Source organism: Protomyctophum parallelum, assembly GCF_964188405.1.
Source record: "Protomyctophum parallelum genome assembly, chromosome: 4".
NCBI lineage: Eukaryota > Metazoa > Chordata > Actinopteri > Myctophiformes > Myctophidae > Protomyctophum > Protomyctophum parallelum.
In genome coordinates this window covers 50,298,045-50,430,544 of record NC_139700.1, presented here as the reverse complement: position 1 = coordinate 50,430,544, position 132,500 = coordinate 50,298,045, and the positions used below count along the sequence as shown (strand labels likewise).

Here is a 132,500-nt window from a genome sequence, read left to right as displayed (position 1 = left end):
GCTGCCATGCAGTGATCTTGTGAATACGTGATTTTTCAGCAACATGCTTTGCTCTCCGTATACTTTTTGTGCTCAAGGAATGCCCTCATGGAGAATATGGCTCCTTTTCTGAGATCCATTCGGCTTGAAGTCGTGTCTGCTCTTTCTCAGACTTCTCATCATCAATGACTGGCTTTTTATGAAGGCCATTTTATGGTTTAATGCTTGTAAAGTGTATACAGAGCACACTCTCTCTGTGTGTGTGTATAGCTGTTCATTTCTGTCTCCTTGTCTGCGCGTGCATGCATGCATACGTGCGTGGTGCGTGCGTGCAGTGGCGTGCACAGACATTTAGAGGGCCAGGTGCTCAAGTGAAAAAAGGGCACCTTGTGCAGCACATTTTGGGGCGGAAACCCATTTTGGTGCTTTAGCTATTTAAAAATAGCAGATCTACAAGCTCATAGCGCGCCACCGAGTGGCGCGCTACGAGCTTGTAGGTCTGCTATTTCTTTTTTTTAAATCGAAGAACCACTGACATAGAAACATATCTTTAGATTGTGGGGGGGCCTAAATAATATAGTAGAAGCGTTTTTTTATCAATATTTGATCAATGTCACCGCATGGTCCACACACTACAAATTAAGAAAAAAAATTAAACTTTTTTTATTTATTTTAAAGAGCACATTGCCAAAAAGGGCAGGGGGTGCTCTAGCACCCCCTAGTGTATATCTGTGCACGCCACTGGCTGTTCATTTCTGTCTCCCTGTCTGCGCGTGCATGCATTCATACGTGCGTGGTGCGTGCGTGCGTGTGTGCGTGCGTGCGTGCGTGCGTGCGTGCGTGCGTGCGTGCGTGCGTACACACGGATGAAATGGTCCATATCCTGTCTGCTATCTTCATTGATATACATACTGTGCTATAGCACTACATAGCACTCTAATTGATTTGACCCGAGGCAAAACGATCCATGAATGAACACCTCAGCCTCTTTTTAATTATCATCGTCAAATAGAACGATCCTTTCCGATGCACATAGGAACACACACAGCTCATTGGACAGAAACACTAACGCTAAGTCAAGAGGCTGCATCTCATTATTAATAAACAATAATCGACGTTCACCCGCCTGCTTATAGTTACATGAATTGAGACGACCCAGAAAGGTATAGCGTCCGTCAACAGGCTTGTTACCTCTGGTTGATTGATGACAAAACATTAAAGATAGGGCATTGTTTGGTTGAAGTAAGTGTTAAAGGGATTGTGACATTAAAAAAAAGGTTTTGGAATTGTTCTTATTTTTTTTAGGTTTTCTAATCTCAATTTCACCCAAAAAACCTGAACTTTTAACATTCAGTAGACTTTCTGTTTTCTGGGGTTTTCTGGCTCAAACAGGTGCTCTCATTTGCCGGCAGTTTGTGATGTAAGAGCCTGCAAATCCCATATTATGTCAATGGGATTTGCCAGCAGATGTCACTGTTTTCACTGTCTTGCCTGTTTTCATTGTAGCTCAAAAGGCTTCCAAACCCCAAAGAAAACTCCAGACCACAGAAAATCCACTGAATGTTCAAAGTTCAGGATTTTGGGGTGTAATTGAGGTCATAAAACCTAAAAGAAAAACAAAAATAAATTAAAATGAATGTCATAAAACCTTTAACCCTGGCCTAGAACACTGATGTTGAACATTGTCACGCCATCACTAACATATTTGATGATCTCATCAAAATATATTAAAATACTGTACAAAAATACATGGGAAATTTAACTCTTCTTTAAAGATGGAGTGTCGTGATCCCTCCTCCCCCAAAACAAACAAACAAACAATGAAACAAACATGATCATCAGGTACTATGATAATAGGAGGATTTCTTTTTCAAAAAGTGTAGGCCCTACATAGTGTTAAAATGATGTTTTTTTAATGTGGCCACAACCACCAGTTCATTAACCCATTTTGACCTGAGATCAGATTAAAAAAATGTCTTCTATGTCCTGACAGTTTTCTGAAAAGGCTATGTTTCTATGTCGGTCGTTCTTCGATTTTTCCAAAAATAGCAGACCTACAAGCTCGTAGCGCGCCACTCGGTGGCGCGCTATGAGCTTGTAGATCTGCTATTTTTCAATAGCTAAAGCATAGCGTAATGCTAACACCAAAACGGGTTGTGATCGTAGAGTAATAAAAGGATATAGAGTCCGAACCGGAGCGTTATAGATTTGTACAAAAGAAAACCGGAAGAACTGCCACTTTAACTTTGAAACTGATTAATGGCTATACTCTCTCCTGATTGGCGGAATGTGTCAACCCACCTGGAATTGTATTTTAATATGGAGCTTTCTTTAATATTTTTAACAAAACAACCTTTTTGTTTTCAACCACAACTACCTTAACTGAACAACTAATGGAGCTGCTATATTGGAGCTATTATTATTATTTAACTTTGATGTTTTGGGATTTTGGTTTTTTATTCACAATTGTATTTTATTCAGAATATTTAAATTTAAAACAAACCATTAGAAACTAAACACACCGTTAATGTAAAATATGCTGCTGGCCAAACTGCATATAGCTTCATCAGATAACGGACCTACACAGCTCATTAACCCATTCTGAACGGGAACTCATTTTGGTGTTAGCATCATGTTATGCTTTAGCTATTGAAAAATAGCAGATCTACAAGCTCATAGCTCGAGCTTGTAGGTCTGCTATTTTTGAAGAATCGAAGAACGACTGACATTTTTAGAATCTGATCTCAGGTCAGAATGGGTTATTCAGACCAGTGTGTGTCCAGTGGAAACCTCGTATGAATCTGATCTCACGTCAGAATGGGTTAACTCAACTCCATATTTCCTAGACATTTTGAGCATGGTATACTGTACCTACAGCATATAGGTTACAGTAGAATGCACTGTATGGTTTCTACAGTAAATGTCCAAAGCAGCCACATTTCCTAAAAAATGCTATCTTCCAAGGAAGCTTCCTCGCAAGAGACAGTAATGGGGACTCATTGATTGATTGATTGAAATATGTATTAACAGTTTGCAGAATTACAGTACATTTCAAGCACAAACTCAATACAAAGACTGTTAACTGTGAGTGGACGGCCCAATTAAGCATTATACACTTGTTTACAACAGGGTCCACCTTGTTCAATTCATCAAAACATTTAGAGACGTACAAATAGAAACTTCTATATAGTCAAAGAACAGAACAGGAATTCATCATAAAGGAAGCAAAAAGGGAAAAGAAACATATACAGTGAGGGGGAAAGGGGGGGTGGGGGGGGGGATTCAGATTTTACGGGGGGCCAGTTTGGAATTGCAGCCGTCCGTATAGGTGCCCTTTGAGAGCGGTTTTGAAGGAGTCAAGGGATTCACATGTCTTAATGACTGTTGGTAGGGCGTTCCACATTTCAACCGGCGGTGACAATCTTGGTTGTACCAAATGTACCAAAGAGGAAATACAGTCGACTGAGTGACTGAGTGGTGGTGTACAGTATAATGCTCCAGCTATTCCCTATAATTTGCCTCCTGGCTATAATAAACATGAAAAGGAGAATAATCAATCCAGCAAGGCTTCATTCATTACTATGTTCTCCATGCTGTTACAGTATGTTCAAAGTGGACTCAGCACTTATTGAACACTTCATCTGCTCGGGGAATCAAGCTGTTCTGCAAAGTGTCCTCTGCCTCCCGTCGGTGGAGAGGCCCTTTCAAGCAGCTCTCCTCCCACAGGAGGAGAGCGCCGCACGCAGGGAGAACGACACTGAACAGGTGTTTATGTCAAGAGCTTGTCACAAATGGTGTCTGACAGAGATGTCACTCACAAGGAGCTCTTGATTTATCAAACACGCCGCAGGCAGATGGTACTTCACAAACACATGCGCGCACGCACACGCACACAAACGCAAACGCAAACGCACACACACACACACACACACACACACACACGCGCGCGCGCGCGCGCCGACCACATTATACGTGCACACTCGTTGGCCCTCTCCAGCTGGAGAGGATCAGGGCTGTGGGAGTCTCGGCAGTCTCGGCGGTGTCTAAAGACATTGAAGACTGACATCGTCTCTTAATGAGTCTCAACTCAACATAACACACTCCCTGACAGTCACTCTGGGCTGTAGTTATAGGTATGTCTCTGGGGAATACAACTAAAAGACTTGTATAGGGGGCACAGATGGAATGCAGATTGTTTTGCTTTGAGTTATAGCTCTGACAGCTTCAAAAGGAAAGTTCTACTTCTCCCTGAGTCTCCTGACGATTGAGCCCCGAGCTTTGAGACACCTCAGGCGTTGCTATTCTGCTGCATCACCAAAATGTGGAACGCCCTACCAACAGACCACTAGAGGGAATCTCCGTTTTTTTTTACTCCATTCATTCTTCACTGATCCACCCTAGAGTGAAGTTGACAGAGAGAGAGAGAGAGAGCTCCTGCTCATTTTGAGAAACAAAGAAATAAGCTAAAAAATCTTCTCAATTCTTAAGCAGAGTTGCAGAAAAGTACTTGTACAAGCAGAGCAAGTGCTGCTTGTGAGAGCCCGGTTCCTGTGGAGTTTCACCGTGTTCTTATATTGCTGAGAACTCCAGTAAGTTTGTGTGTTTGTTGGAGGAAGCCATTTTGCTAATGTGTGCTAGTAGATTTTGGTTAGACAACAACACAAGGTGTTTAGATACAATACAAAGACCAATTGGAGTAATGTGATGATGTTGTGAAAAGTCTATGTTTTGGATAACTTTATATTTATTTATTTTTGTCAGACAGAGGTTTTGTTTTAAGTTACTGTTTAGCCTAATGCAGGAAAACTGCATTCATGTCATGATGCTAAAAGGGAAACAGTACTTCATTCTACAGTACGTCTACAGTATTTCATTTGTTCAGTTGATGTATAAATAATAATTCATTTTATTTAATGTTGCTTTAAAAACAGTTCATAAGTTAGGGTAGATAGATAAGTCCTTTAATGGATACATGTGCTTTATTTATTTCATTCATTTAAATAATGTTTGAAAAGGTGAGGATGTTTTCATTTGGTTTTGCCAATTAATACGGCTGTTTAAGTCCGCTAGACTTGAGACATATATGGAGCACAACGTGTGAACAGTATTCATATTTCATATCCATGAGTAATGGGTTTAAAAATGAGTAACTCATTTGATTTAATTGATAAATATAAGACGTTAATATGGTACCATATGGAAGAGAAATAACAGAAAAAGAGTGTAATAAATTAATTGATAATTAAACTAAATAAAAACGAATCTATGATGACTAAAACTAAGACTAAATATACTAACAATTTCGTCAACAAATAAAAACTAGACTAAAATGTTAGTAAGGGACTAGTGGACAAGAGATCCAGTTTTATGCTGGGTTGCATGCTGAAAATAGCAGATATACAAAGCGCGACGCGTTGTGAGATTGTAAATATGCTATTTTCAGCATGCAACCAAAGTGTAAAATATGTCATTACAATGACATCAAGGCCTGTCAAAACACATTTTAGTCGACTAAATCAACTGTAGATTTAGTCGACAAAAATCGTATGACATTTAGTCGACTAAAACTAGACTAACACTAATACATTCCAGGTGACTAAAATGTGACTAAGACTAAGTGAAAACTATTCAGGAGACTATATATGACTAAAACTAAAATAGAAATTTGCTGCCAAAAACAACACTGCTTTGGCTGCAGCGTGGCCAGCTGCATTGGTTCTCATTCTGCAGTGACTGTCTGAACTGATTCACCAACACGTCAGAGTCGCAAGTATTGAACTGAAATAGAAAGGATTCAACGATTCTCATTCAAGGATTCTCACAGAACACTCAACTCAACACTCAAGTGTTGAGATTCACTTCCTGGGTATAGCTCTGATCCATATAGCTCTAATTTTGCATTAGAGCTATGTTACTATCAACTTCCGCCGCTCGCATGAATGCAGACCAGCCTCTCCTCTTTAGCGTAAATAAAAAGAACGCTTTTCTTTGTTGTGTCATTAGAAAGCCTACTTTCCTTAGTGGACGCACTCTGAGCCCCCCCACCACACGTATAAACTGTACTTTTTTGGCCAAAAGGGGATTTTGTTTTATACCGAAAAAAAAAAAAAATAGTTACTCCGCTACGCCCTCTACTGATATTGCCCAGAGAACTGCCTCATAGAGAATATTTTTCCTCCGGTGGAAAAAAATCCCTTTCTGAGTGCGTCCACTAAGGAAAGTAGGCTTTCTAATGACAAAAACCGCCTTTGTATTGGTGAGTAGCTAAAACGTTCTTTTTTATTTACGCTAAAGAGGAGAGGCTGGTCTGATTTCGATTTGAGATTTAAAACTGAAAGTCCCATAGCCTTTACTGCGCAGGGCAGAATCGTAGAAGCAGTAGAAGGCTATGGACCAGAGCTAACCCGGGTAGAACTATTTTGAAGGACAATTCAAAGGTCAATTCTTCAATTTTTTTAGTTTAGTCCATTTTGGATATTTTTCCAACCAAAGAGCTCTATTTTGTTTTAATTTTTGGGGGGATTTTTTCCATGTACTAGTAGGGGAGAGCGGGGTCAGTTGTGTAGGTAGGACGGTTTCACCTTTCACTGGATACCATGCAACACCTTTTCGTCGCATATTTCCGTTGACGTCATTCGATTCCACAGCGCCCGAAAGCCTCGCAGACAAAAATAAATCCATTTCCGCCTAAGATTGACGGAGCTACAGACCCTTTTGTGTTTTTGCACGCTTTAAGTAGCGGAGACTGGGGGAGAGACAGGGCGGTCAGCGCGCATTTTACTAATTCCCTCCCTGCACAGAGACTTCTCCGCGCTCACTTCCTCATCTTTCGTCCTTGCGAAATCCTTTCGTCCTCCTTTCGCGAGATCACTTTGCTTGCCGATTGCGTCCGACTCGTTTCACCAAAATTAAAAAACACTCGGGGTAATGGGAGAGGACAAGTGTATCTTGTTCACAAAAAAGTTTGGTTACTTGAAATTAATTAATCTCTGTGTAGGGAGGGATTAGTAAAATGCGCATCAACCGACCCCGCTCTCCCCTACTGTTCATGTATGTTTTTGTTCATGTATGTTTGTGTAATAAATTAGCCTGCAGCGGTTCTATGTCACAGGTACAGAGGTCTCATTGTGAGTCTTTCACCCATACTGCCCAGAACCTAGTAATATAATTGAGCCAACCTCTACTATCCCTGAGTAGGGGTGCTACACTTCCTTTATGATGAATTCCTGTTCTGTTCTTTAACTATATAGAAGTGTCTATTTGTACGTCTCTAAATGTTTTGATTAATTGAACATGGTGGACCCTCTTGTAAACAAGTGTAATGCTTAATTGGGTCGTCCACTCACAGTTGAAATGTACTGTAATTCTGCAAACTGTTTCAAAATATTTCAATCAATCAATCAATTCTTATTTTAAACTTGGCGTCGTACATCATCATACTTCACATTCCGTGCTCAGCCAATGAAATCATCACTATGTGGTGACATCACACAGACGCACAAAGCTGGGAAGAAAATCACACCCGTGTGACCCAGCATCGTTACATCATCATCAAGAATGGTGGTCCCTTATTGGCCAAGCGTTCCCACCGATCCCATGTGATTGGTTAGCCGATTTGATCGTCTACATAATTATGACATACATCACGATCAATGGCGTTTAATGGCAAATATTGAGACGTGTGGGGACAAGATCTGCATATAGGAGGACCTGAAAAAGGAATACATTACTGTGGGTTGTCCTGCACATCACAGGGTTTGATTCATCCACGGTGCCTCCATCTAACGTCCATCCAACGTCCAAGCATCGATGCCAAATTTAGGACACTCGTGACGTCAGAGCAGAGATCTGGTCAGCTTATATACCGTGTTAAGACGCACTCGAAGACGTCCATTTCCTTCGAAAGACCTGCAGGTAGATAAATAGGAAGCAGTTTGAGCTCACACTCGGGTGTCGCCGACATAGAAAAGCCACGCAGTTCGGGTGCTATAGCAGGACAAGTCTTTTACTTTACCAAATACGATGTCGCTCCTCAAAGTAGACAACGACATCAAATCCAAGGTGGCCGCTTTCAGGGAACGGATCAAGGGAGAAGCCGAGGACCTCGTGGCCAGTTTCTTCCCGAGGAAGTTGCTGGAGCTGGACGACTTCCTCCGAGATCCCTGCGTGAACATCGCCGAGCTGAGGGAGATCCACTCCGAGATAAACCTGACGGCGACCTGCAGCCCCGTCTTGCTGTCAAACTTGGACTCGGATTCGAATTCGGACACGGATTCGGATTCGACTTTGCTGTCGCACCAGAGGTTCACCAGTGTGAAACAAGTTAAAAAGATTAAGATAAAGAAAAAGGTAACCGTGGACGATAAGACGCCGGGCAAAAAGGTCTTGGTCATGCCCAGTGGGATGATGAAGAGCAACGCCAAGCTCGTGGACCTGATCGAAAAGGTCAAACCCGAGATCCGGACGCTCATAGAGAAATGCAACACGGTTAAGATGTGGGTCCAGCTGCTCATTCCCAAGATCGAGGACGGGAATAACTTTGGCGTGTCGATCCAGGAGGAGACGATAACGGAACTCGGAGTCGTCGGGCTGGAGGCGGAGTCCTACCTCGACCAGATAACCAAGTACTACGTCACGCGCGCCAACCAGATGTCCAAGATCGTCAAGTACCCCCAGGTGGAGGACTACCGGCGCACGGTGACCGAGACGGACGAGAAGGAATACATCAGTCTGAAGATCATCGTGTCCGAGCTCAGGAACTATTACATCACGCTGCACGACATGATCCTGAAGAACATCGAGAAGATCAAAACGCCCCGAAGCAGCAATACAGACTCGCTGTACTGAATGTATACACATCCGACTGCTCCACATGCCTTTCAGCCAACCGACCCGCCTCTGTCTGTCCCCACCAGGCGACAGGAGACAAAAAGACAGTGAAGAGACCGGTTGAAACATATGGTACAGTCAAGTCAAGCTGGACCAGACCATCATGCAAAACATATGATCATGTGGGGGCCGGATTGGCAATGCCCCACGTCAGTGACACCCAGAGCTGTTTTGTGGATCTGTTACTCTACTGCCTATTGCCGTTCAAACTGGGACCTACCGATAGTTGTTATTCCATCCAGAGAGTAGTAGCTGGCCACTAGCAAGGAGGATGCTGGCAATATACAGTATCTGTGTGACAGAAGACAGGGACAGTGACGGAAAGGCAGAGAGAGAGCAGGGACGTACTGTAGTGAGGGAGAGAGACATTGACTAGACCGCTGGCAGAGTCATTTTGTATACTTGTGCTGGCAGAGTCATTTGTAGACTTGGGTTGATTGTCCTGATGAAGGTCTAATCGAGCGAAACGTCGACCCATGAAAGAGCAACATTTTGGCAAGTATCTGGCAGTGTGTGGGACCCTTTCTTTGCTCGTCTACATATGACATACATTTTCCCATCATTGTCAATGTTCGTTTAATGGCAAATATTGAGACGTGTGGGGACAAGATTTAGCGGACATTTGAAACGTCGACCAATGAAAGAGCAACATTTTGGCAAGTATCTGACAGTGCGGGAGACCCTTTCTTTGTTTTTCAAAGATACCCTTTTTAATGTATACTTGGGTTGAACCATAGAGTTAGTTACAGCCCCGCCCGTCCCCGCTATACTCGTTTCAATAGAAGTTGCTCAGTGGCGTTTTGAAGCGGAAGACTGCCGGAAGTACAATTATAACTCAATGGCTCGAGCGAGCGGAGGAGCAGACCCGGACCTCAAAGTCGAGGTCCCTGGATGACGCAACATGACGTCACTGAACGTCCGTCCACTTCCATGAACGTGCTGCAGTTCCACATTTGGCCAGTAGGTAGTGGCAAAAGGAAAGGTACTATGTTTACCCAGGGTAACTGGACTAAGCTCAAGAACTTGCTTACAGCCAGGCCCTGCTCATAGAACATTTCATGGTAGGGGTTCAATGCCTTGCTCAAGGGCACTTCAACGGTGGTAATTCTAACATTCCGGTCCGGGGATACGAACTATAGCGACCTTCCGATATCAAGACCGCTCCGCAAACCGTTTGGCCACCGCTGCCCCCAATGTCGGATAGCCTTACTGGGGGGCTTGGGTTGAACAAGGCTCTGTATGAGGCAAGCTGGTGTCGATGGTCTACCTGCGTGTAGCCTCGGAGACCAGGTGCATTTTCCTTTTCTAAACAGAAGAAAACGCCTGGGCGAGAACCCATTCCATTGTGGCATACAGTATAGCGCAAACTACTAGCGTCTCTCTCTATCTGCTAATTACTGATGGTCTGCAGCTTTATCCAGTTGGTGCGCACACACACACACACACACACACACACACACACACACACACACACACACACACACACCTCTCTTAATTAGGCTCCTAGTTTCTGCCGACGGATCCTGCCGGGAGATACCCTATGCCTTCTTTTTTTTCCGGAGGTAATCTCACGAGCTAAATGTCTTTTTTTCCACATTTTATATTTTATGCTATACACGGCTTGCGCAATGGATGCGTTGTGGTTGGCCTAGTTAGTGCACTTGTGCAAGGACGCGGAACCAGAAATTATATAATGCAAGTGCAATTCTTCTGTGGTTTCTTTTTTTTCTATCTTTTGTTTAATTTTACACACAGACGGCAGATCAGAGATGATGTGTTTATCCCATTCTGAACGGGAACCCATTTTGGTGTTAGCATCATGTTATGCTTTAGCTATTGAAAAATAGCAGATCTACAAGCTCATAGAGCTTGTAGGTCTGCTATTTTTTTGAAAAATCGAAGAACGACTGACATTTTTTAGAATCTGATCTCAGGTCAGAATGGGTTCATCAGACCAGTGTGTGTTGTCCAGCGGAAACCTCGTATGTATCTGATCTCAGGTCAGAATGGGTTATTCAGAGTACACAGCACAGGTTTACAGCATACAGTAAGCTCACCTCCAACGGCCTTGCGCCATCGGGGAGAAAGTTACATTGAAATTTGACTGGTTATCAAGAGTCCCAATAGAGCACCGAAGTCTGAGGTCACTTTCAGTAGAGGGCGTCAGTCCCCAGGTTCATGTATTTGTTTCGTTGCATTGAAATCCCCATTGAGGCGATTTGAGATCGCCTCATATAACAACTGTGTTTGAAAAATAAACATGTCACCCCGGCCGCTTCACTCATATGGATATGAAGAATCAACTGACTGAGAGAAAACGCTAATGTTACTGCTGCTGAATTAGTTAGATTTTCGCTAGAAGCAGAATGTATCATATATGAGTGACTGACTGTTGCAAACGATACAGAGACACCTTCCCGACAATAACGCCGAGACAGCTTGTTTATTTTTGGACCACAACGCTTATAGTAGACGATATTAAGATCACCCCATGTTATTCTCCATAGAGAAATCACTTCCGCGAACCAGGGGAATGGTCGGGATGAGCGAGTTACGTCAGGACTTCGGTGCTCTATACACATTTGCTTAGACAGATGGCCTATATGGCCACTCCCTGGAAGGTAGACTTTGGATCACTGTAGCAGCCCCTTTGATCCATTGTTTATCTTCTAGCATGTATAAAGTCCTTAGGTGTGACTCAGGACTCGGAACAAGCCATCACCACAGGATGAGCACTCTACTGTATGTAAATAACGCAAGGCACATTCATTTGTCCCAGAATTATTGGTTCCAGATTCCACACATGCAACAGAGACCCTCAGGTCGGGTTCACAATCTGGGCAAGCGGGACCGGTGGGGAAGTACTAATAGCCGTAGTGGCTTTGCTCGCCTAAAATCACAGAATCTGAGTTGAGGATATTTAAACTCTAAAAAATACTCTAAAACAATTAAGCATACGCTGTCTGTCTGTGTACAGTTTTCCCAGAACTCGTCCAAGCTGGTACATCATAGATGAAATGTTTTGGAGGGGAAAATAATCTGTGACTTTCTTTTTCTTTTTTTGAGGAGCTAATAAGGCACTCATTTCATAGTTTTTTTTCTCCAAACCCTGCTGATTGCTACTGTACGTGTCGTGGCCTATACGATTACATATCATTCAACTTAGCTCTCATTGGCCAGCTCAGTGGCCTTGTGGTTAGAGTGTCCGCCCTGAGACTGGGAGGTCGGGGTTCGATCCCCGGCCGGGTCATACCAAAGACTGTAAAAATGGGACCCAATGCCTCCCTGCTTGACACTCAGCATCAAGGGTTGGATTGGGGGTAAGTCCCTGAGACATACTAGCGTCATGTCCAGGGGGTGTACTTGTACATCAAGCTGCCTCACGCTACAGAAACAGGAGATAGGCTCCTGCCCTATGGACCTCATGGCTACAGAAACAGGAGATAGGCTCCTGCCCCTATGGGCCTCATGGCTACAGAAACAGGAGATAGGCTCCTGCCCTATGGACCTCATGGCTACAGAAACAGGAGATAGGCTCCTGCCCCTATGGGCCTCATGGCTACAGAAACAGGAGATAGGCTCCTGCCCCTATGGGCCTCATGGCTACAGAAACAGGAGATAGGCTCCTGCCCTATGGGCCTCATGGCTACAGAAACAGGAGATAGGCTCCTGCCCTATGGGCCTCATGGCTACAGAAACAGGAGATAGGCTCCTGCCCCTATGGGCCTCATGGCTACAGAAACAGGAGATAGGCTCCTGCCCCTATGGGCCTCATGGCTCGACAAGGCTACTTACTTACTTACTTAGCTCTCATTCTTTAAATGCTTTATCCCACGATTTTGCAACCCATTTTTTCATCCAGTGTCAATTATTTAATGTAATCCTGGGCACTACACTTCCTCTGCCAACCTGGGGGGGGCAGCGGACTATACAGGGAGGGAGTTTCCCTGGCCGGACGTAGCGCGTGGAAGGAACACGTTATTCCGACCAGTTCCTTTTCCCCTCCATCAGGCAGCCCGGCTGGCCAGGGGGAGGCAGTTTAGTGACCAGGATTACGGCATGTTTTTTTGTGAGGGTACCTATACCCCAGGGGACACATAATGTTGTTCCAGGGACCCCTCCAGAAGCAAAGATTTGATTTAAAAAAACGTTGGCTCTGTAACAATATTCAAAGATTTGAGGCACATTTTCACGATTTTTCTAAAATAGCAGACCTACAAGCTCATAAGCGCGGCACTCGGTGCCGCACTATGAGCTCGTAGATCACCACCCAACACCAGGCATACTTAATTAACCCATTCTGACCTGAGATCAGATTCATACGAGGTTTCCACTGGACACACACTGGTCTGATGAACCCATTCTGACCTGAGACCAGGTTCTAAAAAATGTCAGTCGTTCTTCGATTTTTCAAAAAATAGCAGACCTACAAGCTCGTAGCGCGCCACTCGGTGGCGCGCTACGAGCTTGTAGGTCTGCTATTTTTCAATAGCTAAAGCATAACATGATGCTAACACCAAAATGGGTTCCCGCGCAAAATGGGTTAATTAACTGGTGGGTGTGTCCACATAAAAAAAAACTTTTTAAAATGAAGGCCTAAAGTTCCAACTAAAATTATATTATGTTCTGTCTACTGTATCTGGTCAGCTCGGTGACCACATGTGTATAAGTGTTGCATGAAATATTATAAAGACGTGACATTGGACAACATTGTCCAATGTCAACGTCAAGCAGCATGAAGGGATGTCGCTGCGGTTTGCTCCTGAACATCCCGCTGGTCGATAATATAGTCTTATCTTATCCCTCGCTCCATCTCTCTCCTTCTTCCACCGCCCGGTTGTCAAACCGGTGTCAAGAAATGCTTCCTGCTGCCCACCATGTATACATCTTCAGGCATGATTAATCACTTAGACCATCTTTAATTACTGTATACGTTGACAGCCGTGAGACGAGCATAGTATCTCGTCGTCCACGGCAACCCCCACACTATACATGTCACCAGTCCCCCACAATGCACCGGGAGGGAGGGTTCACCTCGCTAGAGCGAGACCGGACGGAGGACGGGGGAAAGAGGAAGAGTTATGGAGTTAAACGTATGACATTAGTTTGATTCTAGTCAATGTTGTTTTCGTCGACTAAAACTAAGACGAAAAATGTTCGTCGACTACCTTTTTTCACTGACTAAAGCGAAATAAAAACTAAATAAAAACAAATCTATGATGACTAAAACTAAGACTAAATATACTGACAATTTCGTCAAATAAAAACTAGACTAAAATGTTAGGAAGGGACTAGTGGACAAGAGATCCAGTCTTATGCTGGGTTGCATGCTGAAAATAGCAGATCTACAATATCACAACACGTCGCACTGCGATATGAGATTGTATATCTGTTATTTTCAACATGCAACCAAAGTGTAAAATATGTCATTACAACGACATCAAGGCCTGTCAAAACACATTTTAGTCGACTAAATGAACTGTAGATTTAGTCGACTAAAATCGTATGACATTTAGTCGACTAAAACTAGACTAACACTAGAACATTCCAGGTGACTAAAATGTGACTAAAACTAAGTGAAAACTATTCAAGAGACTATGACTAAAACTAAAATAGAAATTTGCTGCCAAAAACAACACTGATTCTAGTTGCTTCTAATCTAATGTGATCCTGGGCTCTACACACCCTCCGCCAACCTAGTCCCCATATATGGGGGACAAGGGGAGAGCAACGGACTTGAACTCAGAATGCTTCCTTCATACCTGAGTGTCCAAGTTGCTCCTTTGCACCTGACAGGGGGGGAGTTTCCCTGGTTGGACGTAGCGCGTGGAAGGAACACAACACGTTATTCCAACCAGTTCCTTTTCCCCTCCATCAGGCTGGCCAGGGGGAGGCAGTTTAGAGACCAGGATTACTTCTAGTTCTAAACAGTGAAGTTGACTGCTTCCATATACTGTGATTACAATTTTAAATCAATCCATCAATAAAACCTGTCAATTGTGTGCCCCATAGACGTTTGTACGTTTGTGATCGACTGTTCAGTTTTCATATTTTCACATATTTTCACATATTTTCACTGCCATAACTTTCAGATGGAAATGAAACTAGAGGATGATATCTGACTCCAAGTCTTATAGGAATGAATTACTGGGTGAGTACACACGCAGACGAATACAGTGATTGTGATTTACTTTGATTCCATAATACATATTGATTGTGAATACGGGTTACCATATAGATTCACTGTATACGAATTGACTGTATAAATGCCGTAGACTTCAGCGTACATACGTATTGTTTTCAAATTTTTCATTTCATCAGGTCAATTAGCAGGTCGGATGATGAGCTGTCCCTCATCTCTCTCTGATGAGTGAAGGGTTAACCCATTTTTGGCGGAAACCCCTTTTGGTGTTATAGCATCATGTTATGCTTTAGCTATTGAAAAATAGCAGATCTACAAGCTTGTAGGTCTGCTATTTTTGAAGAATCGTGAAAAGTGACATGAAAGTGTCTGAGAACGACTGACATAGAAAAACAAGCTTTTTCAAGAAAACAGTCAGGATTTAGAGGACATTTTGCAGAATCGTTCCCAGGCCTAAATGGGTTAATTGAGGTCAAGGTTGGGGGTTTTCAGACTGCTGTGAGAGTCAGAGCTGAAGGAGAGAAGCATGAGGGCTAATCCAATCAGGTGCTTCATCACACCACCAATTACACGGCACTTTGATGGAGACTGGGGAAATAACGGCCCCCACTATAAATTACCCCATGCTAAGAGAGAGCAAGGCGCAGAGTGCATTATGTGAGAGTGTTTTACCCCCACCCTGTGCCTGCCGTATTTCAAAGGCCCATTTGGGGTGTGTGCGTGCGTGCGTGCGTGCGTCCGTGCGCGCGTGCGTTTGTGTGTGTGTGCGTGCGTGCGGTGAGCCCAGGTGTTCCTGTTACAGTGGTAATTCTATTAGTGCGGATCAAATGGGCTGGTGTTCACAGGGGATCAGTGTGAGGGTGTCGAGGGGGCTTCCTACCAGGGCTTACAGGTCCAAATACTCCTTAACCCATTCTGACCTGAGATCAGATTCTATAAAAATGTCTTCTATACATCCTGACAGTTTTCCATTCTGACCTGAGATCAGATTCTATAAAAAATGTCTTCTACATCCTGACAGTTTTCCATTCTGACCTGAGATCAGATTCTATAAAAAATGTCTTCTACATCCTGATAGTTTTCCATTCTGACCTGAGATCAGATTATATAAAAAATGTCTTCTACATCCTGACAGTTTTCCATTCTGACCTGAGATCAGATTCTATAAAAATGTCTTCTACATCCTGACAGTTTTCCATTCTGACCTGAGATCAGATTCTATAAAAAATTTCTTCTACATCCTGATAGTTTTCCATTCTGACCTGAGATCAGATTATATAAAAAATGTCTTCTACATCCTGACAGTTTTCCATTCTGACCTGAGATCAGATTCTATAAAAATGTCTTCTACATCCTGACAGTTTTCCATTCTGACCTGAGATCAGATTCTAAAAATGTCAGTCGCTCTTCGATTTTTCAAAAATAGCAGACCTACAAGCTCGTAGCGCGTAGCTATGAGCTTGTAGATCTGCTATTTTTCAATAGCTAAAGCGCGACATGATGCTATAACACCAAAATGGGTTCCCGCCCAGAATGGGTTAACAACCAATTAACATGAATTAATCTTCCCACGGACTGGTTTGATTGGTGCCCCTATGCGGAGGAGGCTGGGGATTTGTCTTTAGAGTCATATTAGAAAAGGAACAGTTTTTTTTTCAATAATATTTTTATTGTTTTTCTTTTTACATAACATACATTACGTAACATACATTACATACAGTACATCCACTCACTCGCACACACACTTGCACTTGCACTTGTATCCAAAAAATAAATAAAATAAAATAAAAATAAAAGTATCTAAATAAGAAAAAATAAAATAAAACATTTGTGTAGTTTCAGTTTTCAGTTTCCTTTCCTCTTAACCCGATCAGACCCGAGATCAGACCCCAGAAATGTCTATTACATCCCGACAGTTTCACCATCAATCCATTCCGACCCGAGATCAGATTCCAAAAGTGTCTTCGATTTTTCAAAAATAGCAGACCCACAAGCCCACATCGCGCCACTCGGTGGCGCGATATGAGCTTGTAGATCCGCTATTCCCAAACAGCCAAAGCACGACATGATGCCGACACCAAAATGGGCGCCCGCTCAGAATGGGCCAAACAATATGTTATGTCTGTATAGTATTCTGTATAGTATTCATATATGTCTCCCACAGCTGGGCAAAGTCATTCTGTCTGCCCCTAACTATATACGTAAGTCTTTCCAGTCCAATACAGTTCATAATTTCCTTTTGCCACATCCTCAGTGTTGGAGCGTCTGTGTTTTTCCAGCATAGCGCAACCGCTCTCCTTGCTTGAAGAAGTCCAAAATCCAAGATTTTTGTCTGGTTAGTTGTCTGTAAAAAGTTCTTTGGATATATTCCAAGTATACAGAGTTTTGCGTTTAGCGGAACTGTAGTTCTAGATATTTCCGACAGACACGTTATAACACCATTCCAAAATATTTTCATTTTAGGACATTCCCACATACAATGAAATAGGGTACCTTTCTCTGTTAAACATTTAGTACAAACATCTGGAATACTAGCGGACATATGGTGGAGAAAAGGAACAGTTAGTGTAAAGTTAGAATGGTAACTTGGGGTGAAATTAAGTGGATATTATTGTAACAAAAACAAAAGTGTTTGCCGAAGAACACTGGTGTGCCATGACCGTGACTCCGTGAGGATTTTGTGACAGCCACACATTAGTATTGCAATATACAACTATACAAGAGGTTATAAGACTTATTTTAGAATGTAGTATATCAGTACTTTGTACACGGTCATATCTCAATACAGAGGCAAATTATCGTTAGAATATGCAATTTCACTTGACGCCACCATCGTCATAATTGTCATCATCACCATCCAGATTCAGCCCCATATAGTCTTATACCTACAATTTAGTTGTCCTTGCTTGCTTCTGGGGTTGAAATGGAAAGAGGATTCTCCGTGATAAAACAGCTATCCGATGATTTCCTCAGTCTAAATCATCCGAAACCTTTCCACCAAGTTGTGCGGGGCATGTTGATGCGATGGCAATTATATCTCTAACTTCAGGAGAGAAAACAACGAATTTGTAGTCATGATGTGTCTAAGGATCGAGGGATCTAGTCCAGCCATTTTCTTTCTTTTCGGCTCCATCGAGGAGTGATTTTAACCAAGAGTAAAGAACTGGCCCCGCATGCATGCTGAGAGCTAACGTCTGTCTGATGACTGAAGTCTGTTTCACCCCTTCCTTCATCTGTGAGGAGACAACTCTATCCTCTGTGAGGAGACAACTCTATCCTCTGTGAGGAGACAACTCTATCTTCTGTGAGGAGACAACTCTATCTTCTGTGAGGAGACAACTCTATCTTCTGTGAGGAGACAACTCTATCTTCTGTGAGGAGACAACTCTATCTTCTGTGAGGAGACAACTCTATCTTCTGTGAGGAGACAACTCTATCTTCTGTGAGGAGACAACTCTATCTTCTGTGAGGAGACAACTCTATCTTCTGTGAGGAGACAACTCTATCTTCTGTGAGGAGACAACTCTACAGTAGGTAGCCATTCATTCTGTCTGAAATCCTCTTTAAACCCTTTTGCTTCTGTGAGGACACAACTCTATCTTCTGCGAGGAGACAGAGGAAAACATGGCTTAAATTGTCTGTCTGTCTGTCTGTCTGTCTGTGTCCGTCCGTCCGTCCGTCCGTCCTCACAAAATGTAACTGATTTATGAATCATCTTAAGCCATAATTATTACAACAATATTGTTAAAAGTGAAGAACAGTTCATTAACTCACACCAGAGGCTATACTAGAATAATCTGAGTTATGACCTTAAACATCGTTTTATCATTGTATGACTCCTATCTATGTCAGTCACAGTCATAATCTGTCATCATAGACCCCCTGCAGGAAGCGCACAGTAGCTGCTGTCATGTACAGTAACTCAGTAAGCTAATGGGGATCTAATAAAAACAAGGCCCATAAATAAAGGCAGCATTTTTTTTTTAATATTACACTAACATGCTGAACTAATGCATCAACACTGCTATGGATGGACGACGTATATACGGAAGAAAAAAAACATATACAGTTTGGATAATTTAAATAAAAAGAAGATTCTATACAAGATAAATGAGGGGCTATTTCATTTTTCCGTTTAAAACGTCTCTAAACATTTACCACCATCAGGATTTGTTGGCCATGCATGCTCCCTTTTTTCCGGAAAGAGAATAGAAGAGATTAGAAAGAAGAAAATAAAGGCAGGAGACATAACACTATTTGTTTTGTTTTTCTTCTTATAAATTATTTGATCGGCCCCAAAACATTGTGTTCATTGTCATGATTTGTCACGATCCGAGTTGGCTTTGTCCGCGGCGTAACCGTCTTTAACCCATTCTGACCTGAGATCAGATTCTAAAAATGTCTGTTTGAAAATGACAGTTTTCTGAAAAAGCTATGTTTCTATGTCAGTCGACCTACAAGCTATTTTTCAATAGCTAAAGCATAAAGTAATGCTAACACCAAAAGGGGTTCCCGTTCAGAATGGATTAAATAAATACTTAAAGAAAATCCTATGGGAGAAATGCATTGCATTTCATTTCCTGGGCCACTCGTCGTTCTGAAAGGGGGAGGGACTGCGCCGCTCTATATCTTTGTCACGGTCTGCAGACCATGTCTCCATGTCAGCCACTTCCACTCACCATCCCTACCCTCGCTCCTGGCCACACACCTGCTCACACTCCCTCATCAGCCCAGCAGTGCTTCCCATTACAAACCTGTGAACACTTTGCCATTAACTTCCTCCCTAATATAACTTGCTTACACTCTAGGGCGCGTTCGGCTATGCGCACCGGGAATGTGGTCAGTTTGTTGAGTGTGCCTTATTTACGAACGACCAGTTACAACACACCATTCACACTGAGCAACCCTACCCTGAGGGCAAGGACTGTATAAAGAGGACGGGAAGCGAAGACCGTAAGGGCGCCGCCATGTTGCTCACATGTTGCTCACATGGTGCTCCATGGAAGGAAAGAAACATACGCAATGGGCTTTATGCAGCCAACACTTCCGCGTTCAGCTTCCTTGGTCTGCAACTGCACATGTTTTTTTCCTTCCATGGAGCACCATGTGAGCAACATGGCGGCCCCCTTACGGTCTTCGCTTCTTGTCCTCTTTAGACAGTCCTTGCCTGAGGGTAGGGTCGCTCAGTGCGTGCACTCGGCACACCCGGTGCGCAGCGCACTGGATTTTCGAACGACAACGCACTGAGTGCACTGAATAAACGAACGACAAGAGAGCACACCAGTGCGTTCAGGGCGCATTTCCGAACGCGCCCTCTTTGTCAGTACATATATGTCGTTTTCCCCTGTGTGTTCCTGGTTCCCTGTGCTCCTCTAAGGTTTGATTTTTTGGACTTTCTTTTCTGTGCTTTGCATCGTGTTTGTAAAGTTTTGGCATTTTTGGCATTTGGCCATTTTTCCTGAGCTTGAAGCTGTGTTCTTTGATTGTCAACTGCCTCATGCTTGAATAAATAAGTTTATATTTGAACATACTGTCTTGAGACTCATTGCATTTGGGTTCAGACTTCCTGGTATCATGACAATCTTTAACTCTGGGGAGTCCAAGCATTCTTCTTTCATTTGCTTCTGTTCTGCTCCGTTGAGGAGTTCTTTCAACAGAGAGTAAAGAACCCCCCCCCCCCCCCCCCATGCTGAGAGCAAACGTCTGATGTCTGAGTCACTCCTTCATGTGTCTGTGAGGAGGCCGAGGACATCTTGGCTCACGTAGTTACTGCTAAAACTAACCCATTTTGGGGCGGGTTGAACCCCTTTTGGTGTTTTAAACATTATGTTATAATTTAGCTATTGAAAAATAGCAGACCTACAAGCTCATAGCTCGCCACAGAGTGGCGCGCTACGAGCTTGTATATGTCTGCTATTTTTATCGTGAAAATGCGGCACAAATCTTTGAATATATATTCTTTCAGAGGACTTTTTTTTTTTAATTTCGACGTCAGGCCTAAATGGGTTAAACCTAAATGCAGCCATGCACACACCGCATGTGCAACGTGTGCACCCCTCTCTTATCCCATTCTGATCGGGAACCCGGCCATTTTGGTGTTAGCATCATGTTATGCTTTAGCTATTGAAAAATAGCAGATCTACAAGCTCATATCGCGCCACCGAGTGGCGCGCTACGAGCTTGTAGGTCTGCTATTTTTTGAAAAATCGAAGAACGACTGACATTTTTAGAATCTGATCTCAGGTCAGAAAGGGTTAATCAGACCAGTGTGTGTCCAGTGGAAACCTCGTTAGAATCTGATCTCAGGTCAGAATGGGTTATTAGTGTAGAGGTGAGTTGTAACTATCTGACTCTATCCTATATTCCAAAAGTATTGGTGCACAGCAGTGTTGTTTTTGGCAGCAAATTTAGATTTTAGTTTTAGTCATTAGTCTCTTGAATAGTTTTCATTTAGTTTTAGTCACATTTTAGTCACCTGGAATGTGTTAGTGTTAGTCTAGTTTTAGTCGACTAAATATCATAAGATTTTAGTCGACTAAATCTACAGTTGATTTAGTCGAACAAAATCTATTTTGGCGGGGCTTGATGTCGTCACAATGGCTGTTTTTTTCCACTTGCTGAAAATAGCTGAAATGGCTGATCTATACAAGCCCACTGCGACGCGTTGTGAGCTTGTAGATCAGCTATTTTCAGCATGCAACTAATTGTAAAAATGACTTTACTGGATCTCTCGTCCACTAGTACCTTTCCTATCATTTTAGTCTTGTTTTTAATTTTTATTTGTTGACGATTGTCAGTATATCTAGTCTTAGTTTTAGTCATCATAGCTTAGTGTTCATTTGGTTTCCATTTAGTTTTCGTCAGTGAAAAAAGGTAGTCGACGAACAGTTTTCGTCTTGGTTTTAGTCGACGAAAACAACACTGGTGGACAGTGGATGTCACAAACGCAACAACATGCAGACTTGCAAGGTTATAGCACTGTCGCTCTGGTCCGCACCAACCTCGGCACAGACACTGGACCTTTTGGTGTTTCAACTAAGCATTCTGTTATACTTTAGCTATTGAAAAAAAATAGCCGATCTACAAGCTCATAGCGCGCCACCGAGTGGCGCGCTATGAGCTTGTAGGTCTGCTATTTTTTGGAAAAAAACGTAAAAATGCGGCACAAATCTTTGAATGCGGGTATATATTCTTTCAGAGCAAAAGTTTCTTTTTTCAGGCCTAAATGGGTTAATATTTAAGTAATTAATTAAATAAAGGATTCTTTCTACTTCAACTGGACAGAGCTGCCTTGGACCCTCCTTCTACAGTGACATTAGCCTCGGTACCAGGCTTTCATTTTTGTTGGTGCAAAAATGTAAAGCCTGGAGGAACGCATTGGCCGCTCTGGTCTAAAAGTGGGAGTCAACCCTTCCGGGTGGGCGTCGCTCCAAATGATGTGACGTAGCGCTGCACTAGGGGGGAGAGGAGGGGCCGGGGGTGACGGACAGATCGATGAGATCCAATCAGTGCGTGCGCAAATCTGAGCCGCGACCCGCCCCTCTAGACCAGAAACCTAACACGTTAGCTCAGGCTACAGTGACATTGACTCAAGGTTTAGAACTTTTTAAGAACTCTATAATTGAGTACCACAGACGAAAAACAGTCTAAGTCCAAATTTCATTCTGACCCCTCCACGAAAAGGCCTCGTTGTCCTGACCCCTTATCTATCATTTATACATTATGGATCAATAGTGTGGACTTAGACTGTTTTTCGTCTGTGGCATTCAATTATGAAACCCTCTCCAAAGAGCACCATGTCTACAGTTTTCTCTACAGATAAAAAAGGACCCACGTATAGCGCTTCTTATTTTCTTTTCTTTTTTGGCACAGACACTATATAGTCAGGGGTCTGCCATCAGAACAGCCACACCGTGGGTGCATGCTACCGCACGGGTCTAGCACCCATGGTGTGGCTATATTCTGATGATACACAATGTGTGGCCCCACCGGGGGGGTCCATTTCCTGGAGGCACCGCGTTCTGTTTATAGAGGATGATACACAATGTGTGGCCCCACCGGGTGGGGTCCATTTCCTGGTGGCACCGCGTTCTGTTTGAGAGGATGATACACAATGTGAGGCCCCACCGGGCGGGGTCCATTTCCTGGTGGCACCGCGTTCTGTTTGAGAGGATGATACACAATGTGAGGCCCCACCGGGCGGGTCCATTTCCTGGAGGCACTGCGTTCTGTTTGAGAGGATGATACACAATGTGTGGCCCCACCGGGCGGGGTCCGTTTCCTGGTGGCACCGCGTTCTGTTTGAGAGGATATGCTTCGTTTGACATGGACCTGATTGGACTTCACTATTATGTAAATGTCCTCCGGCAGCATCTGCTGGGCAGCAGGAGGAGAATACAGATGCAGTCAGGTTGGGGTTTAGGCCATTTAGACCTGGCGTCGACATTTAAAAAATGTCTTTTTAAAATGTAATTTTGTTCTGAAAAACCTCATGTTTCTATATCAGTGGGTGTCAATATTTCATGTCAACGACCCCAAAAATTATCTGTATTTGGCCGCCGACCCCCATCTGAAAATATGTCGTTCCAGTAGGTCACCTCCGAAGCAAAGATTTGAGTTAAAAACACTGAAACTCTGAAAGAATATATATATATTCAAAGATTTGCGCCACATTTTCACGATTTTTCAAAAATAGCAGACCTACAAGCTCATAGCGTGCCACTCGGTGCCGCGCTATGAGCTTGTAGATCTGCTATGTTTCAATAGCTAAAGCATAACGTAGTGCTTTAAAACTCCAACAGGGGTTCCCGTCCAGAATGAGTTAGAGATGCTGATCACGTCTTCCTACTGAGACGCTACTCAACAACATGACCACGCCCCCAGCAGCCGCATCACTCCTCATTCTTCAACTGGATTGGTTGATTGATTGATTGATTGATTGATTGATTGATTGATTGTCACCAACTATACCTCTCTGACTCATCAATACGTGAATAGCCACAATCACAGCCACCTAGAATATAAGCAACCATCGCAGGGATCTGTAATTATAGGATGACAACTGAGGGACAAGGAAATAAGGAAATATAGGTAATGAATAAGGAAATATACAATGCATGGTTGCGGCGGTGGATCAGGAACGTCAGGGGATCAGGGGTGGCCGGATGGTATAACCGCAAGGTTGCCAGTTCGAACCCTGTGTGGGCTCCACCCAGAGTTAGTGTCGAAGTGTCCTTGAGCAACACACTGAGGGCTGTATTTTGCGTGTCTTAATTACCAGGTCTTATTCCCTAACTTGAGTAAACTAAAGACCTGGAGGCGTGGTCAATGCTCTTTGGCCACTCAGAATAGCCAAATGGCTATAGTTTAGTTTACTCAAGTTAGGGAATAAGACCTGGTACTTAAGACACACAAAATACAGCCCTGAAGCCCTAATTGCACCTTATGTGCTGGTTGGTGCCTTGCATGGTTTCCGCTGCCATTGGCGTGTGAATGGGTGAATGGATGAATGTAATGCTCAATCAATGTAAACGCCTTGGATAAAGGCGCTATATATAAATGCACCATTTACCATGCGTTCATTTAACCCTCAGGTCAATTTTTACACTGAGGTGCATGTTGAGCTCTCGTATCTTTGTATTCTTGATCATCTCCGACTGTGGTTTCCTACATGGTTCTCCAAACAGAAAATATCTCCGAAAATATCTCCGAAATAGTGAAGAAATGCCACACCAAGAGTCCCATCAGGCTTTGGTCCCCTAACAACCCCTTTTGGTGTTAGCACTATGTTATGCTTTAGCTACTGAAAAATAGCAGATCTACAAGCTCATAGTGCGCCACCGAGTGGCGCGCTACGAGCTTGTAGAGCCTGCTATTTTTTTTAAATCGAAGAACGACTGACATAGAAACATAGCTTTTTCAACTGTCAGGATGTAGAAGACATTTTTTTGAATCTGATCTCAGGTCAGAATGGGTTAATAAATAGACTTGGTAACGTAACTGTAGGGAGAACAAACACAGTAAAGACCCCAGGAAGAGTATAGCTGCTGTAACTCACACTATAAGCTAATGGGGATCTGATAAATGAATCAAAGAAATAACCTGGGGGTTATCATCTATGAAAAGGCAACACAATGAGCAGAATATACAAAAATAAACCATGTAAATATAACAAATTGAGCAGAGCACTACAGGGAGTTGAACCCTGTGATGGTAAACCAGAATGTACCACGCCGGTGCCTTGAGTTTGTTTCGTTGTAATTTAACCCATTTAGGCCTGACATCGAAATAAAAAAAGCCTTCTAAATCCTGACAGTTTTCTGAAATACCTCATGTTTCTAGGCCTATAACACTCAATATTTCATGTCAAGGACCCCAAAAATGATCTGTAATTGGCCACCGACCCCCATCTGAAAATATGTTGTTCCAGGGACCTCTCCAGAAGCAAAGATTTGAGTTAAAAACGTTCGTTCTGAAAAAATATATTCCAAATTTGCTATTTTTCAATAGCTAAATTATAACACAATGTTTAAAACACCAAAAGGGGTGCCCGCCCAAAATGGGTTAATTGGTACTCGGGATACACAGGAGCTCTCCGCACCCTCACACTGTGCACCCTAGCCGAGAGGCGCAACCCCACGGTGCCTCTTAGCCAGAAGTACTGAAAAAACGAATTATGTGAAAGCACCTCAAAAGGCGAAGATCCACATGGTAAAATCACCATATGAGTGAGTCTAACGTGGTAGATGGATGACTACAGCCTTTAGAGGGAGTCACAAGAGGAGAGTCCTGATAGCATTGTGGCTGATTTTGGACTGATTCTAAAAAAAAAAAAAAGCCTTCTAAATCCTAACATTTTTCTGAAAAACCCATGTTTCTATGTCAGTGGTGCTAAACCTTTTTCATGTCAAGGACCTCCAGAATTATCTCTATTGGGCCACGGACCCCCCATCTCAAAATATGTAGTTCCAGGGACCCCCCCCCGTCCCCGTCCCCAGAAGCAAATGTTTTAGTTAAGAAATGCTCTGAAATATATATTCAAAGATTTGCGCCACATTTTCAAGATTTTTCAAAAAATAGCAGACCTACATAATATACAAGCTTGTATAGCGCGGCACTCGGTGCCGCACTATGAGCTTGTAGATCTGCTATTTTTCAATGGCTAAAAAGTATAACATAATGCTTGAAACACCAAAAGGGGTTCTCGCCCAGAATGGGTTAACAGGACTAATGAAGGACATCGTATGCATGGAGAGGAGAACAATACAAATAGTAGTAAGTAGTAGTAGTAGTAAACAACAACAACAACAACAATGGTTTCAAATAAATGCACTTTTTCATGCCGGCGAGCGGCTGAAACGAATTATCTCCTGATGGACTGTTGACATAAATACTCTCTAGGTTCAGGTCAATGATGAGAGGAGAGAGAGACGTGAAAGGCAGGAAGAGCGGAGGTGGAGAATGAGCGAGGGAGACAAAATATGAAGAGCGGAGGTGAAGAATGAGCGAGGGAGACAAAATGTGAAGAGAGGAGGTGGAGAATGAGCGAGGGAGACAAAATGTGAAGAGCGGAGGTGGAGAATGAGCGAGGGAGACAAAATGTGAAGAGAGGAGGTGGAGAATGAGCGAGGGAGACAAAATGTGAAGAGCGGAGGTGAAGAATGAACGAGGGAGACAAAATGTGAAATGCACTAAAAGGACTAAAAGCTTTTCTCCTCTGCTAATAAAAGCGAACCTGTTGGTACCTGTTAGAGTTAGACCCTCATGGCCTAAACATAATTTATGACAGTATAGGCTACAACAGCACCAGAAAATCACTGTCATTATTGAGACCCTCTTTTTTTGTTACATTAGTGTTTATTAGGTTATTTCTTATAACAAAAATTAAAAAATTAGTGGCAGAGCTATCGTGATGAGATATAGCATATATTGTTTATTGTTTATTGTTTATAAGGATCCCCATTAGCTTTTGCCTTGACAAAAGCTAGTCTTCCTGGGGTCCGACACAGACAAACATTTAACATTTAACAAAGGCAATACTTACAATTGTTTACAAACACTAACTCAAAATGAAACATAGTAAAATTAAAAAAATAAATAAATAAATAAAAAACATAGGAGAAATAAATAAAAAACATAGCAAAAATAACTTTTAACAAATTATTCATTTGAATTATTATTTTTTGGTTTACATAAGGTGTTCTTTTAACCCATTTAACCCACCGAGTGGCGCGCTACGAGCTTGTAGGTCTGCTATTTTTTTTAAATCGAAGAACGACTGACATAGAAACATAGCTTTTTCAGAAAACTGTCAGGATTTAGAAGACATTTTTAGAATCTGATCTCAGGTCAGAATGGATTAACTTGATTTTAAAGATGAATTTTGTATTTGTATTGGTTATACACGTTGGTAGTGCATTCCAACCTATTACTGCTCTATAGATAATAGGTACCGTTTATTGAGACCCTTGAGTCCCTCCATCTACCATGGCTTCCCCTCCGGTTCTCCTCCCCCTTTCATCTCTAGAATGTCCTCTTCGTCAGCTCATCTTCATCACCTCTCTCTGTTCCCTGATCTCTCATCCGGTTGTCCTTTGCTCTCGTCCTGCGTCCTCCGTCTTTCGTTCCTTGCCCTTTCAAAACATCCCTATAGCCCATTCTGACCTGAGATCAGATTCTAAAATGTTTCTATGTCAGTGGTTCTTCTCGACCCCTCAGAAGCAAAGATTTGAGTTAAAAACGTTCACTCTGAAAAAATATATATTCCAAATTTGCGCCACATTTTCACGATTTTTCAATAATAGCAGACCTACAGGCTCGTAGCGCGCCACTCGGTGGCGCGCTATGAGCTTGTAGATCTTCTATTTTTCAATAGCTAAAGCATAGCATAATGCTAACACCAAAAAGGGGTTCCCGGCCCAAAATGGGTTAGGACACAACGTCAAGGCTCACAGTAGATTACTTCTGAATGTTGAATAATTGAAAAGGTCACCTTATAGTTGCTCATCTGTGTGCGGAGCAAATGAGAAGAGCCAATATTTGACAATCTTATTCTCAGCGTTTATCTTCTAACTGCCACTTCACCTTTTTGTGGGACACATTTAGCATAAACTGTTGTTTGTTTCCAGTCATGTAGTATTAATGTACCCGGTAATACGCTTGTGAGCAGCTAGGGGTCCCCAGAAGGTAGATCGCCATCTACCAGTAGATAAAGGAAAGGAAAGGTACCATGTTTACCCAGGGTAACTGGACTAAGCTCAATAACTTGTTTACAGCCAGGCCCTGCTCATAGAACATTTCCTGGTAGGGGTTCAATGCCTTGTCTAAGGGCACTTCAGCGGTGGTAATTTTAACGTGCCGGTCCGGGGATACGAACTATAGCGACCTTTCCGATATCAAGACCGCTCCGCAAACCGTTCGGCCACCGCTGCCTCAAATCATAAAAGGCCCGATGACTCTTTTCCCAGTTCCCACAATAATCTGTCTGTCTGTCGTCTGTGGTCAATTATTTTCTCCCTCACTCACTGGTCCCAGAATCTCATTTGCTTTGACCGTCTGTGAGACTCAATTAAAACTAAGATTAACAAACACACTTTTACCCATAATGCTCAGGGGGCTCAATTTATCTCAAGGAAGCTTGCAAAAAAAAAGAAAAAAAGTGATTGACACCCCTAACCTTCACTGGGATGTAATCTTCATGTTTAGCACACAGATCTAATTAATTAAAGGAGAAATCTCATTTCCTCACTAATGCAACTGGACAGTGGTGTGATAGAGGAGGGGGAGAGGGGAGGAAGGAGGGAAGAGAGGAGACGAGGACGGGGAGGAAAGGGGGGAGGTTATTTTTAAAATTAATTAGAAACAAATGGTCCGGATGTTCGCTCGAAAATTCATGCCGAAGTTCGAGTCCTAAAAAAAGGTCTAGGGTACAGCCTTAACACACACACACACACCCTCACACACCCTCACACACACACACACACACACACACACACACACACACACACACAGTACTACAGACTACAGAATTAGGCAAACTAATAATGAAATAACAAACTCTGTTTTGACATAATACTGCATATTATCGTTGTGATTCATGCAAAGCAGCATGACTGTCTGTGATCACTAGCTTGACCTGCATGTTTGCAATGAACTTCCGGAAGAGAACATCAACATAAGAAAAGCATTTTTTTAAGAAGTACAGTAATGAGGGAGGGAAACGGAAACTGTTGATGCTGATGAAAAGGTTTGTGAGGGTGAGAGAGAGTCCCAGCGCACTGTGAAGTGGTGTTGAATTATTCATGCACAGTGTGTGTCATTTAGATTCTTGTTTTTTCTTTTAACATACTTTTCTTCATAAGATTCTTGTGTTAATATAAAAAAAAACGTTATGAAGGGGTAGGAATTTATAAGCATTAGCTTATTCCTGCTCAAACACACTTATCTATTGTCTATTGACATATGTAAATGTCAAAATAGATATTTTGTATCTTTACTTTTATTGTTTAATTGTGATGTTTTATTGTATGGTGTTCGAAACAAATAAAAAGGTCTGTCTTTGTCTGCCTTCTCTATTGCCACTCAGTCTGTACATGTCAATTATCAGTATACTGTGATTAGTTAGTCTGTTTAGGGCCAAATATGTTGTTTGTGTTTTTCATTTTTTTTCTTTAGTTATAATGTGTTTTGGTCTAATCTTCTGAGTGATGACCAAAGCTGCAACCATTCATGATTATTTAAGGTGTATTTCTTTTTTTATGCTGTGTTCCCTATGTAATGTTATGTAAATGTATTCCACTGTTTGTCTGTCTGTCTGTTTTCTGTTTTTGTGTTTCTTTGAGAGGTCTGCGGATGAAAATTAGCAACTGTGCTTATATATCCGGTGTATTTACATCCCTGTGACGTCCATTAACCCATTCTGAACGGGCACCAATTTTGGTGTCAGCATCAGCGTCGTGCTTTAGCTATTGAAAAATAGCAGATCTACAAGCTCATATCGCGCCACCGAGTGGCGCGATACGAGCTTGTAGGTCTGCTATTTTTGAAAAATCTAAGAACGACTGACATTTCTAGAATCTGATCTCAGGTCAGAATGGGTCAATCAGACTAGTGGGTGTCCAGTGGAAACCTCGTATGAATCTGATCTCAGGTCAGAATGGGTTCATATGCATTGTCCTGTCCAAATAAACAAATAAAGTAAAAAAAGTAAAGTGAGTGATAGTGTGTACTGTAGCTGCACTGACGTCAGAAGGTGAGAGCTCAGCTATACAGTATAGTGTCAGAACCAGTTGACTGAGGGGGCTACAGTATAGTTTCAGAACCAGTTGACTGAGGGGGCTACAGTATAGTTTCAGAACCAGTTGACTGAGGGGGGCTACAGTATAGTTTCAGAACCAGTTGACTGAGGGGGGCTACAGTATAGTTTCAGAACCAGTTGACTGAGGGGGCTACAGTATGGTTTCAGAACCAGTTGACTGAGGGGGCTACAGTATAGTTTCAGAACCAGTTGACTGAGGGGGCTACAGTATAGTTTCAGAACCAGTTGACTGAGGGGGCTACAGTATAGTGTCAGAACCAGTTGACTGAGGGGGCTACAGTATAGTTTCAGAACCAGTTGACTGAGGGGGCTACAGTATAGTTTCAGAACCAGTTGACTGAGGGGGCTACAGTATAGTGTCAGAACCAGTTGACTGAGGGGGCTACAGTATAGTTTAGGAACCAGTTGACTGAGGGGGCTACAGTATAGTTTCAGAACCAGTTGACTGAGGGGGCTACAGTATAGTTTCAGAACCAGTTGACTGAGGAGGCTACAGTATAGTTTCAGAACCAGTTGACTGAGGGGGCTACAGTATAGTTTCAGAACCAGTTGACTGAGGGGGCTACAGTATAGTTTCAGAACCAGTTGACTGAGGGGGCTACAGTATGGTGTCAGAACCAGTTGACTGAGGGGGCTACAGTATAGTTTCAGAACCAGTTGACTGAGGGGGCTACAGTATAGTTTCAGAACCAGTTGACTGAGGAGGCTACAGTATAGTTTCAGAACCAGTTGACTGAGGGGGCTACAGTATAGTTTCAGAACCAGTTGACTGAGGGGGCTACAGTATAGTTTCAGAACCAGTTGACTGAGGGGGCTACAGTATGGTGTCAGAACCAGTTGACTGAGGGGGCTACAGTATAGTTTCAGAACCAGTTGACTGAGGGGGCTACAGTATATAGTTTCAGAACCAGTTGACTGAGGGGGCTACAGTATGGTTTCAGAACCAGTTGACTGAGGGGGCTACAGTATGGTGTCAGAACCAGTTGACTGAGGGGGCTACAGTATAGTTTCAGAACCAGTTGACTGAGGGGGGCTACAGTATAGTTTCAGAACCAGTTGACTGAGGGGGGCTACAGTATAGTTTCAGAACCAGTTGACTGAGGGGGCTACAGTATGGTTTCAGAACCAGTTGACTGAGGGGGCTACAGTATAGTTTCAGAACCAGTTGACTGAGGGGGCTACAGTATAGTTTCAGAACCAGTTGACTGAGGGGGCTACAGTATAGTGTCAGAACCAGTTGACTGAGGGGGCTACAGTATAGTTTCAGAACCAGTTGACTGAGGGGGCTACAGTATAGTTTCAGAACCAGTTGACTGAGGGGGCTACAGTATAGTGTCAGAACCAGTTGACTGAGGGGGCTACAGTATAGTTTAGGAACCAGTTGACTGAGGGGGCTACAGTATAGTTTCAGAACCAGTTGACTGAGGGGGCTACAGTATAGTTTCAGAACCAGTTGACTGAGGAGGCTACAGTATAGTTTCAGAACCAGTTGACTGAGGGGGCTACAGTATAGTTTCAGAACCAGTTGACTGAGGGGGCTACAGTATAGTTTCAGAACCAGTTGACTGAGGGGGCTACAGTATGGTGTCAGAACCAGTTGACTGAGGGGGCTACAGTATAGTTTCAGAACCAGTTGACTGAGGGGGCTACAGTATAGTTTCAGAACCAGTTGACTGAGGAGGCTACAGTATAGTTTCAGAACCAGTTGACTGAGGGGGCTACAGTATAGTTTCAGAACCAGTTGACTGAGGGGGCTACAGTATAGTTTCAGAACCAGTTGACTGAGGGGGCTACAGTATGGTGTCAGAACCAGTTGACTGAGGGGGCTACAGTATAGTTTCAGAACCAGTTGACTGAGGGGGCTACAGTATATAGTTTCAGAACCAGTTGACTGAGGGGGCTACAGTATATAGTTTCAGAACCAGTTGACTGAGGGGGCTACAGTATGGTTTCAGAACCAGTTGACTGAGGGGGCTACAGTATGGTTTCAGAACCAGTTGACTGAGGGGGCTACAGTATGGTTTCAGAACCAGTTGACTGAGGGGGCTACAGTATAGTTTCAGAACCAGTTGACTGAGGGGGCTACAGTATAGTTTCAGAACCAGTTGACTGAGGGGGCTACAGTATAGTGTCAGAACCAGTTGACTGAGGGGGCTACAGTATAGTTTCAGAACCAGTTGACTGAGGGGGCTACAGTATAGTGTCAGAACCAGTTGACTGAGGGGGCTACAGTATAGTGTCAGAACCAGTTGACTGAGGGGGCTACAGTATAGTTTCAGAACCAGTTGACTGAGGGGGCTACAGTATAGTTTCAGAACCAGTTGACTGAGGGGGCTACAGTATAGTGTCAGAACCAGTTGACTGAGGGGGCTACAGTATAGTGTCAGAACCAGTTGACTGAGGGGGCTACAGTATAGTGTCAGAACCAGTTGACTGAGGGGGGCTACAGTATACAGTAGTTTCAGAACCAGTTGACTGAGGGGGGCTACAGTATACAGTAGTTTCAGAACCAGTTGACTGAGGGGGCTACAGTATACAGTAGTTTCAGAACCAGTTGACTGAGGGGGCTACAGTATACAGTAGTTTCAGAACCAGTTGACTGAGGGGGCTACAGTATAGTTTCAGAACCAGTTGACTGAGGGGGCTACAGTATAGTTTCAGAACCAGTTGACTGAGGGGGCTACAGTATAGTTTCAGAACCAGTTGACTGAGGGGGCTACAGTATAGTGTCAGAACCAGTTGACTGAGGGGGGCTACAGTATACAGTAGTTTCAGAACCAGTTGACTGAGGGGGCTACAGTATGGTTTCAGAACCAGTTGACTGAGGGGGGCTACAGTATACAGTAGTTTCAGAACCAGTTGACTGAGGGGGCTACAGTATAGTTTCAGAACCAGTTGACTGAGGGGGCTACAGTATAGTTTCAGAACCAGTTGACTGAGGGGGGCTACAGTATAGTTTCAGAACCAGTTGACTGAGGGGGGCTACAGTATAGTTTCAGAATCAGTTGACTGAGGGGGGCTACAGTATAGTTTCAGAATCAGTTGACTGAGGGGGGCTACAGTATAGTTTCAGAACCAGTTGACTGAGGGGGCTACAGTATAGTTTCAGAACCAGTTGACTGAGGGGGCTACAGTATAGTTTCAGAACCAGTTGACTGAGGGGGCTACAGTATAGTTTCAGAACCAGTTGACTGAGGGGGCTACAGTATAGTTTCAGAACCAGTTGACTGAGGGGGCTACAGTATAGTTTCAGAACCAGTTGACTGAGGGGGGCTACAGTATAGTTTCAGAATCAGTTGACTGAGGGGGGCTACAGTATAGTTTCAGAATCAGTTGACTGAGGGGGGCTACAGTATAGTTTCAGAACCAGTTGACTGAGGGGGGCTACAGTATAGTTTCAGAACCAGTTGACTGAGGGGGGCTACAGTATAGTTTCAGAACCAGTTGACTGAGGGGGCTACAGTATAGTTTCAGAACCAGTTGACTGAGGGGGCTACAGTATAGTGTCAGAACCAGTTGACTGAGGGGGCTACAGTATGGTTTCAGAACCAGTTGACTGAGGGGGCTACAGTATAGTTTCAGAACCAGTTGACTGAGGGGGCTACAGTATAGTTTCAGAACCAGTTGACTGAGGGGGGGCTACAGTATAGTGTCAGAACCAGTTGACTGAGGGGGCTACAGTATAGTGTCAGAACCAGTTGACTGAGGGGGGCTACAGTATAGTTTCAGAACCAGTTGACTGAGGGGGCTACAGTATAGTTTCAGAACCAGTTGACTGAGGGGGCTACAGTATAGTTTCAGAACCAGTTGACTGAGGGGGCTACAGTATAGTTTCATAACCAGTTGACTGAGGGGGCTACAGTATAGTTTCATAACCAGTTGACTGAGGGGGCTACAGTATAGTTTCAGAACCAGTTGACTGAGGGGGCTACAGTATAGTTTCAGAACCAGTTGACTGAGGGGGCTACAGTATAGTGTCAGAACCAGTTGACTGAGGGGGGCTACAGTATACAGTAGTTTCAGAACCAGTTGACTGAGGGGGCTACAGTATGGTTTCAGAACCAGTTGACTGAGGGGGGCTACAGTATACAGTAGTTTCAGAACCAGTTGACTGAGGGGGCTACAGTATAGTTTCAGAACCAGTTGACTGAGGGGGCTACAGTATAGTTTCAGAACCAGTTGACTGAGGGGGGCTACAGTATAGTTTCAGAACCAGTTGACTGAGGGGGGCTACAGTATAGTTTCAGAATCAGTTGACTGAGGGGGGCTACAGTATAGTTTCAGAATCAGTTGACTGAGGGGGGCTACAGTATAGTTTCAGAACCAGTTGACTGAGGGGGCTACAGTATAGTTTCAGAACCAGTTGACTGAGGGGGCTACAGTATAGTTTCAGAACCAGTTGACTGAGGGGGCTACAGTATAGTTTCAGAACCAGTTGACTGAGGGGGCTACAGTATAGTTTCAGAACCAGTTGACTGAGGGGGCTACAGTATAGTTTCAGAACCAGTTGACTGAGGGGGGCTACAGTATAGTTTCAGAATCAGTTGACTGAGGGGGGCTACAGTATAGTTTCAGAATCAGTTGACTGAGGGGGCTACAGTATAGTTTCAGAACCAGTTGACTGAGGGGGGCTACAGTATAGTTTCAGAACCAGTTGACTGAGGGGGGCTACAGTATAGTTTCAGAACCAGTTGACTGAGGGGGCTACAGTATAGTTTCAGAACCAGTTGACTGAGGGGGCTACAGTATAGTGTCAGAACCAGTTGACTGAGGGGGCTACAGTATGGTTTCAGAACCAGTTGACTGAGGGGGCTACAGTATAGTTTCAGAACCAGTTGACTGAGGGGGCTACAGTATAGTTTCAGAACCAGTTGACTGAGGGGGCTACAGTATAGTTTCATAACCAGTTGACTGAGGGGGCTACAGTATAGTTTCATAACCAGTTGACTGAGGGGGCTACAGTATAGTTTCAGAACCAGTTGACTGAGGGGGCTACAGTATAGTTTCAGAACCAGTTGACTGAGGGGGCTACAGTATGGTTTCAGAACCAGTTGACTGAGGGGGGCTACAGTATGGTGTCAGAACCAGTTGACTGAGGGGGCTACAGTATAGTTTCAGAACCAGTTGACTGAGGGGGCTACAGTATGGTTTCAGAACCAGTTGACTGAGGGGGCTACAGTATAGTTTCAGAACCAGTTGACTGAGGGGGCTACAGTATAGTTTCAGAACCAGTTGACTGAGGGGGCTACAGTATAGTTTCAGAACCAGTTGACTGAGGGGGCTACAGTATGGTTTCAGAACCAGTTGACTGAGGGGGGCTACAGTATAGTTTCAGAACCAGTTGACTGAGGGGGGCTACAGTATAGTTTCAGAACCAGTTGACTGAGGGGGCTACAGTATGGTTTCAGAACCAGTTGACTGAGGGGGGCTACAGTATGGTGTCAGAACCAGTTGACTGAGGGGGCTACAGTATAGTTTCAGAACCAGTTGACTGAGGGGGCTACAGTATAGTTTCAGAACCAGTTGACTGAGGGGGCTACAGTATGGTTTCAGAACCAGTTGACTGAGGGGGGCTACAGTATAGTTTCAGAACCAGTTGACTGAGGGGGCTACAGTATAGTTTCAGAACCAGTTGACTGAGGGGGCTACAGTATGGTTTCAGAACCAGTTGACTGAGGGGGCTACAGTATAGTTTCAGAACCAGTTGACTGAGGGGGGCTACAGTATAGTTTCAGAACCAGTTGACTGAGGGGGGCTACAGTATAGTTTCAGAACCAGTTGACTGAGGGGGCTACAGTATAGTTTCAGAACCAGTTGACTGAGGGGGCTACAGTATAGTTTCAGAACCAGTTGACTGAGGGGGCTACAGTATAGTTTCAGAACCAGTTGACTGAGGGGGCTACAGTATAGTTTCAGAACCAGTTGACTGAGGGGGCTACAGTATAGTTTCAGAACCAGTTGACTGAGGGGGCTACAGTATAGTTTCAGAACCAGTTGACTGAGGGGGCTACAGTATAGTTTCAGAACCAGTTGACTGAGGGGGCTACAGTATAGTTTCAGAACCAGTTGACTGAGGGGGCTACAGTATAGTTTCAGAACCAGTTGACTGAGGGGGCTACAGTATAGTTTCATAACCAGTTGACTGAGGGGGCTACAGTATGGTTTCAGAACCAGTTGACTGAGGGGGGCTACAGTATAGTTTCATAACCAGTTGACTGAGGGGGCTACAGTATGGTTTCATAACCAGTTGACTGAGGGGGCTACAGTATAGTTTCATAACCAGTTGACTGAGGGGGCTACAGTATGGTTTCAGAACCAGTTGACTGAGGGGGGCTACAGTATGGTTTCAGAACCAGTTGACTGAGGGGGCTACAGTATAGTTTCAGAACCAGTTGACTGAGGGGGGCTACAGTATGGTTTCAGAACCAGTTGACTGAGGGGGCTACAGTATGGTTTCAGAACCAGTTGACTGAGGGGGCTACAGTATAGTTTCAGAACCAGTTGACTGAGGGGGCTACAGTATGGTTTCAGAACCAGTTGACTGAGGGGGCTACAGTATAGTTTCAGAACCAGTTGACTGAGGGGGCTCCTTTGAATGTTCAACTCTTGACAGGCAAGGGCTTTAAGGTGGAAACAGGAATAGGGTCACTATTTTTAATCTCTCTCTCTCTCTCTCTCTCTCTCTCTCTCTCTCTCTCTCTCTCTTTTTTGCACCTACGCTGTGGAATGACTTACCACTCTACTTGAGAAATGCTGTGTCTGTTGAAATCTTTAAGAAGCTACTAAAAAATAATTTGTACCGCAAACATTTTGATTTGCTCCAGTGATTGCTTCAATCTTTTGTTGATTTCTATGTACTGTTCTATTTTATCTATTTCTAGGTACTGTCTTTGCTGCTCTGTCTCTTATTTCATTGTTGCTTTATTTTTGATTGAGATGTTCTTGTTTTATTCCTATTTATTTTATTGTACAGCACCTTGTAACAACTGTTTTGAAAGGTGCTTTATAAATAAAATTACCTTACCTTACCTTACCTTACCTCTCTCTCTCTCTCTCTCTCTCTCTCTCTCTCTCTCTCTCTCTCTCTCTCTCTCTCTCTCTCTCTCTCTCTCTCTCTCTCTCTCTCTCTCTCTCTCTCTCTCTCTCTCTCGTACTTGTCAGTCCACATCATCTCAAACGTTACACTTCTGGGGTGTTGCTTGTCTTTCATAAACGTGTTTGCCCTCCTCAGGCACCATGGTGTCATAATGTCGCTGTGCAGAGGGGCTCCCTAATGGCACCATGTGGTGTCATAAGGTCGCTGTGCAGAGGGGCTCCCTAATGGCACCCTCAATATGGAACACGTCACCTTCCACATGACTGGCAGGTCCCGCGAGTGGCTGTTTCAATGGCAGACAGTGATTCCCCCTCCCTGCCATTAGCCCATTTTGACCTGGGAACCATTCTACAAATGTCTTCTAAACCCTATGTTTCTATATGTCAGTCATTCTCAAAATATTTCATGTCCAGGACAGCCCAGAAATATATTATGTAATCGGCCGCCGACCCCCATCTGAAAATATGTTGTTCCAGAGGAACAAATATCTGAGTCAAAAACGTTCGCTCTGAAAGAATATATAATATATATGCTTTCCATATTTGCGACACATTTTCACGATTTTTCGAAAATAGCAGATCTACAAGCTCGTAGCGCGGAGCTTGTAGATCTGCTATTTTTCAATAGCTAAAGTATAACCTATACGTAATGCTTAAAACACCAAAAAGGGGTTCCCGCCCAAAATGGATTAAGTTCTGGGTGGTAGCAGATTGGGTTTTCTGTGGCACCTTGACTCTCCTTATATCGGTCTATGGCAGTGGCTCACAAACGCTTTCATGTCAAGGACCCCCAAATGGACACTCATTAGCCAACGGACCCCCATTGACTGCCTCCCTAAATATGTCCCAAACCGCACCTTCCACTGCTGGCCTGCTCGCTTTGCCTACAAAAATGGCAACTAAAAAATACGGGGAAGCAGCTTTTTGCTTCTACGGGCCTTCGGCATGGAACAAGCTCCCACTGTACCTTCGACAGGCAGCCTCTGTAGACATTTTTAAAGCACAGCTCAAGACCCACTTCTACAACATTGCTTGTATGTGATATTTTATTTTTTGTTATTCACGTCCTCACTGTATTGTATTACTGCTTGTTAATGTCGTTGCCTTAGTGTATCTGTTCTTATCTTTGTACCACTGCCTTCTCCTGATTTGACACTGCGTTATTGTCCTATTGTTTTAAACTGCATGCCTGTTTTAATGCTGTTTTGTTTTGCTTTTATTATCTTTTTTGCTCTGTAAAGCACTTTGAGCTACATTTATGTATGAAAGGTGCTATATAAATAAAGTTTATTATTATTATTATTATTATTATTATTAGAAAATATATGCCCAGGACCCCCAAAAGAGGAGATTTGTACGGCTCTATAACAGTGATTTTCATCACCCAGGTTTGACCTGAATTATAGGCTACGGCCCCGCATTGAATGGCATTTCTATCTCTGGGACCCCGATTCATATTGTAAAATCGATGTTCATTTTACTCTGAGAGTAACAGTTAATATTACACAGTAATAGTTAATAGTTAGTAATATTTCCCTCCCTCTCTGAAATCTGAAATTATCTTGTATACAGATGTATTTGATTGCATAGTAGTCGATCTCTATACTAACAACTCTATACTATAATTGCGAATGCAGTGATTGCGAATGCAATGAGCACTAACTATGAGACCCTGCAGATCGTGTCTGTCTGTGTGTGTGTGTCTGTCTGTCCCGCTGTGACACCACCCGCCCGCCACCAGAGGGCGCAGCTGTAGCACACACACACACACACACAAACAACCACACACACACACAGCTGCGTTCGCTTCCCGCGTTTGCGCGTCTTACTTGTTTAGAAAGAACAACATGTCACAGAGACGGTGACTGCTTAATTAAGTTAATTTAGGACCTGATCTAGCAGTTCATTCCGTTTTATTAATCACATTTCTTCCATGTAGCCCATGTTTTGTAATGTCATCATATCACCGTGGATATACAGAGTGAACTTAACAATGATACATTACTATGATAATACCTTTTAAATAATCATGAATTATGTTTGTTATTTACAGCTATAGGAGTAGTGGGGCGAGATGTAAAAGGGGCGAGCGTATCTGTTACCATACGACACATCACAGTCAATTCACTACTACAGCAACCTGGGTATGATAAACACAGTCCACGCAAGAATAGCAAAATATTGAGACAGCATGTATGACACAAAAGCTTCAATAAATATGTCACATCATGTTATCGTATTCATTTCACAGGGCCTCACATGCCATGTCTCTTGTTATTGCCAATACAGAGGGGCAAAGCTATATGCTCCCAGAAAACCTTGGAGTGTGACCTGCAGCTTGAGCTTATCTTTCCAATCTCCATGCCAGATCATAATGAGAGAATCAGTTTAGAAAGTCAAGCGGTAATGAAATATCATCAATGTGGTTCCTGTGCTGCATTATTTGCATATAAATAACAACTCTCTGAGGTCTCTAGCTAAAGGAGGAGTAAATATTTATGTGCTTTTCGGTCGTCATGGTGATACCGAGGGAAACAAGACGGTGTTGAAGAGATTTATCCCATTTAGGTCCTGACGTTAGATTCATCAAATGTCTTCTAAATCATGACAGTTTTCTGTAAAAACCCTATGTTTCTGTCAGCGGTGCTCAACCATTTTCACGTCAAGGACCCCCAGAATTATCTGTATTTGGCCGCCGACCCCCGTCTGAAAATATGTTGTTCCAGGAACCCCCCCTCTAGAAGCAAAGATTTGAGTTAAAAACCTGTATTCAAAGGTTCGCGCCACATTTTCACCATTTTTCAAAAATAGCAGACCTACAAGCTCGTAGCGCGGCACTCGGTGCCGCGCTACGAGCTTGTAGATCTGCTATTTTTGAAAAAAAAAAGTATAACATAATGCTTTAAACCACCAAAAAGGGGTTCCCGCCCTGAGTGTGTTAAGCAACGACTTGACATTCAATTACTGTATACGTCTCTGTGATCAGATTAGGTGGCTGACCCCAGAACTGTTTGAAAACAACATTTTGGCAGAGTGCTGGATGGTGTAATTTAAATGACTGTATGAGGGACGAGGTTGAATTGAAGCGCTTTGAAGCAGGAGTGATTGGATGTCCAGAGTAAAGAGAGAAGACAAAGGAGAGAACAACACACACAGAGGCCCTTTTCCACAGACCCACCGGTTGGTTCCCAACGGGAACCGCTTCGATTCTTTTGGGTTCTTTTAGTCCATGAGCCAGAGCTCCATGCGTTCATAATTATGAATTGAGTGGGCAAAACCGTCTATATTAAATTGTTAAATTACAAAAAATATTAAATATCATTTAAATGAATAATATAATGAAATTAATAAGTCAATTAATATATGATAATCCTTCCACCAGTAGTAGCTTTCTTTGTCATTTCAAAATTTGTGATGCAATAAATCATTGTCTTCGTGTAATATAATCAACTGGGGAAGTTTTATGGTGATAACGATCTATTGTGTTTATGTTTTTTTTGCCCACTCAATTCATAATCAAGGTTCCAATTTTGGAGCTCTTGGCTCATGGACTGAGAAACAACATTAATCCATTCTGACCGGGAACCTATTTTGGTGTAGCTATTGAAAAATAGCAGACCTACAAGCTCATAGCGCGCCACCGAGTGGCGCGATACGAGCTTGTAGGTCTGCTATTTTTGAAAAAAATCGAAGAACGACTGACATTTTTAGAATCTGATCTCAGGTCAGAATGGGTTCATCAGACCAGTGTGTGTCCGGCGGAAACCTCGTATGAATCTGATCTCAGGTCAGAATGGGTTCATCAGACCAGTGTGTGTCCGGCGGAAACCTCGTATGAATCTGATCTCAGGTCAGAATGGGTTAACTGAACCGGGTTCCCATTTGGGAAACAACCGGTGGGTGGAGAAGAGGGCCACAGACAGGCAAGTAAACCAAAGAGAGAAAACATGCGGGTTACACAAGCCATACTAATGTAGTCCTCTGAAGCTGTGTTTATCAAGCCACCTCATGCTACAGAAACGCTAACCCAACATCCGGGGAATCCCTCCCTTGGAGTCTCTTTTCGTCCTCCACGTCCGCAGACCTCTAATATTAACCCCCTAATTGACTGCCGAGTGTGACCGTGGACCAGGCCTCTTCACGGAGCCCACCAGAAGTGTGACCGTGGACCAGGCCTCTTCATGGAGCCCATCATCAGAAGTGTGACCGTGGACCAGGCCTCTTCACGGAGCCCATCAGAAGTGTGACCGTGCACCAGGCCTCTTCACGGAGCCCACCAGAAGTGTGACCGTGCACCAGGCCTCTTCACGGAGCCCACCAGAAGTGTGACCGTGGACCAGGCCTCTTCATGGAGCCCATCATCAGAAGTGTGACCGTGGACCAGGCCTCTTCATGGAGCCCACCAGAAGTGTGACCGTGGACCAGGCCTCTTCACGGAGCCCACCAGAAGTGTGACCGTGGACCCGGCCTCACAGAGCACGACCTGGACCAGATGTGGACCAGACCCCTCTACGGAGCCCACCCTGTCTATCTCTCTCTTCTATTCTTTCTTCCTATTCCCCCTCTCCCCCGACACGGTCGAGGCAGATGGCCGCCCCCCCTAGAGTCGGGTTCTGCCTGACGTTTCTTCCTAAAGGGGAGTTTTTCGTTACCGTTGTCGCAATATTGCTTTGCTTGCTCTGGGTGGATCTTTGTTGGTCGTAAAGTGTCTTGAGACAACTTGTTGTGATTTGACACTTTAATCAAATGTAATTTAATTTAATTGAGATAGGCTCCTATAGCTGCCCTGTGGGCCACATTGGATCCTTAACCCATTCTGAACGGGAACCCATTTTGGTGTTGGCATCATGTTATGCTTTAGCTATTGAAAAACAGCAGATCTACAAGCTCATATCGCGCCACCGAGTGGCGCGATACGAGCTTGTAGGTCTGCTATTTTTGAAAAATCTAAAAAAACGACTGACATTTTTAGAATCTGATCTCAGGTCAGAATGGGTTCATCAGACCAGTGTGTGTGTGTCCAGTGGAAAACCTTGTATGAATCTGATCTCAGGTCAGAATGGGTTAAGGCACTACTTAGGATACTTACTCGTGGTTTACCCATCCTGACTACTAGGATGGAGCAGTGGGCACTATATACAGGGCTCAAGGCTCGGGGAGCAACCTAAAACATGAACACTGAAAGACACTAAAGTTGTCCTTTAACCCATTCTGACCTGAGATCAGATTCATACAAGGTTTCCGCCGGACACACACTGGTCTGATGAACCCATTCTGACCTGAGATCAGATTCTAAAAATGTCAGTCGCTCTTCGATTTTTCAAAAATAGCAGACCTACAAGCTCGTATCGCGCCACTCGGTGGCGCGATATGAGCTTGTAGATCTGCTATTTTTCAATAGCTAAAGCACGACATGATGCCGACACCAAAATGGGTGCCCGGTCAGAATGGGTTAAAATAACCTGTAAATATTCCAGCAAGGGAATCGTTACATCAAGAACACAACTCACATATGTATGTGTTACTATTATTTATGTATTGACATTAAGTAAAGCGTTAAATTAGTCTCAATGTCACTTTAAATTAGTCTCAATGTCACTTTAACTTAGTCTTAATGTAACTTGTTAACTGGTTATAATGAGGATTTGTGGAAAGTATGAAAGCCGTTTCGTGTGACATCATCAATAAATATTGTTTTGGCGTCAGCTGTGGTTTGAGACGGGGAAAATATTTAAGCTTTTGTATACCGAGGATAAGCATCACTTTTCCCTCTGAATGTCACCTTCAGCTAAATGTGTTGTTATTGTAACTGACTTTGATTGTTCAACGTTGGTTATCGCTCTGACAAAGAAAATGTCTTTAACAAGCACTCAAAACATCAGTGAGAACAGGATTAATAAGAAAATGTACATGCACACGCACTGACGTACACGCATGCACGCACGCACGCATGTGCCTTTTATGAAAAGAAAATAAAGAAACATGCCTGCGCCGTTGTCTTTTTCTCTGATGTTGCCTTCCTATAAAAAAAAGGAAAGGAAGAAGCAAATTGCAGTTATTATTTTGAAGACAATTACATAGTGATCATTTTGGTACATTTATTGTACTTGCAGTGAATTAGCATTTATTGAAGTTGGTATTTAATGATAGTAAGTATTGGACTTTACTCCACCCATCCTCACGCCTACACCTGTTTACATCTACACCTGTTTACATCTACACCGGTTTACACCTACACCTGTTTACATCTACACCGGTTTACATCTACACCTGTTTACATCTACACCTGTTTACACCTACACCTGTTTACACCTACACCTGTTTACATCTACACCGGTTTACATCTACACCTGTTTACACCTACACCTGTTTACACCTACACCTGTTTACATCTACACCTGTTTACATCTACACCTGTTTACACCTACACCTGTTTACACCTACACCTGTTTACATCTACACCGGTTTACATCTACACCTGTTTACACCTACACCTGTTTACATGTAGTATTGGACTTTACTCCACCCGGCTATCCTCAGCCTACACCTGTTTACATCTACACCTGTTTACATCTCCACCGGTTTACATCTACACCTGTTTACACCTACACCTGTTTACACCTACACCTGTTTACATCTACACCTGTTTACACCTACACCTGTTTACATGTAGTATTGGACTTTACTCCACCCGGCTATCCTCAGCCTACACCTGTTTACATCTACACCTGTTTACATGAGCTATCCTCACGTTTACATGCAACATGTTGCACATCTTTTCCCAACAGGTTTAAGTACTTATAATGCACTGTTCAATTGATTCATGCTATGTGCCTATTTTGTTATTTCACTTTGATATTTTGAGCACACATATTTTTCAGCCAATGATTGTGCCTGTTATTGCACTCTATTGCCTCAATACAAGTCAAGTTGCCTCAAACATTATGTAACACACTGCATGTATTTAAACCGCCACAAGATGGCGCTGTAGCAACAACATACCACCTGTTACACTCCACACTGTGCAGATCAAGTCCCGCGAGACTTTGGGACGGGAGTTGAGTTGATGCGTGAGATCCAAGATGGCGGAATAAACAAGCCTATAAGCCTGATACAGACAGCCACAGACACACACGTCCTTGTGTTTATTAATATAAGTGTTTATAACCAACCAAAGGGTAAAATAATGCACGTGCGTGTGTGTGTGTGTGTGTGTGTGTGTGTGTGTGTGTGTGTGTGTGTGTGTGTGTGTGTGTGCACACAGCTGTGATGATCAACAGTGGATGATGCAATCACTTATCACTCTGACCAACGGACCAATGACGGACGGACTAGTTGAACAGGTGACCTGATCCAGTGGGCGGGGCTTTGGATTTAAATAGGAGCAGCCATGTTGTTTCCCAGCATGCATTGCTGTTTGTTTTGGGATCCATGAGGCTGTTTCACTGCATGCTGTCTGTGAGCAGAGCTGTTTGTTCCAAGGTAAGAAGCGTTTGTTTGAGAAACAAGGTTTTATCCTTTAACACTGTTATTGTTTAGACATTAGAGGATTTATAGGACTGTTTATTGTGACACTAAATGGACAACAATGTCAGGAATGTTTGTCCTTTTAGGCCTCATTCACACATAAAGAACACATGATCTGTTGCCCTGCCTGTGTTTGATGGCCGCCTCAATGCTTTTCCAATGGGAGGCACATGGTTTGACCAAACACTTGTGTTTGATTGCCCCCCTCCATCAAACACAAATGTTTGGTCAAACCATGTGACTTCCTTTGGAAAGGCATTGAGGCGGCCATCAAACAGGCAGAGCACAGAACATATGTTTATGTGTGAATGAGGCCTTGGGCCTCGATCACACCAAAAAAGCATTGTCTTATGTCTTGTCTGTGTTTAATGGCCGCCTCAATGTATTTCCAATGGGAGGCACATGGTTTGACCAAACATTTGTTTGATGGAGGGGAGGGGGACAGAACACAGCCATCAAACAAATGTTTGCTCAAACCATGTGACTTCCATTGGAAAAGCATTGAGGCGGCCATCAAACACAGACAAGACGGGTGTTTTTTAGGTGTGATGGAGGCCTTAGAGAAGGAAGCAAACTAACACAAACAAACCATGGTTCCCAACATCGGTGGAAAGTAAATCATTACCTTTACTGATGTATAGTGTAAATGTACTCTATTTGGAAACTTAACTAGTTTGTAGTTTTGTAATATTACTAAACGTACTAGCCTACATTGTTCATTTACCACTACAGCCATATTTTGGCCATTTGAAAATGGCTGATTTACGAGCTCACAGTGCATTGTGAATGTGATGTGACACATTGTGAGCTTTTAGATCTGCTATTTTCAAAAGGTTTTTTTTTCAGTTTAAAATGACCAAGCATGCATATTGTCCCATTTGAAATGGTTAAGCACATTTTGATGCCAAAACCTTTTTACTTGGACTCAAGTTATATAATGTAGATTTTGAAGTTTTTAGATTTTTTTCCCCCAATATCTTAAAGGGATAATTCACTTTTAAAATCTACTCTACTTATGTGAACACTACAGACAGTTTTTAAGTTACTTTATTCAGTAATTAGATATTCAATATTTTACTGCCCTGACCCCTTCCTATGCAAACTTCAAAATCCATTTTAACCATGAGATTCATCAAACGCTCAATTTATTTCCTGGTGACTGATGGTGTCCTTCAAATACGTGAGTGGGCCATGCCTTTTCATTTTGTCTACCGTTCTTATTTATCTTTTAATAATAATTTTGGAAAATGCCGGAACAGACTAAAGCATCAAAAATAAATAAGAACCGTAGGCTAAATGAAAAGCCACGGCCATCTCACGTATTTGAAAGACACAATGAGTCACCAGAAAAAAGGTTGGGTGTTTTCGATCAATTCTATCATGGTTAAAATAGATTTTGAAGTTACAATGGTTTGTATAGGAAAGCTGCGGGGCGGCTAAAATTAATATCGAATATCTATCTACTGAATCAAGCAACTTAAAAGCTGTCTACTGTGTTCACATAAGCCTGAGTAGAGGCTAAAGTGAAATCTCCTTTTAATATTATATACATTTTACAATGTATGAAATCTGGATGAAGAGTGTAATGTTGTTTTTATGTATGTCTTACAGGTTGATCATGTGTCATGTGTGACCTTGGCTGGGGTCATCAGGAGATGGCTGGTATTGGTAATAGAGTGTCTACTCGGCTGAGCTGAAACGTATAACGGTGTCAACGAACGCTCCCTGAGATTACGAGGCGTATGGTGCTCGGGACGTATTGTGCCATACAACCTACGTGGCTCTATTAATACCGGCTATCTTCAACCGAGCGACGGAAGGCCCCCCACGGTACGTACCAGGATTACATGTGGCTGTAGTAGAAACTAGGGCTGTGTCACCATTACATGTTAAGTTGACCATTGTCAACTATATATGATTGCGATTAACACATGAATACAAAGTTTAAATGTCCTTATGGCTTTTAGGCTTCATAAACAAGCTACACGAGGCAGATATGACTATTTATATGCATTAATTACTTTTATACTTTGCCAAAAAATACACTTCACCCCTTTTGCTACCAAATCTTATTTTAATTATGTTTGAAATACTAAAAACACATAACCTCAGTAAAGTGTTTCTCCCAAAGTGTCCATGATGTCATGGACACTTCCTACCCAGACTACAATTCCCATAATGCTTTGGTGCACTGCTCCTTGTGGATAGGGGGAGGGCTGTCTTACTGAGACAACATGTAGTCCAGGAAGGAAGTGAGCCTTGTGTCCATGACATCATGGAGCCCATGGACACTTTTGAAATACTACATATCTAAAAATGACGATTACCCACATAAAAAAACCCAGGAAAGTGTTTGTCGCCCAAACATCATTAAAATAAGCTCTGGTTGCAAAAGGGGTGAAGTCGCCCTTTAATGGGTTGAATCGTTAAAGCTGCTATAAGCAATATGTCAAATGTAATTACTTTTTAATTTTTTGGTATTCAGCCAGCAATGGGTAAAACAATATTTTGTCTGACACATCTAGGGGCCACAATCTGCATTCAAAGATTGTCCTAGCTTTGTCATTGGTCGATTTGCCTGTCTACTTCCAGTCATTTTGACTGGGTTCTTTTTTTTTCTCTGACCAACAAAGCTTCTAGGAACATCTTTGACTGCATATTGTGGCCCCTAGATGTGTCAGACAAAATATTGTTTTACTCATTGCTGGCTGACTGAATAGAATAAATAAAATTGACATTATTGCTTATAGCAGCTTTAATCACAATTTGTGACGATATTAAAGTAAAATATTGGTGACACAGCCCTGTCAGTGACTGTTATGACTTCCAAAATGTCATCCTTAGGCCGACAACTAAATGTTTTTTTTTTTTTTTTCCCTGTCATTTCAGAACGTGAAGGCGACATCGGTATTGGAGGTACAAACTCTGCTGTTGCCACTGCTGGGTGCTGCCAGAAGGTTAGTTATGAACCTTTTGATTCCTGCTGCTTGTGTAAGTGGGCTACATGCTACATGCTACCATACTGTAGGTTGTCATTCGCAGCCGTGTATCGTTTCACGACAATTGTGTGCAATGCCACTCTACATCACATGCCACTATGGGCTATGTGATTTATGTATTGTTTAACATAATTTACGGGTAAAGCTTTCACGTCACATCACATTATGTATGTTCTCTTCTGTTCCTGTACTGTTTTCTGTGTCGAGTTATTAGAGTTTCTATTGTTTCCTTTCTCTTTCTCTTTTAATAAAAAAAATATTTTTATTTCTCCTTGCCCATCTATTGCCCTAGTTCTTCACTAGTGGACTGTGTACAAATGTGATGTGGCGGTATGTGACTCATTTCTGGTATCATTATGGTAGCATGTAGCCTGCTTAACACTGTTTACAGCCTTCTATGCTGTAGATCTGTCCAAACTAACAGAAAGAAAATTATGGCAGATTTTCTTCCTTGGTTAGTTTTTGTTTAGTGCTGATATTGAAGGTAAGTGGGCATAGTTTATTATCTTTGGATGTCGGGCAGAAACCTTGTATCTCCATAGTTCAACCTTCTTTTGTAAATTAATTTCCTTACTTGGTCATGCTACAGTGTCACACACTAAAGTAGCAAATGGCTGATCTACAAGCTCACGATGCAAAGATCATCCATTATTGAATATAACCTATTATATGTTTTAATGTATCGAACTTTAACTATAAACAAGAGCTTGTGACTAAATAACATTGGAACACAAATTCTTATATAAATCATCGGATCACAGGTCCAGAAAAGTAACTGTTTTAGACATGCACGGTTTCTACCCGACCTTTCATCTTCTCTTCTATTCTTTGCTTTAATAAAGTAATTGGTTTTTGTGGTCTCAGAGTTTTTAATCGCATTTTGCTTTTTTATAAGTAATTTCTTTCTTGCCTATCTATCACTAGTTCTTCACTAGTGTATGTGGTGCGTGTGTCGGGTCGTGTCTCGCATACAGTTTCTAATCATTTGATTGGAGCTGTATCGTTTCACGTCATTTGCGTTGTGTCATTTGCCGGTAAAGCGCCATGTCAGTTCACATCAGATATGAACACAGGCCGATATGTGATGTGCATTTATGTGATATTTTTATGTGATATTTCACAAATTACGGAAAGCTCGTCGCACGCCATAAACTTTGTTCATTGCTCTTGTGTTCTAATGTCATCCTCAGTGTTGTATGTATGTTGTGTTCTCATGTTAGTGTTGCTGACAAATACTGGGGTCCAAATAATGCTTCTGCCATTGCATAATTTGCACCTCGTATCATTTGTCAATCGTCCTCAAATGGCATAAATTGTATGTATATTAAAATTTGTGTTCTTTTGAAAACACTTTACAATTTTAAAATAAATGTGGGAAAACTGGCCACGAAAACCTACGGCCAACTGCTTGGGCGGAGACCAAGAATCTTTTTTTTTTTTTTTCATGTTCATAAAGTGCTCGAAGTGCTTAAAGTGAGAAGTCCAGCAGCAAACCTCTAGGTCATTAGACTATTGTTGGTGCTATTTTATCAGATCTAATTTGAGTAAAGCTTCAAGTAAGCCCACATCACATATGAACAGGCCCGGTATGTGATGTGTGTTTATGTCTCGTATCATTTCACATTGGTGAGTAAGGCTTCATCACGTCATCCCCACATCACATGATGAACTTAGGGTTAGGGCTAGGGTTAGGAATGTGATGTGGATTGATGTGACTTATGTCTTTTATAATGTGCGAGTGAAGCTGCATCGCGTCTGTTCACATCACATTATGTGGTGTGTATTGATGTGATTTATTTATGCTGCCATTTGCAGCTAAAATGTCATTCATGCCGGTCAGTAGGCGAGGCATTGATGATGGGCCTATGACTCAAATGTTTTCTGCTGCACTTTTCACTTTAAGCACTTTGCAGCACTTTATGAGCGCGAAAAAATAAAAGATTTTCTTAGTTTATGTCTGGGGAGTTTTCCTTAAGGTATTTGTGGAGTGAGTCTTCTTCCGGATTTCAATTGTATAACGACATAATCATGGCGACATAATCATGGCTATCATTCATAGTCTTATGATTCAAATTGTTTTGAATGTGATTGCTTTTGGACCTGTAAATTACAACAAAACCAATTAAGGCACTGGTGTGGTACTACTGGTTTACCAGAATGGGGTTCAACTCCCTGCGGTGCCCTCGGTTTGTTGTATTTACATGGTTCATGTTCTGCTCATTGTGTTTCCTTTTCATAGATGATAACCCCCATGTTCTTTACTGTGTTTGTACTCCCTACAGTTGGGTTACAAATCCATTTAAGGACCAAGCCCAAAGGGACTCTCGCTCCCTTATTTACCAAAAATGGCAGTTCTGGCTGAACCGTTCTGTCGGGTTTTCGTGAAACAATATGGTAGCATTTTTGTTTTGCTCCCGCTCTGATTCCAATCCTTTGAAAATGACTTGGCCCTGATTTCTGATCACCCCATCTGATCGGGACAACCTCTAGTGTATTGGACAATATACAGTATTGGCACAGACAGGAAATGCTTCTCCCTGTTAAAAGTATAGAAATAAATACAAGAAAGGGACGGAAGATACAGGCAATAATGACTAATAGTGTAAGATGTGGTATAGCAAAATGTTGTCAGATAATGTATGAGAATATTAAGATGTGGTGTAATAATCCATGGTCGTTCTCTGTGAGGAGGCAGGGTCCACGATCACTACTATACTATAGTATGTAGTTTGTTTTTAAGCATTTGAAAAGGACAAATCACTCAAGACCATGGACTAAGCCCATGGTCTCGGAGTGATTTTTCTTTTTTTTATAGTTTTCATTTTCGACGGCGTAGCCTACTATATAGCATGCCATGGACTCAAATCCTTGTTTTTCATTTTTGACCATGGGATGGGCTATAGCCCATGGTCTCGGACAGCATACTATAGAGCGTCGCAGTCCCTCCCCCTTTCAGAACGACGAGTGGCCCAGGAAATGAAATGCAATGCATTTCTCCCATTGGCTTTTTCTAAAGTATTTATTTAAAGACGGTTACGCCGCGGACAAAGCCAACTCGGATCGTGACAAATCATGACAATGAACACAATATTTTGGGCCGATCCAATCATTAGAAGAAAATAAAGGCAGGAGACAACACTTTGTTTTTCTTCTTATAAATTATTTGATCGGCCCAAAACATTGTGTTCATTGTCATGATTTGTAAAGATCCGAGTTGGCTTTGTCCGTGGCGTAACCGTCTTTAAATAAATACTTAAAGAAAATCCTATTTTCAAAATGGCCACCAGTGGTTGGTCAAATCTGCCTAAACGACCCTCTAGCAGCTACAATATTTGCTGTAGGAGGCTGAAATGTTGCATGAAGGTCAAGTGCTTTCATACCAATTGGCTAAAAGGGGTGTGGAAAATGCAATGGGAGTGGCCTATCATAAAATGTGCATAACTTCCAAAGACATACAAATTTGCACAGCATTTTCTTTTTTGGAAAGGTTGGTCATGACCCAAAGAACAGCAGATTAACTAACTAGAAAGGTCTCTTTTTTTTTTTTTTTTAAAGCAAAGTGTGGTTTGCCACAGTCTCTTACATAGGCCCCTCCCACTAACGTTGCTAGCCAATTACAATTTCAAGTCACACCTGTGATCATGTGTAAGTAATACGGAGGAGATTTATCCCCCCCAAAATCATGTTTTTGCAACAAATTGTTACATGTTTTGCATTTGCGGCGCCCCCTATGGATGTAAATGGAATTGCCTTTGGTTGATTGAACAACCCGGGACATGTGATTCAAATTTGGGATGGACTGGACATTCTCATATTTTGATTTTACGACCTTACGAAAAAATGCAGTACATTATGTTATGCTTCTTTTTCAATAGACAGAACAGACAGGAAACAGGACAGTTCTGATACTACATGGACAGAATTGTGTTTCAGTGGTCACATAACTGAAACTGAAACAAAACAATCAGACAAAACAAAACGAAAGACGAGATGAATAGCAACCCCCCCCTCCCACTTGGAAGTTTGACACCTTTTTCTTTCACTGTATACGGGTTTTTTTTTTTTTTAAATAGTAATAGCCAGGAAGGAATTCATGAGCAGAAGAGAAGAGAGATATGAGAAGTAGAAAAGAGAGAAAGATAGACGGAAGTATAAGGAGTGGGGTTGGTGTGCGGAGTAGTTTTCTGTTATCTTTATGCCACATTGATAGGTTGTGGAAACACAGCTCAGATCAGGAGGAAAGACAGTAAGCCATACAGTGAGGAAAGGCACAGCGGGAGTTACAACCACTCATGAAGCCGTGACGAGAGGAGTGACGGGGCAAAAGAGAAGAGCCAGATTGACGCATATTTATTATTTACCAGGATGCTCATCCTCTTAAAGGGACACTTTAAAAAAATGTTAATGGCCTTTTAGAAGCTTTAGAACACTTTCATGGGGGTCATTATGTGTGTAATATGTGGTTTTAGATTGTAGCAGTGAGCCCGGTGTCTCTGATGTCATGGACACTGGGCTCACTTCCTTCCTGGACTACATGTTGTCTCAGTAAGACAGCTCTCCCCCTATCCACAAGGAGGAGCAGTGCACCAAAGAATTGTGGGAATTGTAGTCCAGGAAGGTAGTGAGCCCAGTGTCCATGACATCAGAGACACTGTGCTCGTTGCTACAATCTAAAATATCTAAAACCACACATTACACACATAAAGACCCCCAGGAAAGTGTTCTAAAGCTTCTAAACGTCATTAACATATATATTTTTTGCAAAAAGGGTGAAGTGTCCTTTAAGTGACAACTAGCACTCCAATATTTGGCCGTCTCGTCATTTGACGGGTTAATAATGGCACTTGAAATGTGCTCTCACCCTCCTTGCGGTTACTCACCCACAGTGGCGTGCACAGATAGACACTAGGGGGTGCTAGAGCACCCCCTGCCCTTTTGGCAATGTGCCCTTTTGAGAAGAAAAAAGGCCGGGAACCCATCTACAAGCTCATAGCGCGCCACCGAGTGGCGCACTACGAGCTTGTAGGTCTGCTATTTTTGAAAAATCGAAGAACGACTGACATAGTAAACATAGCTTTTTCAGAAAACTGTCAGGATGTAGAAAACATTTTTAGAATCTGATCTCAGGTCAGAATGGGTTAAGGCAATCGGCCGGTTCCACTTGCTAGGTGCCCTTTTTTTTTCACTTGAGCACCTGCCCCTCTAAATGTCTGTGCACGCCACTGCTCACCCACCACTGTTTGTGCAAAGTAGCTGGCATTTGAACTGCGTTTAACACCCTCTGTGTGCGCAGGTTTTGGAGCTGCGTGGGTGTGCGACTACGGCTGCGCTGAGATGGCAGTGCAGGCATCGGTCAGTGCAGGCATCAGTCTACGGCTGCGCTGAGATGGCAGTGCAGGCATCAGTCAGTGCAGGCATCGGTCTACGGCTGCGCTGAGATGGCAGTGCAGGCATCAGTCAGTGCAGGCATCGGTCTACGGCTGCGCTGAGATGGCAGTGCAGGCATCGGTCAGTGCAGGCATCAGTCTACGGCTGCGCTGAGATGGCAGTGCAGGCATCGGTCAGTGCAGGCATCAGTCTACGGCTGCGCTGAGATGGCAGTGCAGGCATCGGTCAGTGCAGGCATCAGTCTACGGCTGCGCTGAGATGGCAGTGCAGGCATCGGTCATCGGCAGAGCTGTCAGCACTGCATAAAACGGGAGGTATGCAAGTATGCATCCTTGCTGTCGGACCTCTTACATCCAAATTTGTATGAGTCTTTTTTTTGTGGTGGGAATAACGTCCTACTTGATCATATAGTGTTACAAAAGTATCAAATAGCAGATCTACATTCTACAAGCTTTTGAGACATGGCTTATGTGACCTCACTATGTAACTTTTTCTTTTAGTGATTAAAATGTAATGTTGTCCAATCTGTATGCTAATTAAGCCTACAATATAACTTATATTGGGGTGGTTGTATTTCGTCTCTCTGCTCTAATATTGAGACATTTGGATCGTGTCAACGGTCAAGATTCCAGTTATCTCCTGTGCAAGCAGTCTGGCTCTATAGTAGATCAGTGGTAAATATGTCAGGAAAGTAACTATAGTGACTAAAGCGGTCCAGTTATTTCAGTGGAGGAAAAAGTAGAAGTATTGGTAACATTTAACAAAAATGGAAATAATTAAAGTCAATGTACCTCAAAATGGCCTACTTTACATCACTGACTCGCACACACGCGTGCATTCCTGCAGTGGTGGAAAGTAACTAAGTACTTTTACTTAAGTACTGTACTTAAGTACAATTTTGAGGTATTTGTGCTTTACTTGAGTATTTCCAATTTCCAGTACTTTTACTTCTACTCCACTACATCTCAGAGCCAACATTTGTACTTTTACTCCACTACAATTATTTGAAAACTTTAGTTACTTTGGCGATTTTAATTTTGATTAGAAAACATACATTAACCACTTCAACCCTATACATTTTGACCATTTGAAAATAGCCGATCTACAAGCTCACAATGCGTCGCAACGCGACGCATTGTGAGCTTGTAGATCGGCTATTTTCAATAGACTTTGTACACATTTTGAACTTGTGAAGTGGGACATTCTGCAATATGAGTACTTTTACTTTTAGTACTTTAAGTACATTTTGATGCCGATACTTTTGCACTTTTACTCAAGTACATTTTCAATTCCGTACTTTTACTTGTAAAGGAGTAGTTCTAAATTGCAGTATTGGTACTTTTACTGAAGTAAAACAATTGAGTACTTTTTCCACTACTGCATTCCTGCATAAAAGACACACAGCATGTGGTAGTTGACGGTCACTTACCGCACCTTGAATACAAATCATGTCATTGAGAAATATGTGTGGGAAGCAGCGAGCACTGCAGTGTCACCAGATATGTATGCTGAGAGACACCTCAAAGTCACTGACACTGCGCAAAGTTTGAATCTGAGACACACTTTTGAAATCCTCCGAAATCATGAAAAACGACTATAGTAGTCTTCCGAAACCATGAACTATAGCATGTCGTTTTTTCATGATTTTTATTTTTTTTAATGCTATAGGGTGCCTTTTTCACGATTTCGGAGGATTTGAAAAAAAGGTGAAAATCACGGAAAAGCGACAGGCAATAGTCCATCGTCTCGGAGCGCATGCTATAGGTTGCCATTTTTCCCGATTTTGGAGGATTTGAATTTTTTTTTTAAACTATCGGAAAAGCGACAGGCTATAGTCCATCGTCTATAGACCGATTCCGTAGCAGGTCTCATGGTCGCAGCCTACGTATTTCCTGTAGGCGGACTTGACGTAGCTGCGGGGGTAAAACCCTCACCAGGCGCACCTCTTTCACTACAGTGAACGGCAGAGTGACTGATGTTAGTTTGCCTCAAACTTTACTCCTTTACCTGCTTTTTTACTAACACTAACATTACAAAGATGCTCAGAACATCGAGATGAACCTGTGTAGTTTATGGCTGCTCCAACAGTAGTGGCAACATAAAAAATAAAATAAACGGAATGTCTAATATCCACCGCGGTGGCTGAGACCAGAGCCATTGAGTAATGGTTGAGACGAAGCAGTGAAAGATACATAACGCCAGTCTTACCCAATACCAAATCTTTCTGTTTTATTAACACAAGGCTGCTGTACTTTATACCTCATACTTTAAATGCTTAGTATGAGGTATAAAATACAGCAGCCTTGTGTTCATAAAACAGAACGATTGGGTATTGGGTAAGACTGACATTGTGTATCTTTCAGGACCTTTCACTGCTTTGTCTCAACCATTACTCAATGGCTCTGGTCTCAGCCACCGCGGTGGATATTTTGACATTCCGTATTTTTTTATTTTTTTATGTTGCCACTACTGTTGAGCAGCCATAAACTACACAGGTTCATCTCGATGTTCTGGACATCTTTGTAATGTTAGTGTTAGTAAAAAAGCAGGTAAAGGAGTAAAGTTTGAGGCAAACTAACATCAGTCACTCTGCCGTTCACTGTAGTGGAAGAGATGCACCTGGTGAGGGTTTAAACCCCACAGCTACGTCGAGTCCGCCTACAGGAAAACGTAGGCTGCGACCATGAAAACGCTACGGAATCGGTCTATAGGTTGACATTTTTCCTGATTTTGGAGGATTTGAAAACAAATGTGAAAATCACGGAAAGGTGACAGGCCATAGTCCAGTGGTATTCAATTGGCGGCCCGCGCAGCGCCCCCCCTTGTGGCCCTTTTTAAAATGTATTCTGGTTATAATAAGAGGGCTAATGAAAGTTACAGGTATGGTGTGTGCGATATGCGGCATTTTTACTGTTGAAAGAAATGTAAAGTAATGTGATTGCTGTTGGACCTGTAAATTACAACAAAACAAACTATAAGGCACTGGTTGTGGTACTTCCTGGTTTACCAGAACGGGGTTCAACTCCCTGCGGTGCCCTGCTCAATGTGTTGTATTTAAATGGTTTATTTTTATATCGTGCCGTTTCATAGATGATAACCCCCAGGTTCTCTACTGTGTTTGTACTCCATACAGTTATGTTACCAACTGAAAATATCGGTAAAGCGAATAATAAAAAATTAAAAAAACGATGGGCTATAACCCATGTTTTTTTTCCAAATGCTCAAAAATGATGAAAAACGGCGTGCTATAGTATGCCGTACGGTATGGGCCATAGCCCATGTTCAAAACTATGAAACACGAGGTTATTTTTTTAAATTAAAAAAACGATGGGCTATGACCCATGTTTTCTTTCAATTTTTTTTTCAAAACCTCAATAATGATGAAAAATGCGTGCTATAGTATGCCGTACGGTAGGGTCTATAGCCCATGTTCAAAAATGATGAAAAACGAGGTTACATTATTTTTTCAAATTTTCAAAAAACGATGGGCTATAACCCATGTTTTTTGAAATTTTGAAATTTTTCAAATCCTCAAAAATGATGAAAAACTGCGTGCTATAGTATGCCGTACGGTAGGGGCTTTAGCCCATGTTCAAAAATGATGAAAAATGAGGTTTGAAAAAAAAATCAAAATTTCAAAAAAACGATGGGCTATAACCCATGTTTTTTGAAATTTTGAATTTTTTTCAAATCCTCAAAAATGATGAAAAACGGCGTGCTATAGTATGCCGTACGGTAGGGGCTTTAGCCCATGTTCAAAAATGATGAAAAACGAGGATAACTTTTTTTTCAAAATTTCAAAAAACGATGGGCTATAACCCATGTTTTTTGAATTTTAGTATGCCGTACGGTAGGGGCTATAGCCCATGTTCAAAAATGATGAAAAATGAGGTTTAAAAAAAAATCTAAATTTCAAAAAACGATGGGCTATAACCCATGTTTTTTGAAATTTGGAATTGTTTTCAAATCCTCAAAAATTATGAAAAATGCGTGCTATAGTATGCCGTACGGTAGGGGCTTTAGCCCATGTTCAAAAATGATGAAAAATGAGGTTTGAAAAAAAAATCAAAATTTCAAAAAAACGATGGGCTATAACCCATGTTTTTTGAAATTTTGAATTTTTTTCAAATCCTCAAAAATGATGAAAAACGGCGTGCTATAGTATGCCGTACGGTAGGGGCTTTAGCCCATGTTCAAAAATGATGAAAAACGAGGATAACTTTTTTTTCAAAATTTCAAAAAACGATGGGCTATAACCCATGTTTTTTGAATTTTAGTATGCCGTACGGTAGGGGCTATAGCCCATGTTCAAAAATGATGAAAAATTAGGTTTAAAAAAAAATCTAAATTTCAAAAAAACGATGGGCTATAACCCATGTTTTTTGAAATTTGGAATTGTTTTCAAATCCTCAAAAATTATGAAAAATGCGTGCTATAGTATGCCGTACGGTAGGGGCTATAGCCCATGTTCAAAAACGATGAAAAACGAGGTTACATTATTTTTTCAAAATTTCAAAAAACGATGGGCTATAACCCATGTTTTTTGAAATTTTGAATTTTTTTCAAATCCTCAAAAATGATGAAAAACGGCGTGCTATAGTATGCCGTACGGTAGGGTCTATAGCCCATGTTCAAAAATGATGAAAAACGAGGTTACATTATTTTTTCAAAATTTCAAAAAACGATGGGCTATAACCCATGTTTTTTGAAATTTAGATTTTTTTTCAAATCCTCAAAAATGATGAAAAACGGCGTGCTATAGTATGCCGTACGGTAGGGGCTATAGCCCATGTTCAAAAATGATGAAAAACGAGGTTACATTTTTTTTCCAAAATTTCAAAAAAACGATGGGCTATAACCCATGTTTTTTTAAATTTTGAAAATTTTCAAATCCTCAAAAATGATGAAAAACGGCGTGCTATAGTATGCCGTACGGTAGGGGCTATAGCCCATGTTCAAAAATGATGAAAAACGAGGTTAATTTATTTTTTCAAAATTTCAAAAAACGATGGGCTATAACCCATGTTTTTTTTAATTTTTAAATTTTTTCAAATCCTCAAAAATGATGAAAAACGGCGTGCCATAGTATGCCGTACGGTAGGGGCTATAGCCCATTTTCAAAAATGATGAAAAATGAGGTTAAAAAAAAAATCAAAATTTCAAAAAACGATGGGCTATAACCCATGTTTTTTGAAATTTTGAAATTTTTTCAAATCCTCAAAAATGATGAAAAACGGCGTGCTATAGTATGCCGTACGGTAGGGGCTATAGCCCATGTTCAAAAATGATGAAAAACGAGGATAACTTTTTTTCCAAAATTTCAAAAAACGATGGGCTATAACCCATGTTTTTTGAATTTTTGAATTTTTTTCAAATCCTCAAAAATGATGAAAAATGGCGTGCTATAGTATGCCGTACGGTAGGGGCTATAGCCCATGTTCAAAAATGATGAAAAACTAGGTAATTTTTTTTTCCAAAATTTCAAAAAACGATGGGCTATAACCCATGTTTTTTGAAATTTTGAATTTTTTTCAAATCCTCAAAAATGATGAAAAACGGCGTGCCATAGTATGCCGTACGGTAGGGGCTATAGCCCATGTTCAAAAATGATGAAAAATGAGGTTTAAAAAAAAATCTAAATTTCAAAAAACGATGGGCTATAACCCATGTTTTTTGAAATTTGGAATTGTTTTCAAATCCTCAAAAATTATGAAAAATGCGTGCTATAGTATGCCGTACGGTAGGGGCTATAGCCCATGTTCAAAAACGATGAAAAACGAGGTTACATTATTTTTTCAAAATTAAAAAAAAACGATGGGCTATAACCCATGTTTTTTGATTTTTTGATTTTGTTTTCAAATCCTCAAAAATGATGAAAAACGGCGTGCTATAGTATGCCGTACGGTAGGGTCTATAGCCCATGTTCAAAAATGATGAAAAACGAGGTTACATTTTTTTTTCAAAATTTCAAAAAACGATGGGCTATAACCCATGTTTTTTGAAATTTAGATTTTTTTTCAAATCCTCAAAAATGATGAAAAACGGCGTGCTATAGTATGCCGTACGGTAGGGGCTATAGCCCATGTTCAAAAATGATGAAAAACGAGGTTACATTTTTTTTCCAAAATTTCAAAAAAACGATGGGCTATAACCCATGTTTTTTTTAATTTTGAAAATTTTCAAATCCTCAAAAATGATGAAAAACGGCGTGCTATAGTATGCCGTACGGTAGGGGCTATAGCCCATGTTCAAAAATGATGAAAAACGAGGTTAATTTATTTTTTCAAAATTTCAAAAAACGATGGGCTATAACCCATGTTTTTTTTAATTTTAAATTTTTTTCAAATCCTCAAAAATGATGAAAAACGGCGTGCCATAGTATGCCGTACGGTAGGGGCTATAGCCCATTTTCAAAAATGATGAAAAATGAGGTTTAAAAAAAAACCAAAAATTTCAAAAAACGATGGGCTATAACCCATGTTTTTTGAAATTTTGAATTTTTTTCAAATCCTCAAAAATGATGAAAAACGGCGTGCTATAGTATGCCGTACGGTAGGGGCTATAGCCCATGTTCAAAAATGATGAAAAACGAGGATAACTTTTTTTCCAAAATTTCAAAAAACGATGGGCTATAACCCATGTTTTTTGAATTTTTGAATTTTTTTCAAATCCTCAAAAATGATGAAAAATGGCGTGCTATAGTATGCCGTACGGTAGGGGCTATAGCCCATGTTCAAAAATGATGAAAAACTAGGTAATTTTTTTTTTCAAAATTTCAAAAAACGATGGGCTATAACCCATGTTTTTTGAAATTTTGAATTTTTTTCAAATCCTCAAAAATGATGAAAAACGGCGTGCCATAGTATGCCGTACGGTAGGGGCTATAGCCCATGTTCAAAAATGATGAAAAATGAGGTTTAAAAAAAAATCAAAATTTCAAAAAACGATGGGCTATAACCCATGTTTTTTGAAATTTTGATTTTTTTTCAAATCCTCAAAAATGATGAAAAACGGCGTGCTATAGTATGCCGTACGGTAGGGGCTATAGCCCATGTTCAAAAATGATGAAAAACGAGGATAACTTTTTTTTCAAAATTTAAAAAAACGATGGGCTATAACCCATGTTTTTTGATTTTTTGATTTTGTTTTCAAATCCTCAAAAATGATGAAAAACGGCGTGCTATAGTATGCCGTACGGTAGGGTCTATAGCCCATGTTCAAAAATGATGAAAAACGAGGTTACATTTTTTTTTCAAAATTTCAAAAAACGATGGGCTATAACCCATGTTTTTTGAAATTTTGAAAAATTTCAAATCCTCAAAAATGATGAAAAACGGCGTGCTATAGTATGCCGTATGGTAGGGGCTATAGCCCATGTTCAAAAATGATGAAAAACTAGGTAAATTTTTTTTTCAAAATTTCAAAAAACGATGGGCTATAACCCATGTTTTTTGAAATTTTGAATTTTTTTCAAATCCTCAAAAATGATGAAAAACGGCGTGCCATAGTATGCCGTACGGTAGGGGCTATAGCCCATGTTCAAAAATGATGAAAAATGAGGTTTAAAAAAAAATCAAAATTTCAAAAAACGATGGGCTATAACCCATGTTTTTTGAAATTTTGATTTTTTTTCAAATCCTCAAAAATGATGAAAAACGGCGTGCTATAGTATGCCGTACGGTAGGGGCTATAGCCCATGTTCAAAAATGATGAAAAACGGCGTGCTATAGTATGCCGTACGGTAGGGGCTATAGCCCATGTTCAAAAATGATGAAAAACGAGGATAACTTTTTTTTCAAAATTTAAAAAAACGATGGGCTATAACCCATGTTTTTTGATTTTTTGATTTTGTTTTCAAATCCTCAAAAATGATGAAAAACGGCGTGCTATAGTATGCCGTACGGTAGGGTCTATAGCCCATGTTCAAAAATGATGAAAAACGAGGTTACATTTTTTTTTCAAAATTTCAAAAAACGATGGGCTATAACCCATGTTTTTTGAAATTTTGAAAAATTTCAAATCCTCAAAAATGATGAAAAACGGCGTGCTATAGTATGCCGTATGGTAGGGGCTATAGCCCATGTTCAAAAATGATGAAAAATGAGGTTTGAAAAAAAAATCAAAATTTCAAAAAAACGATGGGCTATAACCCATGTTTTTTGAAATTTTGAATTTTTTTCAAATCCTCAAAAATGATGAAAAACGGCGTGCTATAGTATGCCGTACGGTAGGGGCTTTAGCCCATGTTCAAAAATGATGAAAAACGAGGATAACTTTTTTTTCAAAATTTCAAAAAACGATGGGCTATAACCCATGTTTTTTGAATTTTAGTATGCCGTACGGTAGGGGCTATAGCCCATGTTCAAAAATGATGAAAAATGAGGTTTAAAAAAAAATCTAAATTTCAAAAAACGATGGGCTATAACCCATGTTTTTTGAAATTTGGAATTGTTTTCAAATCCTCAAAAATTATGAAAAATGCGTGCTATAGTATGCCGTACGGTAGGGGCTTTAGCCCATGTTCAAAAATGATGAAAAATGAGGTTTGAAAAAAAAATCAAAATTTCAAAAAAACGATGGGCTATAACCCATGTTTTTTGAAATTTTGAATTTTTTTCAAATCCTCAAAAATGATGAAAAACGGCGTGCTATAGTATGCCGTACGGTAGGGGCTTTAGCCCATGTTCAAAAATGATGAAAAACGAGGATAACTTTTTTTTCAAAATTTCAAAAAACGATGGGCTATAACCCATGTTTTTTGAATTTTAGTATGCCGTACGGTAGGGGCTATAGCCCATGTTCAAAAATGATGAAAAATTAGGTTTAAAAAAAAATCTAAATTTCAAAAAAACGATGGGCTATAACCCATGTTTTTTGAAATTTGGAATTGTTTTCAAATCCTCAAAAATTATGAAAAATGCGTGCTATAGTATGCCGTACGGTAGGGGCTATAGCCCATGTTCAAAAACGATGAAAAACGAGGTTACATTATTTTTTCAAAATTTCAAAAAACGATGGGCTATAACCCATGTTTTTTGAAATTTTGAATTTTTTTCAAATCCTCAAAAATGATGAAAAACGGCGTGCTATAGTATGCCGTACGGTAGGGTCTATAGCCCATGTTCAAAAATGATGAAAAACGAGGTTACATTATTTTTTCAAAATTTCAAAAAACGATGGGCTATAACCCATGTTTTTTGAAATTTAGATTTTTTTTCAAATCCTCAAAAATGATGAAAAACGGCGTGCTATAGTATGCCGTACGGTAGGGGCTATAGCCCATGTTCAAAAATGATGAAAAACGAGGTTACATTTTTTTTCCAAAATTTCAAAAAAACGATGGGCTATAACCCATGTTTTTTTAAATTTTGAAAATTTTCAAATCCTCAAAAATGATGAAAAACGGCGTGCTATAGTATGCCGTACGGTAGGGGCTATAGCCCATGTTCAAAAATGATGAAAAACGAGGTTAATTTATTTTTTCAAAATTTCAAAAAACGATGGGCTATAACCCATGTTTTTTTTAATTTTTAAATTTTTTCAAATCCTCAAAAATGATGAAAAACGGCGTGCCATAGTATGCCGTACGGTAGGGGCTATAGCCCATTTTCAAAAATGATGAAAAATGAGGTTAAAAAAAAAATCAAAATTTCAAAAAACGATGGGCTATAACCCATGTTTTTTGAAATTTTGAAATTTTTTCAAATCCTCAAAAATGATGAAAAACGGCGTGCTATAGTATGCCGTACGGTAGGGGCTATAGCCCATGTTCAAAAATGATGAAAAACGAGGATAACTTTTTTTCCAAAATTTCAAAAAACGATGGGCTATAACCCATGTTTTTTGAATTTTTGAATTTTTTTCAAATCCTCAAAAATGATGAAAAATGGCGTGCTATAGTATGCCGTACGGTAGGGGCTATAGCCCATGTTCAAAAATGATGAAAAACTAGGTAATTTTTTTTTCCAAAATTTCAAAAAACGATGGGCTATAACCCATGTTTTTTGAAATTTTGAATTTTTTTCAAATCCTCAAAAATGATGAAAAACGGCGTGCCATAGTATGCCGTACGGTAGGGGCTATAGCCCATGTTCAAAAATGATGAAAAATGAGGTTTAAAAAAAAATCTAAATTTCAAAAAACGATGGGCTATAACCCATGTTTTTTGAAATTTGGAATTGTTTTCAAATCCTCAAAAATTATGAAAAATGCGTGCTATAGTATGCCGTACGGTAGGGGCTATAGCCCATGTTCAAAAACGATGAAAAACGAGGTTACATTATTTTTTCAAAATTAAAAAAAAACGATGGGCTATAACCCATGTTTTTTGATTTTTTGATTTTGTTTTCAAATCCTCAAAAATGATGAAAAACGGCGTGCTATAGTATGCCGTACGGTAGGGTCTATAGCCCATGTTCAAAAATGATGAAAAACGAGGTTACATTTTTTTTTCAAAATTTCAAAAAACGATGGGCTATAACCCATGTTTTTTGAAATTTAGATTTTTTTTCAAATCCTCAAAAATGATGAAAAACGGCGTGCTATAGTATGCCGTACGGTAGGGGCTATAGCCCATGTTCAAAAATGATGAAAAACGAGGTTACATTTTTTTTCCAAAATTTCAAAAAAACGATGGGCTATAACCCATGTTTTTTTTAATTTTGAAAATTTTCAAATCCTCAAAAATGATGAAAAACGGCGTGCTATAGTATGCCGTACGGTAGGGGCTATAGCCCATGTTCAAAAATGATGAAAAACGAGGTTAATTTATTTTTTCAAAATTTCAAAAAACGATGGGCTATAACCCATGTTTTTTTTAATTTTAAATTTTTTTCAAATCCTCAAAAATGATGAAAAACGGCGTGCCATAGTATGCCGTACGGTAGGGGCTATAGCCCATTTTCAAAAATGATGAAAAATGAGGTTTAAAAAAAAATCAAAATTTCAAAAAACGATGGGCTATAACCCATGTTTTTTGAAATTTTGAATTTTTTTCAAATCCTCAAAAATGATGAAAAACGGCGTGCTATAGTATGCCGTACGGTAGGGGCTATAGCCCATGTTCAAAAATGATGAAAAACGAGGATAACTTTTTTTCCAAAATTTCAAAAAACGATGGGCTATAACCCATGTTTTTTGAATTTTTGAATTTTTTTCAAATCCTCAAAAATGATGAAAAATGGCGTGCTATAGTATGCCGTACGGTAGGGGCTATAGCCCATGTTCAAAAATGATGAAAAACTAGGTAATTTTTTTTTTCAAAATTTCAAAAAACGATGGGCTATAACCCATGTTTTTTGAAATTTTGAATTTTTTTCAAATCCTCAAAAATGATGAAAAACGGCGTGCTATAGTATGCCGTACGGTAGGGTCTATAGCCCATGTTCAAAAATGATGAAAAACGAGGTTACATTATTTTTTCAAAATTTCAAAAAACGATGGGCTATAACCCATGTTTTTTGAAATTTAGATTTTTTTTCAAATCCTCAAAAATGATGAAAAACGGCGTGCTATAGTATGCCGTACGGTAGGGGCTATAGCCCATGTTCAAAAATGATGAAAAACGAGGTTACATTTTTTTTCCAAAATTTCAAAAAAACGATGGGCTATAACCCATGTTTTTTTAAATTTTGAAAATTTTCAAATCCTCAAAAATGATGAAAAACGGCGTGCTATAGTATGCCGTACGGTAGGGGCTATAGCCCATGTTCAAAAATGATGAAAAACGAGGTTAATTTATTTTTTCAAAATTTCAAAAAACGATGGGCTATAACCCATGTTTTTTTTAATTTTTAAATTTTTTCAAATCCTCAAAAATGATGAAAAACGGCGTGCCATAGTATGCCGTACGGTAGGGGCTATAGCCCATTTTCAAAAATGATGAAAAATGAGGTTAAAAAAAAAATCAAAATTTCAAAAAACGATGGGCTATAACCCATGTTTTTTGAAATTTTGAAATTTTTTCAAATCCTCAAAAATGATGAAAAACGGCGTGCTATAGTATGCCGTACGGTAGGGGCTATAGCCCATGTTCAAAAATGATGAAAAACGAGGATAACTTTTTTTCCAAAATTTCAAAAAACGATGGGCTATAACCCATGTTTTTTGAATTTTTGAATTTTTTTCAAATCCTCAAAAATGATGAAAAATGGCGTGCTATAGTATGCCGTACGGTAGGGGCTATAGCCCATGTTCAAAAATGATGAAAAACTAGGTAATTTTTTTTTCCAAAATTTCAAAAAACGATGGGCTATAACCCATGTTTTTTGAAATTTTGAATTTTTTTCAAATCCTCAAAAATGATGAAAAACGGCGTGCCATAGTATGCCGTACGGTAGGGGCTATAGCCCATGTTCAAAAATGATGAAAAATGAGGTTTAAAAAAAAATCTAAATTTCAAAAAACGATGGGCTATAACCAATGTTTTTTGAAATTTGGAATTGTTTTCAAATCCTCAAAAATTATGAAAAATGCGTGCTATAGTATGCCGTACGGTAGGGGCTATAGCCCATGTTCAAAAACGATGAAAAACGAGGTTACATTATTTTTTCAAAATTAAAAAAAAACGATGGGCTATAACCCATGTTTTTTGATTTTTTGATTTTGTTTTCAAATCCTCAAAAATGATGAAAAACGGCGTGCTATAGTATGCCGTACGGTAGGGTCTATAGCCCATGTTCAAAAATGATGAAAAACGAGGTTACATTTTTTTTTCAAAATTTCAAAAAACGATGGGCTATAACCCATGTTTTTTGAAATTTAGATTTTTTTTCAAATCCTCAAAAATGATGAAAAACGGCGTGCTATAGTATGCCGTACGGTAGGGGCTATAGCCCATGTTCAAAAATGATGAAAAACGAGGTTACATTTTTTTTCCAAAATTTCAAAAAAACGATGGGCTATAACCCATGTTTTTTTTAATTTTGAAAATTTTCAAATCCTCAAAAATGATGAAAAACGGCGTGCTATAGTATGCCGTACGGTAGGGGCTATAGCCCATGTTCAAAAATGATGAAAAACGAGGTTAATTTATTTTTTCAAAATTTCAAAAAACGATGGGCTATAACCCATGTTTTTTTTAATTTTAAATTTTTTTCAAATCCTCAAAAATGATGAAAAACGGCGTGCCATAGTATGCCGTACGGTAGGGGCTATAGCCCATTTTCAAAAATGATGAAAAATGAGGTTTAAAAAAAAATCAAAATTTCAAAAAACGATGGGCTATAACCCATGTTTTTTGAAATTTTGAATTTTTTTCAAATCCTCAAAAATGATGAAAAACGGCGTGCTATAGTATGCCGTACGGTAGGGGCTATAGCCCATGTTCAAAAATGATGAAAAACGAGGATAACTTTTTTTCCAAAATTTCAAAAAACGATGGGCTATAACCCATGTTTTTTGAATTTTTGAATTTTTTTCAAATCCTCAAAAATGATGAAAAATGGCGTGCTATAGTATGCCGTACGGTAGGGGCTATAGCCCATGTTCAAAAATGATGAAAAACTAGGTAATTTTTTTTTTCAAAATTTCAAAAAACGATGGGCTATAACCCATGTTTTTTGAAATTTTGAATTTTTTTCAAATCCTCAAAAATGATGAAAAACGGCGTGCCATAGTATGCCGTACGGTAGGGGCTATAGCCCATGTTCAAAAATGATGAAAAATGAGGTTTAAAAAAAAATCAAAATTTCAAAAAACGATGGGCTATAACCCATGTTTTTTGAAATTTTGATTTTTTTTCAAATCCTCAAAAATGATGAAAAACGGCGTGCTATAGTATGCCGTACGGTAGGGGCTATAGCCCATGTTCAAAAATGATGAAAAACGAGGATAACTTTTTTTTCAAAATTTAAAAAAACGATGGGCTATAACCCATGTTTTTTGATTTTTTGATTTTGTTTTCAAATCCTCAAAAATGATGAAAAACGGCGTGCTATAGTATGCCGTACGGTAGGGTCTATAGCCCATGTTCAAAAATGATGAAAAACGAGGTTACATTTTTTTTTCAAAATTTCAAAAAACGATGGGCTATAACCCATGTTTTTTGAAATTTTTAAAAATTTCAAATCCTCAAAAATGATGAAAAACGGCGTGCTATAGTATGCCGTATGGTAGGGGCTATAGCCCATGTTCAAAAATGATGAAAAACTAGGTAAATTTTTTTTTCAAAATTTCAAAAAACGATGGGCTATAACCCATGTTTTTTGAAATTTTGAATTTTTTTCAAATCCTCAAAAATGATGAAAAACGGCGTGCCATAGTATGCCGTACGGTAGGGGCTATAGCCCATGTTCAAAAATGATGAAAAATGAGGTTTAAAAAAAAATCAAAATTTCAAAAAACGATGGGCTATAACCCATGTTTTTTGAAATTTTGTTTTTTTTTCAAATCCTCAAAAATGATGAAAAACGGCGTGCTATAGTATGCCGTACGGTAGGGGCTATAGCCCATGTTCAAAAATGATGAAAAACGAGGATAACTTTTTTTTCAAAATTTAAAAAAACGATGGGCTATAACCCATGTTTTTTGATTTTTTGATTTTGTTTTCAAATCCTCAAAAATGATGAAAAACGGCGTGCTATAGTATGCCGTACGGTAGGGTCTATAGCCCATGTTCAAAAATGATGAAAAACGAGGTTACATTTTTTTTTCAAAATTTCAAAAAACGATGGGCTATAACCCATGTTTTTTGAAATTTTGAAAAATTTCAAATCCTCAAAAATGATGAAAAACGGCGTGCTATAGTATGCCGTATGGTAGGGGCTATAGCCCATGTTCAAAAATGATGAAAAACGAGGATAACATTTTTTTCAAAATTTCAAAAAACGATGGGCTATAACCCATGTTTTTGAAATTTGGATTTTTTTTCAAATCCTCAAAAATGATGAAAAATGCGTGCTATAGTATGCCGTACGGTAGGGGCTATAGCCCATGTTCAAAAACGATGAAAAACGAGGATAACTTTTTTTTCAAAAATTCAAAAAACGATGGGCTATAACCCATGTTTTTTGAAATTTTGAATTTTTTTCAAATCCTCAAAAATGATGAAAAACGGCGTGCTATAGTATGCCGTATGGTAGGGGCTATAGCCCATGTTCAAAAACGATGAAAAACGAGGATAACATTTTTTTCAAAATTTCAAAAAACGATGGGCTATAACCCATGTTTTTTGAAATTTAGATTTTTTTTTCAAATCCTCAAAAATGATGAAAAACGGCGTGCTATAGTATGCCGTACGGTAGGGGCTATAGCCCATGTTCAAAAATGCTGAAAAACGAGGTTACATTTTTTTTCCAAAATTTCAAAAAAACGATGGGCTATAACCCATGTTTTTTGAAATTTTGAAAATTTTCAAATCCTCAAAAATGATGAAAAATGGCGTGCTATAGTATGCCGTACGGTAGGGGCTATAGCCCATGTTCAAAAATGATGAAAAACGAGGATAACTTTTTTTCCAAAATTTCAAAAAACGATGGGCTATAACCCATGTTTTTTGAAATTTTGAATTTTTTTCAAATCCTCAAAAATGATGAAAAACGGCGTGCTATAGTATGCCGTACGATAGGGGCTATAGCCCATGTTCAAAAATGATGAAAAACGAGGATAACTTTTTTTCCAAAATTTCAAAAAACGATGGGCTATAACCCATGTTTTTTGAATTTTTGAATTTTTTTCAAATCCTCAAAAATGATGAAAAATGGCGTGCTATAGTATGCCGTACGGTAGGGGCTATAGCCCATGTTAAAAAATGATGAAAAACGAGGTTAATTTATTTTTTAAAAATTTCAAAAAACGATGGGCTATAACCCATGTTTTTTTTTATTTTTAATTTTTTTCAAATCCTCAAAAATGATGAAAAACGGCGTGCCATAGTATGCCGTACGGTAGGGGCTATAGCCCATGTTCAAAAATGATGAAAAATGAGGTTTAAAAAAAAAATCAAAATTTCAAAAAACGATGGGCTATAACCCATGTTTTTTGAAATTTTGATTTTTTTTCAAATCCTCAAAAATGATGAAAAACGGCGTGCCATAGTATGCCGTACGGTAGGGGCTATAGCCCATGTTCAAAAATTATGAAAAATGAGGTTTAAAAAGAAATCAAGATTTCAAAAAACGATGGGCTATAACCCATGTTTTTTGAAATTTTGATTTTTTTTCAAATCCTCAAAAATGATGAAAAACGGCGTGCTATAGTATGCCGTACGGTAGGGGCTATAGCCCATGTTCAAAAATGATGAAAAACGAGGATAACTTTTTTTTCAAAATTTCAAAAAACGATGGGCTATAACCCATTTTTTTTTATTTTTTTATTTTTTTTTCAAATCCTCAAAAATGATGAAAAACGGCGTGCTATAGTATGCCGTACGGTAGGGTCTATAGCCCATGTTCAAAAATGATGAAAAACGAGGTTACATTATTTTTTCAAAATTTCAAAAAACGATGGGCTATAACCCATGTTTTTTGAAATTTTGATTTTTTTTCAAATCCTCAAAAATGATGAAAAACGGCGTGCCATAGTATGCCGTACGGTAGGGGCTATAGCCCATGTTCAAAAATGATGAAAAATGAGGTTTAAAAAAAAATCAAAATTTCAAAAAACGATGGGCTATAACCCATGTTTTTTGAAATTTTGAATTTTTTTCAAATCCTCAAAAATGATGAAAAACGGCGTGCCATAGTATGCCGTACGGTAGGGGCTATAGCCCATGTTCAAAAATGATGAAAAATGAGGTTTAAAAAAAAATCAAAATTTCAAAAAACTATAGGCTATAACCCATGTTTTTTGAATTTTTTAATTTTTTTCAAATCCTCAAAAATGAAGAAAAATGGCGTGCTATAGTATGCCGTACGGTAGGGGCTATAGCCCATGTTCAAAAATGATGAAAACGAGGTTAATTTATTTTTTCAAAATTTCAAAAAACGATGGGCTATAACCCATGTTTATTGAAATTTAATTTTTTTTTCAAATCCTCAAAAATGATGAAAAACGGCGTGCCATAGTATGCCGTACGGTAGGGGCTATAGCCCATGTTCAAAAATGATGAAAAATTAGGTTTAAAAAAAAATCAAAATTTCAAAAAACGATGGGCTATAACCCATGTTTTTTGAAATTTTGAATTTTTTTCAAATCCTCAAAAATGATGAAAAACGGCGTGCTATAGTATGCCGTACGGTAGGGTCTATAGCCCATGTTCAAAAATGATGAAAAACGAGGTTACATTATTTTTTCAAATTTTCAAAAAACGATGGGCTATAACCCATGTTTTTTTAAATTTTGAATTTTTTTCAAATCCTCAAAAATGATGAAAAACGGCGTGCTATAGTATGCCGTACGGTAGGGGCTACAGACCATGTTCAAAAATGATGAAAAACGAGGTTAAAAATATTTTCAAATTTTCAAAAAACGATGGGCTATAACCCATGTTTTTTGAATTTTAGATTTTTTTTCAAATCCTCAAAAATGATGAAAAACGGCGTGCTATAGTATGCCGTACGGTAGGGGCTATAGCCCATGTTCAAAAATGATGAAAAACGAGGTTAATTTATTTTTTCAAAATTTCAAAAAACGATGGGCTATAACCCATGTTTTTTGAAATTTTGAAATTTTTTCAAATCCTCAAAAATGATGAAAAACGGCGTGCCATAGTATGCCGTACGGTAGGGGCTATAGCCCATGTTCAAAAATGATGAAAAATGAGGTTTAAAAAAAAATCAAAATTTCAAAAAACGATGGGCTATAACCCATGTTTTTTGAAATTTTGAATTTTTTTCAAATCCTCAAAAATGATGAAAAACGGCGTGCTATAGTATGCCGTACGGTAGGGGCTATAGCCCATGTTCAAAAATGATGAAAAACGAGGATAACTTTTTTTTCAAAATTTAAAAAAACGATGGGCTATAACCCATGTTTTTTGAAATTTTGAAATGTTTTCAAATCCTCAAAAATGATGAAAAACGGCGTGCTATAGTATGCCGTACGGTAGGGGCTATAGCCCATGTTCAAAAATGATGAAAAACGAGGTTACATCTTTTTTTTCAAAATTTCAAAAAACGATGGGCTATAACCCATGTTTTTTGAAATTTTGAAAATTTTCAAATCCTCAAAAATGATGAAAAATGCGTGCTATAGTATGCCGTACGGTAGGGGCTATAGCCCATGTTCAAAAACGATGAAAAACGAGGATAACTTTTTTTTCAAAAATTCAAAAAACGATGGGCTATAACCCATGTTTTTTTAAATTTTGAATTTTTTTCAAATCCTCAAAAATGATGAAAAACGGCGTGCTATAGTATGCCGTATGGTAGGGGCTATAGCCCATGTTCAAAAACGATGAAAAACGAGGATAACATTTTTTTCAAAATTTCAAAAAACGATGGGCTATAACCCATGTTTTTTGAAATTTGGAATTGTTGTCAAATCCTCAAAAATGATGAAAAATGCGTGCTATAGTATGCCGTACGGTAGGGGCTATAGCCCATGTTCAAAAACGATGAAAATCGAGGTTACATTATTTTTTCAAAATTTCAAAAAACGATGGGCTATAACCCATGTTTTTAGAATTTTTGAATTTTTTTCAAATCGTCAAAAATGATGAAAAATGCGTGCTATAGTATGCCGTACGGTAGGGGCTATAGCCCATGTTCAAAAATGATGAAAAACGAGGTTACATCTTTTTTTTCAAAATTTCAAAAAACGATGGGCTATAACCCATGTTTTTTGAAATTTTGAAAATTTTCAAATCCTCAAAAATGATGAAAAATGCGTGCTATAGTATGCCGTACGGTAGGGGCTATAGCCCATGTTCAAAAACGATGAAAAACGAGGATAACTTTTTTTTCAAAAATTCAAAAAACGATGGGCTATAACCCATGTTTTTTTAAATTTTGAATTTTTTTCAAATCCTCAAAAATGATGAAAAACGGCGTGCTATAGTATGCCGTATGGTAGGGGCTATAGCCCATGTTCAAAAACGATGAAAAACGAGGATAACATTTTTTTCAAAATTTCAAAAAACGATGGGCTATAACCCATGTTTTTTGAAATTTGGAATTGTTGTCAAATCCTCAAAAATGATGAAAAATGCGTGCTATAGTATGCCGTACGGTAGGGGCTATAGCCCATGTTCAAAAACGATGAAAATCGAGGTTACATTATTTTTTCAAAATTTCAAAAAACGATGGGCTATAACCCATGTTTTTAGAATTTTTGAATTTTTTTCAAATCGTCAAAAATGATGAAAAATGCGTGCTATAGTATGCCGTACGGTAGGGGCTATAGCCCATGTTCAAAAATGATGAAAAACGAGGTTACATCTTTTTTTTCAAAATTTCAAAAAACGATGGGCTATAACCCATGTTTTTTGAAATTTTGAAAATTTTCAAATCCTCAAAAATGATGAAAAATGCGTGCTATAGTATGCCGTACGGTAGGGGCTATAGCCCATGTTCAAAAACGATGAAAAACGAGGATAACTTTTTTTTCAAAAATTCAAAAAACGATGGGCTATAACCCATGTTTTTTGAAATTTTGAAATTTTTTCAAATCCTCAAAAATGATGAAAAACGGCGTGCTATAGTATGCCGTATGGTAGGGGCTATAGCCCATGTTCAAAAACGATGAAAAACGAGGATAACATTTTTTTCAAAATTTCAAAAAACGATGGGCTATAACCCATGTTTTTTGAAATTTGGAATTGTTGTCAAATCCTCAAAAATGATGAAAAATGCGTGCTATAGTATGCCGTACGGTAGGGGCTATAGCCCATGTTCAAAAACGATGAAAATCGAGGTTACATTATTTTTTCAAAATTTCAAAAAACGATGGGCTATAACCCATGTTTTTAGAATTTTTGAATTTTTTTCAAATCGTCAAAAATGATGAAAAACGGCGTGCTATAGTATGCCGTACGGTAGGGTCTATAGCCCATGTTCAAAAATGATGAAAAACTAGGTTACATTATTTTTTCAAAATTTCAAAAAACGATGGGCTATAACCCATGTTTTTTTAAATTTAGAATTTTTTTTCAAATCCTCAAAAATGATGAAAAACGGCGTGCTATAGTATGCCGTACGGTAGGGGCTATAGCCCATGTTCAAAAATGATGAAAAACGAGGTTAATTTATTTTTTCAAAATTTCAAAAAACGATGGGCTATAACCCATGTTTTTTGAATTTTTTAATTTTTTTCAAATCCTCAAAAATGATGAAAAACGGCGTGCTATAGTATGCCGTACGGTAGGGGCTATAGCCCATGTTCAAAAATGATGAAAAACGAGGATAACTTTTTTTTCAAAATTTCAGAAAACGATGGGCTATAACCCATGTTTTTTGAATTTTTTTATTTTTTTCAAATCCTCAAAAATGATGAGAAATGGCGTGCTATAGTATGCCGTACGGTAGGGGCTATAGCCCATGTTAAAAAATGATGAAAAACGAGGTAAATTTATTTTTTCAAAATTTCAAAAAACGATGGGCTATAACCCATGTTTTTTTAAATTTTAAATTTTTTTCAAATCCTCAAAAATGATGAAAAACGGCGTGCCATAGTATGCCGTACGGTAGGGGCTATAGCCCATGTTCAAAAATGATGAAAAATGAGGTTTAAAAAAAAATCAAGATTTCAAAAATCGATGGGCTATAACCCATGTTTTTTGAAATTTTGATTTTTTTTCAAATCCTCAAAAATGATGAAAAACGGCGTGCTATAGTATGCCGTACGGTAGGGGCTCTAGCCCATGTTCAAAAATGATGAAAAACGAGGATAACTCTTTTTTTCAAAATTTCAAAAAACGATGGGCTATAACCCATGTTTTTTGATTTTTTGATTTTTTTTTCAAATCCTCAAAAATGATGAAAAACGGCGTGCTATAGTATGCCGTACGGTAGGGTCTATAGCCCATGTTCAAAAATGATGAAAAACGAGGTTACATTATTTTTTCAAAATTTCAAAAAACGATGGGCTATAACCCATGTTTTTTGAAATTTTGAATTTTTTTCAAATCCTCAAAAATGATGAAAAACGGCGTGCCATAGTATGCCGTACGGTAGGGGCTATATCCCATGTTCAAAAATGATGAAAAACGAGGATAACTTTTTTTTCAAAATTTCAAAAAACGATGGGCTATAACCCATGTTTTTTGAAATTTTGAATTTTTTTCAAATCCTCAAAAATGATGAAAAACGGCGTGCCATAGTATGCCGTACGGTAGGGGCAATAGCCCATGTTCAAAAATGATGAAAAATGAGGTTTAAAAAAAAATCAAAATTTCAAAAAACGATGGGCTATAACCCATGTTTTTTGAAATTTTGAATTTTTTTCAAATCCTCAAAAATGATGAAAAACGGCGTGCTATAGTATGCCGTACGGTAGGGTCTATAGCCCATGTTCAAAAATGATGAAAAACGAGGTTACATTATTTTTTCAAAATTTCAAAAAACGATGGGCTATAACCCATGTTTTTTGAAATTGTGAATTTTTTTCAAATCCTCAAAAATGATGAAAAACGGCGTGCTATAGTATGCCGTACGGTAGGGGCTATAGCCCATGTTCGAAAATGATGAAAAACGAGGTTAATTTATTTTTTCAAAATTTCAAAAAACGATGGGCTATAACCCATGTTTTTTGAAATTTTGAATTTTTTTCAAATCCTCAAAAATGATGAAAAACGGCGTGCCATAGTATGCCGTACGGTAGGGTCTATAGCCCATGTTCAAAAATGATGAAAAATGAGGTTTAAAAAAAAATCAAAATTTCAAAAAACGATGGGCTATAACTCATGTTTTTTGAAATTTTGATTTTTTTTCAAATCCTCAAAAATGATGAAAAACGGCGTGCTATAGTATGCCGTACGGTAGGGTCTATAGCCCATGTTCAAAAATGATGAAAAACGAGGTTACATTATTTTTTCAAAATTTCAAAAAACGATGGGCTATAACCCATGTTTTTTGAAATTTTGAATTTTTTTCAAATCCTCAAAAATGATGAAAAACAGCGTGCTATAGTATGCCGTACGGTAGGGGCTATAGCCCATGTTCAAAAATGATGAATAATGAGGATTTGAAAAAAAATCAAAATTTCAAAAAACGATGGGCTATAACCCATGTTTTTTGAAATTTTGAATTTTTTTCAAATCCTCAAAAATGATGAAAAACGGCGTGCCATAGTATGCCGTACGTTAGGGGCTATAGCCCATGTTCAAAAATGATGAAAAATGAGGTTAAAAAAAAAAATCAAGATTTCAAAAAACGATGGGCTATAACCCATGTTTTTTGAAATTTTGATTTTTTTTCAAATCCTCAAAAATGATGAAAAACGGCGTGCTATAGTATGCCGTACGGTAGGGGCTCTAGCCCATGTTCAAAAATGATGAAAAACGAGGATAACTTTTTTTTCAAAATTTCAAAAAACGATGGGCTATAACCCATGTTTTTTGATTTTTTGATTTTTTTTTCAAATCCTCAAAAATGATGAAAAACGGCGTGCTATAGTATGCCGTACGGTAGGGTCTATAGCCCATGTTCAAAAATGATGAAAAACGAGGTTACATTATTTTTTCAAAATTTCAAAAAACGATGGGCTATAACCCATGTTTTTTGAAATTTTGAATTTTTTTCAAATCCTCAAAAATGATGAAAAACGGCGTGCCATAGTATGCCGTACGGTAGGGGCTATATCCCATGTTCAAAAATGATGAAAAACGAGGATAACTTTTTTTTCAAAATTTCAAAAAACGATGGGCTATAACCCATGTTTTTTGAAATTTTGAATTTTTTTCAAATCCTCAAAAATGATGAAAAACGGCGTGCCATAGTATGCCGTACGGTAGGGGCAATAGCCCATGTTCAAAAATGATGAAAAATGAGGTTTAAAAAAAAATCAAAATTTCAAAAAACGATGGGCTATAACCCATGTTTTTTGAAATTTTGAATTTTTTTCAAATTCTCAAAAATGATGAAAAACGGCGTGCTATAGTATGCCGTACGGTAGGGTCTATAGCCCATGTTCAAAAATGATGAAAAACGAGGTTACATTATTTTTTCAAAATTTCAAAAAACGATGGGCTATAACCCATGTTTTTTGAAATTGTGATTTTTTTTCAAATCCTCAAAAATGATGAAAAACGGCGTGCTATAGTATGCCGTACGGTAGGGGCTATAGCCCATGTTCGAAAATGATGAAAAACGAGGTTAATTTATTTTTTCAAAATTTCAAAAAACGATGGGCTATAACCCATGTTTTTTGAAATTTTGAATTTTTTTCAAATCCTCAAAAATGATGAAAAACGGCGTGCTATAGTATGCCGTACGGTAGGGTCTATAGCCCATGTTCAAAAATGATGAAAAACGAGGTTACATTATTTTTTCAAAATTTCAAAAAACGATGGGCTATAACCCATGTTTTTTGAAAATTTGAATTTTTTTCAAATCCTCAAAAATGATGAAAAACGGCGTGCTATAGTATGCCGTACGGTAGGGTCTATAGCCCATGTTCAAAAATGATGAAAAACGAGGTTACATTATTTTTTCAAAATTTCAAAAAACGATGGGCTATAACCCATGTTTTTTGAAATTTTGAATTTTTTTCAAATCCTCAAAAATGATGAAAAACAGCGTGCTATAGTATGCCGTACGGTAGGGGCTATAGCCCATGTTCAAAAATGATGAATAATGAGGATTTGAAAAAAAAATCAAAATTTCAAAAAACGATGGGCTATAACCCATGTTTTTTGAAATTTTGAATTTTTTTCAAATCCTCAAAAATGATGAAAAACGGCGTGCTATAGTATGCCGTACGGTAGGGTCTATAGCCCATGTTCAAAAATGATGAAAAACGAGGTTACATTATTTTTTCAAAATTTCAAAAAACGATGGGCTATAACCCATGTTTTTTGAAATTTTGAATTTTTTTCAAATCCTCAAAAATGATGAAAAACAGCGTGCTATAGTATGCCGTACGGTAGGGGCTATAGCCCATGTTCAAAAATGATGAATAATGAGGATTTGAAAAAAAATCAAAATTTCAAAAAACGATGGGCTATAACCCATGTTTTTTGAAATTTTGAATTTTTTTCAAATCCTCAAAAATGATGAAAAACGGCGTGCCATAGTATGCCGTACGTTAGGGGCTATAGCCCATGTTCAAAAATGATGAAAAATGAGGTTAAAAAAAAAAATCAAGATTTCAAAAAACGATGGGCTATAACCCATGTTTTTTGAAATTTTGATTTTTTTTCAAATCCTCAAAAATGATGAAAAACGGCGTGCTATAGTATGCCGTACGGTAGGGGCTCTAGCCCATGTTCAAAAATGATGAAAAACGAGGATAACTTTTTTTTCAAAATTTCAAAAAACGATGGGCTATAACCCATGTTTTTTGATTTTTTGATTTTTTTTTCAAATCCTCAAAAATGATGAAAAACGGCGTGCTATAGTATGCCGTACGGTAGGGTCTATAGCCCATGTTCAAAAATGATGAAAAACGAGGTTACATTATTTTTTCAAAATTTCAAAAAACGATGGGCTATAACCCATGTTTTTTGAAATTTTGAAATTTTTTCAAATCCTCAAAAATGATGAAAAACGGCGTGCCATAGTATGCCGTACGGTAGGGGCTATATCCCATGTTCAAAAATGATGAAAAATGAGGTTTAAAAAAAAATCAAAATTTCAAAAAACGAGGGGCTATATCCCATGTTTTTTGAAATTTGGAATTTTTTTCAAATCCTCAAAAATGATGAAAAACGGCGTGCCATAGTATGCCGTACGGTAGGGGCTATAGCCCATGTTCAAAAATGATGAAAAATGAGGTTTAAAAAAAATCAAAATTTCAAAAAACGATAGGCTATAACCCATGTTTTTTGAATTTTTGATTTTTTTTCAAATCCTCAAAAATGATGAAAAATGGCGTGCTATAGTATGCCGTACGGTAGGGGCTATAGCCCATGTTCAAAAATGATGAAAACGAGGTTAATTTATTTTTTCAAAATTTCAAAAAACGATGGGCTATAACCCATGTTTTTTGAAATTTTTAATTTTTTTCAAATCCTCAAAAATGATGAACAACGGCGTGCCATAGTATGCCGTACGGTAGGGGCTATAGCCCATGTTCAAAAATGATGAAAAATGAGGTTTAAAAAAAAATCAAATTTTCAAAAAACGATGGGCTATAACCCATGTTTTTTTAAATTTTGAATTTTTTTCAAAACCTCAAAAATGATGAAAAACGGCGTGCCATAGTATGCCGTACGGTAGGGGCTATAGCCCATGTTCAAAAATGATGAAAAATGAGGTTTAAAAAAAAAAAAAAAATTAAAAAAACGATGGGCTATAACCCATGTTTTTTGAAAATTTGAATTTTTTTCAAATCCTCAAAAATGATGAAAAACGGCGTGCTATAGTATGCCGTACGGTAGGGGCTATAGCCCATGTTCAAAAATGATGAAAAACGAGGATAACTTTTTTTTCAAAATTTCAAAAAACGATTGGCTATAACCCGTGTTTTTTGAAATTTTGATTTTTTTTCAAATCCTCAAAAATGATGAAAAACGGCGCGCCATAGTATGCCGTACGGTAGGGGCTATATCCCATGTTCAAAAATGATGAAAAATGAGGTTTAAAAAAAAATCAAAATTTCAAAAAACGAGGGGCTATATCCCATGTTTTTTGAAATTTGGAATTTTTTTCAAATCCTCAAAAATGATGAAAAACGGCGTGCCATAGTATGCCGTACGGTAGGGGCTATAGCCCATGTTCAAAAATGATGAAAAATGAGGTTTAAAAAAAATCAAAATTTCAAAAAACGATAGGCTATAACCCATGTTTTTTGAATTTTTGATTTTTTTTCAAATCCTCAAAAATGATGAAAAATGGCGTGCTATAGTATGCCGTACGGTAGGGGCTATAGCCCATGTTCAAAAATGATGAAAACGAGGTTAATTTATTTTTTCAAAATTTCAAAAAACGATGGGCTATAACCCATGTTTTTTGAAATTTTTAATTTTTTTCAAATCCTCAAAAATGATGAAAAACGGCGTGCCATAGTATGCCGTACGGTAGGGGCTATAGCCCATGTTCAAAAATGATGAAAAATGAGGTTTAAAAAAAAATCAAATTTTCAAAAAACGATGGGCTATAACCCATGTTTTTTTAAATTTTGAATTTTTTTCAAAACCTCAAAAATGATGAAAAACGGCGTGCCATAGTATGCCGTACGGTAGGGGCTATAGCCCATGTTCAAAAATGATGAAAAATGAGGTTTAAAAAAAAAAAAAAATTCAAAAAACGATGGGCTATAACCCATGTTTTTTGAAAATTTGAATTTTTTTCAAATCCTCAAAAATGATGAAAAACGGCGTGCTATAGTATGCCGTACGGTAGGGGCTATAGCCCATGTTCAAAAATGATGAAAAACGAGGATAACTTTTTTTTCAAAATTTCAAAAAACGATTGGCTATAACCCGTGTTTTTTGAAATTTTGATTTTTTTTCAAATCCTCAAAAATGATGAAAAACGGCGCGCCATAGTATGCCGTACGGTAGGGGCTATAGCCCATGTTCAAAAATGATGAAAAATGAGGTTTAAAAAAAAAAAAAAAATCAAAAAACGATGGGCTATAACCCATGTTTTTTGAAATTTTGATTTTTTTTCAAATCCTCAAAAATGATGAAAAACGGCGTGCCATAGTATGCCGTACGGTAGGGGCAATAGCCCATGTTCAAAAATGATGAAAAATGAGGTTTAAAAAAAAATCAAAATTTCAAAAAACGATGGGCTATAACCCATGTTTTTTTAAATTTTGATTTTTTTTCAAATCCTCAAAAATGATGAAAAACGGCGTGCTATAGTATGCCGTACGGTAGGGTCTATAGCCCATGTTCAAAAATGATGAAAAACGAGGTTACATTATTTTTTCAAAATTTCAAAAAACGATGGGCTATAACCCATGTTTTTTGAAATTGTGAATTTTTTTCAAATCCTCAAAAATGATGAAAAACGGCGTGCTATAGTATGCCGTACGGTAGGGGCTATAGCCCATGTTCGAAAATGATGAAAAACGAGGTTACATTATTTTTTCAAAATTTCAAAAAACGATGGGCTATAACCCATGTTTTTTGAAATTGTGAATTTTTTTCAAATCCTCAAAAATGATGAAAAACGGCGTGCCATAGTATGCCGTACGGTAGGGTCTATAGCCCATGTTCAAAAATGATGAAAAATGAGGTTTAAAAAAATAATCAAAATTTCAAAAAACGATGGGCTATAACCCATGTTTTTTGAAATTTTGTTTTTTTTTCAAATCCTCAAAAATGATGAAAAACGGCGTGCTATAGTATGCCGTACGGTAGGGTCTATAGCCCATGTTCAAAAATGATGAAAAACGAGGTTACATTATTTTTTCAAAATTTCAAAAAACGATGGGCTATAACCCATGTTTTTTGAAATTTTGAATTTTTTTCAAATCCTCAAAAATGATGAAAAACGGCGTGCTATAGTATGCCGTACGGTAGGGTCTATAGCCCATGTTCAAAAATGATGAAAAACGAGGTTACATTATTTTTTCAAAATTTCAAAAAACGATGGGCTATAACCCATGTTTTTTGAAATTTTGAATTTTTTTCAAATCCTCAAAAATGATGAAAAACAGCGTGCTATAGTATGCCGTACGGTAGGGGCTATAGCCCATGTTCAAAAATGATGAAAAACGAGGTTACATTTTTTTTTCAAAATTTCAAAAAACGATGGGCTATAACCCATGTTTTTTGAAATTTTGAAAATTTTCAAATCCTCAAAAATGATGAAAAACGGCGTGCTATAGTATGCCGTACGTTAGGGGCTATAGCCCATGTTCGAAAATGATGAAAAACGAGGTTAATTTATTTTTTCAAAATTTCAAAAAACGATGGGCTATAACCCATGTTTTTTGAAATTTTGAATTTTTTTCAAATCCTCAAAAATGATGAAAAACGGCGTGCCATAGTATGCCGTACGGTAGGGGCTATAGCCCATGTTCAAAAATGATGAAAAATGAGGTTTAAAAAAAAATCAAAATTTCAAAAAACGATGGGCTATAACCCATGTTTTTTGAAATTTTGATTTTTTTTCAAATCCTCAAAAATGATGAAAAACGGCGTGCTATAGTATGCCGTACGGTAGGGGCTATAGCCCATGTTCAAAAATGATGAAAAACCAGGATAACTTTTTTTTCAAAATTTCAAAAAACGATGGGCTATAACCCATGTTTTTTGATTTTTAGATTTTTTTTTCAAATCCTCAAAAATGATGAAAAACGGCGTGCTATAGTATGCCGTACGGTAGGGTCTATAGCCCATGTTCAAAAATGATGAAAAACGAGGTTACATTATTTTTTCAAAATTTCAAAAAACGATGGGCTATAACCCATGTTTTTTGAAATTTTGAATTTTTTTCAAATCCTCAAAAATGATGAAAAACGGCGTGCTATAGTATGCCGTACGGTAGGGTCTATAGCCCATGTTCAAAAATGATGAAAAACGAGGTTACATTATTTTTTCAAAATTTCAAAAAACGATGGGCTATAACCCATGTTTTTTGAAATTTTGAAAATTTTCAAATCCTCAAAAATGATGAAAAACGGCGTGCTATAGTATGCCGTACGTTAGGGGCTATAGCCCATGTTCAGAAATGATGAAAAATGAGGTTTAAAAAAAAATCTAAATTTCAAAAAACGATGGGCTATAACCCATGTTTTTTGAAATTTTGATTTTTTTTCAAATCTTCAAAAATGATGAAAAACGGCGTGCTATAGTATGCCGTACGGTAGGGGCTATAGCCCATGTTCAAAAATGATGAAAAACGAGGATAACCTTTTTTTCAAAATTTCAAAAAACGATGGGCTATAACCCATGTTGATTTTTAGATTTTTTTTTCAAATCCTCAAAAATTATGAAAAACGGCGTGCTATAGTATGCCGTACGGTAGGGTCTATAGCCCATGTTCAAAAATGATGAAAAACGAGGTTACATTATTTTTTCAAAATTTCAAAAAACGATGGGCTATAACCCATGTTTTTTTAATTTTGAATTTTTTTCAAATCCTCAAAAATGATGAAAAACGGCGTGCCATAGTATGCCGTACGGTAGGGGCTATAGCCCATGTTCAAAAATGATGAAAAATGAGGTTTAAAAAAAAATCAAAATTTCCAAAAACGATGGGCTATAACCCATGTTTTTTGAAATTTTGAATTTTTTTCAAATCCTCAAAAATGATGAAAAACGGCGTGCTATAGTATGCCGTACGGTAGGGGCTATAGCCCATGTTCAAAAATGATGAAAAATGAGGTTACATTATTTTTTCAAAATTTCAAAAAACGATGGGCTATAACCCATGTTTTTTGAAATTTTGAATTTTTTTCAAATCCTCAAAAATGATGAAAAACGGCGTGCTATAGTATGCCGTACGGTAGGGTCTATAGCCCATGTTCAAAAATGATGAAAAACGAGGTTACATTATTTTTTCAAAATTTCAAAAAACGATGGGCTATAACCCATGTTTTTTGAAATTTTGAATTTTTTTCAAATCCTCAAAAATGATGAAAAACAGCGTGCTATAGTATGCCGTACGGTAGGGGCTATAGCCCATGTTCAAAAATGATGAAAAACGAGGTTACATTTTTTTTTCAAAATTTCAAAAAACGATGGGCTATAACCCATGTTTTTTGAAATTTTGAAAATTTTCAAATCCTCAAAAATGATGAAAAACGGCGTGCTATAGTATGCCGTACGTTAGGGGCTATAGCCCATGTTCGAAAATGATGAAAAACGAGGTTAATTTATTTTTTCAAAATTTCAAAAAACGATGGGCTATAACCCATGTTTTTTGAAATTTAGAATTTTTTTCAAATCCTCAAAAATGATGAAAAACGGCGTGCCATAGTATGCCGTACGGTAGGGGCTATAGCCCATGTTCAAAAATGATGAAAAATGAGGTTTAAAAAAAAATCAAAATTTCAAAAAACGATGGGCTATAACCCATGTTTTTTGAAATTTTGATTTTTTTTCAAATCCTCAAAAATGATGAAAAACGGCGTGCTATAGTATGCCGTACGGTAGGGGCTATAGCCCATGTTCAAAAATGATGAAAAACCAGGATAACTTTTTTTTCAAAATTTCAAAAAACGATGGGCTATAACCCATGTTTTTTGATTTTTAGATTTTTTTTTCAAATCCTCAAAAATGATGAAAAACGGCGTGCTATAGTATGCCGTACGGTAGGGTCTATAGCCCATGTTCAAAAATGATGAAAAACGAGGTTACATTATTTTTTCAAAATTTCAAAAAACGATGGGCTATAACCCATGTTTTTTGAAATTTTGAATTTTTTTCAAATCCTCAAAAATGATGAAAAACGGCGTGCTATAGTATGCCGTACGGTAGGGTCTATAGCCCATGTTCAAAAATGATGAAAAACGAGGTTACATTATTTTTTCAAAATTTCAAAAAACGATGGGCTATAACCCATGTTTTTTGAAATTTTGAAAATTTTCAAATCCTCAAAAATGATGAAAAACGGCGTGCTATAGTATGCCGTACGTTAGGGGCTATAGCCCATGTTCAGAAATGATGAAAAATGAGGTTTAAAAAAAAATCTAAATTTCAAAAAACGATGGGCTATAACCCATGTTTTTTGAAATTTTGATTTTTTTTCAAATCCTCAAAAATGATGAAAAACGGCGTGCTATAGTATGCCGTACGGTAGGGGCTATAGCCCATGTTCAAAAATGATGAAAAACGAGGTTAATTTATTTTTTCAAAATTTCAAAAAACGATGGGCTATAACCCATGTTTTTTGAAATTTTGAATTTTTTTCAAATCCTCAAAAATGATGAAAAACGGCGTGCCATAGTATGCCGTACGGTAGGGGCTATAGCCCATGTTCAAAAATGATGAAAAACGAGGTTACATTATTTTTTCAAAATTTCAAAAAACGATGGGCTATAACCCATGTTTTTTGAAATTTTGAATTTTTTTCAAATCCTCAAAAATGATGAAAAACGGCGTGCCATAGTATGCCGTACGGTAGGGGATATAGCCCATGTTCAAAAATGATGAAAAATGAGGTTTAAAAAAAAATCAAAATTTCAAAAAACGATGGGCTATAACCCATGTTTTTTGAAATTTTGAAATTTTTTCAAATCCTCAAAAATGATGAAAAACGGCGTGCCATAGTATGCCGTACGGTAGGGGCTATAGCCCATGTTCAAAAATGATGAAAAATGACGTTAAAAAAAAAAAAAAAAATCAAAAAACGATGGGCTATAACCCATGTTTTTTGAAATTTTGAATTTTTTTCAAATCCTCAAAAATGATGAAAAACGGCGTGCCATAGTATGCCGTACGGTAGGGGCTATAGCCCATGTTCAAAAATGATGAAAAACGAGGTTACATTATTTTTTCAAAATTTCAAAAAACGATGGGCTATAACCCATGTTTTTTGAAATTTTGAATTTTTTTCAAATCCTCAAAAATGATGAAAAACGGCGTGCCATAGTATGCCGTACGGTAGGGGCTATAGCCCATGTTCAAAAATGATGAAAAATGAGGTTTAAAAAAAAAACAAAATTTCAAAAAACGATGGGCTATAACTCATGTTTTTTGAAATTTTGAATTTTTTTCAAATCCTCAAAAATGATGAAAAACGGCGTGCCATAGTATGCCGTACGGTAGGGGCTATAGCCCATGTTCAAAAATGATGAAAAATGAGGTTTAAAAAAAAATCAAAATTTCAAAAAACGATGGGCTATAACCCATGTTTTTTGAAATTTTGAAATTTTTTCAAATCCTCAAAAATGATGAAAAACGGCGTGCCATAGTATGCCGTACGGTAGGGGCTATAGCCCATGTTCAAAAATGATGAAAAATGAGGTTTAAAAAAAAATCTAAATTTCAAAAAACGATGGGCTATAACTCATGTTTTTTGAAATTTTTATTTTTTTTCAAATCCTCAAAAATGATGAAAAACGGCGTGCCATAGTATGCCGTACGGTAGGGGCTATAGCCCATGTTCAAAAATGATGAAAAATGAGGTTTAAAAAATAATCAAAATTTCAAAAAACGATGGGCTATAACCCATGTTTTTTGAAATTTTTAATTTTTTTCAAATCCTCAAAAATGATGAAAAACGGCGTGCTATAGTATGCCGTACGGTAGGGTCTATAGCCCATGTTCAAAAATGATGAAAAACGAGGTTACATTATTTTTTCAAAATTTCAAAAAACGATGGGCTATAACCCATGTTTTTTGAAATTTTGAATTTTTTTCAAATCCTCAAAAATGATGAAAAACGGCGTGCTATAGTATGCCGTACGGTAGGGTCTATAGCCCATGTTCAAAAATGATGAAAAACGAGGTTACATTATTTTTTCAAAATTTCAAAAAACGATGGGCTATAACCCATGTTTTTTGAAATTTTGAATTTTTTTCAAATCCTCAAAAATGATGAAAAACGGCGTGCTATAGTATGCCGTACGGTAGGGGCTACAGACCATGTTCAAAAATGATGAAAAACGAGGTTAAAAATATTTTCAAAATTTCAAAAAACGATGGGCTATAACCCATGTTTTTTGAATTTTTGATTTTTTTTCAAATCCTCAAAAATGATGAAAAACGGCGTGCTATAGTATGCCGTACGGTAGGGGCTATAGCCCATGTTCAAAAATGATGAAAAACGAGGTTAATTTATTTTTTCAAAATTTCAAAAAACGATGGGCTATAACCCATGTTTTTTTAATTTTTTAATTTTTTTCAAATCCTCAAAAATGATGAAAAACGGCGTGCTATAGTATGCCGTACGGTAGGGGCTATAGCCCATGTTCAAAAATGATGAAAAATTAGGTTTAAAAAAAAATCAAAATTTCAAAAAACGATGGGCTATAACCCATGTTTTTTGAAATTTTGAATTTTTTTCAAATCCTCAAAAATGATGAAAAACGGCGTGCTATAGTATGCCGTACGGTAGGGTCTATAGCCCATGTTCAAAAATGATGAAAAACGAGGTTACATTATTTTTTCAAAATTTCAAAAAACGATGGGCTATAACCCATGTTTTTTGAAATTTTGAAATTTTTTCAAATCCTCAAAAATGATGAAAAACGGCGTGCCATAGTATGCCGTACGGTAGGGGCTATAGCCCATGTTCAAAAATGATGAAAAATGACGTTAAAAAAAAAAAAAAAAATCAAAAAACGATGGGCTATAACCCATGTTTTTTGAAATTTTGAATTTTTTTCAAATCCTCAAAAATGATGAAAAACGGCGTGCCATAGTATGCCGTACGGTAGGGGCTATAGCCCATGTTCAAAAATGATGAAAAACGAGGTTACATTATTTTTTCAAAATTTCAAAAAACGATGGGCTATAACCCATGTTTTTTGAAATTTTGAATTTTTTTCAAATCCTCAAAAATGATGAAAAACGGCGTGCCATAGTATGCCGTACGGTAGGGGCTATAGCCCATGTTCAAAAATGATGAAAAATGAGGTTTAAAAAAAAAACAAAATTTCAAAAAACGATGGGCTATAACTCATGTTTTTTGAAATTTTGAATTTTTTTCAAATCCTCAAAAATGATGAAAAACGGCGTGCCATAGTATGCCGTACGGTAGGGGCTATAGCCCATGTTCAAAAATGATGAAAAATGAGGTTTAAAAAAAAATCAAAATTTCAAAAAACGATGGGCTATAACCCATGTTTTTTGAAATTTTGAAATTTTTTCAAATCCTCAAAAATGATGAAAAACGGCGTGCCATAGTATGCCGTACGGTAGGGGCTATAGCCCATGTTCAAAAATGATGAAAAATGAGGTTTAAAAAAAAATCTAAATTTCAAAAAACGATGGGCTATAACTCATGTTTTTTGAAATTTTTATTTTTTTTCAAATCCTCAAAAATGATGAAAAACGGCGTGCCATAGTATGCCGTACGGTAGGGGCTATAGCCCATGTTCAAAAATGATGAAAAATGAGGTTTAAAAAATAATCAAAATTTCAAAAAACGATGGGCTATAACCCATGTTTTTTGAAATTTTTAATTTTTTTCAAATCCTCAAAAATGATGAAAAACGGCGTGCTATAGTATGCCGTACGGTAGGGTCTATAGCCCATGTTCAAAAATGATGAAAAACGAGGTTACATTATTTTTTCAAAATTTCAAAAAACGATGGGCTATAACCCATGTTTTTTGAAATTTTGAATTTTTTTCAAATCCTCAAAAATGATGAAAAACGGCGTGCTATAGTATGCCGTACGGTAGGGTCTATAGCCCATGTTCAAAAATGATGAAAAACGAGGTTACATTATTTTTTCAAAATTTCAAAAAACGATGGGCTATAACCCATGTTTTTTGAAATTTTGAATTTTTTTCAAATCCTCAAAAATGATGAAAAACGGCGTGCTATAGTATGCCGTACGGTAGGGGCTACAGACCATGTTCAAAAATGATGAAAAACGAGGTTAAAAATATTTTCAAAATTTCAAAAAACGATGGGCTATAACCCATGTTTTTTGAATTTTTGATTTTTTTTCAAATCCTCAAAAATGATGAAAAACGGCGTGCTATAGTATGCCGTACGGTAGGGGCTATAGCCCATGTTCAAAAATGATGAAAAACGAGGTTAATTTATTTTTTCAAAATTTCAAAAAACGATGGGCTATAACCCATGTTTTTTTAATTTTTTAATTTTTTTCAAATCCTCAAAAATGATGAAAAACGGCGTGCTATAGTATGCCGTACGGTAGGGGCTATAGCCCATGTTCAAAAATGATGAAAAATTAGGTTTAAAAAAAAATCAAAATTTCAAAAAACGATGGGCTATAACCCATGTTTTTTGAAATTTTGAATTTTTTTCAAATCCTCAAAAATGATGAAAAACGGCGTGCTATAGTATGCCGTACGGTAGGGTCTATAGCCCATGTTCAAAAATGATGAAAAACGAGGTTACATTATTTTTTCAAAATTTCAAAAAACGATGGGCTATAACCCATGTTTTTTGAAATTTTGAAATTTTTTCAAATCCTCAAAAATGATGAAAAACGGCGTGCTATAGTATGCCGTACGGTAGGGGCTATAGCCCATGTTCAAAAATGATGAAAAACGAGGTTACATTTTTTTTTCAAAATTTCAAAAAACGATGGGCTATAACCCATGTTTTTTGAAATTTTGAAAATTTTCAAATCCTCAAAAATGATGAAAAACGGCGTGCTATAGTATGCCGTATGGTAGGGGCTATAGCCCATGTTCAAAAATGATGAAAAACGAGGATAACTTTTTTTTCAAAATTAAAAAAAACGATGGGCTATAACCCATGTTTTTTGAATTTTTGAATTTTTTTCAAATCCTCAAAAATGATGAAAAATGGCGTGCCATAGTATGCCGTACGGTAGGGGCTATAGCCCATGTTCAAAAATGATGAAAAATGAGGTTTAAAAAAAAATCAAAATTTCAAAAAACGATGGGCTATAACCCATGTTTTTTGAAATTTTGAATTTTTTTCAAATCCTCAAAAATTATGAAAAACGGCGTGCTATAGTATGCCGTACGGTAGGGGCTATAGCCCATGTTCAAAAATGATGAAAAACGAGGATAACTTTTTTTTCAAAATTAAAAAAAACGATGGGCTATAACCCATGTTTTTTTATTTTTTTATTTTTTTTTCAAATCCTCAAAAATGATGAAAAACGGCGTGCTATAGTATGCCGTACGGTAGGGTCTATAGCCCATGTTCAAAAATGATGAAAAACGAGGTTACATTATTTTTTCAAAATTTCAAAAAACGATGGGCTATAACCCATGTTTTTTGAAATTTTGAATTTTTTTCAAATCCTCAAAAATGATGAAAAACGGCGTGCTATAGTATGCCGTACGGTAGGGTCTATAGCCCATGTTCGAAAATGATGAAAAACGAGGTTAATTTATTTTTTCAAAATTTCAAAAAACGATGGGCTATAACCCATGTTTTTTGAAATTTTTTTTTTTTTTCAAATCCTCAAAAATGATGAAAAACGGCGTGCCATAGTATGCCGTACGGTAGGGGCTATAGCCCATGTTCAGAAATGATGAAAAATGAGGTTTAAAAAAAAATCTAAATTTCAAAAAACGATGGGCTATAACCCATGTTTTTTGAAATTTTGATTTTTTTTCAAATCCTCAAAAATGATGAAAAACGGCGTGCTATAGTATGCCGTACGGTAGGGGCTATAGCCCATGTTCAAAAATGATGAAAAACGAGGATAACTTTTTTTTCAAAATTTCAAAAAACTATGGGCTATAACCCATGTTGATTTTTAGATTTTTTTTTCAAATCCTCAAAAATGATGAAAAACGGCGTGCTATAGTATGCCGTACGGTAGGGTCTATAGCCCATGTTCAAAAATGATGAAAAACGAGGTTACATTATTTTTTCAAAATTTCAAAAAACGATGGGCTATAACCCATGTTTTTTGAAATTTTGAATTTTTTTCAAATCCTCAAAAATGATGAAAAACGGCGAGCTATAGTATGCCGTACGGTAGGGGCTATAGCCCATGTTCGAAAATGATGAAAAACTAGGTTAATTTATTTTTTCAAAATTTCAAAAAACGATGGGCTATAACCCATGTTTTTTGAAATTTTGAAATTTTTTCAAATCCTCAAAAATGATGAAAAACGGCGTGCCATAGTATGCCGTACGGTAGGGGCTATAGCCCATGTTCAGAAATGATGAAAAATGAGGTTTAAAAAAAAATCTAAATTTCAAAAAACGATGGGCTATAACCCATGTTTTTTAAAATTTTGAATTTTTTTCAAATCCTCAAAAATGATGAAAAACGGCGTGCTATAGTATGCCGTACGGTAGGGGCTATAGCCCATGTTCAAAAATGATGAAAAACGAGGATAACTTTTTTTTCAAAATTTCAAAAAACGATGGGCTATAACCCATGTTTTTTGAAATTTTGATTTTTTTTCAAATCCTCAAAAATGATGAAAAACGGCGTGCTATAGTATGCCGTACGGTAGGGGCTATAGCCCATGTTCAAAAATGATGAAAAACGAGGATAACTTTTTTTTCAAAATTTCAAAAAACTATGGGCTATAACCCATGTTGATTTTTAGATTTTTTTTTCAAATCCTCAAAAATGATGAAAAACGGCGTGCTATAGTATGCCGTACGGTAGGGTCTATAGCCCATGTTCAAAAATGATGAAAAACGAGGTTACATTATTTTTTCAAAATTTCAAAAAACGATGGGCTATAACCCATGTTTTTTGAAATTTTGAATTTTTTTCAAATCCTCAAAAATGATGAAAAACGGCGAGCTATAGTATGCCGTACGGTAGGGGCTATAGCCCATGTTCGAAAATGATGAAAAACGAGGTTAATTTATTTTTTCAAAATTTCAAAAAACGATGGGCTATAACCCATGTTTTTTGAAATTTTGAATTTTTTTCAAATCCTCAAAAATGATGAAAAACGGCGTGCCATAGTATGCCGTACGGTAGGGGCTATAGCCCATGTTCAGAAATGATGAAAAATGAGGTTTAAAAAAAAATCTAAATTTCAAAAAACGATGGGCTATAACCCATGTTTTTTAAAATTTTGAATTTTTTTCAAATCCTCAAAAATGATGAAAAACGGCGTGCTATAGTATGCCGTACGGTAGGGGCTATAGCCCATGTTCAAAAATGATGAAAAACGAGGATAACTTTTTTTTCAAAATTTCAAAAAACGATGGGCTATAACCCATGTTTTTTGAATTTTTGAATTTTTTTCAAATCCTCAAAAATGATGAAAAATGGCGTGCTATAGTATGCCGTACGGTAGGGGCTATAGCCCATGTTCAAAAATGATGAAAAACGAGGTTAATTTATTTTTTCAAAATTTCAAAAAACGATGGGCTATAACCCATGTTTTTTGAAATTTTGATTTTTTTTCAAATCCTCAAAAATGATGAAAAACGGCGTGCCATAGTATGCCGTACGGTAGGGGCTATAGCCCATGTTCAAAAATGATGAAAAACGAGGTTACATTATTTTTTCAAAATTTCAAAAAACGATGGGCTATAACCCATGTTTTTTGAAATTTTGAATTTTTTTCAAATCCTCAAAAATGATGAAAAACGGCGTGCCATAGTATGCCGTACGGTAGGGGCTATAGCCCATGTTCAAAAATGATGAAAAATGAGGTTTAAAAAAAAATCAAAATTTCAAAAAACGATGGGCTATAACCCATGTTTTTTGAAATTTTGAATTTTTTTCAAATCCTCAAAAATGATGAAAAACGGCGTGCCATAGTATGCCGTACGGTAGGGGCTATAGCCCATGTTCAAAAATGATGAAAAATGACGTTTAAAAAAATAAAAAAAAATCAAAAAACGATGGGCTATAACCCATGTTTTTTGAAATTTTGAATTTTTTTCAAATCCTCAAAAATGATGAAAAACGGCGTGCCATAGTATGCCGTACGGTAGGGGCTATAGCCCATGTTAAAAAATGATGAAAAACGAGGTTACATTATTTTTTCAAAATTTCAAAAAACGATGGGCTATAACCCATGTTTTTTGAAATTTTGAATTTTTTTCAAATCCTCAAAAATGATGAAAAACGGCGTGCCATAGTATGCCGTACGGTAGGGGCTATAGCCCATGTTCAAAAATTATGAAAAATGAGGTTTAAAAAAAAAAAAAAAATCAAAAAACGATGGGCTATAACTCATGTTTTTTGAAATTTTGAATTTTTTTCAAATCCTCAAAAATGATGAAAAACGGCGTGCCATAGTATGCCGTACGGTAGGGGCTATAGCCCATGTTCAAAAATGATGAAAAATGAGGTTTAAAAAAAAATCAAATTTTCAAAAAACGATGGGCTATAACCCATGTTTTTTGAAATTTTGAATTTTTTTCAAATCCTCAAAAATGATGAAAAACGGCGTGCCATAGTATGCCGTACGGTAGGGGCTATAGCCCATGTTCAAAAATGATGAAAAACGAGGTTACATTATTTTTTCAAAATTTCAAAAAACGATGGGCTATAACCCATGTTTTTTGAAATTTTGAAATTTTTTCAAATCCTCAAAAATGATGAAAAACGGCGTGCCATAGTATGCCGTACGGTAGGGGCTATAGCCCATGTTCAAAAATGATGAAAAATGAGGTTTAAAAAAAAATCAAAATTTCAAAAAACGATGGGCTATAACTCATGTTTTTTGAAATTTTTATTTTTTTTCAAATCCTCAAAAATGATGAAAAACGGCGTGCCATAGTATGCCGTACGGTAGGGGCTATAGCCCATGTTCAAAAATGATGAAAAATGAGGTTTAAAAAAAAATCTAAATTTCAAAAAACGATGGGCTATAACCCATGTTTTTTGAAATTTTGAATTTTTTTCAAATCCTCAAAAATGATGAAAAACGGCGTGCTATAGTATGCCGTACGGTAGGGGCTATAGCCCATGTTCAAAAATGATGAAAAACGAGGATAACTTTTTTTTCAAAATTAAAAAAAACGATGGGCTATAACCCATGTTTTTTGATTTTTTTATTTTTTTTTCAAATCCTCAAAAATGATGAAAAACGGCGTGCTATAGTATGCCGTACGGTAGGGTCTATAGCCCATGTTCAAAAATGATGAAAAACGAGGTTACATTATTTTTTCAAAATTTCAAAAAACGATGGGCTATAACCCATGTTTTTTGAAATTTAGAATTTTTTTCAAATCCTCAAAAATGATGAAAAACGGCGTGCTATAGTATGCCGTACGGTAGGGGCTATAGCCCATGTTCAAAAATGATGAAAAACGAGGTTACATTTTTTTTTCAAAATTTCAAAAAACGATGGGCTATAACCCATGTTTTTTTATTTATTTTTTATTTTTTCAAATCCTCAAAAATGATGAAAAACGGCGTGCTATAGTATGCCGTACGGTAGGGGCTATAGCCCATGTTCAAAAATGATGAAAAACGAGGTTACATTTTTTTTTCAAAATTTCAAAAAACGATGGGCTATAACCCATGTTTTTTGAAATTTTGAAATTTTTTCAAATCCTCAAAAATGATGAAAAACGGCGTGCTATAGTATGCCGTACGGTAGGGGCTATAGCCCATGTTCAAAAATGATGAAAAACGAGGATAACTTTTTTTTCAAAATTAAAAAAAACGATGGGCTATAACCCATGTTTTTTTATTTATTTTTTATTTTTTCAAATCCTCAAAAATGATGAAAAACGGCGTGCTATAGTATGCCGTACGGTAGGGGCTATAGCCCATGTTCAAAAATGATGAAAAACGAGGTTACATTTTTTTTTCAAAATTTCAAAAAACGATGGGCTATAACCCATGTTTTTTGAAATTTTGAATTTTTTTCAAATCCTCAAAAATGATGAAAAACGGCGTGCTATAGTATGCCGTATGGTAGGGGCTATAGCCCATGTTCAAAAACGATGAAAAACGAGGATAACATTTTTTTCAAAATTTCAAAAAACGATGGGCTATAACCCATGTTTTTTGAAATTTGGAATTGTTTTCAAATCCTCAAAAATGATGAAAAATGCGTGCTATAGTATGCCGTACGGTAGGGGCTATAGCCCATGTTCAAAAACGATGAAAAACGAGGTTACATTATTTTTTCAAAATTTCAAAAAACGATGGGCTATAACCCATGTTTTTTGAAATTTTGAATTTTTTTCAAATCCTCAAAAATGATGAAAAACTGCGTGCTATAGTATGCCGTACGGTAGGGTCTATAGCCCATGTTCAAAAATGATGAAAAACGAGGTTACATTATTTTTTCAAAATTTCAAAAAACGATGGGCTATAACCCATGTTTTTTGAAATTTAGATTTTTTTTCAAATCCTCAAAAATGATGAAAAACGGCGTGCTATAGTATGCCGTACGGTAGGGGCTATAGCCCATGTTCAAAAATGATGAAAAACGAGGTTACATTTTTTTTCCAAAATTTCAAAAAAACGATGGGCTATAACCCATGTTTTTTGAAATTTTGAAAATTTTCAAATCCTCAAAAATGATGAAAAACGGCGTGCTATAGTATGCCGTACGGTAGGGGCTATAGCCCATGTTCAAAAATGATGAAAAACGAGGTTAATTTATTTTTTCAAAATTTCAAAAAACGATGGGCTATAACCCATGTTTTTTGAATTTTTTTTTTTTTTCAAATCCTCAAAAATGATGAAAAACGGCGTGCCATAGTATGCCGTACGGTAGGGGCTATAGCCCATGTTCAAAAATGATGAAAAATGAGGTTTAAAAAAAAATCAAAATTTCAAAAAACGATGGGCTATAACCCATGTTTTTTTAAAATTTTGAATTTTTTTCAAATCCTCAAAAATGATGAAAAACGGCGTGCCATAGTATGCCGTACGGTAGGGGCTATAGCCCATGTTCAAAAATTATGAAAAACGAGGATAACTTTTTTTTCAAAATTTCAAAAAACGATGGGCTATAACCCATGTTTTTTGATTTTTTTTTTTTTTTTCAAATCCTCAAAAATGATGAAAAACGGCGTGCCATAGTATGCCGTACGGTAGGGGCTATAGCCCATGTTCAAAAATGATGAAAAATGAGGTTTAAAAAAAATCTAAATTTCAAAAAACGATGGGCTATAACCCATGTTTTTTGATTTTTTGATTTTTTTTTCAAATCCTCAAAAATGATGAAAAACGGCGTGCTATAGTATGCCGTACGGTAGGGTCTATAGCCCATGTTCAAAAATGATGAAAAACGAGGTTACATTATTTTTTCAAAATTTCAAAAAACGATGGGCTATAACCCATGTTTTTTGAAATTTTGAATTTTTTTCAAATCCTCAAAAATGATGAAAAATGGCGTGCTATAGTATGCCATACGGTAGGGGCTATAGCCCATGTTCAAAAATGATGAAAAACGAGGTTAATTTATTTTTTCAAAATTTCAAAAAACGATGGGCTATAACCCATGTTTTTTGAAATTTTAATTTTTTTTCAAATCCTCAAAAATGATGAAAAACTGCGTGCCATAGTATGCCGTACGGTAGGGGCTATAGCCCATGTTCAAAAATGATGAAAAATGAGGTTTAAAAAAAAATCAAAATTTCTAAAAACGATGGGCTATAACCCATGTTTTTTTTAATTTTGATTTTTTTTCAAATCCTCAAAAATGATGAAAAACGGCGTGCCATAGTATGCCGTACGTTAGGGGCTATAGCCCATGTTCAAAAATTATGTAAAACGAGGATAACTTTTTTTTCAAAATTTCAAAAAACGATGGGCTATAACCCATGTTTTTTGATTTTTTTATTTTTTTTTCAAATCCTCAAAAATGATGAAAAACGGCGTGCCATAGTATGCCGTACGGTAGGGGCTATAGCCCATGTTCAAAAATTATGAAAAACGAGGATAATTTTTTTTCAAAATTTCAAAAAACGATGGGCTATAACCCATGTTTTTTGATTTTTTTTTTTTTTTTTCAAATCCTCAAAAATGATGAAAAACGGCGTGCCATAGTATGCCGTACGGTAGGGGCTATAGCCCATGTTCAAAAATGATGAAAAATGAGGTTTAAAAAAAAAATCAAAATTTAAAAAAACGATGGGCTATAACCCATGTTTTTTGAAATTTTGAAATTTTTTCAAATCCTCAAAAATGATGAAAAACGGCGTGCCATAGTATGCCGTACGGTAGGGGCTATAGCCCATGTTCAAAAATGATGAAAAATGAGGTTTAAAAAAAATCAAAACTTCAAAAAACGATGGGCTATAACCCATGTTTTTTGATTTTTTGATTTTTTTTTTCAAATCCTCAAAAATGATGAAAAACGGCGTGCTATAGTATGCCGTACGGTAGGGTCTATAGCCCATGTTCAAAAATGATGAAAAACGAGGTTACATTATTTTTTCAAAATTTCAAAAAACGATGGGCTATAACCCATGTTTTTTGAAATTTTGAATTTTTTTCAAATCCTCAAAAATGATGAAAAACGGCGTGCTATAGTATGCCGTACGGTAGGGACTATAGCCCATGTTCAAAAATGATGAAAAACGAGGTTACATTTTTTTTTCAAAATTTCAAAAAACGATGGGCTATAACCCATGTTTTTTGAAATTTTGAAAATTTTGAAATCCTCAAAAATGATGAAAAACGGCGTGCTATAGTATGCCGTACGGTAGGGGCTATAGCCCATATTCAAAAATGATGAAAAACGAGGTTAATTTATTTTTTCAAAATTTCAAAAAACGATGGGCTATAACCCATGTTTTTTGAAATTTTTATTTTTTTTCAAATCCTCAAAAATGATGAAAAACGGCGTGCCATAGTATGCCGTACGGTAGGGGCTATAGCCCATGTTCAAAAATGATGAAAAATGAGGTTTAAAAAAAAATCAAAAATTCAAAAAACGGTGGGCTATAACCCATGTTTTTTGAAATTTTGAATTTTTTTCAAATCCTCAAAAATGATGAAAAACGGCGTGCTATAGTATGCCGTACGGTAGGGGCTATAGCCCATGTTCAAAAATGATGAAAAACGAGGATAACTTTTTTTTCAAAATTAAAAAAGACGATGGGCTATAACCCATGTTTTTTGATTTTTTGAATTTTTTTCAAATCCTCAAAAATGATGAAAAACGGCGTGCCATAGTATGCCGTACGGTAGGGGCTATAGCCCATGTTCAAAAATTATGAAAAACGAGGTTACATTATTTTTTCAAAATTTCAAAAAAACGATGGGCTATAACCCATGTTTTTTGAAATTTTGATTTTTTTTCAAATCCTCAAAAATGATGAAAAACGGCGTGCCATAGTATGCCGTACGGTAGGGGCTATAGCCCATATTCAAAAATGATGAAAAACGAGGTTAATTTATTTTTTCAAAATTTCAAAAAACGATGGGCTATAACCCATGTTTTTTGAAATTTTTATTTTTTTTCAAATCCTCAAAAATGATGAAAAACGGCGTGCCATAGTATGCCGTACGGTAGGGGCTATAGCCCATGTTCAAAAATGATGAAAAATGAGGTTTAAAAAAAAATCAAAATTTCAAAAAACGATGGGCTATAACCCATGTTTTTTGAAATTTTGAATTTTTTTCAAATCCTCAAAAATGATGCAAAACGGCGTGCTATAGTATGCCGTACGGTAGGGGCTATAGCCCATGTTCAAAAATGATGAAAAACGAGGATAACTTTTTTTTCAAAATTAAAAAAGACGATGGGCTATAACCCATGTTTTTTGATTTTTTGAATTTTTTTCAAATCCTCAAAAATGATGAAAAACGGCGTGCCATAGTATGCCGTACGGTAGGGGCTATAGCCCATGTTCAAAAATTATGAAAAACGAGGTTACATTATTTTTTCAAAATTTCAAAAAACGATGGGCTATAACCCATGTTTTTTGAAATTTTGATTTTTTTTCAAATCCTCAAAAATGATGAAAAACGGCGTGCCATAGTATGCCGTACGGTAGGGGCTATAGCCCATGTTCAAAAATGATGAAAAATAAGGTTTAAAAAAAAATTAAAATTTCAAAAAACGATGGGCTATAACCCATGTTTTTTGAAATTTTGATTTTTTTTCAAATCCTCAAAAATGATGAAAAACGGCGTGCCATAGTATGCCGTACGGTAGGGGCTATAGCCCATGTTCAAAAATGATGAAAAACGAGGATAACTTTTTTTTCAAAATTAAAAAAAACGATGGGCTATAACCCATGTTTTTTGAATTTTTGAATTTTTTTCAAATCCTCAAAAATGATGAAAAATGGCGTGCTATAGTATGCCGTACGGTAGGGGCTATAGCCCATGTTCAAAAACGATGAAAAACGAGGATAACATTTTTTTCAAAATTTCAAAAAACTATGGGCTATAACCCATGTTTTTTTTAATTTGGAATTTTTTTTCAAAACCTCAAAAATGATGAAAAATGCGTGCTATAGTATGCCGTACGGTAGGGGCTATAGCCCATGTTCAAAAACGATGAAAAACGAGGATAACTTTTTTTTCAAAAATTAAAAAAACGATGTGCTATAACCCATGTTTTTTGAAATTTTGAATTTTTTTCAAATCCTCTAAAATGATGAAAAACGGCGTGCCATAGTATGCCGTACGGTAGGGGCTATAGCCCATGTTCAAAAATGATGAAAAATTAGGTTTAAAAAAAAAATCAAAATTTAAAAAAACGATGGGCTATAACCCATGTTTTTTGAAATTTTGATTTTTTTTCAAATCCTCAAAAATGATGAAAAACGGCGTGCTATAGTATGCCGTACGGTAGGGGCTATAGCCCATGTTCAAAAATGATGAAAAACGAGGATAACTTTTTTTTCAAAATTAAAAGAAACGATGGGCTATAACCCATGTTTTTTGATTTTTTGAATTTTTTTCAAATCCTCAAAAATGATGAAAAACGGCGTGCCATAGTATGCCGTACGGTAGGGGCTATAGCCCATGTTAAAAAATTATGAAAAACGAGGTTACATTATTTTTTCAAAATTTCAAAAAACGATGGGCTATAACCCATGTTTTTTGAAATTTTGATTTTTTTTCAAATCCTCAAAAATGATGAAAAACGGCGTGCCATAGTATGCCGTACGGTAGGGGCTATAGCCCATGTTCAAAAATGATGAAAAATGAGGTTTAAAAGAAAAATCAAAATTTCAAAAAACGATGGGCTATAACCCATATTTTTTGATTTTTTTAATTTTTTTTCAAATCCTCAAAAATGATGAAAAACGGCGTGCTATAGTATGCCGTACGGTAGGGTCTATAGCCCATGTTCAAAAATGATGAAAAACGAGGTTACATTATTTTTTCAAAATTTCAAAAAACGATGGGCTATAACCCATGTTTTTTGAAATTTTGAATTTTTTTCAAATCCTCAAAGATGATGAAAAACGGCGTGCTATAGTATGCCGTACGGTAGGGACTATAGCCCATGTTCAAAAATGATGAAAAACGAGGTTACATATTTTTTTCAAAATTTCAAAAAACGATGGGCTATAACCCATGTTTTTTGAAATTTTGAAAATTTTGAAATCCTCAAAAATGATGAAAAACGGCGTGCTATAGTATGCCATACGGTAGGGGCTATAGCCCATGTTCAAAAATGATGAAAAACGAGGTTAATTTATTTTTTCAAAATTTCAAAAAACGATGGGCTATAACCCATGTTTTTTGAAACTTTAAATTTTTTTCAAATCCTCAAAAATGATGAAAAACGGCGTGCCATAGTATGCCGTACGGTAGGGGCTATAGCCCATGTTCAAAAATGATGAAAAATGAGGTTTAAAAAAAAATCAAAATTTCAAAAAACGATGGGCTATAACCCATGTTTTTTGAAATTTTGAATTTTTTTCAAATCCTCAAAAATGATGAAAAACGGCGTGCTATAGTATGCCGTACGGTAGGGGCTATAGCCCATGTTCAAAAATGATGAAAAACGAGGATAACTTTTTTTTCAAAATTAAAAAAAACGATGGGCTATAACCCATGTTTTTTGAATTTTTTAATTTTTTTCAAATCCTCAAAAATGATGAAAAATGGCGTGCTATAGTATGCCGTACGGTAGGGGCTATAGCCCATGTTCAAAAACGATGAAAAACGAGGATAACTTTTTTTTCAAAAATTCAAAAAACGATGGGCTATAACCCATGTTTTTTTTAATTTGGATTTTTTTTTCAAATCCTCAAAAATGATGAAAAATGCGTGCTATAGTATGCCGTACGGTAGGGGCTATAGCCCATGTTCAAAAACGATGAAAAACGAGGATAACTTTTTTTTCAAAAATTAAAAAAACGATGTGCTATAACCCATGTTTTTTGAAATTTTGAATTTTTTTCAAATCCTCAAAAATGATGAAAAACGGCGTGCCATAGTATGCCGTACGGTAGGGGCTATAGCCCATGTTCAAAAATGATGAAAAATTAGGTTTAAAAAAATATCAAAATTTCAAAAAACGATGGGCTATAACCCATGTTTTTTGATTTTTTTTTTTTTTTTCAAATCCTCAAAAATGATGAAAAACGGCGTGCCATAGTATGCCGTACGGTAGGGGCTATAGCCCATGTTCAAAAATGATGAAAAATGAGGTTTAAAAAAAAAATCTAAATTTAAAAAAACGATGGGCTATAACCCATGTTTTTTGAAATTTTGAAATTTTTTCAAATCCTCAAAAATGATGAAAAACGGCGTGCCATAGTATGCCGTACGGTAGGGGCTATAGCCCATGTTCAAAAATGATGAAAAATGAGGTTTAAAAAAAATCAAAATTTCAAAAAACGATGGGCTATAACCCATGTTTTTTGATTTTTTGATTTTTTTTTCAAATCCTCAAAAATGATGAAAAACGGCGTGCTATAGTATGCCGTACGGTAGGGTCTATAGCCCATGTTCAAAAATGATGAAAAACGAGGTTACATTATTTTTTCAAAATTTCAAAAAACGATGGGCTATAACCCATGTTTTTTTAAATTTAGATTTTTTTTCAAATCCTCAAAAATGATGAAAAACGGCGTGCCATAGTATGCCGTACGGTAGGGGCTATAGCCCATGTTCAAAAATGATGAAAAATGAGGTTTAAAAAAAAATCTAAATTTCAAAAAACGATGGGCTATAACCCATGTTTTTTGAAATTTTGAATTTTTTTCAAATCCTCAAAAATGATGAAAAACGGCGTGCCATAGTATGCCGTACGGTAGGGGCTATAGCCCATGTTCAAAAATGATGAAAAATGAGGTTTAAAAAAAAAATCAAAATTAAAAAAAACGATGGGCTATAACCCATGTTTTTTTAAATTTTGAATTTTTTTCAAATCCTCAAAAATGATGAAAAACGGCGTGCCATAGTATGCTGTACGGTAGGGGCTATAGCCCATGTTCAAAAATGATGAAAAATTAGGTTTAAAAAAAATCAAAATTTCAAAAAACGATGGGCTATAACCCATGTTTTTTGATTTTTTGATTTTTTTTTCAAATCCTCAAAAATGATGAAAAACGGCGTGCTATAGTATGCCGTACGGTAGGGTCTATAGCCCATGTTCAAAAATGATGAAAAACGAGGTTACATTATTTTTTCAAAATTTCAAAAAACGATGGGCTATAACCCATGTTTTTTGAAATTTTGAATTTTTTTCAAATCCTCAAAAATGATGAAAAACGGCGTGCTATAGTATGCCGTACGGTAGGGACTATAGCCCATGTTCAAAAATGATGAAAAACGAGGTTACATTTTTTTTTCAAAATTTCAAAAAACGATGGGCTATAACCCATGTTTTTTGAAATTTTGAAAATTTTGAAATCCTCAAAAATGATGAAAAACGGCGTGCTATAGTATGCCGTACGGTAGGGGCTATAGCCCATATTCAAAAATGATGAAAAACGAGGTTAATTTATTTTTTCAAAATTTCAAAAAACGATGGGCTATAACCCATGTTTTTTGAATTTTTTTTTTTTTTTCAAATCCTCAAAAATGATGAAAAACGGCGTGCCATAGTATGCCGTACGGTAGGGGCTATAGCCCATGTTCAAAAATGATGAAAAATGAGGTTTAAAAAAAAATCAAAATTTCAAAAAACGATGGGCTATAACCCATGTTTTTTGAAATTTTGAATTTTTTTCAAATCCTCAAAAATGATGAAAAACGGCGTGCTATAGTATGCCGTACGGTAGGGGCTATAGCCCATGTTCAAAAATGATGAAAAACGAGGATAACTTTTTTTTCAAAATTAAAAAAGACGATGGGCTATAACCCATGTTTTTTGATTTTTTGAATTTTTTTCAAATCCTCAAAAATGATGAAAAACGGCGTGCCATAGTATGCCGTACGGTAGGGGCTATAGCCCATGTTCAAAAATTATGAAAAACGAGGTTACATTATTTTTTCAAAATTTCAAAAAACGATGGGCTATAACCCATGTTTTTTGAAATTTTGATTTTTTTTCAAATCCTCAAAAATGATGAAAAACGGCGTGCCATAGTATGCCGTACGGTAGGGGCTATAGCCCATGTTCAAAAATGATGAAAAATGAGGTTTAAAAAAAAATTAAAATTTCAAAAAACGATGGGCTATAACCCATGTTTTTTGAAATTTTGATTTTTTTTCAAATCCTCAAAAATGATGAAAAACGGCGTGCCATAGTATGCCGTACGGTAGGGGCTATAGCCCATGTTCAAAAATGATGAAAAACGAGGATAACTTTTTTTTCAAAATTAAAAAAAACGATGGGCTATAACCCATGTTTTTTGAATTTTTTAATTTTTTTCAAATCCTCAAAAATGATGAAAAATGGCGTGCTATAGTATGCCGTACGGTAGGGGCTATAGCCCATGTTCAAAAACGATGAAAAACGAGGATAACTTTTTTTTCAAAAATTCAAAAAACGATGGGCTATAACCCATGTTTTTGAAATTTTGAATTTTTTTCAAATCCTCAAAAATGATGAAAAACGGCGTGCTATAGTATGCCGTACTGTAGGGGCTATAGCCCATGTTCAAAAACGATGAAAAACGAGGATAACATTTTTTTCAAAATTTCAAAAAACTATGGGCTATAACCCATGTTTTTTTAAATTTGGAATTTTTTTTCAAATCCTCAAAAATGATGAAAAATGCGTGCTATAGTATGCCGTACGGTAGGGGCTATAGCCCATGTTCAAAAACGATGAAAAACGAGGATAACTTTTTTTTCAAAAATTAAAAAAACGATGTGCTATAACCCATGTTTTTTGAAATTTTGAATTTTTTTCAAATCCTCAAAAATGATGAAAAACGGCGTGCCATAGTATGCCGTACGGTAGGGGCTATAGCCCATGTTCAAAAATGATGAAAAATTAGGTTTAAAAAAATATCAAAATTTCAAAAAACGATGGGCTATAACCCATGTTTTTTGATTTTTTTTTTTTTTTTCAAATCCTCAAAAATGATGAAAAACGGCGTGCCATAGTATGCCGTACGGTAGGGGCTATAGCCCATGTTCAAAAATGATGAAAAATGAGGTTTAAAAAAAAAATCAAAATTTAAAAAAACGATGGGCTATAACCCATGTTTTTTGAAATTTTGAATTTTTTTCAAATCCTCAAAAATGATGAAAAACGGCGTGCTATAGTATGCCGTACGGTAGGGGCTATAGCCCATGTTCAAAAATGATGAAAAACGAGGATAACTTTTTTTTCAAAATTAAAAGAAACGATGGGCTATAACCCATGTTTTTTGATTTTTTTAATTTTTTTCAAATCCTCAAAAATGATGAAAAACGGCGTGCCATAGTATGCCGTACGGTAGGGGCTATAGCCCATGTTCAAAAATTATGAAAAACGAGGTTACATTATTTTTTCAAAATTTCAAAAAACGATGGGCTATAACCCATGTTTTTTGAAATTTTGATTTTTTTTCAAATCCTCAAAAATGATGAAAAACGGCGTGCCATAGTATGCCGTACGGTAGGGGCTATAGCCCATGTTCAAAAATGATGAAAAATGAGGTTTAAAAGAAAAATCAAAATTTAAAAAAACGATGGGCTATAACCCATGTTTTTTGAAATTTTGAATTTTTTTCAAATCCTCAAAAATGATGAAAAACGGCGTGCCATAGTATGCCGTACGGTAGGGGCTATAGCCCATGTTCAAAAATGATGAAAAATGAGGTTTAAAAAAAATCAAAATTTCAAAAAACGATGGGCTATAACCCATATTTTTTGATTTTTTGATTTTTTTTTCAAATCCTCAAAAATGATGAAAAACGGCGTGCTATAGTATGCCGTACGGTAGGGTCTATAGCCCATGTTCAAAAATGATGAAAAACGAGGTTACATTATTTTTTCAAAATTTAAAAAAACGATGGGCTATAACCCATGTTTTTTGAAATTTTGAATTTTTTTCAAATCCTCAAAGATGATGAAAAACGGCGTGCTATAGTATGCCGTACGGTAGGGACTATAGCCCATGTTCAAAAATGATGAAAAACGAGGTTACATTTTTTTTTCAAAATTTCAAAAAACGATGGGCTATAACCCATGTTTTTTGAAATTTTGAAAATTTTGAAATCCTCAAAAATGATGAAAAACGGCGTGCTATAGTATGCCATACGGTAGGGGCTATAGCCCATGTTCAAAAATGATGAAAAACGAGGTTAATTTATTTTTTCAAAATTTCAAAAAACGATGGGCTATAACCCATGTTTTTTGAAATTTTAATTTTTTTTCAAATCCTCAAAAATGATGAAAAACGGCGTGCCATAGTATGCCGTACGGTAGGGGCTATAGCCCATGTTCAAAAATGATGAAAAATGAGGTTTAAAAAAAAATCAAAATTTAAAAAAACGATGGGCTATAACCCATGTTTTTTGAAATTTTGAATTTTTTTCAAATCCTCAAAAATGATGAAAAACGGCGTGCTATAGTATGCCGTACGGTAGGGGCTATAGCCCATGTTCAAAAATGATGAAAAACGAGGATAACTTTTTTTTCAAAATTAAAAAAAACGATGGGCTATAACCCATGTTTTTTGAATTTTTTAATTTTTTTCAAATCCTCAAAAATGATGAAAAATGGCGTGCTATAGTATGCCGTACGGTAGGGGCTATAGCCCATGTTCAAAAACGATGAAAAACGAGGATAACTTTTTTTTCAAAAATTCAAAAAACGATGGGCTATAACCCATGTTTTTGAAATTTTGAATTTTTTTCAAATCCTCAAAAATGATGAAAAATGGCGTGCTATAGTATGCCGTACGGTAGGGGCTATAGCCCATGTTCAAAAACGATGAAAAACGAGGATAACATTTTTTTCAAAATTTCAAAAAACTATGGGCTATAACCCATGTTTTTTTTAATTTGGAATTTTTTTTCAAATCCTCAAAAATGATGAAAAATGCGTGCTATAGTATGCCGTACGGTAGGGGCTATAGCCCATGTTCAAAAACGATGAAAAACGAGGATAACTTTTTTTTCAAAAATTCAAAAAACGATGGGCTATAACCCATGTTTTTGAAATTTTGAATTTTTTTCAAATCCTCAAAAATGATGAAAAACGGCGTGCCATAGTATGCCGTACGGTAGGGGCTATAGCCCATGTTCAAAAATGATGAAAAATTAGGTTTAAAAAAATATCAAAATTTCAAAAAACGATGGGCTATAACCCATGTTTTTTGATTTTTTTTTTTTTTTTCAAATCCTCAAAAATGATGAAAAACGGCGTGCCATAGTATGCCGTACGGTAGGGGCTATAGCCCATGTTCAAAAATGATGAAAAATGAGGTTTAAAAAAAAATCAAAATTTCAAAAAACGATGGGCTATAACCCATGTTTTTTGAAATTTTGATTTTTTTTCAAATCCTCAAAAATGATGAAAAACGGCGTGCTATAGTATGCCGTACGGTAGGGGCTATAGCCCATGTTCAAAAATGATGAAAAACGAGGATAACTTTTTTTTCAAAATTAAAAAAAACGATGGGCTATAACCCATGTTTTTTGAATTTTTTAATTTTTTTCAAATCCTCAAAAATGATGAAAAATGGCGTGCTATAGTATGCCGTACGGTAGGGGCTATAGCCCATGTTCAAAAACGATGAAAAACGAGGATAACTTTTTTTTCAAAAATTCAAAAAACGATGGGCTATAACCCATGTTTTTGAAATTTTGAATTTTTTTCAAATCCTCAAAAATGATGAAAAACGGCGTGCTATAGTATGCCGTACGGTAGGGGCTATAGCCCATGTTCAAAAACGATGAAAAACGAGGATAACATTTTTTTCAAAATTTCAAAAAACTATGGGCTATAACCCATGTTTTTTTTAATTTGGAATTTTTTTTCAAATCCTCAAAAATGATGAAAAATGCGTGCTATAGTATGCCGTACGGTAGGGGCTATAGCCCATGTTCAAAAACGATGAAAAACGAGGATAACTTTTTTTTCAAAAATTAAAAAAACGATGTGCTATAACCCATGTTTTTTGAAATTTTGAATTTTTTTCAAATCCTCAAAAATGATGAAAAACGGCGTGCCATAGTATGCCGTACGGTAGGGGCTATAGCCCATGTTCAAAAATGATGAAAAATTAGGTTTAAAAAAATATCAAAATTTCAAAAAACGATGGGCTATAACCCATGTTTTTTGATTTTTTTTTTTTTTTTCAAATCCTCAAAAATGATGAAAAACGGCGTGCCATAGTATGCCGTACGGTAGGGGCTATAGCCCATGTTCAAAAATGATGAAAAATGAGGTTTAAAAAAAAAATCAAAATTTAAAAAAACGATGGGCTATAACCCATGTTTTTTGAAATTTTTAAATTTTTTCAAATCCTCAAAAATGATGAAAAACGGCGTGCCATAGTATGCCGTACGGTAGGGGCTATAGCCCATGTTCAAAAATGATGAAAAATGAGGTTTAAAAAAAATCAAAATTTCAAAAAACGATGGGCTATAACCCATGTTTTTTGATTTTTTGATTTTTTTTTCAAATCCTCAAAAATGATGAAAAACGGCGTGCTATAGTATGCCGTACGGTAGGGTCTATAGCCCATGTTCAAAAATGATGAAAAACGAGGTTACATTATTTTTTCAAAATTTCAAAAAACGATGGGCTATAACCCATGTTTTTTGAAATTTTGATTTTTTTTCAAATCCTCAAAAATGATGAAAAACGGCGTGCCATAGTATGCCGTACGGTAGGGGCTATAGCCCATGTTCAAAAATGATGAAAAATGAGGTTTAAAAAAAAAATCAAAATTTAAAAAAACGATGGGCTATAACCCATGTTTTTTGAAATTTTGAAATTTTTTCAAATCCTCAAAAATGATGAAAAACGGCGTGCCATAGTATGCCGTACGGTAGGGGCTATAGCCCATGTTCAAAAATGATGAAAAATGAGGTTTAAAAAAAATCAAAATTTCAAAAAACGATGGGCTATAACCCATGTTTTTTGATTTTTTGATTTTTTTTTCAAATCCTCAAAAATGATGAAAAACGGCGTGCTATAGTATGCCGTACGGTAGGGTCTATAGCCCATGTTCAAAAATGATGAAAAACGAGGTTACATTATTTTTTCAAAATTTCAAAAAACGATGGGCTATAACCCATGTTTTTTTAAATTTTGAATTTTTTTCAAATCCTCAAAAATGATGAAAAACGGCGTGCTATAGTATGCCGTACGGTAGGGACTATAGCCCATGTTCAAAAATGATGAAAAACGAGGTTACATTTTTTTTTCAAAATTTCAAAAAACGATGGGCTATAACCCATGTTTTTTGAAATTTTGAAAATTTTGAAATCCTCAAAAATGATGAAAAACGGCGTGCTATAGTATGCCGTACGGTAGGGGCTATAGCCCATGTTCAAAAATGATGAAAAACGAGGTTAATTTATTTTTTCAAAATTTCAAAAAACGATGGGCTATAACCCATGTTTTTTGAAATTTTGAATTTTTTTCAAATCCTCAAAAATGATGAAAAACGGCGTGCCATAGTATGCCGTACGGTAGGGGCTATAGCCCATGTTCAAAAATGATGAAAAACGAGGATAACTTTTTTTTCAAAATTAAAAAAAACGATGGGCTATAACCCATGTTTTTTGATTTTTTGAATTTTTTTCAAATCCTCAAAAATGATGAAAAACGGCGTGCCATAGTATGCCGTACGGTAGGGGCTATAGCCCATGTTCAAAAATTATGAAAAACAAGGTTACATTATTTTTTCAAAATTTCAAAAAACGATGGGCTATAACCCATGTTTTTTGAAATTTTGATTTTTTTTCAAATCCTCAAAAATGATGAAAAACGGCGTGCCATAGTATGCCGTACGGTAGGGGCTATAGCCCATGTTCAAAAATGATGAAAAATGAGGTTTAAAAAAAAATTAAAATTTAAAAAAACGATGGGCTATAACCCATGTTTTTTGAAATTTTGATTTTTTTTCAAATCCTCAAAAATGATGAAAAACGGCGTGCCATAGTATGCCGTACGGTAGGGGCTATAGCCCATGTTCAAAAATGATGAAAAATGAGGTTTAAAAAAAAAATCAAAATTTAAAAAAACGATGGGCTATAACCCATGTTTTTTGAAATTTTGAATTTTTTTCAAATCCTCAAAAATGATGAAAAACGGCGTGCCATAGTATGCCGTACGGTAGGGGCTATAGCCCATGTTCAAAAATGATGAAAAATGAGGTTTAAAAAAAATCAAAATTTCAAAAAACGATGGGCTATAACCCATGTTTTTTGATTTTTTGATTTTTTTTTCAAATCCTCAAAAATGATGAAAAACGGCGTGCTATAGTATGCCGTACGGTAGGGTCTATAGCCCATGTTCAAAAATGATGAAAAACGAGGTTACATTATTTTTTCAAATTTTCAAAAAACGATGGGCTATAACCCATGTTTTTTGAAATTTTGAATTTTTTTCAAATCCTCAAAAATGATGAAAAACGGCGTGCTATAGTATGCCGTACGGTAGGGACTATAGCCCATGTTCAAAAATGATGAAAAACGAGGTTACATTTTTTTTTCAAAATTTCAAAAAACGATGGGCTATAACCCATGTTTTTTGAAATTTTGAAAATTTTGAAATCCTCAAAAATTATGAAAAACGGCGTGCTATAGTATGCCGTACGGTAGGGGCTATAGCCCATGTTCAAAAATGATGAAAAACGAGGTTAATTTATTTTTTCAAAATTTCAAAAAACGATGGGCTATAACCCATGTTTTTTGAAATTTTTATTTTTTTTCAAATCCTCAAAAATGATGAAAAACGGCGTGCCATAGTATGCCGCACGGTAGGGGCTATAGCCCATGTTCAAAAATGATGAAAAATGAGGTTTAAAAAAAAAATCAAAATTTCAAAAAACGATGGGCTATAACCCATGTTTTTTGAAATTTTGATTTTTTTTCAAATCCTCACAAATGATGAAAAACGGCGTGCTATAGTATGCCGTACGGTAGGGGCTATAGCCCATGTTCAAAAATGATGAAAAACGAGGATAACTTTTTTTTCAAAATTAAAAAAAACGATGGGCTATAACCCATGTTTTTTGAATTTTTGAATTTTTTTCAAATCCTCAAAAATGATGAAAAATGGCGTGCTATAGTATGCCGTACGGTAGGGGCTATAGCCCATGTTCAAAAACGATGAAAAACGAGGATAACTTTTTTTTCAAAAATTCAAAAAACGATGGGCTATAACCCATGTTTTTGAAATTTTGAAATTTTTTCAAATCCTCAAAAATGATGAAAAACTGCGTGCTATAGTATGCCGTACGGTAGGGGCTATAGCCCATGTTCAAAAACGATGAAAAACGAGGATAACATTTTTTGCAAAATAAAAAAAAACGATGGGCTATAACCCATGTTTTTTGAAATTTGGAATTGTTTTCAAATCCTCAAAAATGATGAAAAATGCGTGCTATAGTATGCCGTACGGTAGGGGCTATAGCCCATGTTCAAAAACGATGAAAAACGAGGATAACATTTTTTTCAAAATTTCAAAAAACTATGGGCTATAACCCATGTTTTTTTTAATTTGGAATTTTTTTTCAAATCCTCAAAAATGATGAAAAATGCGTGCTATAGTATGCCGTACGGTAGGGGCTATAGCCCATGTTCAAAAACGATGAAAAACGAGGATAATTTTTTTTTCAAAAATTAAAAAAACGATGTGCTATAACCCATGTTTTTTGAAATTTTGAATTTTTTTCAAATCCTCAAAAATGATGAAAAACGGCGTGCCATAGTATGCCGTACGGTAGGGGCTATAGCCCATGTTCAAAAATGATGAAAAATTAGGTTTAAAAAAATATCAAAATTTCAAAAAACGATGTGCTATAACCCATGTTTTTTGAAATTTTGATTTTTTTTCAAATCCTCAAAAATGATGAAAAACGGCGTGCTATAGTATGCCGTACGGTAGGGGCTATAGCCCATGTTAAAAAATGATGAAAAACGAGTATAACTTTTTTTTCAAAATTTCAAAAAACGATGGGCTATAACCCATGTTTTTTGAATTTTTGAATTTTTTTCAAATCCTCAAAAATGATGAAAAACGGCGTGCTATAGTATGCCGTACGGTAGGGGCTACAGCCCATGTTCAAAAATGATGAAAAACGAGGTTAAAAATATTTTCAAAATTTCAAAAAACGATGGGCTATAACCCATGTTTTTTGAAATTTTGATTTTTTTTCAAATCCTCAAAAATGATGAAAAACGGCGTGCTATAGTATGCCGTACAGTAGGGGCTATAGCCCATGTTCAAAAATGATGAAAAACGAGGTTAATTTATTTTTTCAAAATTTCAAAAAACGATGGGCTATAACCCATGTTTTTTGAATTTTTGAATTTTTTTAAAATCCTCAAAAATGATGAAAAACGGCGTGCTATAGTATGCCGTACGGTAGGGGCTATAGCCCATGTTCAAAAATGATGAAAAACGAGGATAACTTTTTTTTCAAAATTAAAAAAAACGATGGGCTATAACCCATGTTTTTTGAAATTTTGATTTTTTTTCAAATCCTCAAAAATGATGAAAAACGGCGTGCTATAGTATGCCGTACGGTAGGGGCTATAGCCCATGTTCAAAAACGATGAAAAACGAGGATAACATTTTTTGCAAAATTTAAAAAAACGATGGGCTATAACCCATGTTTTTTGAAATTTGGAATTGTTTTCAAATCCTCAAAAATGATGAAAAATGCGTGCTATATTATGCCGTACGGTAGGGGCTATAGCCCATGTTCAAAAACGATGAAAAACGAGGATAACATTTTTTTCAAAATTTCAAAAAACTATGGGCTATAACCCATGTTTTTTTAAATTTGGAATTTTTTTTCAAATCCTCAAAAATTATGAAAAATGCGTGCTATAGTATGCCGTACGGTAGGGGCTATAGCCCATGTTCAAAAACGATGAAAAACGAGGATAACTTTTTTTTCAAAAATTAAAAAAACGATGTGCTATAACCCATGTTTTTTGAAATTTTGAATTTTTTTCAAATCCTCAAAAATGATGAAAAACGGCGTGCCATAGTATGCCGTACGGTAGGGGCTATAGCCCATGTTCAAAAATGATGAAAAATTAGGTTTAAAAAAATATCAAAATTTCAAAAAACGATGGGCTATAACCCATGTTTTTTGAAATTTTGATTTTTTTTCAAATCCTCAAAAATGATGAAAAACGGCGTGCTATAGTATGCCGTACGGTAGGGGCTATAGCCCATGTTCAAAAATGATGAAAAACGAGTATAACTTTTTTTTCAAAATTTCAAAAAACGATGGGCTATAACCCATGTTTTTTGAATTTTTGAATTTTTTTCAAATCCTCAAAAATGATGAAAAACGGCGTGCTATAGTATGCCGTACGGTAGGGGCTACAGCCCATGTTCAAAAATGATGAAAAACGAGGTTAAAAATATTTTCAAAATTTCAAAAAACGATGGGCTATAACCCATGTTTTTTGAAATTTTGATTTTTTTTCAAATCCTCAAAAATGATGAAAAACGGCGTGCTATAGTATGCCGTACAGTAGGGGCTATAGCCCATGTTCAAAAATGATGAAAAACGAGGTTAATTTATTTTTTCAAAATTTCAAAAAACGATGGGCTATAACCCATGTTTTTTGAATTTTTGAATTTTTTTAAAATCCTCAAAAATGATGAAAAACGGCGTGCTATAGTATGCCGTACGGTAGGGGCTATAGCCCATGTTCAAAAATGATGAAAAACGAGGATAACTTTTTTTTCAAAATTTAAAAAAACGATGGGCTATAACCCATGTTTTTTGAAATTTTGATTTTTTTTCAAATCCTCAAAAATGATGAAAAACGGCGTGCTATAGTATGCCGTACGGTAGGGGCTACAGCCCATGTTCAAAAATGATGAAAAACGAGGTTAAAAATATTTTCAAAATTTCAAAAAACGATGGGCTATAACCCATGTTTTTTGAAATTTTGATTTTTTTCAAATCCTCAAAAATGATGAAAAACTGCGTGCTATAGTATGCCGTACGGTAGGGGCTATAGCCCATGTTCAAAAATGATGAAAAACGAGGTTAATTTATTTTTTCAAAATTTCAAAAAACGATGGGCTATAACCCATGTTTTTTAATTTTTTAATTTTTTTCAAATCCTCAAAAATGATGAAAAACGGCGTGCTATAGTATGCCGTACGGTAGGGGCTATAGCCCATGTTCAAAAATGATGAAAAACGAGGATAACTTTTTTTTTTTAATTTCAAAAAACGATGGGCTATAACCCATGTTTTTTGAAATGTTGAATTTTTTTTAAATCCTCAAAAATGATGAAAAACGGCGTGCTATAGTATGCCGTACGGTAGGGGCTATAGCCCATGTTCAAAAATGATGAAAAACGAGTATAACTTTTTTTTCAAAATTTCAAAAAACGATGGGCTATAACCCATGTTTTTTGAATTTTTGAATTTTTTTAAAATCCTCAAAAATGATGAAAAACGGCGTGCTATAGTATGCCGTACGGTAGGGGCTATAGCCCATGTTCAAAAATGATGAAAAACGAGGATAACTTTTTTTTCAAAATTTAAAAAAACGATGGGCTATAACCCATGTTTTTTGAAATTTTGATTTTTTTTTCAAATCCTCAAAAATGATGAAAAACGGCGTGCTATAGTATGCCGTACGGTAGGGGCTACAGCCCATGTTCAAAAATGATGAAAAACGAGGTTAAAAATATTTTCAAAATTTCAAAAAACGATGGGCTATAACCCATGTTTTTTAATTTTTGAATTTTTTTCAAATCCTCAAAAATGATGAAAAACGGCGTGCTATAGTATGCCGTACGGTAGGGGCTATAGCCCATGTTCAAAAATGATGAAAAACGAGGATAACTTTTTTTTTTAAATTTCAAAAAACGATGGGCTATAACCCATGTTTTTTGAAATGTTGAATTTTTTTTAAATCCTCAAAAATGATGAAAAACGGCGTGCTATAGTATGCCGTACGGTAGGGGCTATAGCCCATGTTCAAAAATGATGAAAAACGAGTATAACTTTTTTTTCAAAATTTCAAAAAACGATGGGCTATAACCCATGTTTTTTGAATTTTTGAATTTTTTTCAAATCCTCAAAAATGATGAAAAACGGCGTGCTATAGTATGCCGTACGGTAGGGGCTATAGCCCATGTTCAAAAATGATGAAAAACGAGGATAACTTTTTTTTTTTAATTTCAAAAAACGATGGGCTATAACCCATGTTTTTTGAAATGTTGAATTTTTTTTAAATCCTCAAAAATGATGAAAAACGGCGTGCTATAGTATGCCGTACGGTAGGGGCTATAGCCCATGTTCAAAAATGATGAAAAACGAGGATAACTTTTTTTTTTTAATTTCAAAAAACGATGGGCTATAACCCATGTTTTTTGAAATGTTGAATTTTTTTTAAATCCTCAAAAATGATGAAAAACGGCGTGCTATAGTATGCCGTACGGTAGGGGCTACAGCCCATGTTCAAAAATGATGAAAAACGAGGTTAAAAATATTTTCAAAATTTCAAAAAACGATGGGCTATAACCCATGTTTTTTAATTTTTGAATTTTTTTCAAATCCTCAAAAATGATGAAAAACGGCGTGCTATAGTATGCCGTACGGTAGGGGCTATAGCCCATGTTCAAAAATGATGAAAAACGAGGATAACTTTTTTTTTTAAATTTCAAAAAACGATGGGCTATAACCCATGTTTTTTGAAATGTTGAATTTTTTTTAAATCCTCAAAAATGATGAAAAACGGCGTGCTATAGTATGCCGTACGGTAGGGGCTATAGCCCATGTTCAAAAATGATGAAAAACGAGTATAACTTTTTTTTCAAAATTTCAAAAAACGATGGGCTATAACCCATGTTTTTTGAATTTTTGAATTTTTTTCAAATCCTCAAAAATGATGAAAAACGGCGTGCTATAGTATGCCGTACGGTAGGGGCTATAGCCCATGTTCAAAAATGATGAAAAACGAGGATAACTTTTTTTTTTTAATTTCAAAAAACGATGGGCTATAACCCATGTTTTTTGAAATGTTGAATTTTTTTTAAATCCTCAAAAATGATGAAAAACGGCGTGCTATAGTATGCCGTACGGTAGGGGCTATAGCCCATGTTCAAAAATGATGAAAAACGAGTATAACTTTTTTTTCAAAATTTCAAAAAACGATGGGCTATAACCCATGTTTTTTGAATTTTTGAATTTTTTTCAAATCCTCAAAAATGATGAAAAACGGCGTGCTATAGTATGCCGTACGGTAGGGGCTACAGCCCATGTTCAAAAATGATGAAAAACGAGGTTAAAAATATTTTCAAAATTTAAAAAAACGATGGGCTATAACCCATGTTTTTTGAAATTTTGATTTTTTTTCAAATCCTCAAAAATGATGAAAAACGGCGTGCTATAGTATGCCGTACAGTAGGGGCTATAGCCCATGTTCAAAAATGATGAAAAACGAGGTTAATTTATTTTTTCAAAATTTCAAAAAACGATGGGCTATAACCCATGTTTTTTGAATTTTTGAATTTTTTTAAAATCCTCAAAAATGATGAAAAACGGCGTGCTATAGTATGCCGTACGGTAGGGGCTATAGCCCATGTTCAAAAATGATGAAAAACGAGGATAACTTTTTTTTCAAAATTTAAAAAAACGATGGGCTATAACCCATGTTTTTTGAAATTTTGATTTTTTTTCAAATCCTCAAAAATGATGAAAAACGGCGTGCTATAGTATGCCGTACGGTAGGGGCTACAGCCCATGTTCAAAAATGATGAAAAACAAGGTTAAAAATATTTTCAAAATTTCAAAAAACGATGGGCTATAACCCATGTTTTTTAATTTTTGAATTTTTTTCAAATCCTCAAAAATGATGAAAAACGGCGTGCTATAGTATGCCGTACGGTAGGGGCTATAGCCCATGTTCAAAAATGATGAAAAACGAGGATAACTTTTTTTTTTAAATTTCAAAAAACGATGGGCTATAACCCATGTTTTTTGAAATGTTGAATTTTTTTTAAATCCTCAAAAATGATGAAAAACGGCGTGCTATAGTATGCCGTACGGTAGGGGCTACAGCCCATGTTAAAAAATGATGAAAAACGAGGTTAAAAATATTTTCAAAATTTCAAAAAACGATGGGCTATAACCCATGTTTTTTGAAATTTTGATTTTTTTTTAAATCCTCAAAAATGATGAAAAACGGTGTGCTATAGTATGCCGTACGGTAGGGGCTATAGCCCATGTTCAAAAATGATGAAAAACTAGGTTAATATTTTTTTCAAAATTTCAAAAAACGATGGGCTATAACACATGTTTTTTTTGTTTGTTTTTTAATCCTCAAAATTGATGAAAAACGGCGTGCTATAGTATGCCGTACGGTAGGGGCTATAGCCCATGTTCAAAAATGATGAAAAACTAGGTTATTTTTTTTTTTCAAAAATTCAAAAAATGATGGGCTATAACCCATGTTTTTGAAATTTTGATTTTTTTTCAAATCCTCAAAAATAATGAAAAACGGCGTGCTATAGTATGCCGTACGGTAGGGGCTATAGCCCATGTTCAAAAATGATGAAAAACGAGGTTACATTTTTTTTTCAAAATTTCAAAAAACGATGGGCTATAACCCATGTTTTTTGAAAATTTGAAATGTTTTCAAATCCTCAAAAATGATGAAAAACGGCGTGCTATAGTATGCCGTACGGTAGGGGCTATAGCCCATGTTCAAAAATGATGAAAAACTAGGTTACATTTTTTTTTCAAATTTTCTAAAAACGATGGGCTATAACCCATGTTTTTTGAAAATTTGAAATGTTTTCAAATCCTCAAAAATGATGAAAAACGGCGTGCTATAGTATGCCGTACGGTAGGGGGTATAGCCCATGTTCAAAAATGATGAAAAACGAGGTTACATTTTTCTTTCCAATTTTCAAAAAACGATGGGCTATAACCCATGTTTTTTGAAATTTTGAAATGTTTCAAATCCTCAAAAATGATGAAAAACGGCGTGCTATAGTATGCCGTACGGTAGGGGCTATAGCCCATGTTCAAAAATGATGAAAAACGAGGTTAAAAAAAAAAATCAAATTTTCAAAAAACGATGGGCTATAACCCATGTTTTTTGAAATTTTGAATTTTTTTCAAATCCTCAAAAATGATGAAAAACGGCGTGCTATAGTATGCCGTACGGTAGGGGCTATAGCCCATGTTCAAAAATGATGAAAAACTAGGTATTGTTCTTTTTCAAAATTAAAAGAAAATGATGGGCTATAACCCATGTTTTTTTTAATTTTGATTTTTTTTTCAAATCCTCAAAAATGATGAAAAACGGTGTGCTATAGTATGCCGTACGGTAGGGGCTATAGCCCATGTTCAAAAATGATGAAAAACTAGGTTAATATTTTTTTCAAATTTTCAAAAAACGATGGGCTATAACACATGTTTTTTTTGTTTGTTTTTTAATCCTCAAAATTGATGAAAAACGGCGTGCTATAGTATGCCGTACGGTAGGGGCTATAGCCCATGTTCAAAAATGATGAAAAACTAGGTTATTTTTTTTTTCAAAAATTCAAAAAATGATGGGCTATAACCCATGTTTTTGAAATTTTGATTTTTTTTCAAATCCTCAAAAATGATGAAAAACGGCGTGCTATAGTATGCCGTACGGTAGGGGCTATAGCCCATGTTAAAAAATGATGAAAAACTAGGTTAATTCTTTTTTCAAAATTTCAAAAAAACGATGGGCTATAACCCATGTTTTTTTTATTTTTTTATTTTTTTTCAAATCCTCAAAAGTGATGAAAAACGGCGTGCTATAGTATGCCGTACGGTAGGGGCTATAGCCCATGTTCAAAAATGATGAAAAACTAGGTTAATTTTTTTTTCAAAATTTCAAAAAATGATGGGCTATAACCCATGTTTTTTTTTATTTTGATTTTTTTTTCAAATCCTCAAAAATGATGAAAAACGAGGATTTTTAAATCCTGTTATATAACTATAGGGAGGGATCACAGTAAGGAACCTGGGGGTTATCTATGAAAAGGCAACACAATGAGCAGAAAATAAACCATGGAAATACAACAAATTGAGCAGAGCACCGCAGGGAGTTGAACCCCGTTCTGGAAAACCAGGAAGTGCCACACCAGTGCCTTGGTTTTTGTTTTGTTGTAATTCACAGGTCCAACTCGAATAAAACTAAAAACTCTAATAAAACTAAAAACAAATCAAAATTTCAAAAAACGATGGGCTATAGCCCATGTTCAAAAATGATGAAAAACGAGGTTAAAAAAAATTATCAAAATTTCAAAAAACGATGGGCTATAACCCATGTTTTTCGAAATTTTGAATTTTTTTCAAATCCTCAAAAATGATGAAAAACGGCGTGCTATAGTATGCCGTATGGTAGGGGCTATAGCCCATGTTCAAAAATGATGAAAAACGAGGTTAAAAATATTTTCAAAATTTCAAAAAAATAATGGGCTATAACCCATGTTTTTTTAAATTTAGATTTTTTTTTCAAATCCTCAAAAATGATGAAAAACGAGGATTTTTAAAACCTGTAATATAACTATAGGGAGGGGACACAGTAAGGAACCTTATCTATGAAAAGGCAACACAATGAGCAGAAAATAAACCATGGGAAATACAACAAATTGAGCAGAGCACCGCAGGGAGTTGAACCCCGTTCTGGAAAACCAGGAAGTGCCACACCAGTGCCTTGGTTTTTGTTTTGTTGTAATTCACAGGTCCAACTCGAATAGACAGGCAAAAGAAGGGGCAAGAGAAGGGCAAAAGACAGGCAAAATAAGGGCAAAAGACAGGCAAAAGAAGGGGCAAAAGACAGGCAAAAGAAGGGGCAAAAGACAGGCAAAAGAAGGGCAAAAGAAGGGCAAAAGAAGGGGCAAAAGACAGGCAAAATAAGGGGCAAAAGACAGGCAAAAGAAGGGGCAAAAGACAGGCGAAATACAGGCAAAAGACGGGCAAAAGACGGGCAAAAGACGGGCAAAAGAAGGGGCAAAAGAAGGGGCAAAAGACGGGCAAAAGACGTGCAAAAGACGGACAAAAGACGGGCAAAAGACGGACAAAAGACGGGCAAAAGACAGGCAAAAGAAGGGCAAAAGAAGGGGCAAAAGAAGGGCAAAAGACAGAAAAAAGAAGGGCAAAATAAGGGGCAAAAGAAGGGGCAAAAGACAGGCAAAAGAAGGGCAAAAGAAGGGCAAAAGACAGGCAAAAGACAGGCAAAAGAAGGGCAAAAGAAGGGGCAAAAGACAGGCAAAAGAAGGGGCAAAAGACAGGCAAAAGAAGGGCAAAAGAAGGGCAAAAGACGGGCAAAAGACGGGCAAAAGACGGGCAAAAGACGTCACACACACACACACACACACACACACACGCACACATGGATTATTTCACCCTTTGGTTGGTTATAAACACTTATATTAATAAACACAAGGACGTGTGTGTCTGTGGCTGTCTGTATCAGGCTTATAGGTTTGTTTATTCCGCCATCTTGGATCTCATTCATCAACTCAACTCCCGTCCCAAAGTTCCGGGGACTTGATCTGCACAGTGTGCAGATCAAGACAGGTGGTCTGTTGTTGCTACAGCGCCATCTTGTGGTGGTTTAAATACATGCAGTGTGTTACATCTCCCTTCTTAAAGAAAAGACGGTTTTTCCATAATGTTTGAGGCAACTTGACTTGTATTGAGGCAATAAAGTGCAATAATAGGCACAATCATTGGCTGAAAAATGTGTGTGCTCAAAATATCAAAGTGAAATAACAAAATAGGCAAATAGCATGAATCAATTGAACAGTGCATTATAAGTAGGCTACTTAAACCTGTTGGGAAAGGATGTGCAACATATTAGCTTGTAAACGTGAGGATAGCTCATGTAAACAGGTGTAGGCTGAGGATAGCCGGGTGGAGTAAAGTCCAATACTACATGTAAACAGGTGTAGGTGTAAACAGGTGTAGGTGTAAACAGGTGTAGGTGTAAACAGGTGTAGGTGTAAGCGGGCGGGCAGGCAGGCAGACATCTCTGTGTAGGACAAAAATGGCCGATTTCAAAGCATCTGGAGATATTAGGCAATAACAGCACAGGAAAAAACTATGTATTTTTGACCTGAAGTCAGCTTGTGGTAACCTGGCCTTACTACAGTCATGGCCCTCCCCTCCCCTCCCCTCCCCTCCCCTCCCCTCCCCTGCCAGAGGAGATAAATGTGCATTTCAAGAAATAACTTTACACCACAAAGAAGGAAAATCAACCCGATTTCAATGTGACAATTCTCTGGATTGGTTTGCGGTTGCCCGAGGCAGGAGATGTCGATGCAAACACACAGCTCATGTCCAAAGCACTTAGACGAGAAAGGAACAGTGTTTTCTCATCTCTTTCCATTCCGTCAATCACTCATGCACTCACTCACACGCACGCGAGTGTGTGTGTGTGTGTGTGTGTGTGTGTGTGTGTGTGTGTGTGTCTGTGACTGTGTGTGTGCGCACAGGCAGAAATACCCAATCTACCCAATTCCAAAAAGTAGGGCTATTGCATTGCATGGCAGATAGAATGATGGCTGGTAGCAATTATCTGAAAGGCAACTATCTGATTATTCAGTGATTTCACTTAATTCAAATATCACTCATTTCTTAAATTGTTTTGTGATAATCCTAGAGTGTGCACTGCTGACCAATAAAGGAGTTCCTCCCTGTACCCAGTTAACCACATGGGGGTCAAAACAACCGTAGGTTTCGTTTTTGGCCCAGCCTTCATCCTATCAGGATAGAGAGGGGCCTTCCGCCGGTCCTGATGATGATGAGGAGGAGGAGAAGGAGTGAAATCGCCTCATGTGCTTTTGAGCAACTTAATGCAAGTGGATGGGAGGAGAACTCTGATGCCGTCTCCATTAATATATACTCTAAGGGCGGGACTCTAAAGAGCGTCGCAGTCCCTCCCCCTTTCAGAACAACGAGTGGCCCAGGAAATGAAAACCCAATGCATTCTCCCATAGGCATTTCTTATTTAATTTATTTAAAGACCTTTTTAAGCGCCGTACGAAGCCAACTCTTGTCGTGACAAATCATGACAACACACACAATTGTTCGGGCCAAACAAAGAAGTAGAAAGTAGAAAAAAAAGGCAGGTTACAACACTTTCTTTGTTGTTTTTCTTCTTAGTAATTATTTGTCTGGCCCGAAAAATTGTGTGTGTTGTCATGATTTGTCACGACAAGAGTTGGCTTCGTACGGCGCTTAAAAAGGTCTTTAAATAAATTAAATAAGAAATGCCTATGGGAGAATGCATTGGGTTTTCATTTCCTGGGCCACTCGTTTTTCTGAAAGAGGGAGGGACTGCGACGCTCTATAGAAGCAAGTTAGAGGAAATATCAAACATGATGACAGTGTGTCATTCTGCCAGCGTGTGCAGGGCGCTCACCTCCAGGCACGTCGACTCGGAGGAATTAAACTCTAACTGAGAACTTCAAAGGTCAGCGTCCGTGGAAAACACAGAGACGGGAATGGATTTATTGGATTTACAAACTAGGGCTGAGATTTCTGCCCGTGCATTTTCTCCCCAATATTTTCAGAACATCAACCTCTGTGATCTCAATAAATCTCAGGCCCAGACGGTGTTGTTTTTGGCAGCAAAAATTTGATTTTAGTTTTTAGTCGTAGTCTTTTGAATAGTCTTCACTTAGTTTTAGTCATATTTTAGTCACCTGGGATGTTTTAGTATTAGTCTAGTTTTAGTCGACTAAAATGTCATGACATTTTAGTTGACTAAATCTACAGTTGATTTAGTCGACTAAAATGTATTGATGAAAAAGTCTGCAATTAGAATAGCAGCTTATTGGCTACTGTGGTTCTATCTAGCGCATGGGGGTGGGCAATTGGCGGCCCGGGGGCCACATGCGGCCTCCACCTTAATGTGGCCCTCAGGGTAATATCAGAATACTGATATAATATTTGATTCCAGCTGTTTACAATTCCACGACATGCAAACATGACCTGCTTTAATTACGTCAGTCTAAATTAGTAGCTCAATGCTCAACACACGTAAATAGCCGATCTACAAGCTCAAAATGCGTCGCAGCGCAACGCGTTTTGAGCTTGTAGGTCGGCTATTTTTGCTACGACAGTAATATATGGCCCTAGGGAGTGAGTGTGGAAATATAGTGGCCCTCTCCATCGTCAAAGTTGCCCACCCCTGATCCAGCGGTTCCGGGTGGGAGGTTTTCAGCCAGCTACAGTAGGCTTGTTGGACACATCCAGAGCTGGTGAATGAGTGTATGGTATATCACCTCAATTAAAGCGTGCACTAAGTGTCTGACAAACAGCTAATTCGCTTCTTCCACCAGCCGAGACCAATCGATGATCTGGCATTCGTCCCGACCCAATAAAGCAGCGTCCTGTTTTCTCGCTGCAGTTATTATTAGGGGAGGAATGACGCAGAGGTCCACTCCGTTCTGTGTGTCCTTCATTAGAAGGATTCAGAGCTTCATCGCAATTAAGTAATTTGAGCAACATGCGCACATGTGTATACATACCGTAGTAGGCTATACACATGCATAAATATTCAGTTACCTGTCTGCACTCTTGTCAGTGAAAACAATCTGTGTGATTTGAAGAAGGAATGAGGATTGGGTTCTTTTTTTAGAAATACATTTTTAATTCATGCATGTGTCAGGCGCCCGTACGTGGGGAATGTTTCAGTCAGGTGGTTAATGTGTACTGTAATGTGCACTGTAAGATACACAGGATTATGATACATGATGATCACACACGCACACACACACACAGTCACACACACACACACACACACACACCATTCTCATTTGCCCTACATATATAGTGAACAAAAATACCACCACGTACTGGCACTGAACCTCCACTTCTTTATAAGCGTCTACTTCTCTAATGGTACTTTGTCACATTGAATTAGTCAAACCGCTATCGTCGGCAGGATACAGTAATTATGCAGTCCTGCTATCACCTCCATTACTGACACTCTGTCCCACCTCATACCTTGACGACCACGCTGTTAGAAGGTGATCAGCCAGAGCATGCAGCTCAATCATTTCGACAACAGCGACAGTTCCAATACATTTAGATATACTGTGAAACGTCATGTGAGCTGTAAGGCAAACTATAGCAGTCAACCTTATACCAGGTGTTTGTCTGTGTGCTTGAATGTGATCCTTCACAAGGAACCCCTTGACCTTTTAAGGGTTTCACAAATACAATACCAATAAGATCAAGCCACAATGATCCTCTTAAAACCAGTGGTGGAAAAAGTACTCAATTGTTTTACTTAAGTAAAAGTACCAATACTGCAATTTAGAACTACTCCTTTACAAGTAAAAGTACGGAATTGAAAATGTACTTGAGTAAAAGTGCAAAAGTATCGGCATCAAAATGTACTTAAAGTACTAAAAGTAAAAGTACTCATATTGCAGAATGTCCCACTTCACAAGTTAAAAATGTGTACAAAGTCTATTGAAAATAGCCGATCTACACGTTGTGAGCTTGTAGATCGGCTATTTTCAAATGGCCAAAATGTATTGGGTTGAAGTGGTTAATTTATGTTTTCTAATCAAAATTAAAATCGCCAAAGTAACTAAAGTAACTAAAGTTTTCAAATAATTGTAGTGGAGTAAAAGTACAAATGTTGGCTCTGAGATGTAGTGGAGTAGAAGTAAAAGTACTGGAAATTGGAAATACTCAAGTAAAGCACAAATACCTCAAAATTGTACTTAAGTACAGTACTTAAGTAAAAGTACTTAGTTACTTTCCACCACTGCTTAAAACCCATTCAGGCCTGACGTCGGGAAAAAAAGTTTTTTAAATTATGACAATTTTCTGAAAGATTTGCGGCACATTTTAACGATTTAATGACTCGGTGGCGCGCTATGATCTGCTATTTTTCAATAGCTATAAAGTTTAACGTAACGCATTAAAACACCAAAAGGGGTTCCCACCCAGAATGGGTTAACTCTAGCTTGACTCCAAAAAGAAACACACACACACACACACAGGGGCAGCCTTAGGAATCTGGAGGCCCGTTTCAAGACCAAATATGAGGCCCCCATATACCTATGACATAATTATTTTGTTGATACAGCCGTATATTGATACGAATAGTTTGACTGTTCAATATCAAACGCAGCCATTACTCTCGACAATTAGCAACAACACCTTTCCTCATCCTGTCGTCCCTTCACAATGAAAGTGTCTCCCCTTTACCTCCCAATGCTGCACATTTTACCATGTTATTTACATAAAATAGGTGTAACTTTACTAACTTAACATTAACATTGTGGGAGAGAGCAAGGCAGTGAGTGAGCGAGAGAGAGAGAGGGGGCCAAGAGTGGCGGGGGTTGACTGAGGGGACTTCAGTGCACTGTACACTCTTGCTTCGTGTCCCCGGTTGGCTTGGTGTGGAATGTGCTAATTTGGGTGCCGTGTCATTAGTCAGAAGGTTCATTGTTCCGAAATTACTATCCCTATCTCTAACCCTAACCTAAACCTAACCGCAAGCACGGGAGCAAACCTAAACCTAACCGCAAGCACGGGAGCAGTGCATGTTCGGACTAACGGGACTTCGGATCTATGGGCAGTTTCCAAAATTTGTCCCCTATATTCAAAGTCTGATTTCCATTGATTGTTGGCTGTGTTTAGCATGTATATGGCTGTGGAGTTTTGGTACAAAATCAAAACAACTTGTCTAATCTTTTGGCATGTTTAAACCTCCAGGAAAATCCGTGTTGAGGTTCTTAATCCACTGTTTTCCATTCTCCTTTTGCCAAAAAAATTATAATCGCGAAACTCGTACACAGTACGATACACAGCAAGCTAAAAGGAATCAACACACCAGCACGCCAGAGACCAGAATACTTCAAACCCAAACAAATAGTTAAAAATAGAACTACAAAACGCATGTTAATTATAGATAACAGCCAGCACCAGCAACTGTGTTTATTTAATCACATGTGAAAAATGTGGATTACAATATGTCGGAGAAACGAGTAAAACAATAGCTGCAAGGCTGAGACAACACAAATACAATATTGACAATGCAAAAAAGACAACTAAAAGGATTGTTCAACATTATATGGCACACGGCATTGAAGCTCTAAAAGTATCTGGACTTCAACACAATCCCAACTGGACAGTATAGGACAAAGACGTTTTAAGGAAATAAAACCTAACAATAACAATAGAAGACCAAGTCCTTTCAGGACTGCTTGGTCCATTAAATAAAAAAAAGATTATAGAAATAAATATACAATAAAGAGAGTTCCACCGTGTTCAGTTTGGAACATACAGACACAGGTTTGTGTTTCCACCGCATTGTGTTGGACGCAATTGTCATTGTTTGATGCCTAGCTGAATGGTTAGAGAGCCTGTCTGGAGAGAAGGAGTCTCCTGAGGTTTGAATCTCAGTAAGTGATGCTGAGAGGTGGCTCACCATCAGGTGGGATGAGATGTTGATTCATCATTTCTTGATCTTTCTGCTGTTTGTTCAATGTGGTCTCGGTTGTTGTTGTTGTTGTCGTTGTTGGTTGCCATGGCTGACAGTTCCCACCTGATGTCGTGTGGGAGTTCTGATTGGTCCAGAGCGTACTGAATAACTTCTAGCTTACATAACGTCTTAAGACGAGGACTGAAGTCTAAGATGAACAGCTCATCAGAGATAGTGTCATCTCCTTTCCTTCCTCCAAAGAGGATGATACAATCTCCCACAATGCAACAGCACATACTACGCATTGGACATGGTCCTTTCCCCTTGGGCTCAACCTTCTTCCAGGTGAAGGTCTCTGGACTGAATTTCCACACATCATTGAAGGTCTGGTTACTGTTGCAGCCTCCAAATATGTACAGCTCTCCATTGTAGGTTAATGCTGAATGACACCAGCGTCCTTCTGGTAGAAGTTGAACAGAAGGTGTGTCCAGCCAGACGTTGGTCTCTGTGTCAAACACTCTGATGGTGTCCCCCTGTCCCCCCTGGTACCCCCTACAGCCCCCGAATACAAACATCTTGGTACCAATGATGGTGGCAGAGTGAAGGTGTGAAGCAGGAGGTGGAGTTCCTCTGGTGTTAATCAAAGACGAGACCATTGTGCTGGTGTCCAACTTGTACATGTCATTAGTGTATCCAGTCAGCTTGGTGTATCCTCCATGGATAAACATGACCTTCTCCAACACACAGGCTGAGTGGAAGAACCTCTCCTCTGGAACAGTCCCAGAAACCCTGGGTTGGAACCACCTGTGGGAGTCAACATCAAATGCATAAAGCACATTGCAGTAAGGCTCCCCTCCCCAGATGTAGACTGTATCTTCAACCAACACAGCTGTGTGGCCCCGGCGCCTGGATGGAACCTCAAGGTCACCATCTCCTCTTCCTGGTTCCACCAGAGGTAACTTCTTCCAGCATAAAGACACTGTGTTGAAGACATGGACATCCATCTGTTTCATGTTGTTGAAGGTCCCTCCAACACAGTAGCCTACAAAGGAATACAGTTTGTTCCTCACTGCTACAGCAGCATGCCAGAATCGCTTTTGTCCTCCTGCTTTGGAAACGGTCCAAGACAACATCTGTCTGTCTGTCTGTCTGTCTGTCTGTCTGTCTGTCTGTCTGTCTGTCTGTCTGTCTGTCTGTCTGTCTGTCTGTCTGTCTGTCTGTCTGTCTCTCTTCTCTCTCTCGACGTCTACTCTACAGTCATTTTCAACACGGTGCATCATCTTATATCTTCTGGTGTGAAATCACACGAGACACAAACTGTTGCCATAACGACGCCAATTAGTGCACCCTTTGAACTCTATTGCTATATGTATTACTTAATTGCGGCTACCTTGGGGTCTATGGATCTATGGATCTATGGATCTATGGGTCTATGGATCTATGGGTCTATGGATCTATGGGTCTATGGATCTATGGGTCTTCCACACGTATAGCATAGTATAGTATATATGTATAGTTTATAATATAGTTTCATTATATAGATATGACACTGTTACGTTCTTAGCTTACGCATGTTTCATGATAAATGCTTTTTATGTGATGTATTCCCATGCTTTTTTGTTCTTGCCTACTGTAAATCACTCTGGATTAAGAGCGTGTGCTAAATGCCTAAATTGTAAATTGCTACAGCGTTCCCTAACACTGAGCTGTGTTGTGTGAGTGTTGTGTGTTGTGTGTTGTGTGTGTGTGTGTGTGTGTGTGTGTGTGTGCGTGTTCTCTCATGTGCATTCGCGCACGCGTGTGTTCGCGCATGCGTGTAATGTGCTCAAGCTGACTGGCTGAGCACGGAATGAGATGTATGGTGATAACAGTGCCGCTCACGTCACGACAGACAGTCCACTGAGCAACTCAAAGTGAGGCTGAATGACAAGCATTTTGCATTCTGGCTCTTTGAGGGGAGCTAGCGCCCCCCTATGGCCAGCTTGGTGTGTTTGTGTGTTCTCAGGGGCGGCCTTAGGAATCTGGAGACCCGTTTCAAGACCAAATATGAGGCCCCCACATACCTATGACATCATTCTTCTGTTTAGGCCCCCCTGAGGGTGGAGGCCCGTTTCAATAGGCCCTGCGGTAAGCCCCGCCCGCTCGCTCAGCTGCCTCGATACCGTTGTTAAGCAGGACAAACATCAGCGAACCTCCATTGAGGACCGTGTTATGTCGGCGTTTTTCCGAAGAGGAATAGAAGCATTCATATCAACAACATTCATACTATAATAATGCCATGGTGAAACGTTGCTGTTGGGCGTCCTGCAACAGTGCTTCATAGGCACCCAGAACGTTTGGGGCATTTCTTTTTATTCCTTTCCCGTGGGTGCGCACAATGTTTACATTCTAGAGGAGGAAGCGGCGGTGGCGTCACTCGTTCACCCTCCCTGCTACTATCATACTAGTATTAACGTCAACCTTTACTAAACAATGGTTAAATCAATCGTCTAATAAACAACAAACAACTTACCTTGGAGCAAATGGTGTGCTTTGTAACTTTCTAGTTGCTTGTGTTGGACGGCAGCCACATAACTGTCTTCAACCACAGGCTCCAGTCACGTCCCCTCCTAGCCCCTTTCGGGACCCTACGTAAAACTTTTCTGATATTGGGTCGAACAAATGTCAGAAACTTCAGTAGCATTTGGGTTCTGCTTGGAGGGCTAGTCCCCTCCCACTGCGGTTCAGAAAAAAAAGAACTGCTTACCCCCTTCTGCATGCAAAAAGTGAAGGTCCGCTAATGGTCTAAACTATTTTATTTGCCGTTCCTAAATTCAAAATAGTTTAGACCATTAGCGGACCTTCACTTTTTGGATACAATGTGCAGAAAATGGTAAGCAGCGTTCTTTTTCTGAACCGCAGTGGGAGGGAACGTGACTGGAGGCTGGAGACCAACACAAGCAACTGAGCGTGGAGATTAGAAAGTTACAAAGCACACCATTTGCTCCAAGGTAAGTTGTTAGTTGTTTATTAGACGATTGATTTAAACATTGTTTAGTAAAAGTTGACGTTATGATTTAGTAGCAGGGAGGGTGAATGAGTGACCGCCGCGTCCTCCACCTCCAGAATGTAAACACCCACGGGGAAAGGAATAAAAAGAAATGCCCCAAACGTTCTGGGTACTTATTAAGCACTGTTGCAGGACGCCCAACAGCAACGTTTCACCATGGCGTTATTATAGTATGAATGTTGTTGATATGAATGCTTCTATTCCTCTTCGGAAAAACGCCGACATAACACGGTCCTCAATGGAGGTTCGCTGATGTTTGTCCTGCTTAACAACGGTATCGAGGCAGCTGAGCGAGCGGGCGGGGCTTACCGCAGGGCCTATTGAAACTGGTGAAACATACTTAAGGCCTCCTATGCACACACACCTCCGCGTCATCAGTGCCCACACCCGAGGCGGGGTCGCGTTGAGACAATGGGTCGCGCTTGTAGATCTGCTATTTTCAATAGATGTTGTACACATTTTGAACTCGTGAAATGGCACATTCTTCACAATGAGTACTTTTACTTTTAGTACTTTATAGTACATTCCGATGCCGATACTTTTATACTTTTACTCAAGTACATTTTCAATTCTGTACTTTTACTTGTGACGAAGAAGTTCTAAATTGCAGCATTGGTACTTTCGCCAAGTACCAATGCTGTACCAATTGAGTACTTTTTCCACCACTGATCGGGACAATACGGTAATAATGAATGGTGGACAATGAAACATGACAGTAAACAAATTAAACAAATGAAAAATAAACACCTTTATCGGGGCACACATGCTACAGCAGTATAGCACTGTGGGTCTTTTATGATCAATCAGTTATTTGACGCAGCTGCTCAATATTAAACTAACTTCAACTGCAATGGTCACATGATATCCCATCATCATTAAGTCAATCTAATTTCCCTGTGATGCCACCAGATGTCCAAATGAGTCCTACCTTTAATGTATCGCTGAAGCCTGACTCCAGAATCTAATTTAACATAAACAAGTGATTAATCAAGGGTGAAGATGTGACAGAATATTACTTCAGTCGTAAAGCGTAATTATTCATCCTGGTGGTGTGTGTTTATGTTTATACCTTCAGTCAGTTGATTCAGGGGTTGCTTGCGGGTCTCCTCATGTCAAAGTTATAGATATATATACGTGTACATTATCTCCACAGATATACAGTAGGTTGGACAGATTGCTACTAGCATAGGTTATTTAAACATGGACAGCTGGTACTGTACATCAGCACGATGGATTTGCAGAGTGGCCTGCATGTCTGTAAAAAAAATATATATATATATTTAATTTATCTAAGGTCATGTTTCAATCTGTCTCCTCTTTTTTATTATTATTTTTTAGCTACTTCCATCTTGACATAAGCAGGCAGGCAGGCAGGCAGGCAGGCAGGCAGGTAGACAGGCAGGCAGGTAGGTAGGCAGGCAGGCATAATATAGATCCCTATGGCGATGTCTGTATACAGAGCTCAATAGAGATATTTGTGAACTGGAAAATATATTGTTAAAAAACAGATCTTTCTGGTGTGAAATATGCTGTTCAGATCAAAGATTATTTTGCTCTTAGCTATAGGGAGTGCTATGGTGTGATGTAGAGAACTGTATGCATCCTTTTAAAAAATGCCTCATAATAGAACTCTTTGAAATGAAAATGTGTGTGATATCACCATCACTTCAAACAGCTATAGAGAACCAATTCCATGAAGGCTACATCAAAGATCAGCAAAGATGAAACCAGACCCATTATCTGACAAATGCATGTGCATGAATATTGTACAACTTCATAGTATGTTAATTTGTAAGATCTCCGCCTTGACACTAATGGATTTATTCAGTACAGCTTTAATTGTGCCTCTAGTAAATACCCACACAGCTCCCACAACACCTTATTTAAGATAAACAACATTGTTTATCTTAAATAAAGTTTTGTTGGAACTTCAAGAGCACTGGGAGGATATTCACTCTGCCTTCTGAACTGTTTAAATATTTAATTGTGCACTCGTACATTCTTTAGATGTGCATGCATTACCTTAAACTGTAGGGTAAGTGCCATTTATGATAAATAAATAAATAAAAAGGTTGTGTTTAAAAAGGTAAAAGCAATAGGCCTATAATTGCCATGGTCTCCCCTCCCCGCTCTTTTAACATAGATGGGTAACCCATTTAAGTGGTAAATTAAATGTGAAACACATTGAGAAAACAAGGAGATATTATGTTGACCCTCATACATTTGGAAATCAATATAGTCTTCAGTTAATTTCATATTATTTTAACCCATTCCGGGCGGGAACCCCTTTTGGTGTTAGCACTATGTTATGCTTTAGCTATTGAAAAATAGCAGATCTACAAGCTCATAGCGCGCCACCGAGTGGCGCGCTACGAGCTTGTAGGTCTGCTATTTTTGAAGAATCGAAGAGCGACTGACATAGAAGACATTTTTAAAATCTGATCTCAGGTCAGAATGAAAACTGTCCGGATGTAGAAGACATTTTTAGAATCTGATCTCAGGTCAGACTGGGTTAAATAACGTGTCTGCCGGAAACAGCTGCCACTCAATCCCAGCTGCTAACGACCATTGCCCTGTACCGTCGGCTGGCATGCAGAGTTCCAACTAGGAGCTTCCAGCTCATTCAGACCTGCCCCTGTTGATGGATACTCCATCGCCGCCAGACTATGTGAGGTCGGAGCCTCTGGTACCAGGAGAAAATACTTGTGCGTTGGAACGTTTTTAAAGCGCCTCCCAACGCCACCGACGTGTAGAGGAAGTGGTTTCCGATGGCAAGGGGAAACCTAGATGACCGGTACATCCACGCAACCGCAGGAGGCTGCCGGATATCCCATTTTTCGAGCCTCGGAGCCACGGTGCCACCATAGCTTGCTTTTCTGTGCTCCCAGACTCACCCACAAGGCAGCGGCGCAGTGGTTGATAGGTGCCAGGGCGTGTCCACCGGGGTGGGCCTAAACACAACATGGGCTGTATTTTTGCGTGTCTTAAAGGGATTGTGACATAAAAAAAAAGGTTTTGGAATTGTTCTTGTTTTTTTTAGGTTTTCTAATCTCAATTGCACCCAAAAAACTTTTAACATTCAGTAGATCTTCTGTGATCTGGGGTTTTCTGGCTCAAACAGGTGCTCTGATTTGCCGGCAGTAAGTGACATCACTTACTGCAAATCCCATATATGTCAATGGGATTTGCCAGCAGATGTCACTGTTTCACTGTGTTGCCTGTTTTCATTGTAGCTCAAAAGGCCCCAAAAAACCCAAAGAAAACTTCAGACCACAGAAAATCCACTGAATGTTCAAAGTTCAGGTTTTCTGGGTGTAATTGAGGTCATAAAACCTAAAAGAAAAAAGAAAAATAAAAATAAATGAAAATTAATGTCATAAAACCTTTAAGTACCAGGTCTTATTCCCTAACTTGAGTAAACTAAAGACCTGGATGCGCGTGATCAATGCTCTTTGGCTATTCTGAGTGGCCAAAGAGCATTGATCACGCCTCCAGGTCTTTAGTTTACTCAAGTTATAGGGAATAAGACCTGGTTACTTAAGACACGCAAAATACAGCCCCTTATCTCTGGGAACCACTGCAGCTCCGCACTCACGCACGCACGCACGCATGCACGCACGCACGCACACTATTGTTCTTCATCCAATGCAATCCAATTAGGCAGAAGAGAAGCACCATTAGGAAGATTCATTTATCTTCATCAAACTGGCAGCATCTCATACGTATATAGCTCTGCCGTATCAAAGGGAATGTTCAATCAAAGTCAGCCCACTCACAGACAGTCATCACACAGTAACCCATGCTACCTACCTGGAGCGTGACAGCTATGTAGGATCCACATTCTTCCACTCCGTGTTGATCGACTTCTGATGCGAACGAGAGAGAAGACCAAAGGCATGTTTAATGTATCGCCTGGTGCACTTTTACACGCATCATGGTCCCTGTAGACGTGGCTGAGACGGCAACGAAGCATTGGTATGATTCTCCTGTGAGGAATCAGGAGCATTGTTGACAGGCATTGTTGACAGGCCTGCATGATCAAGATAAAACTGCAGACGTTCAAAGCAACCGTCACCATACCATACCCCCCCCCCCTTTGCCCCCTTTACTGTACATGTTTCTTTTCCCTTTTTGCTTCCTTTATGATGAATTCCTGTTCTGTTCTTTGACTACATGGACGTGTCTATTTGTACGCCTCTAAATGTTTTGATGAATTGAACATGGTGGACCCTGTTGTAAACAAGTGTATATAATGCTTAATTGGGCTGTCCACTCACAGTTAACAGTCTTTGTATTGAGCTTGTGCTTGAAATGTACTGTAATTCTGCAAACTGTTAATACATATTTCAATCAATCAATCAATCAATCAGGTACTGAACACCAGTGGTGGAAAGTAACTAAATACATTGACTTAAGTACTGTACGTACAATTCTGTGGTATTTGTACTTTACTTGAGTGTTTCCTTTTGCCAGTACTTTTACTTCTATACTCCATTACATCTCAGAGGCAAATATTGTACACGCCACTACAATGTATTTGAAAACTTTAGTTACTAGTTGTCAGAAACAAAATAATGAAAGAGGTCAAGGAACTCAAATCCATGTTTCTCTTCGTTCTCACTTGGTTCCACCCATCTAAAACGACAGAACCTATATACCTTTTAGACAGCTGATATATACCTTTTCTTCCACACTGTCGTCACGATGT

At 37.8% G+C, this 132,500-nt stretch overlaps 2 protein-coding genes across 2 annotated transcripts; one reads left to right on the top strand and one right to left on the bottom strand.

Moving 5' to 3' along the window:
* Positions 1–8,001: 8,001 nt before the first annotated feature.
* On the top strand, positions 8,002–8,826 carry LOC310857479 (proteasome activator complex subunit 3-like; the record flags this gene model as incomplete). The annotated part of the gene is made up of 1 exon (XM_083763175.1): positions 8,002–8,826. One exon carries the CDS (start codon positions 8,002–8,004, stop codon positions 8,824–8,826), a length of 825 nt encoding a protein of 274 aa, XP_083619301.1.
* A 14,209-nt stretch (positions 8,827–23,035) lies between these two features.
* LOC310857254 (kelch domain-containing protein 3-like) lies at positions 23,036–125,756 on the bottom strand (the record flags this gene model as incomplete). The annotated part of the gene is made up of 2 exons (XM_083762864.1): positions 23,036–23,386; positions 124,797–125,756. 2 exons carry the CDS (start codon positions 125,754–125,756, stop codon positions 23,036–23,038), a joined length of 1,311 nt encoding a protein of 436 aa, XP_083618990.1.
* Between the last annotated feature and the right edge of the window lie 6,744 nt (positions 125,757–132,500).